Below are 111852 nucleotides of genomic sequence, written 5' to 3' on the forward strand. Positions count from 1 at the left end.
TATATCTTTATTTGCAGCATATTTTAACTGTCCCTGCGTAAAAAACGTTACCTGCAAAGAAACGGCATGCATTCCTAGACACATAGCGGGTCATTAACTAACAGAAGCCTGAGACATATGCTATAGGACCACTGCTTCCTGAGTATGAGACATATCCTATAGGACCACTGCTTCCTGAGTATGAGACATATCCTATAGGACCACTGCTTCCTGAGTATGAGACATATCCTATAGGACCACTGCTTCCTGAGCCTGTGACATATCTTATAGGACCACTGCTTCCTGAGCCTGTGACATATCTTATAGGACCACTGCTTCCTGAGCCTGTGACATATCCTATAGGACCACTGCTTCCTGAGACATATCCTATAGGACCACTGCTTCCTGAGCCTGTGACATATCCTATAGGACCACTGCTTCCTGAGCCTGTGACATATCCTATAGGACCACTGCTTCCTGTGACATATCCTATAGGACCACTGCTTCCTGAGCCTGTGACATATCCTATAGGACCACTGCTTCCTGAGCCTGTGACATATCCTATAGGACGACTGCTTCCTGAGCCTGTGACATATCCTATAGGACCACTGCTTCCTGAGCCTGTGACATATCTTATAGGACCACTGCTTCCTGTGACATATCCTATAGGACCACTGCTTCCTGAGCCTGTGACATATCCTATAGGACCACTGCTTCCTGAGCCTGAGACATATCCTATAGGACCACTGCTTCCTGTGACATATCCTATAGGACCACTGCTTCCTGAGCCTGTGACATATCCTATAGGACCACTGCTTCCTGAGCCTGTGACATATCTTATAGGACCACTGCTTCCTGAGCCTGTGACATATCCTATAGGACCACTGCTTCCTGAGCCTGTGACATATCTTATAGGACCACTGCTTCCTGAGCCTGTGACATATCCTATAGGACCACTGCTTCCTGAGACATATCCTATAGGACCACTGAGCCTGAGACATATTTATTTATTTATTATACACACTTATATAGCGCTACTAATTCCGCAGCGCTTTACAGACATTATCATCCAACTGTCCCCAATGGGGCTCACAATCTAAGGTCCCTATCAGTATGTCTTTGGAGTGTGGGAGGAAACCGGAGAACCCGGAGGAAACCCACGCAAACACGGGGAGAACATACAAACTCAATGCAGATGTTGCCCTTGGTCGGATTCGAACCTAGGACCCCAGTGCTGCAAGGCAACAGTGCTAACCACTGAGCCACCGTGCTGCCCATCCTGTGAAATATCTTATAGGACACTGCTTCTGAGGGGGCCCCCCCCCCTGTGACATATCTTATAGGACCAACTGCTTCCTGAGCCTGTGACATATATATAGGAACCATGATTACTGAGCCGAGACATATATATAGGACCACTGCTTTCCTGTGACAATCCTATAGGACCACTGCTTACTGACCTGGGACATATCTTATAGGACCACTGCCTTCCTGAGCCGTGACATATCCTTAGGACCATGCTCCGAGACATATACCTATAGGACCACTGAGCCTGAGACATATTTATTTATTTATTATACACCCTTATATAGCGCTACTAATTCCGCAGCGCTTTACAGAAATTATCATCCAACTGTCCCAATGGGGCTCACAATCTAAGGTCCCTATCAGTATGTCTTTGGAGTGTGGGAGGAAACCAGAGAACCCGGAGGAAACCCACGCAAACACGGGGAGAACATACAAACTCAATGCAGATGTTGCCCTTGGTCGGATTCGAACCTAGGACCCCAGTGCTGCAAGGCAACAGTGCTAACCACTGAGCCACCGTGCTGCCCATCCTATAGGACCACTGCTTCCTGAGCCTGAGACATATACTATAGGACCACTGCTTCCTGTGACATATCCTATAGGACCACTGCTTCCTGTGACATATCCTATAGGACCACTGCTTCTGAGCCTGAGACATATCCTATAGGACCACTGCTGCCTGAGACATATCCTATAGGACCACTGCTTTCTGAGCCTGAGACATATCCTATAGGACCACTGCTTCCTGAGCCTGAGACATATCCTATAGGACCACTGCTTCCTGAGCCTGTGACATATCCTATAGGACCACTGCTTCCTGAGCCTGAGACATATCCTATAGGACCACTGCTTCCTGTGACATATCCTATAGGACCACTGCTTCCTGAGCCTGTGACATATCCTATAGGACCACTGCTTCCTGAGCCTGTGACATATCCTATAGGACCACTGCTTCCTGAGCCTGAGACATATCCTATAGGACCACTGCTTCCTGTGACATATCCTATAGGACCACTGCTTCCTGAGCCTGTGACATATCCTATAGGACCACTGCTTCCTGAGCCTGTGACATATCTTATAGGACCACTGCTTCCTGAGCCTGTGACATATCCTATAGGACCACTGCTTCCTGAGCCTGTGACATATCTTATAGGACCACTGCTTCCTGAGCCTGTGACATATCCTATAGGACCACTGCTTCCTGAGCCTGTGACATATCCTATAGGACCACTGCTTCCTGAGCCTGTGACATATCCTATAGGACCACTGCTTCCTGAGCCTGTGACATATCCTATAGGACCACTGCTTCCTGTGACATATCCTATAGGACCACTGCTTCCTGAGCCTGTGACATATCCTATAGGACCACTGCTTCCTGAGCCTGTGACATATCCTATAGGACCACTGCTTCCTGAGCCTGAGACATATCCTATAGGACCACTGCTTCCTGTGACATATCCTATAGGACCACTGCTTCCTGAGCCTGTGACATATCCTATAGGACCACTGCTTCCTGAGCCTGTGACATATCTTATAGGACCACTGCTTCCTGAGCCTGTGACATATCCTATAGGACCACTGCTTCCTGAGCCTGTGACATATCTTATAGGACCACTGCTTCCTGAGCCTGTGACATATCTTATAGGACCACTGCTTCCTGAGCCTGTGACATATCCTATAGGACGACTGCTTCCTGAGCCTGTGACATATCCTATAGGACCACTGCTTCCTGAGCCTGTGACATATCTTATAGGACCACTGCTTCCTGAGCCTGTGACATATCTTATAGGACCACTGCTTCCTGAGCCTGTGACATATCCTATAGGACGACTGCTTCCTGAGCCTGTGACATATCCTATAGGACGACTGCTTCCTGAGCCTGAGACATATACTATAGGACCACTGCTTCCTGTGACATATCCTATAGGACCACTGCTTCCTGTGACATATCCTATAGGACCACTGCTTCTGAGCCTGAGACATATCCTATAGGACCACTGCTGCCTGAGACATATCCTATAGGACCACTGCTTTCTGAGCCTGAGACATATCCTATAGGACCACTGCTTCCTGAGCCTGAGACATATCCTATAGGACCACTGCTTCCTGAGCCTGTGACATATCCTATAGGACCACTGCTTCCTGAGCCTGAGACATATCCTATAGGACCACTGCTTCCTGTGACATATCCTATAGGACCACTGCTTCCTGAGCCTGTGACATATCCTATAGGACCACTGCTTCCTGAGCCTGTGACATATCCTATAGGACCACTGCTTCCTGAGCCTGAGACATATCCTATAGGACCACTGCTTCCTGTGACATATCCTATAGGACCACTGCTTCCTGAGCCTGTGACATATCCTATAGGACCACTGCTTCCTGAGCCTGTGACATATCTTATAGGACCACTGCTTCCTGAGCCTGTGACATATCCTATAGGACCACTGCTTCCTGAGCCTGTGACATATCTTATAGGACCACTGCTTCCTGAGCCTGTGACATATCCTATAGGACCACTGCTTCCTGAGCCTGTGACATATCCTATAGGACCACTGCTTCCTGAGCCTGTGACATATCCTATAGGACCACTGCTTCCTGAGCCTGTGACATATCCTATAGGACCACTGCTTCCTGTGACATATCCTATAGGACCACTGCTTCCTGAGCCTGTGACATATCCTATAGGACCACTGCTTCCTGAGCCTGTGACATATCCTATAGGACCACTGCTTCCTGAGCCTGAGACATATCCTATAGGACCACTGCTTCCTGTGACATATCCTATAGGACCACTGCTTCCTGAGCCTGTGACATATCCTATAGGACCACTGCTTCCTGAGCCTGTGACATATCTTATAGGACCACTGCTTCCTGAGCCTGTGACATATCCTATAGGACCACTGCTTCCTGAGCCTGTGACATATCTTATAGGACCACTGCTTCCTGAGCCTGTGACATATCTTATAGGACCACTGCTTCCTGAGCCTGTGACATATCCTATAGGACGACTGCTTCCTGAGCCTGTGACATATCCTATAGGACCACTGCTTCCTGAGCCTGTGACATATCTTATAGGACCACTGCTTCCTGAGCCTGTGACATATCTTATAGGACCACTGCTTCCTGAGCCTGAGATGTATCCTATAGGACCACTGCTTCCTGAGCCTGTGACATATCCTATAGGACCACTGCTTCCTGAGCCTGTGACATATCCTATAGGACCACTGCTTCCTGAGCCTGTGACATATCCTATAGGACCACTGCTTCCTGAGCCTGTGACATATCCTATAGGACCACTGCTTCCTGTGACATATCCTATAGGACCACTGCTTCTGAGACATATCCTATATAGGACCACTGCTTCCTGAGCCTGAGATGTATCCTATAGGACCACCGCATCCTGAGCCATATCCTATAGGACCACTGCTTCCTGTGACATATCCTATAGGACCACTGCTTCCTGAGCCTGTGACATATCCTATAGGACCACTGCTTCCTGAGCATGAGACGTATCCTATAGGACCACCGCATCCTGAGCCATATCCTATAGGACCACTGCTTCCTGTGACATATCCTATAGGACCACTGCTTCCTGAGCCTGTGACATATCCTATAGGACCACTGCTTCCTGAGCCTGTGACATATCCTATAGGACCACTGCTTCCTGTGACATATCCTATAGGACCACTGCTTCCTGTGACATATCCTATAGGACCACTGCTTCCTGTGACATATCCTATAGGACCACTGCTCCATACATAAGCCAAGCCTCAGGCTGTGTCCCTCAGTGTTCTCCCCGCCGCTGGCTCAGGACCAGGAGCAGACTGACGGCCAGTATCCAGGAAGTGACGTCACCCGCGTCCCTGGAGCAACAAGATGGCGTCCAAAGGTGAGTAATAAGACGGAGCGGCTTATGAATAACGTCCGTTGATATAATAGCAGCGGAGGAGACTTACCTCTCCTCGCCACCTACTTAGTGCATACGAATCGCTGGGATCTTCTGTCTACATCACACCGGCCAGCGCCATCTGCAACCTGTGGCTCCCCAGCTTGTGAAACTACAACCCCCAGCGCCTGTCAGTGCATGCTGAGGGTTGTCACTTCACAACAAGCCGCTGCTATATAGAGGGATGTGTGGGTGTTCGTTGTACTTGATCTGGATGTCGCTGTTCTCTGTTTGCCAGGGAGAAGACGAGGAGTTGTATCCTTTACTGCACGGACTCTCCATCGGATGGGGGAGCACAAGTCCCAGCATGCACTCCACCTGTGTTTCTGCCCCTGAGGTTGCCTAGCAACAAGCACCACAGCCCAATAGGTCCAATATCTTGGATCCCTATAGTGCTGTGGAGTCCAGGTAGTCACCCACTATTGTAGAGGAGCACATGGTCAGTAGGGGCTTCCACATGTCCTCAGAGGTGGAGGATGGGTCTCCTGTCGGACCGCAAACAGCACCTTCAATTAAAAAGTATATATATATAAAATTATCTTTTAAAGGCCTCACACTTATCTATATATTTTTCGGTCTGCAAACCACAGATCCACAAAATACGGATCCTGGCCATGTGCATGCCACATTTTCCTAATAAAAAATGCCCATTCTTGTCCGCAAAACAGACAAGAATAGGACATTTGTGGAACGGATGCGGACAGCTCATGGATGACATGTGTGTGCTGTCCGCATTTTTTACGGACCCGTAGATATGAATAGGTTTGTGCGCCAACCGCAACAAAATGCGGATTGTATGTGGCCCCAAACAACGGTCGTGTGCATAAGGCCTTAGTCCCCATTGACACAACCGTATCTGTGTTGCGGATCTGCAGAACACTGATACCGGCCGTGCGAGTCGCACATTTTGCCCTATGTTAGAAATCCCTATTCTTGTCTGCAAAACGGACAAGCATAAGGACGTGCTCTATCTTTTTTGCGGGACTGCGGAACGGACGTACGGATGCGGCCCCGTTAAAATGAATGGATACGCAAAAAATGCACTTCGGTTGGTGACCAAAAATACTGTCGTGTAAATGGGGCCTTAGAACATGTCAGTTTTGTGGACAAGAATAGGGATTTCTATAGGGCTGAATGTGCGGGAGCGCAGAATGCAGGGACACACACGGCCGGTAACCGTGTTTTGCGGATCCGCAATTTGGAGACTGCAAAATGGAGACGGTTGTGTGCGTGGGGCCTTATGCATATAATATTAGAACATTAGGGGGCGCTGTTATCTATAGCTTTTATATTCCTTTATAAGGTTTCTCAGATGTCATATGGCAGGGATGGCCAAGCTGCGGCCCTCCAGCTGTTGTAAAACTACAATTCCCACCATGCCCTCCTGTAGGCTGAGAGCTGTAGGCAGTCGGGGCATGCTGGGAGTTGTAGTTTTGCAACAGCTGGAGGGCCGCAGGTTGGCCATTCTTGTCATATTGCATGTGATCTGTTGTGATGCAGCCCCATAGGAATACGTTACATGAGATATCGCCTTGTGTTTTGCCGGGAACACGTGGAGCTCTGTGGACTTCTTCTGGATATATTTGGGGAGATTTCAGGGTCATTGGTATTAATATCATGATGAAATGTTGTACTTTTCAAAGAGGTTTCCTTGACCACTGCAGCTGTCTTCCACCCCGCTAGAAGTTCTCTTCTTCCTCAATGGCTGGTACTGCGCCTCTTACTTTCTCATTGAAGCGCTGATATTTATATATAAAGGTGAGTGATGGGATCACTGATGGCTGTTATCATGCATATGGGTGATGGGACATGAGCATTTCTTGCTGGTTGCCGATGCCGTAGTGTACTAGGTGGCAGACATCCTCACATATGACACTGTTAGGCCTCATGCACACGAATGTATTTTCTTTCCGTATCCATTCCGTTATTTTTGCGGACTGTATGCGGAACCATTCACTTCAATGGGTCTGCCAAAAAACGGAAGTTACTCTGTGTGCATTCTGTTTCTGTATGTCTGTTCCAGAAAAAAATAGAACATGTCCTATTATTTTCTGCATTACGGACAAGGATAGCACTGTTCTATTAGGGTCCAGCTGTTCCGTTCTGCAAAATAGGGAATGCACATGGATGTCATCCGTATTTTTTGAGGATCCGTTTTTTGCTGACCGCAAAATACACACGGCCGTGTGCATGAGCCCTAAAACTGGAACTGACCTTGATACAGTCTGGTAAAATTTTGCATCTGTATCTCATATACTGGTCTTCTTTAAAGGGGTTGTCCAGTCAGTTAAAGCAGACCTGTCCGCAAGATCAACCCCTTTTGAACCAGACGTAATGCCTGGTGCTGGAATTGATCATGCTGAGTAAAATAATACTATTTTTATGTTTATACATGCTGCGGTTACTGAATTATTGGTGCACCCAGGGGTCGACCTGAGGCCTTGGAGCACCAGATCTTCAATGCCCTGCAACTCCCCTTCCATTCTCCAGTTGATGCACAATAGGCATCTATGAGATGCTCTACTGGGAGAAACGGCACAGTCGCAACAATATAGGGTCAGGCAAAATGACTGGCCCTGTGGATCAATGGGGGTGGGGGAGGGGTAAGAGGAACAGAGCGTGGAAGATCTGGTGCCCCAAGTGCTCGGACCCACCCCTCAGAGCACCAATAAGGTAATTTGCTATAAAAAAAAAAAAAAGTTGAATCACTTGGTAACTACGGCACGTAAAAACACAAAAATAGTGTCATTTTACTCAGCATGATCAACGTTATGCCTGCTTTAATAGGGTTGATCCTGATGACAGGTCTACTTAGAAAAAAAGAAAAAGAAAAAAACCTATTTGCATTTCTTGTACTTTTTTTTTGCATACTTAATGTTCTTTTTTTAATTGTTGCCTGCAGGTTTGATTTTGCCCTACCCCACCTCCAATCTTGTACTGGAGGTGGTGATGCTTATTCTTTATCTTGGCATTGAGGTCACACGCCTGTATCTTGGTGAGTAGTAAGGACGTATGGGAAGAGGGGCTTTACATCACTGCGCATTCAGTACATATATCATGACATCGCACACGTACACTGGTTTGAAGATTTGTGCTAATTTTCTGTGTCTATGAAGGAGAGGGAGGCAGAGGGGATTCTCTGATACCAAGCATGCAGATCTCAAGCTGTGGACCCTTACATGGATCTGTGTAAGGACCCCCATCCTGTCAGCTGCATGCAGAATATTAACATTAGGTGCGTGTTCACAACTGTCAAACATCGCTTTAGATCTGTGCAAACTCAAAGAAATATTTGAGCTGAATGATCAGAAATTCCCTAATATTTTCATTTTTCTGTCATCGCATTTCACTTATTTTGGGCTAAAAATAAACATTTTAAAAAATATATAACAGTTTTTGTTCTACATGAAGTTCAAGGTATCTGCAGACTATTTCTTCCTGCAATACAGTGAATCTGTCAGGGAGCTGCTGTGATGGCTCGATGTGTAGCCCTTATCTCTGAACTCCTGACAGCTCTTAAACACTTATTATAGCTACATTCTTATCATACTGAGTGTTTATGAGCTGTCAGGAGTTCAGAGATAAGGGCTACGCATTAAGCCAACAGAGCAGCTTCCTGACCCATCAGCCAACACCCAAGTGGGTGGACATGGACATTACTATACTTAACACAAGGGGGTGCGCCGTAAAGCTGGGTGAGCATGTGCCATGGCTGAGACAGTGTGCGCACCCGCGGGAATAGGAGACAGGAAGATGATGTCCATCAAGGGGAAGGGGGCAGGAAAAGGGTGCGGCGAGCATGACTTACTGCAGGGAAGATCCTGCATCCTTGACTTAAAAAAGGGAATTTGCATACATGGGGGCCATGTAATAAAGTGGCTTTTCACAACAACCACAGTACACAATAGCAGAAGAAGGGTCACCTCGCAAAACACATGACAGAAGTAATAAGGTAATGGGCATAGTAAAAAATGGGAAAGCTGGATGTCAGGTTCCCTTTAAAGGCAATGCTACCAAATACTAATCACGTATACCCATATTTTCACCCTATAAGACGCTCTGGCCCATAAGGAAAGAGAGAAAATATTTTCCCTATTTGACCTCAGATCAGACCAGCAATCAGACCCCCAATGTTAATAAGACCCTCAATCAGACCTCAGCTCAGACCCCAAGGGTAATGAACCTCAATCAGACCTCAGATAAGAGCCCCAATATAAATAAGACCCCCCATGCCTCAGATCAGCCTCCACCCTCAGTTCACATAAACTAAAAAATCCACTTCCCTCTCCTGCTCCGGACGCCGCTGCTCCTCACCTCCAGCACTCTCTTCTTCCTGCCATCAGCTGTACTGTAACCCGATGCGTGCAGCGCGAGGTCACAGAGCGCCCTCACGCTGTGCGCAGCCTCAGCACAGCCAAAGCCAGAGGACCAGGAAGCGGGGAGTACAGAACCCCAGGAGCGCTGCATTCACTGCTTCCCAGTCCTCCGGTACCAATGAGCACTTCCATAATTAGTATTCGCCCAATAAGACGCAGTAAAATGTGATGAAAGAAATAAAAGCTGAATAAATGATGGTCTCTAGTATTATTCTGACATTTCACATTCTGGAGATATAGTAGTGATCCGAACGGACCCACGAGAGGGAATGTGCCCTAGGATTAAATATCAAGAATTTCAGTGAATGTGGCCAAGGTTTATAGAAATTTCTGACTTGAGCGGTAATTTCGTAATTTGTACTTCTTCTGTATTGGAGCCTGTCCTGGAGCAGGTTCACATACATTTTTGGCTATGCTATGCCTGCAGAGTGTGGACTCGCCCTAAGGCCTCTTGCACACGACCGTATAATTTTTGGATCCATTTTAAACTTATCAGGTTTTCAGTTTTGTTGTTTCATTAGTGTTTCCGCTTCTGTTTTTCCGTTTGTGATCAGTTTTTTGTGGATTGCAAACAGAAACATACAATAATGTTTAAACAGTAAATACATAAAAAAAATAGGGCTGAGCATAACATTTTCAATAGATGGTTCCGCAAAACGGAACGGATACGGAAGACATATGCGTGCATTCTGTTTTTTTGTGGACCCATTGACTTGAATGGAGCCACGGATCATTATTTGCTGCCAATAATAGGACAAGTTCTATCTGTCAGAGGAACGGAAATACGTAAACGGAATTCATACGGAGTACATTCCTTTATTTTTTTCTGAACTATTGAAATTAATGGTTCTGCATACGGACCGCAAACGGAATCCGCAAAAGATGGAACGGAAAAAAAAAAACGTTTGTGTACAAGAGGCCTAATAGTGAATGAACTGGAAAGTTTTCTGGACATTAAAATTGAATTAGGCATCTGCCTGGATGTGCCCTAGATCTACAATCATGGGGTGTGATCAGGGCATTGAAGTAGCGAGCCGTCACCAGCTGATTTGCTCTTAAGGTTGTGCAGTGATTAGATAATGATGACCTATCCTCAGGTGGGGGTCTGACACCCGACACCCATGCTAATGTGGACGATGTCATTGCACTCATGCAAGCGCTGCGTCCTCTTCACTGTTAAACTGCTCACTGTCTACATCGTAGTGGCGGCGCAGTGTATGGGAGAGGAAGGCGTAATTACACAGTGCCGCTGCTATGATCTAGATGGCAAGCAGGTTAAAGGGGTTCTGCATTTATTTATTTTTTAAACTGATGATCTATCCTCTGGCTAGATCATCAGCATCTGATCGGCAGGGGCCCGACACCCGGGACCCCTGTCAATCAGCTGTTTGAGAAGGCAGTGGTGCTCCAGCAGCGGCCTTCTCACTGTTTACCGCTGGCCCAGTGACGTCACAACTAGTATCAATGGCCTGGGGGGGTCTAAGCTCTGTTCACTTACATGGAGCTTAGCTCCTCCCAGGCCATTGATACTAGTCGTGACGTCACTGGGCCTGCGGTAAACAGCAAGAAGGCCGCCGCCACCTTCTTAAACAGCTGATCGGCAGGGGTCACGGGTGTCGGACCCCCGCCGATCAGATGCTGATGATCTATCCAGAGGATAGATCATCAGTTTAAAACCCCTTTAAAGGGGTTATCTTAATCATTTTTAACAGACCTCTTCAGGAGTGGCTGGACTCGCGGTGCGGTCCCCACCTCTGGATTCTGGCTGTGTCACTTCACACCTCGGCAGATCCTGGGTCTCTGGGAATCAACAACCTGTCGATGGCATCACGTGACCGCTGCAGCCAATCACTGGCGGCAGCGGTGACCTGTCACTCATGCGTTACGTCAGTGGGTCACATGCCACAGTCTCTTCATACAGCAGATCGGTGGGGGTATCAGACACCCACCAATATGATACTGATGACCTATCTTGAGGATAGGTCAATAATAAGGCTACTTTCACATCTGCGTTGTGCTGTCCGGTTCTGAGATCCTGCACAGGGCCTCAAAACCGCCGTACATCATCATCATTGTCAGTGGGGACAAAACTGAACAATCCGGAACGGAGTTCACCAGAATGCATTCTGTTCCGGTTTGTTGCGTCCCCATGCCGGACACAAAACTGCTGCAAGCAGCATATTTGTGTGCAGCATGGGAAACCGAACAAGCCGCATCCGGCACCAAAAACCATGTAAATCAATAGTGGCAGATCATTTTTTTCCGAACACGAAAGGGGAAATCAGACGGATCCGTTATGCATTCCGTCCTTGAATTGTGTTATGGTCCATGGCAACGGAAACCATAATACAATTCACCATATACCCAAACTTCAAAACTTGAAGTTTGCTCATCCCTAGATGTGTTATATCGTCTACTTAGTATTTTATATACAGTCTCAAACATTTGCGAAGCTGATCTACCAACTTTTATACTTTTTCCCTTCGTTAGGATGTCGTGGTAACCAGTGTGAGCGAAAACTCCCCCTAGTGGTCAGTGTTGGTCTAACCATTCCCACTGGTTTGCTTGCATTGTATTTCCTATTCCTTCAAACATATGCTTTGAGGCTGGAGACTGTTCTGAGCTGTATCCTGCTGTTCTTCTATGGCTTAGAGGCAATTCTGAGCTGTGCTGCGCTCATCACATTCTGCAGGTAATCGCAGTTCATTCTGATACACTGTACTTTATCCTAACTTAGAGAGAATAGTATTATTTGTTACTGAATGTCCCATTCATGCGTGATCATACAGAGTGACGTTTGCATTAGAGATTTCTTTAAATACATTTTGGGTGCGATTCGCCAATTTTTGAAAAAATATTTTTATTCGGGAACAAATTGATTCTACCTGAAACAAAAGTACTTTTAAAGGCTGAGAGCGAGCGACCCACACATTATACTGATTAAACACTTTGAGGCTGCGACCAGGGGAAATCTTGTTATGAAAATGCACTGATTGATAAGATTGAGGACACCACCGGGGTAAACTCTGGTGGTAGCTTCAAACTTTTCCATCAGTGCTTTTTCTTAATAGGATTGTCCCCTTGTGGTAGCCTCGAACTGTTCAATTAGTGCTTTTTCATAATATGATTCTCTCCACCCCTCCCACTAGAAGGTTCCAGTCTAGCTGGAACTAGTATATAAGGAGAGCAGTCAGAGTTCTTAGTGTTCTGCAGTTAGGAACCAGTGCTTGGAGGGGAAGACTCTGCCAGACTACATGAGCGACCAGAAGAAGACGCTGGGATGAGGACGTTGAGCCACAGACCATGGGTCACCAGCCCTGTGACCAACGAGCCACCTGGACTACTGAGCTACAGACCGTTGGCTTCCAGCCTTTGACCAGGGTACCAGCCTTTTGAGAGAGAGAGAGGGACAGCTAGCTCAGGCCTTTCCTCAGCATCAAACCCTTCTTCTGCCAGGGATGAGACTGGAGAAGCCAGCCCTGTGCCTCGCCTGGATTGTTTTGCACTTGAGTTTCTCCAGTAAAGAAGCACCCTGGTTACTGCAGACTCTGTAGACTCTCTGGACTTATTTCCCATTGGGGTGCACCACGCCTTACCATCCCTTCTGGAGAGCAACAACACCTCGACGGTGTCCAGGGGACCCAGCGTAGCCTTGGGGCCACCCCAAACACAACCACTGCACAATGATGCTGTGTCGTAGGGTGAGGTTATACCATCAGGCTTAAAGGTGACTGATCCAGGGCTGCCATCAGAAATTTCATGGCTCCATAAAGGCAAACCGTTTTAAATCCCCCCCATCCCCCCCATTTTTATTCGCACTGTTTGCCATTCACCATAAATAATACAGTACGTTCACTATATTGTACTGGTTATTCTGATTACAGGGATACCAAATACTGTCTTGTAATAGTAAATAATCCTATCTTCAAAGCAGAGTATTTCTATGGGTAGGGCAGCTGCTCACTGTACAGACAGTCTGGGGTTCAAATCTCACTGAAACCGGCATAGTAATCTTTATAATAAAAGTTATGACAGTAGAATAGAATTTTTACTTTCCAGCTTTTTTTTCTCTGTCGTAAAAGTTAGCATTTTCCGCAAGCTTATTGTTACAAAAATAACAAAGCAAAAACCATTAAAGGGGTTATCCAATCCTGTAAAATGCCCCCCATATGCCAGGCCCCTCACATTGAATATACTTTCCTGACTCCCTGAGCCGCTCCTTGTCCCTGCTCCTCCCCGTGCGTGGATAAAAACATCCAATGGCAGTGGGTGACGCTAGGGAGGCTTGTCCCTATCCCTGCCTGCCATTAGCTGTCCCCTCCCCAACACCGGATGTTTTCATCTGCACCCGGGGAGCCAAGGTAAGTATATTCAATGTGAGGGGCCCTGCATATGGGGGGACATTTTATAGCATTAGATAACCCCTTTAAAGTTTTTGTAACATTATTAGTATAAAAAAGCATTTGGTATCCCTGTAATCATAATAAGCTGTACAATATAGTGTGCAGATTATTTTTTTTTCTCCCTTCATTTCAGTAATATATTATTTATTTGGTGTTATGTCTCTGAAGAAAATAGCTTTTTAAGTACAGATAATTCTGCCCTTCCAACAGAGCAGGTCTGTAGTGTAATGGTAACTATTCTGCCTGACATACAGAAGGTCTGGAGTACAAATCCTGATGAAGACCTGATAAATAATTTCTTTAGTGATGGTCTATGTCAGGCATCTCAAACTGCGGCGCTCCAGCTGTTGCAAAACTACAACTCCCAGCATGCCCGGACAGCCTACAGGTATCGGCCTACAGCAGGGCATTGTGAGAGTTGTAGTTTTACAACAGCTGGAGGGCCGCAGTTTGAGATGCCTGGTCTATGTGCTTTACATCCAACCCAGCTTCATTAGAATTCACTGCATTGAAGTGAATACTAATGAGACTGTGGACCCCGCTTGCATCTGTGATGTTCCAGCTGGGAGGGCAAGGAGAGACTGATGCTGCAATACTCCCTGTGAGTCTTGTGCTGGGATGAAAAGGGTGCGGGTCACAGATAGCAAGTATGCTGGAGGAGTCACAATGCACTCAGAACTTCCTATTCTTCATTATATAATGCAGTAGGTTTGACTGTTGGTGGTAATTTATTTATTAACTGGAAAACCCCTTTTGACCTTCTTGTTTTCTTCACAGAGAACCGAGTTACTGAGTGTCCTGTCGCCCGTTCCAGGACGACTCCTCTGGATTCCTGAATGTCCCATCTCTTGTTTGCTGTGCAAATCACAGGAGCCTCGAGCTTCTATCCAGGCTGCTGTTCGGTGCAGTAAAACGACTCGTCACTGCTGGAAGAGACTTGGTAGCGGCACTGAATAGCAGTCTCGGTTCATGTGTATGGGGAAGGGGGGGTGTTGTGTGTCTGTTAATTCCATTATGTGACTCCACAATATAAAAAAGATTTTTTTTAAAGCGTGTTTATTCTGCATTATACAAGGTGGTGCCCATGCTCTCCGGTGTAAAGACGAATCCCCAGGACATCGGCATTTACTACAAGCTTGAATTCACTTCACACTATCCAAATTCTAATGTCCTCAGCATTAGGTCTCATGCGCACTGCTGTACCTTCGGGGTTAATGTTACTCTATTTTGTAATGTTTGCTTTTGCTGGAAGAAAACACACCATAAATGTAGGTATGTTGTTGCAAAAACTGCATGTTTTTTTTTTTGGGGGGGCAATTTTTTTTGCCACACCAAAAACGCAGGACAGATGTGACGTGTGCCATCACCAATGAAAGACCCAGCCAATTTTCTTATTTTTTTGCATTTTTGTTTTTTCCTCCCCGGTTTCCAAACCTTTTATTTTATTTTTTTTCTTTACTTTTCCATTCACACAGCCTAAGGGTCCATTCACACGTCCGTTTTTTCTTTCCTGATCTGTTCCGTTTTTTGCGGAACAGATCAGGACCCATTCATTTGCAATGGGTCCTGGAAGAAATCGGACAGCACAATGTGTGCTGTCAGTTTCCGTTGTTCCGTTCCGCATGTCCGTTTAAATATAAAACATGTCCTATTATGTTCCTGAAAAATCGGATCCTGGTACAATGCAAAGTCAATGGTTCCACGGAAGACATTCGGATGTCATTCCGTATGTCTTCCGTTTTTTGCGGAATCAGTTCCTGGAAACACATAGCAAATATTTTTTTTTTTTAATTTTTTTTCAAAGAAATCCAAACAACTTTATTTGATTATTGAAATGTATACATGTTTCCGTTTTTTGCGGATCCGCAAAAAACGGATGACATACGGAAACATTTTCAGGAACAACGGATCCGCAAAAAGGACCGAAATTCGGATTATAGAAAAATACTGACGTGTGAATGTAGCCTAATGGGGAGTTATGTTTTGCAAGACAAGTTGGAACCATTGACCATCATTAGATTGTCTTGGTGCAAGACTTACATCACCATGTAGCCAAAGCCTTAATTCACTATATTTTGTATTGAAAAACGGGGAAAAAATTATTTAAGTGAATTTTTTTTTTAACTCCTTCCAACCATAGTTTTCCAGGTTTTATATTGATCTTTACATGCTAAAATTGACATTACAATACAAGCTTATTCTTTGAGTCAATATGATTACACAGATACCAAATTTATGTAGTTTTCATTATGATTTACTAGCTAAAAAAAAAAAATCCTTTAAAATTTTTTTCTTTGCATCGCCATATTCAAACTCCCAGAACTTTTTGTTCTTGTGTACAGAGCTGTGTGAGGATTGTTTTTTTTTTTTTTTGGAAAAATGAGTTCTAGTCTATTAGTACCATTTTGGGTATTTTGTTTGTGAGCCGCATTACTGCATTCACCGTGCAGGAAAAGCATTTTTATATTTTAAAAGTTCAGACATTATACTTATGTGGCAAAACACATTATGAGGTGGGGAAGTATTTTTATTATAGGTAAAATTGGGAAAGGGGGTGATTTGAATTTGTTTATATTTTCTATAAACTTTTAAAAATATTTTTATTGTAATTTTAATCCTGTTAAGGGACTTGTACATGCAGTCTTCTGATCGCTTATATACAGGAAGCAGGCATCTCACTGTGACAGCGCCGGGAACCTTTACAGGGCCCCTGGCTGTCATAGCAGCCCATCAGAAACCCCGCAATTTCTCTGAGGGGGCACCAATCGGAGGGTAGAGGGAGCCCCCACCCATCTAACCGCAGCATCTGATGAATTAGGCTACTTTCACACTAGCGTTTTTCTTTTCCGGCATAGAGTTCCGTCACAGGGGCTCTATACCAGAAAAGAACTGATCAGGTATATCCCTATGCATTCTGAATGGAGAGCAATCCGTTCAGGATGTCTTCAGTTCAGTCATTTTGACTGATCAGGCAAAAGAGAAAACCGTAGCATGCTACGGTTTTATCTCCGGCAAAAAAAAAAAAACTGAAGACTTGCCTGAATGCCGGAATTTTTTTCCATAGGAATGTATTAGTGCCGGATCCGGCATTCAAAATACCGGAATTCTGGATCCGTCCTTCCAGTCTGCGCATGCACAGACCTTTAAAAATGAGAAGGAAAAAAAAAATACCGGATCCAATTTGCCTGATGACACCGGAAAAACGGATCCGGTATTGCAATGCATTTTTATGACTGATCAGGCATTTTTCAGACTGATCAGGATCCTGATCAGTCTAAAAAATGCCTGATCAATCAGAAAAAATGACATGCGTTTGCATACAGTTTGCCTGATTAGGCAGTCAGTTCAGGCAACGGAACTGCCTGCCGGAATCAAACAACGCAAGTGTGAAAGTACCCTTAAATGACCGGGATCAGTGTTATCATTGCGGCTGGATTATACACACACGGAGTGGGATCAGTTTGGGATCCTGCTCCATATACCTCTTGTGAACTGCTTATGTACTATTACATCAGAGGGTGCCAAGAGATTGAAGGGGCCTGTACCTAAAATGGCTCTTTCGCTAGCCCGTGGAGAGAATACATTTTCAGCACTACTTACCCTTCTGTCACTCCCATGATCCCAGTTGGAATTATGTGACCGCCCAACTGGCAGCAGGCCCTTCTTCTGACTTGCGACTGGATGTGGCAATCAGGATGAACGTCAGTATTTTTAAAGGGAGTCTGTCACCATGAAATCTGCTGTTAAACTAGGCACAATGCCTCGTACGGCTTGCTCGGCTGATCTTTATTCTGGAGAAACCATGCTTTTAATCTATATATAAAAGCACAGTTAAGTGCACCAAGGGCAGGCCCAAACCGCTCTGTGCACGCTTGCTCATCCTGCTTCCTCTGCCAGCCCCTCCCTCTTCTTGATTGACAGGGCCAGGTTCCTCAATAGTCATCACGCATGGCCCTGTCAATTAAGAAGTGGATTCATATGAATCCACTTCTGGTTTTGGCTTCAAAAACCTGAATGTGTGGCCATATCCTTAAAGGCTATGTACACCCTTCGGGGGCAATTTTCTTTTTTACGATTGCATTTCACTCATGTTGAGCTTAAAATAAATTGTCCCCGGCGCCTCCACAACGGCACTCACAGGAGCGTGTCCCCACCCCCAGGACAGTAAACAACGTAGAAGCACAAGATTTAAAAGGCCTCCTCCCCTTACCTATTCAGTCGTTGTTTCCTGTCCTCGGGTATGCGTGGAAGCCTCTCCTGGAGTGCCAGGAACCTTTCCTTTGCCCAGCCTCTTTTTTTTTTCCTAGCTGTGGATTAATCCCAAGATGTGGGAGGGATGGAGCAGGGAACGGGTACCCCGGGGACGCTTGGCCTCCCTTACTCGTTCCTCTGGAGTAAGCTCTGCATAAAGGCTTTCTCAGGCGCGCGTGCAAGTTCCCAAGTAAGGGGAACTCGTGGGGGATCCGGCGTATGACATCACCAGGCGAGATTCTCCTTGGGCAAGAGAATCTCGTGAGCATGCGGCGCTTCCGGTTAAAAGAGAGGAAGGAATTTTCAGTTTCTACCCTCGCTCCATGCTTGCCCCGGGAGATGCAGACGCTGCAAAAAAAAAAAAAAAAAAAGCCTGTGGATCCCTCTGCCTCAGCCCGGTAAGCCTCCTCCCCATGGGAGAGAGATCTTTTTCTTAAATACGGTCTTTGGTTCCCTTCTCCTATCAGTGTTAAGGGGGCCTTTATCTTGGTCTCTTCAGAGGGTGTTGATAGTATGTCTCCTTACAAAATCCACCGCTGGTACAGGTGTCTCTCTCTCCCTGGCCCTTTAAAACATTTTTTTTCTTAATCTTCGAGGGCAGAGAGACTTTGATGCCTAAACCAGCAAGTGGAGACCCGGCGCGCAAAAAATGTGCCATATGTCACAAGTTTTTCTCCTCTAAATCCAAAAAGCCTGTGTGCCCAAAATGCACTGAGAAGATAGTTACAGATGAGTCGCCCTCCTTCCTTGAAACAATGAGGGATAAGATAAAGGAAGAGGTTAATGCGGCGGTGGACTCAAAGATTATGCCACAGTCCCCTGGCCCATCTACCTCGCATAGATCCTTTGCTTCTGAAACAGTCTTTGATCTAGATTAGGGGAATTGTTATCCGACTCAGACGACGACTCCTCCTCTGATGAGGATTCTGGAAAACCTGTTTCTTCCGGAAGAAACAGGGACTTCTAAAAACCAGAAGAGCCACTATGAATATAGAAGATGTTAAAGAAACACATTCCATCCAGGACCAAATGTTTCAAAGGCTGGGGGAAAGAAAGAAAAGGACCATTCCCATCCATAACCATATTAAAGCCCTTATATCCAGGGAGTGTAGAGATCCGGAAAAAAGAGGTAGGCCGTAACAAATTCCTTTAAACGCAAATACCCCTTTTCAGAGTCTGACTCTAATCTGTGGGATAAGACACCCAAAGTAGATGCCCCAGTGGCACGGATTTCTAAAAGAACTTCCCTCCCGTTTGAAGACACAGGCCTCCTAAGAGATCCCATGGATAAGAAATGTGAAAATTTGTTAAAGAAATCATGGGAGACAAATACAGCGATGTTGCGCCCCAGCATAGCATCTACCTGTACTGCCAGAACACTATCTGTCTGGCTAAACCAGCTAGAAGAACACCTGGCATCAGGTACCCCGAGAGAGGAGATCTTCGCCTTCTTTGAAAAAAGCCTCTAACATTCTGGCAGATGCCTCTGTGGATTTAGTCAGATTCTCTGCTAGGTCAGTCGCCCTGTCTAATGCTACCAGAAGAGCTATCTGGCTTCGTACATGGTCTGGGGATGCAAGTTCTAAGAACCGCCTATGCTCAATCCCATGTGAGGGAGATAGATTAATTAACGGGGAGTCTGCTAGCTTAATGTACAAGGTCGAGCTGAATAAACGATTTCTGAAAGGAGCTATGAGAAGTATTCCCATCTCCCATACTATTGTTCCACCCTGGGATCTCAACTTGGTTCTCTCGGTCCTGATGGATCCTCTGTTTGAACCAACTGAAGAAATCTTTCTCAAACTGCTCACCTTAAAGACGTTTTTTCTCATAGCAACAACAACTGCTAGGAGAGTCTGAGAGATACAAGCCTTTTTTTCATGCACATTTCAATATCTAGTGATTCTTGATGATCGTCTAATCCTCAGACACTGTCCATCCTTTCTTCCAAAAGTTGTTTCCATATTTCATTGCGAACAGGTCTCATTACCTTCCTTCTGCCCTTCTCCATCCTCAGAAAAGGAAGAGAAGTACCATAATCTGAACGTGAGAAGAAGCGTTTATCTTACCTCAACATCACCAGTACCTTCAGGCGATCGGATCAGCTGTTTCTTCAATACCAGGGTCCGAACAAGGGACGCGCAGCCAGCAAATCTTCCATAGCAAGATGGATAAGGAATATGATCAGCTCAGACAATCTTCATCCTCCAGATGGTATAAGAGCTCATTCTACTATAGCAATGTCTTCTTCATGGGCAATCTGAAAGGCGGCTACATCGGCTATCCCTATGACTTTCTTTAATCATTACAGATTAAAGATTCATGGAATCTAAGACTTGTCTTTCGGTCGCAAAGTTCTTTCAGCTGCTGTCCCCCTCTAGCATGACTACTCTGTCAATCCTCCTGTAAGTGCCGTTGTGGAGGCGTCGGGGAAAAGAGAAAAACGAGATTTTTGTATTACTTACCAGTAAAATCTCTTGCTCGCTCTTTCCTTGGGGGACACAGAAGACCTTGGGTATAGCTCATCTCCATAGGAGGCGTGACACTAAGTGAAGACTGTTAAGCCCCTCCTCCACAGCTATACCCTCAGCCTGGAGAGAGAGACTGCCAGTTGCGTGTCCAAGTAGTGAGAAAAGGCAAAGTCCAAAAGTGGAACCAACAAGCCAACTACCCAACGGGTAAAACAAACTCGGAAACCGTGCAAAGAAAAACAAGAATGGGTGGGTGCTGTGTCCCCCAAGGAAAGAGCGAGAAAGAGATTTTACTGGTAAGTAATACAAAAATCTCGTTTTCTCGCCCAGTTTCCTTGGGGGACACAGAAGACCTTGGGACGTTCAATAGCAGTCCAAGAGGGGAGGGACCACAGCACCAAGGCGAAACACCCGAAGGCATCAAGAAACCACCGCCTGCAGACCAGGCGGCCCAAGGCAGCATACGCCGAAGCCCGAGTATGCACCCTGTAGAACTCGGTAAGGTGTGCAAGGAAGAAGTGACCGCCTTGCACAAATGAATGGCCGAAACCCAACGCCTCCGCCCCAGGAGGCACCGACCGCTCTGATGAAATGAACGGTGATACCGAAAGCAGAACCCTGCCATTGGTGCGATAACCACAGCAAAAGCCACTCTGAGAAAGCGGAGGAAGCCACCCTGGAGGCCATCAACCTTTGCACTGACCCCCAGGAAACACAAGAGACCGAACGCCGACCAGAGTCGGAGATCTCCAAGTAAACAACTGCAAGGCCCAACAACCTCCCAACGGTAAAGCGTCCGTTCCCGGGGATGGGGGGAAAAGGACGAAAGCCTCGTTGATAAGAAGGCAGATACCACCTTCAGAAGGAAGGAAGGGACAGGACGGAGAACAGCCCTGTCCTGGACAAGGACAGAAGGCACAGAACACGAAGGGCCGCCAATCAGGCACCCGTCAGACATGATGGCAACAGAAACACAACCGTACAAGACAGAAGGAGTAGGGAGAACTCCTGCAACAGCTCCAAGGGAAAGATTGGAGCGCAGAGAGCTCAGTATGTAGTTCCCAGGGCGGAACTAGGAAACGATAAAGAGGAACCACAGAGCCACTCTGTGGAAGAAGGTCATGACAAGGCCCAGGAGGGCCAGGAAACGCTGGAAGGGGAAGGACAGCGCAGACACTTGACACTTCAAGTAACAGAGTCCCAGTCCCAGGGTCAGGCCGGACTAGAGAAAGACAGAACCAAGGGCGAGAAGGCAGAGTGGGGGAATGCCCCGCCTCCCACAAAACCCCAGGTAAGAACCCTAAGCCCGACAACCAAACCTGAACTAAGCAGTCGGGAGCGAACACTAGCGTGCTCGTAGGAATCACCCAGCAAGCGGGAGAAAACCCAATGTGATCAGGCGCAGACCAGTAACATGGCCGAAGGATCGGAAACCACGGTCCTGTCGGCCCCCGAACAACATAGCCCCGTATCCAACCGGAGTGGGGGAGTAGAAGAACAGACGGAAGAAACCAGAAGGGTCTGCCCAGCATCCGACAGATGCCCAGACAAGACAGGCCAAGTCCAAGTCGATGTAGCCACCAAAGAAAGGAGTTCTACAGCCCCGTGTGGGAGATCCAAGGACAATCTTGACCGAAGGGCAGTCCTCCCAAGTCACCGAGAAAGTAAGTCCCACAGGACCATACGCCCAGAACGGAAAGGCAATCTGCACCCAGAGGGAGGACAAAACGCGGTAGGCCCGGCAAACAGCACTGCCAGCGAGAGCGAGGGAGATGGTACGAGACCGCAAGTAACACCGGAACCATCCAAGCGAACAACCATGCTCACCCCAGAGGAGGGGGGGGGGGGGGGGGCAACGACGGAACAGCCTCTGAGGCCTGGCCGGGGCAGAAGCCACATTGGAGCGACAAACCCAGAGCAGAAGCCAAAAAAAATAAAAACCGAGCCGGCGAGGAAAGGCAGAGCCGAATCCCCTCTACTGTGTGAGACGACCTGCACACCGCCCCGCAGCAGGCGAATACCCTGAAGAAACCAAGGTGGAGGTCCCCAGGACCTGGACAATCAAGCACCCAAGAAGAGTTGGGCGACCTACCCGAGAGGAGCAGTCTGAACCTGGTAGCAACAGACTGGAGCGCAAAGGGCGCCAATAGGAAGGACCCACACCACACTGCATCCGAGAAGAGGAAATGGTAGTAGGCGAGGGAACCGTAGTCCCGCCAGAGCCAACGTAGAGGTCAAGCGGCACTGCAGACAACACTCTCGACCCCGACCGGTTGCGTAGGGAAACAATGTCACGAAATGACGAATGGGTACGCATCAAGGAAACCCCGAACACTCCCCAGGTGGAAAGGCCAACGAACATGGTGGGTGCCGACAACAACGGGACCCCACCGGAGAATGGGTACCACTCAGCTCAGTGCAGTAGCGAGCCAGCAGAGCTCGTCCACGTACATACAAGATATACAGCTGTGAATACATTGAGCATTCATTGTTGCGTGTTGGACAACAACCCCTTAGGCTCACAAGTGGACAGAACGATCTCCTCAGAGAAGAGTGCAAAGCTTGCGACAAGCAACCACCCCCCAGAGAGAAAAAAGTATGTCGCAGGAAGAAGGGAGGCATACGTACTAGCAACCCTGCAGGCAGCGAGAAGGCCAACCCACCCACGGGAGGAGAAGGCATACACGGCCCAAAACAACGCACAGAGCGCACAGCCACAGCGTCCCACAGTATCCACGGAAGTGTAAAGTGCAACCTGAAAAGGAGTTATGCACAAGACCAGTACCGGCATGCGAAGGAACGCAAGTAGTCCGCCCGGAAAAAAGGGGGGGGGAAGGTACCTGGCAACTCTGCCGATGGCAAGAGTGCAAAGGCCCTGAAAAGGGGGGGCATGCACCGGATTAGCCTAGCAATAAATGATTGTGCAATAAGCTACCCAACACCGAATTTCGTGAGACTGCAACTACTCCGCCCATGAAAGGGGAACGTCCAGTACAGCATACACAAGGACAGCCGTGAATCTCGTGAGCGTACAAATTCCATGGAATGAGAAGTGGTTATGCACAAGGCCAGCACCCTTCCCAAAGGGAGTGCAAGCAGCGCACCCCTGTTAGAGCCATGCACGGCCCGCAACGCATTTGGTGAAAGTGCAGCGACCCTACCAAAAAGGGGGAGGGGGGGGTGCACATGGCCAGCATCGCATCCCAGGAGAGCGCGAGCATCCGCCATGGATGGGGGTCATGCACCTGGCCGGCAACGTGCTGGCACAATGACACCCAGTCAGTAAAAGTGCATGAATGTCGCCTGAGAAGAAGAGGCATGGCCACGCCGGCAGCAATCCAGCGAGAGTGCGGAAACACCGCCCACGGAAGGGGGCCATGCATATAGCCGGCAGCAGATCCAGTGAGAGTGCAAGCACTCAGGCACGTGGCCAGCAACCTACCGCGAGAGATGCAAAAACCAATAAGAGTGCAGCCTTCCGCTTATGAAAGGGAGTCACGCACATGGCCGGCAGTAAATCCAGTAAGAGAGCAGTGTTCCGCTTATGGAAGGGGGACGTGCACATGGCCAGCACCGCATCTGGCGAGAATGTGGAATTCCTCCTATAGAAGGGTTTCATACACATGGCCGACAGCGAACCCAGCGGGAGTGCAGCGTTCCGCCTAGGAAGGGGGTTACACACATGGCCGGCAGGGAATCCAGCGAGAGTGCCGCGTTCCCCTAAGGAGGGGGGTCGTGCACATGGCCAACACTGAATCCGGTGAGAGTGCAATTATTCCGCCCCAGAAGGGGGACATGCACCTGTCCAGCATTAAATCCAGTGAGTGCAGCATTCCCCTAAGGAAGAGGGGTGTCGTGCCATGGTCAGCACCGAACCGGTGAATGTAGTATTCCACCTATAGAAGGGGGTTATGCACATGGCTAGCCTGCGGCCAGAGAGCGCAGAATTCCACTCAGGAAGGGGTTCATGCCCATGGCCAGCACCATAACTGGAAAGGTGACGTCCTGCCATAGAACGGGCGGAAGAGGGGCGCCTACACTTGGCTAGCGCCGTATCCCGGGAGATGGCAAGGGTCCGCCTAAAGAGGAGACTTGCAGCCGGCCAGCACCGCAGCCGGGGAGCGCGACATGCCGCCTACGGAAGGGGGGCATAGCAAGCAGCCAGCACTACTGTATCATGCTGCAGCGTCCTGCGCAGCCACTCCGTTATTTATTAACTCCGCCATGGAAGCCCTTTTTTTTTTTTTTTTTTTTAAACACAGCCACTCTGAGGCAAGAAAGGGCCACCATACAGGGACACAGCCTTGTATAGGCTTATTAGGAAGCCCACCAGAACATAGAGGGGGTCCTCCAGAAGGGAGCCGGCCCTTGGAGATGGCCGGCACCCAACAGGTTAACAAAGATCCGGCCTGGGGGGCGGCGCTGCGATCCGGCGCTGAGGACGTGCGGGCGGGAAGAATTCGCGCCGCGAGACGTTCCCGCCCCCTTCAACAGAGGCCGGGATGTTGCGGCCTAGTAGGACCCGAAGCCGGGGCCTAGAGTTTTGCGGCGCCCGGCCGGCCAAGAGGCAACGACGGTGAGCCGGGACCTGGAGGGAGCCGGCTGACGCATGTACCAACGGCCGCGGGTGCCCACCCCGCGGGCCGGCAGAGACAGAGGACCGGAGTAGCAGGCCAAAGCCTGGGTCAAAGTTTGCGGCACCCGGCCGACCGGAAGCATCAGCAGTCGGCCGGGGCCTGTTGGAGCATCGCGCTCCACATGCAGGCCGCGAGGTCCTGCGTCCGGCAGCGTCTGGAGCGGCCCTTTGGCCCTAGCACACCGGTAAGGAGGGAGACCCCGAAGTCCAGCACTGCACCCCCTGCCCTAATGGACATCTGTAGAGAGAGACAGGGGCAGCTAGCGCGGGCCCCCTGTACTGAACTGCGACCGGCAAGGGGGAGGGTCGGCATAACCCCTGTGTTAGGGGCAGCTAGGAGCAGGTCTCTGGCCCTATATTCCTCCACAGCAATGCCATGCTCACCCCTGTGCAATCCCCTATGGAGGGGCATTGTATTGTCGCCCTGCGGTCACCAGTATGGTGGTGGTGTGGGGCTATATAATTATTGGGCAACAGCTAGCCCAGGGGCCAGCGTAGGTCCAGCCGGGACCAGCATGGGAGTCCAGCACGCAGGAGGCCAGGGAGGGGGACGCAGGGCTGGAGAAGCCTCTCTCTTACCACAGCCGTCTTCACCCTCGGTCCGTTCCAGCAGGGTCGCCCCTTCAGCTACTGGCACCGTAGTGGCAGGACGCTGGAGAGGGACTTGGCGTGCGGGCGACCCTTGCGCTGGCGGGATGCAGGGGAGCTGGGCTGCCCTGGTCCACCTTGTCTTCTGTGGGGGGAGGCAGCAGTGCGGGTGCCCGGCACTGGCGCAGCTCAACCCCAGGAGAACAGAGAGGTCTAGTGCGTCTCTGTTGTCCCTGATGATCTGGAACAAAAGAAATCAAAAAAATTAAACAAAGGAGAAAACAGCCCTGCAGAGCAGGGAGTGTCTTGCCTCCTTGGACACTAAGAAAAAACTGGCAGTCTCTCTCTCCAGGCTGAGGGTATAGCTGTGGAGGAGGGGCTTAACAGTCTTCACTTAGTGTCACGCCTCCTATGGAGATGAGCTATACCCAAGGTCTTCTGTGTCCCCCAAGGAAACTGGGCGAGAAATTACTCTTACTGGTAATTTGTTTTTCTAATAGCCTCCACAACGGCACTGGGATTTCCCACCCTTTTATTTTCTTGTTGTATAAGGATGTAAATTGTTTTGTTTAATATATATAAGGGGACGAGGCCTTTTAAATCTTGTGCTTCTACAGGGTTTCCTGTCCTGGGGACGGGGACACCCTCCTGTAAGTGTCGTTGTGGAGGCTATTGGAAAAAACCAATTGCCGGTAAGAGTAATTTTCTCTTTTTTTTTTTTAGCAGCATAAAGGATTACCTTCTGTCTAGCTGTGAGAATGGTACTTTCACTTAATGCCGGTCATCTAAGAACCCTTATCTCTAAATTAATAATGGCTCAAACACTTATTTAAAGGGGTATTCCCATCACAATGATCACTGTTAAATCTGTTAATGATTTGACAGTGATCATTTTTGTAAATACATTTTATTACCCAATTTGTTTTATTACCCAATACATTTTAAGGTGAGCAGTTTGAGAGAGATTTCTTCAGTTGGTTCAAACAGAGGATCCATCAGGACCGAGAGAACCAGGTTGAGATCCCAGGGTGGAACAATAGTTTTTAGTCTCCCCTGAGGCCTCCCCTGAGAAAATAAGTTTTTAGTCTCCCCTGGTTACGGCCCCGTCTCACCTGTCGAATCCTGTGGCCGCGTTTGCGCAGAAGACTAAAGATTTTCTCCTGGCTGGGCCGCTCAATGTCCTGAACGTGCACGCGACATGACGACTTCTTCCTGGCCAGTATAGTACAGAGCTGCGCACGCCGGCTCTGTACTATACAGGCCAAGAATAAGTCACCATGGCGCATGCAGGACATTGCGCTGCCCGGCCGGGAGAAAATCTTCAGTCTTCTGGCCAAGCGCGGCCCGGGCAGGAGAAGACGTCAATCAAGCCCAGCCGAATCCAGGAAGTGAGCCATCAGGAGCTGTCAGCTAAGCTGCCTGAGGAAACACTGTGAAAACAGAGCATACTATTTAGAGAATCTTAAGGCTGAACAAAGAAAAGGCCTCAACGTTTTTAATAAAGACCAATTGAAAAACGGATTTTAGCTCAAAATGCAATAAAAAAAATTGACGCACAAAGGCGTCCACAGCCTTTAAAGGATCATCAATATTGGTGAGGGTATGATATAAAGTGTAGCGGCCGTGTTTGTTTCCTGCAGCTCAGCTCCCATTGAAGTGAATGGTAGCAGAGCTGCAGTAACCCAGCACAGCCACAACACTTTGAACAGTGCTGGGTTTCGTGTTCCATTCACAGTGCTAGCTCCAGAACCGGAGGCTGCAGGGAACAGCTGACATGTGTGGCATGTCGGACGGTCACTGATCGGATGTTAATGACCTATCCGGAGGACAAGTCATCAATATCAGGAGCCTAGAAAAGCCTTTTAATGTTTTCTGCTAATTCCATCTTGTGATGCCAAGACTGGCTGCCTTCTCACTGAAGGCTCAAAATGCAATTTCCCATAAAAGTCTATGGAGAGAGGAAGGAGTGAGCTTGAGAGAAGGACCCGATTCAGCAGCTAATCTGTGCAATAAAATCACAAGCAAAACTAAACATTTGGAGTAAGATCCTACCTGAGCACAAACCTCATATAGACTACTGCATTTACTATATCAGCAGATAACATTATATATCACCCCACGTGCTTAATTCACATCTCTACTGCTCAGTACTTCTCTATAAAGTCCTATATGGTGCATTCCGTTATAGTCAGTGGTAACGGAATCCATAACACAATTCTGCTTTTACCACCAAACGAAGCATGAACGAATTTCAAAATTTGAAATTCGCTCATCTCCAATTAATACATAACAAAAACTAAATCTATTTGGTATCGCTGTAATCGTATTGACCTGCAGAATAAAGGTAACTTGTCATTTTTATTTACTGCCCAATGAATATCGCACATACAAACCCCATAAGAAAAAAAATGCAGAACCCCATCCCAGTTCTAACCACATTAACAATTTTTCCCCCAATATATTGTATGGAATATTCAATGGTGCCACTGGAAATTACAACTTGTTCTGCCAAAAAGCAACAACAATCCCTTGGTTTATGTGAACAGAAAAGTAAGAGTTAGCGTACTTGCACACGGGTGCGGGTAAACACGCAGAAGATCCACCTGAATGTCTGTGCAGATTTCTCTGCAGCCAAACCACATGCAAAAAAAAAAAACTGCAATTTTTAATTGCCGCAGATCTTGCCCCTTTTGAAAAGGGTACCCTTCTGTTTCCCGGAAAATAGGGAAGAGAGAACGAAAAAAAATTAAAATTGCTCACGACGCCAAGGTGTTAAAAGGCAATGGTGTGTAGCTGGGTGGCCAGAATTGTGCTTTATTTGTCAAAGCTCAGAAGATGACCAGTAGATGTCAATCCACTCCTTGGCCACCATGATTCTGCAAAAATAAAGTAGTCCTATACACTCACCTAAAGAATTATTTAGGAACACCTGTTCTATGTCTCATTAATGCGATTATCTAGTCAACCAATCACATGGCAGTTGCTTCAATGCAAGTAGGGTTGTGGTCCTGGTCAAGACAATCTCCTGAACTCCAAACTGAATGTCAGAATGGGAAAGAAAGGTGATTTAAGCAATTTTGAGCGTGGCATGGTTGTTGGTGCCAGACGGGCCGGTCTGAGTATTTCACAATCTGCTCAGTTACTGGGATTTTCACGCACAACCATTTCTAGAGTTTACAAAGAAGGGTGTGAAAAGGGAAAAACATATAGTATGCGGCAGTCCTGTGGGCGAAAATGCCTTGTTGATGCTGGAGGTCAGAGGAGAATAGGGCCGACTGATTCAAGCTGATAGAAGAGCAACGTTGACTGAAATAACCACTCGTTACAACCGAGGTATGCAGCAAAGCATTTGTGAAGCCACAACACGCACAACCTTGAGGTGGATGGGCTACAACAGCAGAAGACCCCACCGGGTACCACTCATCTCCACTACAAATAGGAAAAAGAGGCTACAATTTGCACGAGCTCACCAAAATTAGACTTTTGAGACTGGAACAATGTTGCCTGGTCTGATGAGTCTCGATTTCTGTTGAGACATTCAAATGGTAGAGTCCGAATTTGGCGTAAACAGAATGAGAACATGTATCCATCATGCCTTGTTACCACTGTGCAGGCTGGTGGTGGTGGTGTAATGGTGTGGGGGATGTTTTCTGGGCACACTTTAGGCCCCTTAGTGCCAATTGGCCATCGTTTAAATGCCACGGGCTACCTGAGCATTGTTTCTGACCATGTCCATCCCTTCATGACCACCATGTACCCATCCTCTGATGGCTACTTCCAGCAGGATAATGCACCATGTCACAAAGCTTGAATCATTTCAAAATGGTTTCTTGAACATGACAATGAGTTCACTGTACTAAAATGGCCCCCACAGTCACCAGATCTGAACCCAATAGAGCATCTTTGGGATGTGGTGGAACGGGAGCTTCGTGCCCTGGATGTGAATCCCTCAAATCTCCATCAACTGCAAGATGCTATCCTATCAATATGGGCCAACATTTCTAAAGAATGCTATCAGCACCTTGTTGAATCAATGCCACGTAGAATTAAGGCCGTTCTGAAGGCAAAAGGGGGTCCAACACCGTATTAGTATGGTGTTCCTAATAATTCTTTAGGTGAGTGTATAATCTTTGTCTGTGCAGTAACTGTGGTGCCCACCTATCTACATTCTGCATACTTGCTAGGTGTAGTATAAAGAAAAAGAAGACGACTCATGTAAAATATTGACAACATTATCAAGTTTATTCACAATTCCCAGGTAGAGATAATGAATGTCTTGTGGGAGGGGTGAATTCCCCGCTGCTGGGAGGCAAGGGTAGTAAATGGTGCCTTGTAAGCTACAATGTCCCCACCATAGATGCACAACTAAAAGTCTTGATACATTTTTTATATACATAAAAAAAAAAAAAATTGGTTGGCCAAGCACTGAACTCACCCCTCCCATGGACACACCTGGTCAATGCACTCCCTCCATACAACTCAAATACTATGGTTAGAAAGGGACAGGGCAGGGAGTTAGTTCCGTTCTCCAGTTCCGTCTCAGCAAAGAGTGGTCTTACTATACAACACATTCAGCTGCGTTTTCCAGCGCACCTCAGCAGTGGGTGAACCAGAAGACAAAAGGGAAGGGGGACCAAAAAACTGGCTGTATTAAGTCAGTGCACTTACGGAACAGAGCTCGAAGTTACAGGTGTCACTGTATGGAAGTTAAGAGTCACTGAATATAAATAATCTCTTTAGATGAACGAGCCGCAACAAGAACGAGAGAGAAACACGTAGAGAGAGAAGGAAATCAACTATTGTTTGGTGAGACAGCGGCAGATCTTCAGAAGCAGGGGAAAAAAAAAACAAAAAAAAACAAAACACCATCCTGGAGAAACAGTATGGCCTGCACAGCGGAGAGGCTGTATCCTCAGGGTTTCCAGCGCAGGCGTGTCGATGGGCAAAGGATGGAAAGAGCTGTGCTTCGTAAAGGAGACATGATGGTCCCTGCATGAAATGGAATAATTCCCAGGGGAGGGGCTGCGACAATTTGTAGCTGGAGGGTCACGTGGCATCCCCAGGTCACAACAAAATTGTCCCTCTTAATTAAAAAGGAAAAAAAAAAAATCTGTGCATCATCCTTGAGGCCTGTAGAGAGAAGATTGGTCAGTTACATGAGGCTTCCAAAACTCTCAAATGTAATTCCTAAGTGCATTTTATAGCAAATTAGCCGGTGAAGAGCTGCAGAAGATAACAGAGGAAAGATTTCCTATAACAAAATGAGGAAAATGAAGGAGGGCCCGTTAGTTGATATGAAGGAGGGCCCGTTAGTTGATTTTTAATAAATATGTTTATGCCCCATGAAATAAAGACTGAGCCTCTTTTCTTAGAGCTTGGTGCGGAGCTATTCCTCTGTTATTCTTCTTGGAAATTAAAAGGGTTATGCAGGATAGGTTATCATCACCACATTGGCAGCGGTCCCAGCATCATATGGCCTAGGAAGAGGCAACGGCACTCACGGAGCGCCTGATCTCTTCTAACAGTGGATTGTGCTGCATGCCACGTGGGCCAGATGGGTTGCCGCTGCATCCTATTAACTAATTACAACCGCACTGTTTCTTCTGTCTTCATTGGTAATGGCCATGCAGTAACCCCCAAATCAGTGAGGCCATTACCAATGAAGACAGCCGTTTGGATCAGCTAATAGGATACAGCTGAAGCTCTTATAACTGCACGGTACTCGGCCGCAGGCAGTCACATCCTGAGGACAGCAAGGCCGCTCCATCAGGGTGGGTCCCCACACCATCCACAAAGGAACATGCCCCCATCGACAAGCAGCATAGTAACATCCAGTTGTCAATTTATTCAGAATTGCTTGAACCTACTGCTCGCTCTCTGCCCATCTAATCCCGCTCGCTCTCTGCCCATCTAATCCCGCTCGCTCTCTGCCCATCTAATCTCTCTCTCAATGAATCTGCTCATTTCCTCCATAACATGTTGCCAGCAGGTTGCACTGTTATAGTCCACCTTTAGAAAATAATTTTTACAGTTAAAATGATTAAATAATTCTACATAAAAATTAGAAACACTATAACTACTTTGCCTTACTTCTTTTCTACTGCTACCACATTATACTCCAGAGCTGCATTCATTATTCTGACAGATTGATAAAAATAATGCCGTGAGGGAGGCTGCCCTTTCCAGAAATTAAATCTCCCTGTACAGAGGTCCAGGTAACAAGTAATGCTGGGAGATTATTTTAAAAGGGGAGATTTCCCCTCTTTCTCAGCCATTACCTGTACTAACGATGTCTGTCCTTGTCGCGATGCCGGTCATGATAATAATCATCTGATCGATCTTCATGTGGGTCTCTATGACGCCGGCTGCTGCCTTCTCGTGACCGGCTAGGTGATCTCTCTCTGGAGCGGTGTCGTTTCCTGCAGGGGCAATATGTCAGAGAGCCAGCTGAAAGGGTGGATAATGCCTCCTATGTGTCTTCACATGATAAATCAGGAGTAAAGATGGAAATTTAACTTTTCAAACCAGAGGCTCCATATTGCCTCCTTTGCTGGTTTGATTCACTTTTCCATCACATTATACACTACTCGTATCCGGGAGTTACGACCACCCTGCAATGCAGCAGCGGTGGTCGTGCTTGCACACTATAGGAAAAAGCGCCAGGCTCTCTGGTGGCCAAGATCACAGGAGTTTGCATAGGTCAGCGACTTTTCCTGTAGTGTGCAAGCACGACCACCATTGCTGGATAGCAGGGTGGTCATAACCCCTGGATATGAGAAGTGCATAATGTGATGGAAAAATGAATCCAGCCAGCAAAGGAGGCAATATGGACAATTACAATACATTAGTAAGTGCCTTGTATTAAAGTTTCTCTACAATGAAATGCCTTTTGAGACAAACCCTTTAAGAGTGATTTCACGCACATCATTTTTTGAAAAAAGGTGAGTCAGCGGGAATTGGAAAAACGTATACGTCCTTCCTGCTGGATCCACTTCTGGCTTTGGCTCAGATATAGAAAGATCCTTACAATTGAGTGTAGATCTATAAGATTCTGTCAGTCACCGTTAAAGGGGTTCTCGGCTTATTCTATATTGATGACCTATCCTGAGGATGGGCAGGGGCCCGACCATTGCAGCAGTGTAATTACAGCTCCTCCTAAATACAGTAAGTAAAGTACTGAACCAGCAGGATGGACCCCTGGTAATGCACAGCTAGAATTCTGGATTTTGTACCAGGGTCATGTGGGAATACTAAGACACTGCTCACCTGGAAGAGTTTGCCTTGTCCTGTATTCCATGTAGGCAATCTCTGAGAGATGTCAGGAGGACACGACAACGATCATCATTGGCTACACGAGACTCCTTTATAACAGCAATAGCTGTCTCCAGGGTTTTTATGGAATTTGCATAATCTCCTGTGTTTAGAAAAAGAACGACAACGATGTCAAATACTACAAGAAAGAAAGAAGAAACAATGAAAAAGACAAAAACAGCTGAGTATAAGATAGGCAGAGGGGACATACCTGACGTTGCCCCACAAACAGCATTGGAAAGTGCACTCCTTGATATCGCTCTGTTTCTGTTCATTAACTCTTCAAATTCTGCTTCACTGACCAGGGGTTGTTGGAGTTTCATATCCCTGAACACACAAAATCCCTTGATAAATAAGCTGCACTAGTCCCAGAGGGTCCCGGAGGCTACACAGTAGTCAGAATGTGCATTGGTTATGCCAAAAGTACTTCACATGAGGAGTCCAGATCCCAATATTTTTTTTCTCTATGGTCCCCTGTTCCCCCGCTGTAATCATTCAAAGCTACGCTTAGACAAGACAGACTCATAAGTGTCAAGCAGAAAACGCAACTGTGTGAATATTGCAGAGTTGCAATTATACGAACAATCACAGAGTGCCATCTCCACTAGCTCAGGTGAACTGTGCCATTTAGTTTTTCTGTCTTTAACCTGCCAGGTTCTGCTCAGCTGTAGCATCCAACCAGCAGAATCTGCCAGAATAAAAGTTCATATTCATACTACTCCTGATAATAAAATCTCCTGAGCTCCTGCATAGTAAACTGCTGGCAGATTTACTGTGAAGTGGTTCTCTAGGACTTTTGACTTTCGGGATACTGGCCAATCAAGGTTAGACCATCAATGTTAAAGTCCTGGAGAACCACTTCAAAGTGAATCTGCCAGCAGTTTTGACCAATACTCATATTGTAAGCTCTTGCGAGCAGGGCCCTGAATCCTAGTGTTTCAGTTGCATATTATCCAGTTATTTTGTTTTGTATATGAACCCTATTGAACTTGTAAAGCGCTGCAGAATATTGTGGCGCTATATAAATAAATTTTATTATTATTAATACACCAATCTGCACAATGAAGGGCCTGAAGTGCTCCAGCAGGTAATGCATCCCCTACAGTTAATCGTCAAGGGTCCCAGAGGTCAGAACCCCCACAGATCAATTGTTGACCTATAGTCTTATATTAAGACTATGTTAAATTAAACCATGTTAAGCTAGGATATGCCCCCATTCTCTGATAGGTGCAGGTCCCACCACTCCTATTCATTTCTATGGAGCCGACGGAAATAGCCAAGCCAGCGGTCGGCTATTTTCGGCGGCTCCATAGAAATGAATGGAGGGCGGCTGGCATGCGCAGTGCGCCCTCCTCAACTTTCTCCTGCTCCGTTTCTCCTTGTAGGTGCGGGTCCCAGTGGTGGGACCCGCACCTATCAGACAATGGGGGCATATCCTAGCAATATGCCCCCGTTGTCTAAGATGGGATAACCTCTTTAAGCAGAAGGCTCACGTTGATTCTGTGGTGCTGAGCACATCATTCTGTACAACATCTAATATCCTGTGTATTCAACACTTACCGTCCTTGTAGATAGGGATTGGAAATCATCTTGTATGGATCAGGTGGGGGACAGACCATGGAATTTGGAGGAGGGAAAAATGCAGGGTTCAGATGAAGAGCTGGAGGAACCCCACCTGGGGGAGGCATTAGTGGAGGTGGCAGCCTTGGAGGTGGGGGCATAAGGTGGGAATAGTGCATGGGAGGAATTGGGGGGGCTCTGTATACCGCAGGTAAGGCAGATGAAGGAGGGGGAGGAACGGACATCGGAGGACGAGGGAGGGTCATAACAGGGATGCGAGAATTGTTGTCCATGAAAGGTGGGCGTGCAAAGTACTGCACAACATTTTTGGGAGTCTCTAGTCGTGGTAATGACACAGCAGGATCAGTGGGGCTGAAGAAGCCATCTGCAGGGTCCACAGAGTCCTTTGAATTAGGAACACCCTCCGCTGTAAAGAAACAAAATGGAAAATAATTTATGTAAAAGAACCTCGTTCCTGAATACGACTGTCACTTAAGACAATGTAGAGCAAAATAAGGGAAAACATTTAATGACTTTTTTACATGTATGACTGGTTTGTGTTCTTTAGTTGATTGCGCCCAAAACAGTTATGTAAATCATGGCCACAGATGTATCAGAACAGATCAGGATACTCACCAAACTTGGTCCAAGACCATGAAAATTGTAAATTTCCTGCCACAGACTATAAATATGGAGGTACGAATGCAACCTAAATCTGGGGAAACACATTGGTGCCGGCTGAACCTGCAGATTTTGGCAGGACCACCTGGCCATCTAATATGTAACATTACCCGGGCAGATGTCAGGGGGAAAAAAAGGAAGGATCGGGCCTGTTGGATTTCAACATACCCAATCCTTTTGTTCTCAGGGGAGATAAGCTGTCGCCAGAAGTGTCTCACAACGGCATCCATTCAGAACACATGCTCGCCGAGCTGCTTTTTATACATAACTGCTATAAATCAGACATGTTTAATACACTAAGAATAACATGCTGACAGTTTGGGGTATAAAATAAATAAAAAAATAAAATAAAAAATAATATCAACCTATTAAAACGAAAATTCCCCTAAAATAAAATAACCAACAAATTTTAAAACATGCAATTCAAAACCCCCCAAAGGGGATTTTTAAGGGGTATTCAGGTTGTGAGAAGTTATCCCCTATCTACAGACCCTGCCCATTTCAAGGGGTCTCTGTTCTCATAATCTGTGGGGTTCCCCTTTAAGGTACCTTATTATACTGCATATATAATGGAAACTGCGAACAAGATTTATATTGGACCTTACCGATGTGTTGCTAAAGTGATCACCTCCAACTATGGTTGGATGATTAACCAAATTACTTTGATGAAGTCATCCTTTTAGTGTCCGGCGATATTGTTGCATTTGAAAAATAGTCATATTGAATTTTTTTCAACACGGCCTTTTCAGTTCCTGCAGCAGGCAATGAAGAAACCCTGCACAGAGTAAACCCTGATCCCAGCCTTTTCACTCCCTAGATGCCACAGTCAATGGCGTTCCCTGCCTTCTGGGCAGTTAAACACAAGGAAGGGCCTTCCCTATCACTATAGGCCCCCCGTGAATGTAATTGTGGGGGTGCCCATGCATTGCCAGGGTAGCCAGGACCAAACAAAGGCCCCCAGGCCTGCCGTAACTGTACGTCTATTACACTGTCACAGATACAGCCAAAAAGACTGCCAGTCACTGCCACAGTGATAAGATGTAAAGCACTGGTATACAAGGTATACCACTGCATTATAAAAGCCATGCCTTCTAGTGAGACAAAAAAACCAATAAATATAGTTAAAGTTTATTTAATTAAATGGTAAAAAAACTAAACAAAAAACACGAACAGATCCACATTATCACCATGTTCACAACCCTTATAATAAAGATAACTTTACTTAAACCACCCCATGAACGACACAAAAAAAGAGGGGAAAAAAATTACGGAATTGTCTTTTCTGATCTGGTCCAAAAAATACAGTAAATGTTAAATCAATAAGTCCCATGTCCCCCCACCATGGTCAAAAACAAGCCTGTATACGGCAACATTGGTGGAAAAATGATTAAAGGGATTGTGTTCTCTCATACATTGGGGGCATATCGCTAGAACATGCCCCCAATGTCTGATAGGTGCAGGTCCCACCTATGGGACCCACACCTATACTTAGAACGGTGCCCGCAAAGTCCTGGGAAGCACACTGTGCATGCGGGGGTCGACTTCTATTCATTCCTAGGGGAGCGCCAAAAATAGCTGAGCGCTGGTTCGGCTATTTCCATTAGCCCCATTAAAGTAAATGGCGTGGCGGCTGCGCTTGCGTAGTGCGCTTCCTATTCTCGGCGCAGAGGAATGTATGGAGGGCGGCCGCACACGCGAGGGCATATCCTAGCTAAATACCCCAATGTCCAAGATGGGAATACCCCTTTAAGTCCTTGCTCTTGAAATGCAGCAAAATAAAAAGTATTGTTTTTACCTGAAAAGTGCTATTACTGTGGGGGGAAAAAACAAAAACTATAAATATTTGGTATTGTATTAATCATACTGACCCACAGAATAACAGGGGGAAAAAAACGATTTGTCCCACAAAACAAAATCTCCTATGGCTACATTGGCCCAAAAAAATAAAAAGTTATAGCCAGAGAAAAATCTAATTGTGAAAAATCAATCGTTCTTAAAGGAGTTGTGCCGTACCTGTAATGGGAAGATGACTTACCCGTTTCCTGGCGCCAGCCCCTTCTCCATGCCTGCACTGCTACGCTGGCTCCACTGTAAAGATCTGGTTTGACATCGCCTGCAGCCAATCCCCGGTCGCAGCGATGACCAACTCCCTTTACATCATGACAAATGGTCACATGACACGGGATCCGGTCACTGCCACGGCCAGTGATTGGCTGCAGGCGATGTCAAACCAGATCTTTACAGTGAGGGAGCCCAGAGGAGCATGACAGGCCTGGAGGAGAAGGAGCCGGCGGCAGGACACAGGCAAGTAGGCTTCCTTTTACAGTTTACAGGTCCGGCCTATTCTTGCACAACTATTTAAATTAAAAATGATCTATTTTTATTTTTTGCAAAATCATCCAGCTTTACCTTTTCCTACATTCTTTAATCATGCGGTTGATTGAAACTTTTCTCTGTGGTTACTAACAAAGCATTAGGACTGTAGCGATCAGCATGAGAAATGCAAGTGAAGCAATGCTGATGATGATGAAAACCACTGGCGCTCTGGTTGGACTAGGAGCAATTTTTTTTTTTTAAATATATATACTACAAGTGGGTGAAAGGTTCTTACTTTTTCGTGCAATTGCCTCAAAGAATGATAGGCTCTGCCTGTTTGCTGGTCGAACATCAAGCTTCTTCCCATTTACTTTCTTTGAAGGCAACTGTTCCAAAATGTGACTCAAAGAGGCTTCTGAAGAGAGGACCACCTCAGCATACCTACATTACAGGGACCATTAACACATCGGGCACACAGGGACAAGTCTACGACAAAGCTGTGCATTACCCTCCTACCTGAAAAAGCATTTGGTAACATTCACAAACGTATACGCTCTCGTTTCCATACATCCGACAGACTTAAGATATAGGAAACTCTGGGTGGCTTCTAGACCGAAATCGGGGAAGGGGTTTCCTTAGCACTTGTCACTGACTATAGGCACTTTATTCATAGACTCTTGCTGGATTCCTTTGTGTTCAACTGCCTCAAAGTACAACTAAACACAAAAATGACAACTTTTTAGTGGAACCTCCAGATTGAAGGCTCATGCACACGAACGTGTGTCGGACGTTCCATGCATTGGGGAGCGCAATTTGCGGCCCCCAATGCACAGGCAACATCCGTGCCGTTTCAGCAGACCGATCCAGACCCACTCAACTTGAACGGGTCAGTGATCCGCCTGCATCGCAAAAAAATAGAACGTTATATTTTTATTTTTTTGCAGTGCCTCCGTTCCGCATCCGCCTTCTGCATTGCGGACCCATTCAAGTAAATGAGTCTGCATCCATGCAAACAGCCGGGACCGTATATTGCAGACCCGCAATACAGGCCCGGCTAGCACACATTTGTGTGCATGAGCCCTTATTTTGGGAGGCTAAAAACCCACTGAACAAAGAAAAAAAAAACATCCTGCATCAACAAGGCGTGAAGCTCCACTGTCAGCGGCTTAAAGCTTGTTCAAAAAGAAAATTAATAGTGTAGGCATGTGCACAGCCACAGTCATAGTTAGTCTGGCAGTTCTCATGTAGACAACCCCTTCCCTAACTGAAGTCAGCCTGCAAAAATGTATTACATGCCAGCCATTAAAGGGCATCTGTCAGCAGATTTGTACCTATGACACTGGCTGACCTGGTACAGGTGGCAGCTGAAGACATCTGTGTTGGTACCATGTTCCCGCATCGCTGAGGTTTTATTATATGCTGTGTAGCAAGGTTTGAATCAGTCCTTCCCCTTTAATTCCTTGAAATGTAGTGATGCCTGATAACTGTCTGCATTTCTGCAGTATGAAGTAACTGTACATGCGCACTGACCTTTAGGAGGGCCCAGGAGACTAGAAAACAGCTATGGAATAAAGAGCTGAGCTCCATTGAAGACATCAGGGTGAAACGTGTCTTGCTACCATCACCTCTGTGTCATATGGGCATCAGCCGAGTGACATGTTGGGCACTGGTTGATGTGGAGCTGGCCCATTTGTTGGACAACGACTGTAATTTTACTTCTTAATTCTGTGCGTGTGTGTATATATATATATAATCATAGTTTAGTAAACTCTTTATGCACCTATGTCGTATTAAGTCCCAAAGCTCAGATCTCACAATAATACATTTGCATATGAGCTATTAGGAGCAATGGGGGCGTTGCTGTTACACTTAGAGGTTCTGCTCTCTGCAACTACCGCGCCCTCTGCACTTTGATTGACAGGGAGTCATCACGCCTGGCCCTGTCAACATGGAGGGGGTGGGGCAGTAGTATGCATTTAAAGGGCTTCTGTCACCCCACTAAAGTCATTTTTTTGGGGGGGGCTAGTTAAATTCCTTATACTGCGATATATGAAAATATAATGGTGTTACTTACTTTCCTTCAGCAGTTTCTTATAAAAACAAACTTTTATAATATGTAAATCAGGTCTCTACCAGCAAGTAGGGTGTCTACTTGCTGGTAGCCGCCGCAAAAAACCGCCCCCTCGTCGTGTTGATTGACAGGGCCAGCCGCGATCTCCTCCTCCGGCCGGCCCTGTCAGCATTTCAAAAATCGCGCGCCTCTGTTTATTCGGTGCAGGCGCTCTGAGATGAGGAGGCTCGCCTCCTCAGCACTCCCTCAGTGCGCCTGCGCCGATGACGTCTTCTCTTTCGGTGATGTCATCGGCGCAGGCGCACTGAGGGAGTTCTGAGGAGGCGAGCCTCCTCATCTCAGAGAGCCTACGCCGAATGAACAGAGGTGCGCGATTTTTGAAATGCTGACAGGGCCGGCCGGAGATCGCGGCTGGCCCTGTCAATCAACACGACGAGGGGGCGGTTTTTAGCGGCGGCTACCAGCAAGTAGACACCCTACTTGCTGGTAGAGACCTGATTTACATATTATAAAAGTTTGTTTTTATAAGAAACTGCTGAAGGAAAGTAAGTAACACCATTATATTTTCATATATCGCAGTATAAGGAATTTAACTAGCCCCAAAAAAAAAAAAAAATTACTTTAGTGACAGAAGCCCTTTAATGCACAGACATGATGGTCGCCACTCTGTCTCATAAATGTAGATTCCCCACAGGGCATATGGACAGAGGATGCCTTACTGAGATAAACCCTTTAAAAAAAGAGGACCCATCCTCAATCCTGACACATCTGCTTTAGTAAATACTTGAGTAAATACTATTCCACGAGAAATAAAAGAGGAACCGTTTTTTTCAACATAAGGTATAAATCGTTCATGAAACCCATCCCTGCTGCCCTATGTGCTATGATTGGGTCACTAACTACAAAGAACGATGCTTCATAGCAGTGTTATATTAGGAAAGTACTATTCACTGATACAGACACGTTCTAAACCAAAACTTATTTGTGAATGTTACAAAATGTACTTTGATTCTTGCACCTCATTTAGATGAAACATTTAGGATGTGCTCATTCTCACCCTTTCGATTTGCCGTTAGCCCGGTTCTCTGCAAACTTCAGTTCCACAGGGTCATGGACGCCAACTGAGCGGATGGCGGAGAGCAGCTGCTGATCTGTCGTCCACTGGTGAATGAAAGATAGAATATCAGTTACAATTTTTTGTTTTGTAAATTCTTGATGTTAATTTTCTAATGTATTTTGAACAGACAAAAATATCAGTGAAGGGACACAGACCAACAATTGTAGTAGGTGTATTTGCACATATATAAGCAACTGAATGAAATAATAAAAAGACAGAATTAGGGCTGCAACGATTAATCGATGTAATCGATTATATTCGATAACTGGATTCGTTGTCGACGAATCCATTTGTCGAATAATCGCCGATTCGTTGCTATGCGGGCGGGCGGTCGCTGCATCTTTATTTTACCTTTTTACAATGACGCTCCTGTAACAGCCAGGCAGAGCGAACGGCGGCGTAACGTCACTCACGTGACACGCCTGCTCCGCCTCCTTCATTCATGAGGTGGGCGGAGCATGTGCGTCACGTGAGTGAGTGACGTTGCGCCGCCGTCCGCTCTGCCTGGCTGTTACAGGAGCGTCATTGTAAAAAGGTAAAATAAAGATGCAGCGATTAGTCCGACTTTTATAAGCATCGGGGCCGGGGCTGTTATGGGGAGGGGGGAGGATCTGTCTATGGCACTGCTATGGGGAGGGGGGTCTGTGTATAGCACTGCTATGGGGAGGGGGGGGGGGTCTGTCTATGGCCCTGCTATGGGGAGGGGGGGGTCTGTGTATAGCACTGCTATGGGGAGGAGGGGGGTCTGTGTATGGCACTGCTATGGGAAGGGGGATCTGTGCACTGTTATGAGGAAAGGGATCTGTGCACTGTTATGCCCATAACAGTGCACATATCCCCCTCTCCATAACAGCGCCACCCACATATCCCCCTCCCCATAATAGTGTCGTCCACAGATCCCCCATAATAGTGTCGTCCACAGATCCCCCATAATAGTGTCGTCCACAGATCCCCCATAATAGTGTCGTCCACAGATCCCCCATAATAGTGCTGTCCACAGATCCCCCATAATAGTGCTGTCCACAGATCCCCCATAATAGTGCTGTCCACAGATCCCCCATAATAGTGCTGTCCACAGATCCCCCATAATAGTGTCGTCCACAGATCCCCCATAATAGTGTCGTCCACAGATCCCCCATAATAGTGTCGTCCACAGATCCCCCATAATAGTGTCGTCCACAGATCCCCCATAATAGTGTCGTCCACAGATCCCCCATAATAGTGTCGTCCACAGATCCCCCATAATAGTGTCGTCCACAGATCCCCCATAATAGTGTCGTCCACAGATCCCCCATAATAGTGTCGTCCACAGATCCCCCATAATAGTGTCGTCCACAGATCCCCCATAATAGTGTCGTCCACAGATCCCCCATAATAGTGTCGTCCACAGATCCCCCATAATAGTGTCGTCCACAGATCCCCCATAATAGTGTCGTCCACAGATCCCCCATAATAGTGTCGTCCACAGATCCCCCATAATAGTGTCGTCCACAGATCCCCCATAACAGTGTCGTCCACAGATCCCCCATAACAGTGTCGTCCACAGATCCCCCATAACAGTGTCGTCCACAGATCCCCCATAACAGTGTCGTCCACAGATCCCCCATAACAGTGTCGTCCACAGATCCCCCATAATAGTGGCGTCCACAGATCCCCCATAATAGTGGCGTCCACAGATCCCCCATAATAGTGTCGTCCACAGATCCCCCATAATAGTGTCGTCCACAGATCCCCCATAATAGTGTCGTCCACAGATCCCCCATAATAGTGTCGTCCACAATTTGTTTTAATATGGCCTTTGAACATAATTTTTCAAGTAAGATCATATAAACCTCTGTTTTGTAATTTTGTCGTTTTTCCCGATTAATCGTAGAAATTAATCGGCAACTAATCGATTATTCAAATAATCGTTAGTTGCAGCCCTAGACAGAATAGCATAGACATTTACCTAACATCCGGTATTCAGAGTGTGAACAGAAGCATAATACATTAAGAGATAGGTGTGAATCTAAGAAAGGAGCGGAGAGAAGGGCGAGGGAAGAGAGGAGGGTGGGAAAAAAAAATAATAATAAATCTGGATTCTATGCTGTCAAAATTGCGGAACGGATGCGGACCCATTTGCGGACGTGTGAATGGACCCTAACACTGCGCCACTTGCCACACTAGCACTGAACTAGGGGCAGAGTCCTTAAACACTATTCATACTGCATTCAAATGAAATAAATCTAGACCCTATACCTCCCACAGTTGCCGCCGATGTATCCTATGCAGCAAAAAAGGCGTACCAACATATAGCAGCCTGGCAGATGGCCAAAGGGAAATTCTCAGACCCATAGAGGCAAAATGCAAGGTGCAGTGGTTGATAACACTCTTGCCCTACAGTGACTGCAGAAATCCTGCAGGAAGAATTCCACATTGGAATTAAAGGGGTTGTGTCACTTCAGCAAACAGCATTTATTATGTTGGGAAAGTTAATACAAGGCACTTAGTAATGTATTGTGACTGTCCATATTGCTTCCTTTGCTGGCTGGATTCATTTTTCCCTCACATTATACACTGCTCGTTTCCATGGTTATGACCACCCTGCAATCCATCACTGGTGGTCATGCTTGCAGACTATAGAAAAAAAAATAATAAGCACCAGCCTATGTGCCACCTGCTGATGGATTGAAGGGTGGTCGTAACCATGGAAAAGTGCAGTGTATAATGCGATGGGAAAGTGAATCAAGCCAGCAAAGGAGGCAATATGGAGAATCACAATACATTAATAAGTGCCTTGTATTAAGCTTCTCTACATGATAAATGGCACTTGCTGAAGTGAGACGACCCCTTTAAAGGGATGCTTATTCGACAAGAAGAACTCGTCAGACTCACCCAGGTGAAGTTTCCTATGTACACAGAGGCCTTCACACGCACATTGTTGTAGGTGTACAGCATGGCCGGAGTCTTCTTGTTGGATTCGGCTAAAGTGGCCTGTACCGGGGAGGTCGGTTCATTAGTCTTCCCATCATTGTGAACCGGACCAAGAGATGCAACTGCCAAGACATCATCATACAAGTCTAGCTGCTCAGCAGCAAACTCAGATTCCTATGGAAAGGCAGAAGCAGTATTATCAATCCTGGCAGCAAACTACTGGCAGCATGCAGAGGACCAGTGGCCGTAAGCGTAAATGTTAGGTAATGTAAGGACATGCACACATTCTCAATTATTCACATGCATCTAATAGAAAGACATCTGTGCAAATAGGGTTGATTTTAATTATTATAAAATGTTATATAAGCAGCTCCCATGCAGATCTGTGTGCCTCTGAGGCAACAGATCACCCCAAAACAACCGAGCACAAGTTAAAGGGGTCATCTAGCCTCTAATTATGTCTAGGACATCCTTTCCAGAGGCAGATTTACACCTGAACGGCAGGAGTGCAGGGTGTCTAACCCCCAGCGGTGGGACCCGCACCTCTCAGACAATGGGGGCATATCCTAGCAATATGCCTCCATTGTCTAATATGGGAATACCCCTTTAAAGGCGAGACCTGATTGGTTGCTGTGGGCAACTAGGCCAGTTTTTCTTCGCACCAGTTTGATAAATCTCCCCCAGTTTCTTTAATAAAGACAAGGGATGAGCGAATTAACTTCGGATGGTACATCTGAAGTCGATTCGCTAAAAACGTTGTTGTAAGACTGTACGGAGTTTCTGCACCGTACAGTATTAGAATGTATTGGCTTTGTGTAATAACTTCGGGAATTATTACTGTGAAACACTCTTGGTACTGAACTCTGGTTTGGTTCCTAGTGGTACCTTGAGACTGTACCCGAGTTCAGTACCAACGTTTTTACAGTAATAATTAATTCCAAAAGTTATTAGACAAAGCCTCATGCGACTTTGCGAAGTAATAACTTCGGCTCATCGGAGCCAATACATTCTAATACTGTACGGAGCGGGAACGCCATACAGTATTACAGCGAAGTTTTAAGTGAATCGACTTGGGATGGACCATCTGAAGTCCATTCATTCATCCCTAATAAAGGGATTCTTTTTTATTTTAGCTGCTCTAGAGAAATAAAAATGGCTGCAGTGGCGGATTTCACCTTTACGCGGTGCACTATTAGCGATCTCATAGCTTTCCCAAAACGGGACAGGCGAGGACAACCCAAGAAATCCATTTACCAGCGTGTTCTATTTAGGAGGCAATGCTCTTTAACATAAGCTGTATTCCACAGTAGAAATAAAAGCAGCGGAGGTAAACTGCTTGTTCATGCCAATATGCATGCCCGCTAGGCGACGTGATGGGTGAAAGCAGGATATACACTGTTCCCCAATTTTTATTTCGCACAGTATTCATATATGTGCCCATAGCTCTTCTCTGCGATGCATGGGCTCCCACCTCATTCACACATCCCTCTGCTATGAGAAAGCAGGAGGACTGGTCATTTTTGCAGCATGCTGGAAATGGGTCCTGCTGGAGCGTGCGCCTTTCCAATAACACAAGCTCGGCTGTAAAAGGCCGTGCACGGGCAACTTTAGGTCATGCAGGATTAAAAGTTTTGCTTCTCATCTCTGGCTCAAAAGACATTCTAGATATCTTCAATAACAGACTGGCACATTAATTATGCAGAGGAAGGAAGAAAAGAAAATATGAACAACCGTGTCACCCATCCGCTGATCACTTAAAGGCTATAGATAGCTTATGTGGAGCTAAGGCCTAGTTCACACGAACGTATGGCTTAGATTTTTTTGCGGTCCGTTTTACACGGATCCGTTGTGTTTCTGTTCCGTTTTTCCGTATGGCGTATACAGTAATTACATAGAAAAAATTGGGCTGGGCATAACATTTTCAATAGATGGTTCTGCAAAAACTGAACAGATACAAGACATACGTATGCATTTCCGTATGTGTTCCGTTTTTTTTTGCGGACCCATTGACTTTAATGGAGCCACGGAACGTGATTTGCAGGCCAAATATAGGACATGTTCTATCTTTCAACGGAACGGAAATACGGAACACATTCCGTTTTTTTTGCAGAACCATTGAAATGAATGGTTCCGTATACGGAACACACACAAAAAAAAAAAAAAAATGTGTGAACTAGGCCTTAAAAGTCATTTTTTCAATTAGGTCTTTTATTAAAAATGTTCAGCCGTTTCTGAGATACAAGGGTTAAAAATTAGTCACTTTGCAAGCTGTCACAGTCTGTCTTTGAATCCTGTCATCTCAGAACTCATGTGTAGCTCTTATCTCTGATCTCAAACACTTATTTAAGCCATATTCCTATCCTTTTGAAAGAACTGAACTCTAATTAGGGTTTAAGAGGAAAAACTAAAATTGCGTTGACATAAGTATTCACACCCTTTACTTAGTTGAAGCTCCTTCTGCAGTGATTACAGCCCGTGGTCTTCCTGGATATGAAGCCACAAGGTTTGCACACCTGGATTTTCTGCCATTCTTCTCTGCAAATCCTCAAGATCTGTCTGGTTGGAAACCATCGGTGGACAGCCAAGTTCAAGTCTCAATTTTTCAATTAGGTTCAAGTAAGGGCTCTGGCTGGGCCACTCGAGAACATTCAGGCTGGGTTCAGACCTGAGCGTTTTACAGCGCGTTCCTACGCGCTGTAAAACGCACAACAGGCAAGAACCAATGATTCCCTATGGGAATGGTTCTCACCTGAGCGTTTTACAGCGCGTACGATCGCGCTGTAAAACGCCCGACGCCCCAAGAAGTACAGGAGCTTCTTTGGGGAGTCTTGTCGCGCATTCCCGTACATAGACTTCAGCAGGAACGCGCGACAATGGGCGTTCGCTTGTCTCTGTATGCGCGATTGCAAACGCCGGTTACAATCGCGCATACAGAGCGCTCCATCCCGAACGCTCAGGTCTGAACCCAGCGTCACAGAGTTGCCCTTAAGTCCTGTGCCATCTTGGCCATGTGCTTCTTGATGGAAGGAGAACTTTCAGCCCAGTCTGAGGTCCAGAGCACTCGATCAGATTTTCATTAAGAATATCTCCACTCAGTTTTTCCTCAACACTGCCTAGTCTCGTCATCCCAGAGCATCTTGGTTCTCACAGTCAGAGTCCTTTAAGTGCCCTTTTTCAAACTTTCATGTGTCTTTTACTAAGGAGAGGCTTTTTTTCTGGACACTCTGCATAAAGCCCAGATTGGTGGAGTGCTGCAATGATGGTTGATCTTCTGAAGGTTTCTTCCATTTACACACGGATCCCTGGAGTGACCATTAGGGTTCTTTGTCACCTCCTTTACCAAGGGCCTTCACCTTCACCCATGATTACCTAGTTTGGAGGGGCATCCAATTCAAGGAAGAGCCCTGTTTATTCCAAACTTCTTCCATATAAGAATTATGGAGGCCACTGTGCTCTTGGGAACTTCCGATACAGCAGATAATTTTTTTTGGCCTCTTCTCCAGATCTGTGCCTACACACAATCCTGTCTCTGAGCTCTACAGGCAGTTCTTACCTCATCATGGTTTGGTTTTTGCTCCGATATTATACCTTATATAGACGGGGCTGTGTCTTTCCAAATTATGTCCAATCGACTGAATTTACAGCAGGTGGACTCCAATCAAGGTATAGAAACATCTCAAAGATGAAGAGAAATGGGAGATCCCAAGAGCTAAAAGTGTCATCGCAGATGGTCTGAATACTTCGGTCTATGCAAAATGTTAGCTTTTACCTTTTTAATAAATCTGCAAACATTTCTAAACTTCAGTTTTCACTTCCTCATTATGGGGTATTGATTTTTGAAACTTGATTTTTTTTTTCAATTTTAGCACTAGGCTGCAAAATAAAATGTGACAAAAGTGAAAGGGTCTGAAGACTTCCCGAACTCGCTGTAGGTCTTACTTAAGCATCATGCTCCGATGCTCTCCTTTGCCCTGCGCTTAGTTCCGCATGGCAAAGGCATTTTCAGGAGTTCCGGTGACTAACCAGGCTCTCCATGGGGCTGCCAGGAAACCCGGTGACGTCACCGGCACTGATGGGCGTGCTTTAGTGCTGCCCTAGCCAATAAAACTGCTAGGGCAGCGCTGAAGCACGCCCATCAAAGCTGGTGACGTCCCCGAAACAGTTCCGCCCAGCAGTGTGTGATTGTAAACTAAAGAGCCCGTGCCCCACGCGATCTAGCGCAGGGCAAGGGAGCGCATAGAAGCATGAGATGCTCCGATGCTAACATTAGGGGAGCTGCCTGGGTTAAAAAATATGGGTATGTACGGGTTCAGCTCTGTTTTTTTTATTTATGGTTGTAGGAACCCTGATCGAGGTTTGCATAGAGCTGGGGGTCTCCAGTCTCACACGAAATATGGGCCTCGGATTCAAATTGGGCTGGGTGGCAATTCCAGACACGACCCGTGCACAGAGTGGCACCATTTCTGGGAAGAAAATACAAAAACAGAATCTTTCGTCCTAATTTTAGACAAATCCTTCATTTATTCACCCAGTTCAAAAACCAATAGCTACATTATAGAAACGTGCTGGTTGCCCTCTGGAAACTGACTGCAGCCGTTACAGCTCAGTCCCAACTCCTGCAACCATCATCTGAGCTCAGACTAACAGGAAACCAAAATTCAGTCCAGCTTTAGAGGTGAATAGAGAAGAAAATGCATCAAAACTATAAAAAAAAAAAATATAATAATAATCTTGAAAATTTGGCCAAAAAACACAGTTTGTTCTAAATGCTGTGTTATACGCCGCACTACATGTAAACGTAACCTTGCAAATGGTAAAAAGATCATCCGCTCCCAGTGAATTCAATAACTATTGCAAGATCCAAAAAAAGCACCTCTAGATCAGTTAACAGCAACTTGGTGACTGTTTCCAGGCAGCAAACTGTTATTTCCACACTGCACTATAATAAATGAACTTGATTTTACCATTGATAACTAAAGCAAATGTGAATCGGGCCTTACAAACAGATCCGAGTGACCAGTCATCAAAAACAATACGTCTGCACTGCATTTCCACAGCTCTACAGATTCTTACTGACACCAGGCATAAAAAAAAATGAAAGTAAATAAGACAGAAAAGGGTAAAAAGGGTTTCCAAGATTTGAAAAACCTGCTTGCTTTCTTCCAAAAACAGCACCTCCCCAGTCTACAGCACGTGTGTGGTACTGCAGCACTGTCCCATTGACTCCAATGAAGCGGAGCTGTAACACCAGCCACAACCCATACATAGGGGTGATGCCGTTTTTGGAATAAAGCAGACATGTTTTTCTCATCCTAAACAAACCCTTTAGGCCCCTTTCACACGGGCGAGTTTTCCGTGCGGGTGCGATGCGTGCGGTGAACGCATTGCACCCGCACTGAATCCTGACCCATTCATTTCTATGGGGCTGTTCACATGAGCGGTGATTTTCACGCATCACTTATGCGTTGCGTGAAAATCGCAGCATGCTCCTCTTTGTGCGTTTTTCACGTAACGCAGGCCCTATAGAAATGAATGGGGTTGCGTGAAAATCGCAAGCATCCGCAAGCAAGTGCGGATGCGGTGCGATTTTCACGCATGGGTTCTAGGTGACAGTCTATTCACTGTATTATTTTCCCTTATAACATGGTTATAAGGGAAAATAATAGCATTCTGAATACAGAATGCATAGTATAATAGGGCTGGAAGGGTTAAAAATAATAAAAAAGTTAACTCACCTTCTCCTCTTGTTAGCGTAGATCCCGGTCTGTTCTTTAGCTGTGGCTGAAGGACCTTTGATGACGTCAGATCACATGCTCCATCACCATGGTGATGGACCATGTGATTGGAGCATGTGATCTGACATCACCTCAGGTCATTCAGTCCACAGCTAAAGAACAGACCGGGATCTACGCTAACAAGAGGAGAAGGTGAGTTAACTTTTTTTATTATTTTTAACCCTTCCAGCCCTATTATACTAAGCATTCTGTATTCAGAATGCTATTATTTTCCCTTATAACCATGTTATAAGGGAAAATAATACAATCTTCAGAACATCAATCCCAAGCCCGAACTTCTGTGAAGAAGTTCGGGTTTGGGTACCAAACATGCGTGATTTTTCTCACGCGAGTGCAAAACGCATGACAATGTTTTGCACTCGCGCGGAAAAATCGAGCATTTTCCCGCAACGCACCCGCCTCTTATCCGGGCAAAAAACATGACGCCCGTGTGAAAGAGGCCTAAGAGCGTTAAAGCTTCAAGGCACCAGGCGCTACATGGCAGAACTCACTTCACATCGGCTACTCTGCATATGGGCATAGTCACTGCATAACAAAAATATCTAGGACACGCCAAGGTGTGCTAAACTAATATTATATTCAGATGCTATACTTTGTCAGTGAATGGAAACAAGTGTTTAAAGGCTATGGACACCTTTGGGGACTTTTTTATTGCATTGTACTGATATTGAGCTAAAAATCATTAATTCAAGTGATGTTTATTAAAATTTGTATCTCCTTTCTTTGTACAGCCTTGAGACTAGTATCAGGCTCTGTATTTTTACCCTTTCTGTCATCTGGGGAGCTGACAGACTCCTTATCTCTGCTTCTCTGACATTATAAACACTCATTATAGCTCAGTTCTTATCTTACTGATAAGAATGTGGCTTAAATAAGTGTTTATGACCCTTTAGTAATTTAGCGATAAGGTTTACTAGATGACCGAAAGTACCAGTTCACACCGCTAGGAAAATGGTTAACCCTTTGTGACAGAACAGCTCAAAATTTTTAATAAAGGCCAATTGAAAAAAAGATTTTTAGGCAAAAATGAGTAACATACAATCATAAACAAAAATAGCCTCCGAAGGTGTACATAACCTTTAAAAGGGTTGTCCCACTGAGAATTGTGGACATAGGATAAGTATCTGATCATTGGAGGCCTAGCAGTTGGGACCCCGACCAATCCCAAGAATGAGGAGCTTGCAGCGTTTTGGTGTCCGTCTGATGAAACTGAGCCAAACGGATCCGTTCTGACACACAATGCAAGTTAATGGGGACGGATCCGTTTTCTATGACAATAGAAAACGGATCCGTCCTCCGTTGACTTTCAATGGTGTTCAAGATGGACCCGTACTCTTGGCTATGTTAAAGATAATACAAACGGATCAGTTCTGAACCAATGCAGACGGTTATATTATCTGTACGGATCAGTTTGTGCAGATCCATGACGCGAGTGTGAAAGTAGCCTTGGACTTCACTAGAAGTGGAGGCAAATCAATACAGGTAAAAATGCCCAAATCTCTCTCCTGTGTCCCTGCAGCACGGAGTCCAGATCACCGCCGATTGTCTAGATTGGGCACACGCTGGGCTTATGAGAAGTATCAGGTCTGTGCAGGATATAGGGTTCGCAGTGTATCGGTGCTAGCACTGAAATGGGTTACGTTTATCGGCAGGGTTGGTTTTTTTTTTTTGTGTGCAATTCTGGGGTCGTGGTACATGTGCAAGACACGCTACGGCCCCATTCTTTTTTTTTAGGCTTCAGCACGATCAAGATCGCCATGTAGCTGAACCCTTAGGCCTCCGAATGTAGACAACAATGTTTGACAGCAAGCTGAGATCTTGTAAATACTGCTGAACTGAAACAAAGTTGCAGAACGCCCCATTATGCACAGTATTATGTACATGCATGTCATAATACAGATTGGACAGTTTTTTACAGAACACACAGTATTTAAGTATACCCTGCATACACATGGCGGTAGTACCCAAGGGCTGGTAATGGATCAAACATATGCCAGGAAATGATGTGCGTTACTGTACTGTCCATTCATCACTTTGGGGGTTATGAAAATAGCAGAGCCAGTGCCCTAGGCTAATTCTGGTGGTCCAATGACAGTAAATGGAGAAGTGGCCTCGCTTGCCCAGTGCGCTCTCAGGTATTTTCAGAACACCTGTAGCAGTGAATGGAGAGGACACAGTACATGCGCAGTGTGATACTTCACTTCTGGAGATAGGTGCGGGTCCCAGAAGTGTGACCTGCACCTATCTGACAGCGCAGCAAGTGACCGCACCCATGCACCGCCGGATGTAAACACTTCGGAGACTGGTACATAGACACCGCGGAGGAAGTACAGAGGACCGCAGCGGCATGGAGCAGGTGAGTATGAGTCTTCTGTTTCAGGAGGCAGGCTGGGGACATCACATAAAATGTAATTAGGACTGGAAAATCCCTTTAAAGGGGTCGTCCCATCTAGCAATTTCATACTCACCTGCTGCGAGCTGCGCTGTTCACTTCCTGGTTTCCGGCTTGTGAGGCTGGGCGGGCTTAGTGAGCTTGATTAAAGGCTTGTCCCGGCCGGGCATCGCTGTCTTGAACGTGCACACCGAAGTGCATGCGCCATGAGCGACTTCTTCCTGGCCAGTATAGTACAGAGCCGCGAACGTGCAATGGTGAGTTCTTCCTGGCCGAGTATAGTACAGAGCTGCGCTGCATACAGAGCATGCACGTCTAAGGCCTAATGCACACGGCCGTTGTTTTGGTCCGCATCCAAGCCGCAGTTCTGGCGGCTCGAATGCGGACCCATTCACTTCAATGCGGCCACAAAAGATGCGGACAGCCCCCCCCCCCCCGTGTGCTGTCCGCATCCGTTGCTCCGTTCTGCAAAAAAAATAAAATATAACCTGTCCTATTTTGTGGACTGCAAAACACACACCGGTCGTGTGCATGAGGCCTAAAGGAACATAATTACAAAAATTCTCACAGGCTCTTCTATAGCAAATTAAAATAGGCTCAATGAGATGGGAATACCCCTTTACATGGAGATCTTGGTCACGACACCTGCTGCCCGATCACTGTGTAGCAGCGCAGCCATTGAACTGTAATTGCAGAACTGCAAAAAAAGGAAAAATCCAACACTGCGCGCTTCAACCACAAGTGCTACGCTAACGGGTTTTTTTTTCTGCGGGGCCGGAGAATGGACTTATGGATGCGGACAAATGTTTTGTGATGAATGGATTTGCAAAAAACATGGCTCGGATGCGGACCGGAACTGCGGCGGCCTGGAAAAATCGGCGTCCTTTTGTTTCCACTGGGAAACTGCGTCATCGTGCTCAGAAACCATGTCTGGTCTCTGCACCCAGCATCAAAATCGGCTAAATCCCTGAGCGGATCCGCAGCACGCAAAATGACGGCAGGAATCCATGGGTCATCCTCCGCGGATCTGCACCGTTACTGGCCGAAATCTGTAGGGCAGATATGCCCTACATTTCACACTTTGCATTGAAAACGGACGCGTTGCGGTTTAAACGCGTGGATTTTCTTGCAAAAAATAAAAAAGTCCATCCAGCGTACGGATGAGATTTTAAAAAGTTTCCGCTACATGCACAGCGTTGACCCCCCCCTTTTTTTTTTTACTGGGGATCACATGACATCTCCTTCCATCCTGACCAATCAGAAGTCCTGTGATCTTTCAGCTGCTGAATCCCTCACCCCTCGAGCACGTCCATTAACCTGCTCTGCCGGACTAGTGGGTTCTATAGGACTATGGAGACCACCAGGGACAGACACCACTCAGGACTACTCAGTGGCAGTGAGATAACCCCCATCCTCCCCGGCTGATAACACACACATGCACACACGTGTACACAGCATGCACAGATACAAGAAGTAGGTAAATGGCTGTACATGTCTCTTGGCGCCGGCCCGGGTCTCCCCCACCTGCATGAACTCTTCTTCGGCGTAAATATCTATAAGATCCGCCCCGTCCGCCATACCCGGCCCGGGACCCTGGATGCACGAGTCCGGCTGTGTCTCCCCCTGTGTGTGCGATGTCAGGCCGGGATGCGGCCGTTCCTGGATCCCGCACACGTCTCTCCGCACTGTGAGTGGAACTCTGCAGCTCCCACAATCCCGCGCTCACCGGAACTTCCGGCCTGCGGGGGATGGTGGGGTTCCTGTTCTCATCCACTTCCGGTGCACGGGGTCATCCGGTGACGTCACAGAAGCGCTTGTACAGGATGTTGGCTGCGGGGGTCAGAGCCAGGGTGAGAAGCTCTTGGCTCTGGGGGCATACCAGTGTGCCACCAGAACTACAACTCCCAGCAGGCCCTGACTGTCTGCAGCTATTGGAGCATGCTGGAAGTTGTCGTTTACCAAAGAGTGGGGGACAAATTCTACAGAGCAGGGGGTCAGTAACCTCTGGCACTCCAGCGGTTGTGAAACTACAACTCCCAGCATGCCCTGTGCACTTCTGAGAACAGCCAAGCAGAAGTGCACGCTGGGAGTTGTAGTTTTGCAAAGAGTGGCAGGTTCAGGACAAATTCTACAGAGCAGGGGGTCAGTAACCTCTGGCGCGCAAGTGCTTGTGCAACTACAACTCCCAGCATGCCCTATGCACATCTCAGGAAAGCCAAGCAGATGTGCACGCTGAGAGTTGTAGTTTTGCAAAGAGTGGCAGGTTGGGGACAAATGCTACAGAGCAGGGGGTCAGTAACCTCTGGCACGCCAGTGGTTGTGCAACTACAACTCCCAGCATGCTCCATTCACTTCTGAGAACAGACAAGCAGATGTGCATGCTGGGAGTTATAGTTTAGCAAACACAAATGCTACAGAGCAGGGGTTTGCAACCTTGTGAGAAAAGCTGCGCAGATTTGCATGCTGGGCGGTGATTAGTATCTGATGGGTGGTGCTCGCCAGAGCGTAGGCCACTGACGTCACATGACCTACAGGCAGCTCAGTCCTATTCAAGTCAATAGGGTTGAGCTGTAATACCAAGCACGGCCACTATCCAATGTACGGCGCTGTGCTTAGGAAGGGCGGGTTCACATTTTGCGTTATGGAATTCCGTTGTAACGGAATGCAAAATAGAAGCTTTTAAGAGGCATTCCGTTTTGCTCGGTCTCAATACAAGACTATGGGGGCACATAACGGTTCCGTTATACATGATAGAAAAAAATAGTCCTGTCGACCTATAGGTTCATTTGTATTTTTAGGTTGTAAGGGTGACACCCAGGAGTCTAAAAGGAGTCTTCTGCCGTTTGGGGTCAGAAGAGGAAGATTCACATACCACCACGAGTCATGTCTTCTCATTCTTTTGCCCCTAGACCAGGGTTCATCAACCTTCGGCACTCCAGATCTTGTGAAACTACAATTCCCAGCATGCTCCTTTCATTTCTGTGAGAGTTCTAAAAAGAGCAGAGGAAGTATGCATGCTGGGAGTTGTAGTTTCACAACAGCTGGAGTGCCGGAGGTTGCCTACCCCTGCCTTAGACTACATTTTAGGATTAGGGATCACACAAAAATTCTACCATGACACTAGTTTCCTATTTTTGTAGTAGTAGTAGTATCCTCTGAGTGACTGGAGAAACGGAGCAGATGCTCACGCCGACCGATCCAGCTCTGTGCAGGAATTTTTCCATTTACTTCATATTAGGTTACTTTAGGAAGGAAGAAGTTTTAGTTTTTCTTGCACTGGAGCAGACTTGTCTTCTGGGACCTTTGCATTGACGCCCCTCGTGGTTCTTCTTATAGAGCGCACTTCTCTCATCTGTGTTTATTCGCCAAGCACCACGGTGGATGACAACTGCTGACACAGGGGGGAATGCGGCGGAGATCCAATTGCCTGTGTGGAAGGAGCGCAAAAACGAAAAAACAGAAGTAAAGAGAGCGCGACTGTTGTATGAGAGCCGGAAGAGAGGCATGCTGGAGAACTGCCTGCTGCTCAGGTACCGCTCGTCTGTCTGTCCACCTGGCTGATTGGAGGTGGACGCTAGCAGCACCCTTGACGACAGATTACATACTAAGTCTTCTGTATACTCTATATTCTGCTGGTTTTTTTCTGTCTTTGTAGCCTGTTTGCCAAAAAATATCTCATCACCATGACAGAGGCGCAGATGTCGCAGTACGACCGCCTTATCAACGAGCCTAGCAACGACTGGGATATCTACTACTGGATCACAGGTACTGGGAGAAATCTACTACTACTTTACTACTGAAAGTTGTTCTGGGAATGAGAAGCGAAGCAGAGCGTTTACAGCCTTGTACACACAGGGCAGTGGATCCTGCAGCAGAAATCTAGGCTTAGCTTCACATCTCTGCCAGAATCTGCCTGAGGATTGGCCCCATTGAATGAGGCTCCCAGGCTTTGATTCCACATGTAAATATATATATATATTTAAAAAAATATATTTTTTTTATAACACGGATTTCAGCACAGAAAACATGTCGAAATCCTTGTCAAAAATCCACCATGTGAAAATCCCTTGAGGGTACGATGTCCACGTGTGCAGAATTTTGATGGTAAAACGGGGCTATAACCTTCAGAGTCCTGCTGCCATTGACCACTACATGTTTGGCGGCCCCACGCAGATTTCGCATCGCGTGCCATACCCTAAGGACGGAGTGACTTTAATGGAAATTAAAGGGGTTATCACATGATTAATGTAAAAAAATGTAAATCAGACATCATATAGTACATGACAATCTGTAACAAAGCTAGAACCAGCCGTGTACCTCACATGGATCCAGAGATCTCCCCGTTCATTGCTCTGATTGCTCTGCTACATTTATTTCCAGCTGGCATAGCCTCAGGGGGCATGTCCTTTCTGCCACAGCTCTCTCCCTGTCATGGCCCAGGGGGCATATCCTCTCTGCTGCAGCTCTTTATCACAGCTCAGGGGATGTTTCCTTTCTCCTGCATTTCTCCCTGCCATAGCTCAAGGGGGGGGGGGGGTCCTCTCTGCTGCAGCGCTCTTCCTATTTCAGCTCAGGAGATGTATCCTTTCTACTGCACTCTCCTCCTATCACAGCTCAGGGAGCGAGTCTGTTTTGCTGCAGCTATCTTTCTATCACAGCACAGGGGGCATGTCCTTTCTGCTGTAGCTCTCTCCCTGTAATTGTCACAGCTTCTAACAGTAGATCCGTTTGGTGGCAGTTAATGGATGAAACTGAGCATGTGCGTCCATCTCAGTGAGGCAGGCAGAAAAATAAGAAAAGGAACAAACAGCAGGTGGCGCTATACAGATATATTTGATTGAATAGCTCAGTGGCTATACTAAATGTATAATTACACATAATTACAAAAGTAATCAGAACCGTGGGCTAGATTAAAAATGTAGAATATTTCTCATGGGACAACCCCTTTAATGTAAGCGATTCTATCTTACAGCCATGTTTATGCCTAAAGATTGTAAGTGTTCTCATCACCCCCAAACCTCAGCTGCATCATGCTAGCAGGGTGTACCCGAAAAGGTGTAAGCATTGAGCACGGGCTTGGAGGGGTAGCATCAACCAGACGGTTACTCACCTGACGTCCATAATTTTTACAGGGGCTCAGGAACCGCCAGAGGAGTTCAACAACGAGATCATGGATTTGCTAAAGGAATTTGCCAAGAACCGAGATATGGAGCAACGTCTGAGGCAGCCAGACCTGGAGTACTTATTTAAGGAGGCGCAGTAACTTACCCAAAGAATTCTCGCTGCTGATGGTGATTACCCCAGTCGTCATCAGCTTGTACCCCGTTCCTGCACAGGCGGACATAAAAGAAGACAATAGAGTCAAATCTATAAAATAATATTAATAAAGGAAAGTGTGAATGGTGCCGATTGATATTACTATTTTAAATAAATAACTTGAAAAATGATTGCATGTATTATAAAATCATTACAGAAAGGGGCTGTCCAGTTCTTTTATATTGACGTCCGACCGCGTGACTGCCGGAGGTGGAAGGGTGTGCCCCATACTGATCTGTTTTCACACAGTCATGGTCTTACCACAGCCAACGCTAGAGGAGCTCACCGTCTAGAGATTTGTACAGCTACTGTTGGGTTTTATGGTTTCTGTATAAATTAATTTGTATTGAGCTCCCCCTAGTGGTGGCTGCAGGCAGCCAGAGCTTTATCAAAGGGATATAGAGCTCACTGCGGGGTGAATAATCAGTGTATATATATTAGGGCCGTTTTATAGGAAAAACACATTGGTTTAGCACAAAACCTGTGTGTAAATGAAGCCTTAGAAAAGTAAGAAAACTGTTCTCGGAACTGCAGCTGATGAATGAGGGCTGAGCTTCAGTACCTAAAAGTGGCTGCTACACAGTGTACAGAGATGTGGTGATCTGACTCCATACACTGATCACTGCCAGAATCTGTAGCTGCTGCTAACAGCTATGAAGAGGTCCTAAATATCCCCCCCCCCCCAAATCAATTAAACGTTACATTACTTCCTAATAAATATATTAAAACACATTTAACCCTTTCAGGACAAAGCCATTTTTCACCTTTCTGCCCAGGCCATTTTTAGCAAATCTGACATGTGTCACTTTATGTGGTAATAACTTTAAAACGCTTTTACTTATCCAGGCCATTCTGAGATTGTTTTCTCATCACATATTGTACTTCATGACAGTGGTAAAATTGAGTCACAAAATTTCATTTTTATTAATAAAAAAAATACCAGATTTACCAAAAATTTTGAAATTTCAATTTCTCTACTTTTAAAATAGTGTGACACAGCGAGGGGTTTTGTCTGGGAAGGCAAGTATTTTCCTCCCAACGTGCGGCTGGGCTGGTTTCTAGCCAGGTGAGGTCAAATACAGGACCGGAGTTTAAGTGCTGATCAGAGTTTTGGCAGCACCTGGCTGTCCTTAAATAGGCAGCTGGGCTCAGCAGCTGAGTCTCTGTGTTGGGATCTGAGGTTTGGTGCCGGACTGGAGGGCTGAGACCCATGTGCAGGGGGAACAGGCCCCCTAAAGCCTGCTGTGGACTACTGGAGGCAGAACTGCCAACACGGTGACTTGCACAATATGAACTTTCCATTGTGTGTGAATCAACACCAAAGACTGCAAAGTGACGTGTTGTTTTGTGCAACTGCCGCAAGTGTGAATAAACACTGAAGTTTGAGCTAAGAACTTGTATTTTGCCTCTGTACTGCGTCCACTTACCCTATCTACCAGAGCGAAACCGCACAATAGTAATAACTCCAAAAATAGTTATTACTTTACATTTCCCATATGTCTACTTCATGTTTGGATCATTTTGTAAATGCCATTTTATTTTTTGGGGATGTTAGAAGGCTCAGAGGTTTAGAAGCAAATCTTAAAATCTTTCAGAAAATAAAAAAATAAAAATTTTTAAGGACCAGTTCAGGTCTGAAGATCTCCGAGCCCAGCACCGCTGTTAATTTATTCACTCCTCTCCGGCCTTTTTTTTTTTCTCAGTGCGCCGTAATCCTGCACATGCGCCGATGTCACACACGTCCGGGCCCACGCGGTGTCCTGGCAGCAGCCTCAGCTAGTGACATCGGCATATGCGCGGGATTACCGCGCACTGAGAAAAAAAAAAAAAAGCCCAGAGAGGAGTGAATAAATTAACAGCGGGGCGGCGCTGGGCTCAGAGATCAGGGGCCCTGGTGGGCACAAACGGCCGGAGGGACAGCTATTTTTATCAAAAATGAAACGACAGGTGGGGGGTAAAACTAGTATATTTTTTATGAGATAATGGAGACTAATATGATGATACCAAAATCTCAATATCAAAAATCGGGCTGACAATCCCTTTATTCAATTTTTTTCCAGTAACAACGCAAGGGTTAACAGCCAAACAAAACTCAATATTTATTGCCCTGATTCTGTAGTTTACAGAAACACCCCATATGTGGTCGTAAAACTGATGTACGGGCAAACGGCAGGGCGCAGAAGGAAAGGAACGCCATATGGTTTTTGGAAGGCAGATTTCACAGAGATAATTTTAAGCTGCCATGTCACATTTGAAGACCCCCTGATTCACCCCTAGAGTAGAAACTCCCAAAAAATCACCCCATTTTGGAAACTACGGGATAAGGTGGCAGTTTTGTTGGTACTATTTTAGGGTATATATGATTTTTGGTTGCTCTATATTACACTTTTTGTGTGGAAAGCTAACAAAAAATAGCTGTTTTAGCACCGTTTTTATATTTTGCTATTTACAGTGTTTATCTGACAGGTTAGATCATGCGGTATTTTTATAGAGCAGGTTGTTACGGACGCGACAATACCAAATATGACAACTTTTTTGGTTCTTTGTTTCAGTTTTACACAATAAAGCATTTTTGAAAAAAATCATGTTTTAGTGTCTGCATATTCTGAGAACCATATTTTTTTTTTATTTTGTGGGAGATTGTCTTAGGTAGGGTCTCATTTTTTGCAGTATGAGATGACTGTTTGATTGGTACTATTTTAGGGTGCATATGACTTTTTGATCACTTGGTATTACACTTTTTGTGATGTAAGGTGACAAAAAATGCCTTTTTTGACACCGTTTTTATTTTATCATTTTTATGGTGTTCACCTGAGGGGTTAGGTCATGTGATATTTTTATAGAGCAGGTTATTACGGATGTGGCGATACCTAATATGTCTACTTTTTTATGAATTTTTATACATTTACCACAATAAAAGCATTTTTGAAACAAAAAATCATGTTTTAGTGTCTCCATAGTCTGAGAGCCATAGTTTTTTCTTTTTTGGGCGATCGTCATAGGTAGGGGCTCATTTTTTGCGGGATGAGGTGACGGCTAGATTGGTATGATTTGGGGGGGCATGATTTTTGATCGCTTGGTGTTGCACTTTTAGTGATGTAAGGTGACAAAAAATGTTTTTTTAGCACAGTTTTTATTTTTTGGACGGTGTTCACCTGAGGGGTTATGTCATGTAATATTTTTATAGAGCCGGTCGATACGGATGTGACGATACCTAATATGTCTTTTTTTTTCCCCTATTTTTTTACAATTATCTTATTTACTTTATTTTGGTAAAAGGACGCTTTTTTTTTACTTAAAACTTTTAATATATTTTTTTAAACTTTATTTCTTAACTTTTTTTTTTTCACTTTATTTTGTGTCCCACTCTGGGACTTCAACGATTGTTTCAGTATATAATGCTTCTCCTCCCCCGTTCCATGTAGTTAGTGCCTGTATAAAGTAAGTGCCAGAATATATAATGTTCTCCCATTGTACCAGTCTATAATGCTCCTCCATCCTCCCTGTAATGCCAATGTTTAATGCTACCCCCGTGCAACCAGTATAGAATGCTCACCCCTGCACATCCGGTATATAATACTCTCTACCAGTGCTAGTATGTAATGCTCCCTCCGTGCCACTATATAATGCTTCCCCAGTGTGCCCTGCTTAGTGTGAAAAAACTAAACAAAACACCTCACTCCTGATTTATATCAAGCTGGCGGCTCAGGGGGTGTGCGCCTTCTGCTGTTGCTCAGGGAGTGTGTCCTTTCTTCTGCAGCTCTTTCCCTATCACAGCTCAGGAGGTAGATGAAGGATAGAACTGAGCATGTGCGTTCACCTCAGCGAGGTGGGCAGAAAAATAAGGAAAATAACAAACAGCAGGTGGCGCTATACAGATACATTTATTGAATAACTCAATGGCTATACAAAATTTTTATTTCCATGCAATTACAAAAGTATTCAGACCCAGGTGCTGGTTTGAAAACTGCAGAATGTTTTTCGTGGGAAATAAAAAATCAGATGGTACAAATAGATATAAAATGAAAAACTATATCCTTTGTCATACTAAAAGGGGTCATGTATGGAATCCACTGTGAGTCGTACTAAATGACTGCTACATGGGACCTCTGCTAGCACGACATTTATAGAAGTACGCAAAAGTGCTAAAAAAGAAACAGGCTTTTTTTCATTTCAAGGGTGGAGAATATGTCAGAAAGTAAGGATCTAAATTGGGGCACTGCACTCTTTACCTTTAAGGAGAGCCATGCCCCCTTAAGCTGCGTCTACGGCATCTCACTCAGCCAGCTAGAATCCTGCTCTGTACTGATGAGGGGCAAGCACCCCAAAACAGCTGTGTACAGATGGGTATCTAGCTTAGGGTACTTTCACATTAGCGTTTTTCTTTTTTGGCATAGAGTTCCGTCACAGGGGCTCTATACCGGAAAAGAACTGATCAGTTTTATCCCCATGCATTCTGAATGGAGAACAATCCGTTCAGGATGCATCAGGATGTCTCCAGTTCAGTCATTTTGACTGATCAGACAAAAGATAAAACCGTAGCATGCTACGGTTTTATCTCCGGCGAAAAAAAATGAAGACTTGCCTGAATGCCGGCATTTTTTCCCATAGGAATGTATTAGTGGCGGATCATTCAAAATGCCGGATGCGTCATGCGCAGACCGGAAAAAAAGGTGAAAAAAGTAAATGCCGGGTCCGTTTTGCCGGCTGACACTGGAAAGACGGATCCGGCATTTCAATGCATTTTTTTGACTGATCAGGATCCTGATCAGTCTTACTAATGCCATCAGTTGGCATACGTTTTGCCGGATACGGAACTGCTTGCCGGATCTCTCTGCCGCAAGTGTGAAATTAGCCTTAGCTATATTCCCTTGTCATGTGCCAAGGCTTATTTAAAAAGTCGGATCTTGACTCATAGGGAGCCACTTCCAAGTAGCGAGAGGGTTTTAAGTATTACAGTATGTTCAGACAAGGATTTCCAGCATGTGAAATGCACATCAGCTTTTTTTGCATGATGCGTTTTTTTTAATGCAGTGTTTCAGCGATGATTTTCATTGTTGCCTATATTCAATGAAAATTCTGGACGTGGAATCCTCATCAAGAACGGACAGTTCACTTCTTTTTTTTAAACTACGAGCAGAAAAAAAGCGCTGTATGGAAGCCCCATGCATGCGTTTTTGGTGCGGAATCCGCATCAAAATTCTCTGTGTGAACGTACCCTTATAAGTATCAATAAAGTTGTGGGGTTTTATATAGTAATGTAACGTAGTATGATTTGCTGTAAGATGTAGTTTTTTGTTGGCAATTATAGATCATAGATTGTAAGCTCTTGAGGGCAGGGTCCTCTACCCCTCTGTGCCATTCTGTTAATAGCTTCTTGTTTATTGTATTTTTATATTTGTGTAAGGGTCCATTCACACGTCCGTATGTGTTTTGAGGATCCGCTAATTGCGGATCCTCAAAACACTGAAGCCTGCAACGTGTGATCCGCAATTTGCGGACTGCACATCACAGACACTATAATAGAAAATGCCTTTTCTGGTCCGCAATTGAGGACAAGAATAGGACATGTTCTATTTTTTTCAGGAACGGAATTGCGGATCACGGCAATGCGGATTCGCATCCATTCCAGCCCCATTGAAAGTGAATGGGTCCGCAAATTGCGGAACGAATGCGGACCCAAATTACGGACGTGTGAATGGACCCTAACTCCGACTGGATATACAGCCCCATGGAATTAATGACGCTTTGAAATAAATAGTCACCATCTGCAGTGGATATGACGAGTGCTACAACTTTGTTGCACCTGGAGTGCGCTTGGTAAGAAATTGTGTTCAAATTGAGGACTATCTTAATAAATCTTCACTTGTCGGCTGTGTGGTGGAGACAGAAGTGTGAAGGGGTAGGTCAGCCTCTAGTGAATGGAATCCTGCACGGCACGCTCCGCATTGTTTGGGTTCCCATGGTCACTGTAGCCTGGTTATTCATGTTTCCACATTGTGTGGAGGCATCCGGTGTCCACGAGCCTTTCCTCATCGCCCGGTCACTGACTACTTGCTGTTGGAACAATGTCTCCAGGGATTCATGGTAGTTCAGGAGGAAGCTGTGACCCTCTAAACTTCTACTGCACCAATTATAACACCTCATATGGTGAGTGAAGAATAATAATTGACATTTTTTAAACTGCTTTACGTCTGTTTTGCCTTTGATATTTATATTATATCATGTTTTTCCCTTACGTTTAGCTTGCACGATGGGAAATGTCCCGACAGACATGCTAAACATGTCGAGGGGGCTCCATCGTCAGTGATCCATCTGTCCCTATGTGTGTGTAGATGTATCATTCCTGGGTAAAGAGGACCTACACCGGAAGAGGAATTTAGTATATAAGTTCCAAGACTTCTTCTTGAGTGAGACACTGACTTGAGGTGTCACCTGAAAGGGAATGTGTCATCAGAAAATGACCTGTTATCAAGTTATTACGTTAAACGTCATTTAAATCATTTTTGGTGATATTATTTTTAAAGGGCACTTATCAGCAGATTTGTACCTATGACACTGGCTGACCTGTTACATGTGCGCTTGGCAGCTGAAGACATCTGTGTTGGTCCCATGGTCATATGTGCCCGCATTGCTGAGAAAAATTAAGTTTTAATATATGCAAATGAGCTTCTAGGAGCAACGGGGGCGTTACCATTACACCTAGAGACTCTGCTCTCTCTGCATCTACTTTGATTGACAGGACCAGACAGTAAAAACGTCATCACGCCTGGCCCTGTCAATCAAAGTAGAGAGGGCGCAGCAGAGAGAGCACAGACTCTAGGAGTAAAGGCAACGCCCCCGTTGCTCCTAGAGGCTCATTTGCAAATATTAAAACATCATATTTCTCAGTAATGCAGACACATATGACCATGATGCCTTCAGCTGCCAAGTGCACATGTAACAGGTCAGCCAGTTTCATGGGCACCAATCTGCTGACAGATGCCCTTCACTCTTGCATGTCGATATTACCATATATTTGTGAACAAAAAAATCTTAAAATCCTGCAGTTTACACACTGCCACTAAGTCTAATAATAGGGACCACTTCTAGGTCTGTACAGATCACTTTTCAGCAGTCATGTCATTATCATCACAGGCAGGATTACAATGTCACCTATCTATAAATATCACTGGATCCACCATTCACAATAGGTGATATCACAGCTTATCTACTCCTTCCTGACCTCTGCACAGGTCACAGAGCATGGCTAGAAAACTCTACCATAGAAGTCAATGAGGTCCCTTCCTGACCATTGTGTCTATGGCCCATATGCTGTAAAACATATATCTAAATGCTGTTAACAGCACAGGCCAGATGGCCGCCCCTGTATTTCTGCAAAGATCATAGAATTAGAAAAAAATATGAATCTTGGAATATTAAAACAGATTAGAAACAAAAGAATGTTTTATTTCCATCATCCTCAATAGTAGGAAGAGGGACTCCACTTCTACTATTGAGGATGTTCACAAGAAGAGATGTCTACGTCGGGCATCATTCTTAGGGACTCCTCTCATCCTGCCAATAAACTCTTCCAGAAAGAGCTACAGGACCCTTCGGACTAAAACCAGCAGGTTTAGGAACAGTTTGTTCCCCACAGCAGTCACCCTACTGAACTCAGTCCCCCGCTGAACCCTTTCATCCATTCTCACTTAACCCTCTACACTCCTCCTCCCTCCATCTCTTTCTATGGCCATGATCATGACTGTCATTCATTCTAAACATTCACGGTATGTTCATATTGGTTACTGCTATAGTTGGGACACTGTCATAGCATCAGTCTCTGCTATAGTAGGTACTTACACTACATTGTTCTCTATTACAGTCTGTCCATAGCGCTACTCTTCTACTTCCACTATATTCATAGCATTCTGCAGATCTGTTTACTGTACATCTGTAAGTTTGTATATACTGTACGTAGCGCATCTGTATAACTTGTTCATAGTACATCCGTGTATTCGCAGTCTGTATAGCAATAGAACAGTTTATCTGTATACATCAGCACATCTATATATCTGTATATACGTATACATCAGCACATCTATATATCTGTATATACGTATACATCAGCACATCTATATATCTGTATATACGTATACATCAGCACATCTATATATCTGTATATACGTATACATCAGCACATCTTTATATCTGTATATACGTATACATCAGCACATCTATATATCTGTATATACGTATACATCAGCACATCTATACATCTGTATATACGTATACATCAGCACATCTATATATCTGTATATACGTATACATCAGCACATCTTTATATCTGTATATACGTATACATCAGCACATCTATATATCTGTATATACGTATACATCAGCACATCTATATATCTGTATATACGTATACATCAGCACATCTATATATCTGTATATACGTATACATCTGCACATCTATATATCTGTATATACGTATACATCAGCACATCTATATATCTGTATATACGTATACATCAGCACATCTATATATCTGTATATACGTATACATCAGCACATCTTTATATCTGTATATACGTATACATCAGCACATCTATATATCTGTATATACGTATACATCAGCACATCTATATATCTGTATATACGTATACATCTGCACATCTTTATATCTGTATATACATATACATCAGCACATCTATATATCTGTATATACGTATACATCAGCACATCTTTATATCTGTATATACGTATACATCAGCACATCTATATATCTGTATATACGTATACATCAGCACATCTATATATCTGTATATACGTATACATCAGCACATCTATATATCTGTATATACGTATACATCAGCACATCTTTATATCTGTATATACGTATACATCAGCACATCTATATATCTGTATATACGTATACATCAGCACATCTATACATCTGTATATACGTATACATCAGCACATCTATATATCTGTATATACGTATACATCAGCACATTTATATATCTGTATATACGTATACATCAGCACATCTATATATCTGTATATACGTATACATCAGCACATCTTTATATCTGTATATACGTATACATCAGCACATCTATATATCTGTATATACGTATACATCAGCACATCTATACATCTGTATATACGTATACATCAGCACATCTATATATCTGTATATACGTATACATCAGCACATCTTTATATCTGTATATACGTATACATCTGCACATCTATATATCTGTATATACGTATACATCTGCACATCTGTATATATGTATACATCAGCACATCTATATATCTGTATACATCTGCACATCTATATATCTGTATATACGTATACATCAGCACATCTATATATCTGTATATACGTATACATCAGCACATCTATATATCTGTATATACGTATACATCTGTATATACGTATACATCAGCACATCTATACATCTGTATATACGTATACATCAGCACATCTATATATCTGTATATACGTATACATCAGCACATCTTTATATCTGTATATACGTATACATCTGCACATCTATATATCTGTATATACGTATACATCTGCACATCTGTATATATGTATACATCAGCACATCTATATATCTGTATACATCTGCACATCTATATATCTGTATATACGTATACATCAGCACATCTATATATCTGTATATACGTATACATCAGCACATCTATATATCTGTATATACGTATACATCAGCACATCTATATATCTGTATATACGTATACATCAGCACATCTATATATCTGTATATACGTATACATCAGCACATCTATATATCTGTATATACGTATACATCTGCACATCTATATATCTGTATATACGTATACATCAGCACATCTATATATCTGTATATACGTATACATCAGCACATCTAAATATCTGTATATACGTATACATCAGTACATCTATATATCTGTATATACGTATACATCAGCACATCTATATATCTGTATATACGTATACATCAGTACATCTATATATCTGTATATACGTATACATCAGCACATCTTTATATCTGTATACAGGCTCGGACTGGCCCACAGGGGGACAGGTGAATCCCCCGGTGGGCCCCTGAGCAAGGTGGGCCCCTAGTCTCCCACCCCCTGCACAAGTGGCACATAACACAGTAGACTTACTGCACTACAGACATATATTTAATGTAAAAAACAAGGGGATCCGCTCACTTCTGTTTCCCTCAGGACAGGTGCTCCAATCCAAAATTGAGTCACCCCTCAAAATGGTTAGTAGATATGTAAAGAGAAAGGATTGGTCACTCTTATATGGAAATATATGGTATTTATTTGGTTAATATTACTAATATCAATTAAAATGCAAAAACAATAATATAAAATACATAGAATAAAATGATCTCCTATATCTATTCTCTATTAATCATGTATAACGGAGACGACAATGATTTCAATACTGGGCTGAAAACGGTGTTGCAGTGTCTTCACCTAGATTAGATAGTCTATTAGATGGAAGACAAATTGATACAAATATTCGCCCAGTGATTTGGATACAGTTTCAGTTGAAAGAATAAATCAATTGTATAAAAAGAATGAGTCTCTATTATTTGTGTCAAAGTTCATATGTCTGAACGAAATCCCACTTGTTGTTTCTATTCCTTTTCTTGATGTTAGAAATAATATATGGCACTGTTAGTCCATGCAAAAATACTTTCAAACACAATAAGTGTAGACGAATTGGCCGCTGTAGGCCGATGTTGCACCGTATGCGTCTGCTGACTGATGTACTGTATTATAAAAATTATCGCTGTGTGTACAGTTTCAGTTTTCACAGGCAATGTGTTTAATCGGTGTTGGCTAGACGTTATACCCACTGGGATGGTGGGCTTACCTTTAGTCGCGGCCGTCAAATAGAGGTAAGGGCTTGAATGCGAGACCCTGCTTAGCTGGATCAGCCGGCGTCCCGGCTGCAGGGCTGCTCGCGTCCCACGTGTTCTCCGCGGGAGATTTAAACCGGATATACAAAGTCCTTCCTTCTCAGCGCCGGTAGATGACGTATTGCGGTGATTTTGACAATGGATCCAAAGATTTCTTTTTCTTTTTTCTTTATCTTTATAGTGCACTTTAGTAGAAGATGGGGTATCCTGTCCAAAAGTATGGCGCTAGACGCGTTTCGGGGAAACACTGTCCCCTTCTTCAGTAGCATACTCCCATCTTGTGAAACCTCGTAATTTATACTGGTGTTGGTTGTTACCAAGGTCCGGACTGGACTCTGGGGTGTTTCGTTCAGGATCAATGTGACATTTATAGATATCTTTTGATGCATTGTTTTCATATCTTAATCTGAGTCATTGTCATGTCTACAGATATGGGATATCATATCAACTGTTGATAATTTGACCATATAATAACGATACACTTTAAAAATATGTAAAAATATAAATAGATAATACCAAACATGCTCAAGTCTGTTATTCCAAAGCTTTTTTTAGAGGATTCATTCGTCCTTACATCTTCTTTTCATTAAAAAACATACTTCACTTTCAAAAAGCAAACTTATTACAAAAAACGCAAATGCGGTTTTGCTGCGTTTTTTGCAAATTTGATGCGTCTTTTCTCCTATATGTCCAATATTGTTCAGAGAGGTTATGTGTATATACTATCTCCTATTCTGCGGTGTATATAGTAGTAGATATGATGGCAGTAAAAAAGGTGATAAGATGATAGAGGGTGGCACGTGTGGGGTAGAGGGAGAGTCGTGGTGCTGGGAAAAACAGCCTGACAACGACTCTACATCGACACCCACACGGACCACCCATATTCTATATAAACCCAAAAATTTCTAACTCCGCATTTAGGCCTCTAGGTAAGAGACTACCAAATTCATAGATTTTTCTAGATTCCGCCCTTGATAGTCTCTCAATTTGGTTACCTCCTCGCCAATGTTTCTCCACCCTTTCCAGTGCCATGAAGGACAGGCCCTTAGGGTTTTGTTGATGTACGTCCTTGAAGTGCTTGGACAGCGAGTGTTTTTCATACCCTTTGGAGATATTATTAAGGTGTTCCGCTATCCTAACCTTCAAGGTACGTTTGGTCCGTCCAATATATTGTCTCTGACATGGGCACTGGATTAGGTAGATAACATTGGTGGAGTTGCATGTGAGAAAGTGCTTAATGGTCATAGTATGTGAATTTTGTGTGGAGGTAGCTGTGGTTGTTTTCCTTGGGAATTTGGTCTTCCTACATCCCAAACAACTACCACATCTCTAAAAGCCCTTCTATTGAAGCCAGTTGGTTACTTGGCCTTTTTTCTTTTTTTCTTTCACTGAAGGAGCTATTTGAATTCCCAAATTAGGGGCTCTCGAGTATATGATTTTGGGGATCGGTGGTAGGAGCATCCCTATGGTTTTATCCCTATGTAAATGGTGCCAATGGGATTTTATAATGGATTCTATTTGTTTGGTCTGAGTGTTATATGGTAAAATGATTCTAAACTCAGAATTATTTTCTTTTTTACATTTTTGTGTTGGTTCAAAGAAAGTTTTTCTATCCAACTCTTTAACTTTGACCAGGGCCTCATTAATAATTGTATCTGGGTAGTTCTTTTCCTTAAACTGTTTGCTCATACTTGTGGCTTCCTCCTCAAACTTGTCCTCTTCCGTGCAGTTGCGCTTAAGGCGGCGGAACTGCCCGAATGGGACGTTGGTTAGCCACCTTGGTAGGTGGCAGCTTGAGAAAGGAATATAGCCATTCCTGGCCGTGGGTTTGTGGAAAGTGTTACATATATATTTGTTGTTTTTCTGTAGGATCTCAATGTCCAAAAATTCCACTCTCTCACTCCCAATGTTGGAGGTGAACTTTAAGTTGTTTTCATTATCATTAATCTCCTCAACAAATTTGTTCAGATTTTCTTGTGTTCCACCCCAAATAAAGATGACATCATCTATATATCGCCGCCACAGGACCAGGTCTGCCCCCAGGATCGGGTCGATGTTATTTGCCTCCCACTGAGCCAAAAATAAATTGGCATAACTGGGGGCAAACCTGGTCCCCATGGCGGTTCCTCTCCTCTGCAGATAAAATTGATCAGAGAAGAGGAAATAGTTATGATGCAGGATGTGGTTAACACCCTCCAACATATATTCTATTTGGTTCTCTTCCCATGTCGTGCCCTTAGATAATTGTTCCCTCAAAGCTGAGATGCCCTGATTTATATTTAATGTACCTCAACCAGCCTATGTTCATATAAAAAAAAAACTTGTTAAATTATTTATTATATTCGAATGTATCCGTATGGTGGGCCCCCAAAAAAATTTTTACTGGTGGGCCCTAGGTACCCCAGTCCGACACTGTCTGTATATACGTATACATCAGCACATCTATATATCTGTATACATTGCACATCTATATATCTGTATATATGTATACATCAGCACATCTATATATCTGTATACATCTGCACATCTATATATCTGTATATATACGTATACATCAGCACATCTATATATCTGTATATACGTATACATCAGCACATCTATATATCTGTATACATCAGTACATCTATATATCTGTATATACGAATACATCAGTACATCTATATATCTGTATATACGTATACATCAGCACATCTATATATCTGTATATACGTATACATCAGCACATCTATATATCTGTATACATCAGCACATCTATATATCTGTATATACGTATACATCAGTACATCTATATATCTGTATATACGTATACATCAGCACATCTATATATCTGTATACATTGCACATCTATATATCTGTATATATGTATACATCAGCACATCTATATATCTGTATACATCTGCACATCTATATATCTGTATATATACGTATACATCAGCACATCTATATATCTGTATATACGTATACATCAGCACATCTATATATCTGTATACATCAGTACATCTATATATCTGTATATTCGAATACATCAGTACATCTATATATCTGTATATACGTATACATCAGCACATCTATATATCTGTATATAGGTATACATCAGCACATCTATATATCTGTATACATCAGCACATCTATATATCTGTATATACGTATACATCAGCACATCTATATATCTGTATACATCAGCACATCTATATATCTGTATATACGTATACATCAGTACATCTATATATCTGTATATACGTATACATCAGCACATCTATATATCTGTATATACGTATACATCAGCACATCTTTATATCTGTATATACGTATACATCAGTACATCTATATATCTGTATATACGTATACATCAGCACATCTATATATCTGTATACATCAGCACATCTATATATCTGTATATACGTATACATCAGTACATCTATATATCTGTATATACGTATACATCAGCACATCTATATATCTGTATATACGTATACATCAGTACATCTATATATCTGTACTGTACGTATACATCAGTACATCTATATATCTGTATATACGTATACATTAGCACATCTATATATCTGTATACATCAGCACATCTATATATCTGTATATACGTATACATCAGCACATCTATATATCTGTATATACGTATACATCAGCACATCTATATCTTTGTCCATAGTACATCTGGATATTTGCTCTCTATATAGCAATATAAACACCTGTATACTTAACTTATTTGTACATAATCTGTACATAACTTTTCCTACTTTCTACACTCTCCTTATCTGTATATAACTTGTTTTTATTGCACTGTTGCCCTTTGCACTTCTGATTAGATGCAAACTGTATTTCGTTACCCCGTATTTATACATGTGTAATGCCAATAAAGCTGAATCAAATCTTTGACAAATTCAAAATATAACTCAGCTCTGAGCGGAGTCCTCATAGCAGTTGCTGTGCCAGCTACCTTGGATGCCCATGTTCCTATAGGCAGCAAAATAAATAAAAAATCAATTCTTTTTCTGGTCTTCAATGTCACGCAGGTCGCCCGGACTTTCCTGCTGCCAGCGTCTTGCGCTCTGGCACTCATTCCCATCGCAGCACCGGGTACCAATCCAACTTTCGACCAGTTGTGTACTATTCCCCCAACCTGGACCGAAAGGATAACCCGCACATGGGGTGAGCTCTCCATTTCATATTCCACCTATAATTCTGATTGATAAATGATTATTTTGATCATTGAAACTATACTTCACCACAAGGCCTCATGAACATGACCGTGTCTGTATTTCGGTCTGCAAACCACGAATTAGCAAAATTCGTATACCTTCCATGTGCATTCCGCATTTTTCTCACTCTCATCAATAGAAACAGCTATTTTCATCTGCAATTTAGACAAGAACAGGACATGTTCTATAATTTGAGGAATGGCCACCTCCGCAACAAATATGGATGTGTGCATGGCCCCATAGAAGTGAATGGGTCAATATGATATCCTAAAAAAATGCAGATAGCACACAAATGAAAAATTCCTAATGAATCATCTTTCTTCTCTTCCTCTGCATCAGACTGATCCTGCGGAACAATTACACATCAATCACTAACAGAGACTTCACTCCTCATCAACATGTGACCGGTGCCGAGCCGTTACCCCATGCACTTTACTCCCCACAAAGCGGATACATTAACAGCAGCGAAGTTACCAACATCAAGTCTAAAGCTGTGAGTAATGAGAAATGGTGGCATACTTACTGTATATGTTACAGCAGTCGGTAGGGAAGACACGGACTGTGAGCCCTAACTGGAACCCTGCCTACCTGCAGTGCAAGCCCTAGGTGGCAAGTCCGCAACTGGTCGACGTTCCCTACCCTACTAAAGTGCAAGACAGACGAAACACATAGACCAAACCACACAAAAGCAGGAATGGGCCAGAACCAGGAGGATGATATAGTACCGAATCGAGAGACAGAGGGTAGTCGAATAACCATTCTGAGATCAGAATCAGATGGGAGACCCAATACCAAAAACACGAGGCAGAGAGTGGTCAAAAGCAAGCCAAGGTCAATAATATGAGCAATCCAAACACACAGACAAAACTGGAACCGGGAGCACAGCTAGGGAGTCACAGACTGGAATAAGGCCAGAAAGGGGTTTAAATAGAGCACCGAGTCCCAGGATCAGCACCTGATAGACAGGTCAATGACTCGGCGCTGCATTAGAACACACAGGAATATATCAGCTGAGCAATCAGCCCACTGCTAGTCTCCTCCAGCACACGCCCCCTGTGGGTAGAAAGAGCATTGCATCCTGCTCCTAAGGACGCAGGCGCATCACAGGCGGGTTGGCCATGCAGCGCATCACCGGGGGCGTGTCCCATCAGTGTGTCTCACCTGGCGCGGCCCCGCTGAAGCCAGAGACTGCAGAGCAGGAGCACAGGCAGGTACGTTTGTGACAGTATGATTGTAAATTCTGAGATCCGGGAATAAAATAGGCTCGACACAGCTTAGGTGCATAAAATGTTTATTAAAATATGCTAAAATACATACAAAAGATAAAGGTAAAGTAAGTAACAGTCACCAAAGCTGTGAACAAATGAGGCCCGGCTGACGCCCATATGATACAAAGAGAGTGATGGTAGCAAGACACATCTTACCCTGATGACATCTTGGAGCTCTTTGTTACAGTCTTGGATGTTTTCTAGCTTCCTGCCCCCTCCTAAATGTCTTCAGTGTGCAGTACACATCTACAGTTACTTTAGACCAGGGGTGAGTTACAGAAATTGCGCTTCAATTAAAAAAATCTAGAGCGCTGTATTTTTGCAGCACAAATGGCGCCTGCGCTATATATATTACATATAGTACAGGCGCCATTTTTACCACATATAGCAGTCTAATCTTTACGTTGAGAATGTTATATAGTTAGTTCTTTATTTGGCATTAATGGCAGCCAAGCTCAACCTAGGGGTGTCCATAGAGGGGTTCACCCAGTTTTTACTCTCCCTGCCACTGTCTCTGCCTTTGTCCCTTTCTCAGCTTCAGATCTGCCCCCCACCTCCATCAGCCTCCTATCAGACCCTCAGCCTTCATCCGCCTCAGATCAGACCCTCATGAGACCCTAACCATCCTTAAATCAGAGCCCCAGCCTCAGTTCACACCCCTATCAGACCTCCCAACCTCAGATCAGACCACCATCAGACCCTTCCTAGCCTCAGATCAGACTCCCAATAGGCCCCCAGCCTCAGTTCACACCCCTATCAGACCTCCCAAACTCAGATCAGACCTCCATCAGACCCTTCCTAGCCTCAGACCCCCAATAGGCCCCCAGCCTCAGATCAGACCCTCCCCACCCTCCATTAGCCTCAGATCAGACCTCAGATCAGACATTAAAAAAAATATATAAAAATAAAAATAAAAAATGTACCTCTCCAGCTCTGAATGGCGCTGCCACTTGGCAGATTCACTCAACCTCCCTGGTCTTCTTCCCCTGCGCTGTACTGTGACCTGACAGCGCACAGCTCCAGGTCATAGTGCGCGTCTATTTTCACTACGTCCTGATACTGAACATGTCAGGAAACAGGGAAGGTGAGTACAGCCAGCGCTATTCACATCTTCCTGTGGATCCTGCTGGCCGGAGGTTCCTCACCCCTGCTTTAGACCTTATGAACATGGCCTGGTACCACTAACCAACTACAATTCAAGGAATTTAAGGGCAAGAACCACTAAAAATAAACCTTACTACACAAGTAATGCTAATCTATTTACTGTATCTATTAAAGGGGTTCTACAAAATGTTTCTGTATTCTTTATGACAGGTAAAGTCAGTTCATTTTGACACTCGGGATCATGGTTCTGAAGTCATACCTGGTATCCTACCACAACATCGACCACTGCTGCTTGCGCCCCAAGGAAAGGGATCTCCTGACATGGAGAACTTCCAACATGTGAGTCAATATCAAGGGTAGTCATTCATTGCTCTATCACTTTACAAACTGTTCCGTTTGTTGGAAAGTTCTACTGTTAACGCCAGAATTACAGGATTGTCCATGATTAGAAAATAGTATATTTTTTCCATTTTCTAGAAACAGTGGCCCAGATATCCACAGACTTTAGATTGCAGCTCTACCCAATTTACTTGCTGATCTCAGGGTGCCGGAAAGTGTTTCATTTGTCTTTAGTGCCACCAATGGACTAACTATGCAATGCTGTGTCCTCCAGAGCTACTCTGTGTCTGGACTGATAGATAAAAGCGCTGAAGGGGTCCCCCTCCCTAATATCTCAAAATTTAATAAAAGGGTAATAAGCAGACTTACACATTTCAGGTATGAAGACGGTCCTTAGAGTAGGATTTCTTCGGGACCAATTAACAGAGCAAATAGGGTTTTGTCTCCTTCACCAAAGTTCTCGAGTGCCATTCACTACCCTGAAGCTGTTTCTAATACGAGAGCCTGGTCCTCTTAACTTGAATAGGGGTCATCTGCAATGCTAATATGTCAGATACTGCAGTGTGATGAAGGTTCTGCTAAATGTTCTGCTAATCAGTGGGGGCCCTGGAGGTTTGACCCCAGTAATTACACATGGATGGCCTATCTACATCTACATCTGCTTTTTTTTCCATAATGAATTACTCATATTGTCATAGGGTCCATCCTTCATGTCTACAGAGTACAAAACCAGGTTCACACCAAAGGCAACTCATCACCCAGGTGAGACCCCTACCTATATGAGATTTCTAGTAGATAATTCAGAGAAATACAGAAAAATGAGCAGTTGTCTTATGAATTAAAATTTTCACTGTCAATATCTTGGATTGCCTTGCCCCTGTACCTTGTAATTTGACTAGTCACTTACTAAGGCCTCTTGCACACAGCCGTTGTGGATCCGTTCCGTGCATTAGGGACCGCAATTTGCCAGGAAACGTCTGTGCGGCGGCCGGGACGGATCGAGACCCATTCAACTTGAATGGGTCCGTGATCCTTCCGCACCGCACAAAAATAGAACAAGTTCTATTTTTTGCGGTGCGGAGGCACAGACAGAAACACTATGAAAGCACTCCGTAGTGGTTCCGTGGGCTTCTGATCCGTGCTTCCCTTCCGCATCCCCGTGATTGCGGACCCTTTAAAGTGAATGGGTCCACATCCATGATGCAGAGTGCACACGGGCCGGTGCCCGTGTATTGCGGACCCGCCGTATGCGGGCCGCAATACGGCCACGGGCATATAACGTTCGAGTGCAAGAGGCCTAAGGATGAGGACAGCAGGCGACCATGCAGTTATATTGAAAAATGGGGAGGATTGTGGTCATTTCCCAACAGGTTGTGGTGCCTCTTCCTAGGGAAAGACCAATAATTGACACCAATAATCAAGAAAGGGGATGGTAACAATCTGAGTAAAGGTCCTCTTCTCCATGAACCCCACTGCATTTGCATTGTAACTCTGTTGGTATGCTTTATCAACGTCTTTCTTTACAGGCCTAACCCAAAGAGCAAAGATTGGAGAAATGGAAAATTCTGGATTCACGGAAGGATCAAATTTGGAACCCATAACCCATGATCCCTTTTCACAGCATCGTGTGCCGGTAAAACTATTAAAATGAAAATATGACATAAAATGCAGTTGAAATGGAAACATTCATTGTATATAACATGTTGTATGTAGTTTTTAAGAGAATTCAGACTGGCAGAACTGGTCCCTTTTCAACACAGTGGCTATCCCAGAATGTGTAGGCCAGGCAGTTTCCTTGTTCTTTGCTTTGCTTTCTTATAATTTTATTCCCCACACTGATGATTGATGTTTATATGTTTTTGCATGTCATAGAAGGGGTACCACCGTTTGATGGGACACAGCATTACCAAGACAGATTTTCTACCAGCTTCCATCTTGCAGGTAAACAGTAGACTGGACATCCCAGTCCAGGCAGTACCATAGTGAAAATCATAATAGGGCTGTCCATTATAGCACCATGTTTTCCACCCAGGACAGAACAATATGGGGTTGTTTTACCCCTTTGTGAGACCCTTGAGCCAATTCCTCACCCCTTCTTTGAAAGCGATGATGTTCCTCTGCATGGGTAGCAAACCAGGGCTGTGCCCCCTCTCTGCAAGGGCCCTATACTAGCTGCATGGTCTTCCTCTTTGCTACGTATGCCCTTGGTCCTTCATAGTTTCTTCGTGTGAGGACTACATCAGTTCAATAGAAGAAAAAAAAATACATCTATTTTTTCCTGCATAACAGGGTAGAGAGCCATTACCAGCTTTGGCCAGAAACTCCGACAGAGACAGTGGTTTCTCCAGAGAACTAGATCAAGTTCTTCGTACCAACGTAAGACTCATTCATTTAGTTTTGTATCCCTCAATCACCGCTGTCATCTCCAACAGGATGTTCTCTTTGCTTGTGTTGACAATTAAAACATAGGGTCCATTGAACGACTGCCGACCCAGTGATAAAGATAAGAACAATGATGACCTTTTGGGCAGGATGTTTGTTGGGAAGAAGGTGAGTAGATGGAAAGTTTGTAAACAGGCAAATAATGTGTTTAGGGTCATAGATTATAATATACAACTTCCATGTTTTTCTTTTAGGAGGCATCTGGGTTCAGTAAGAATAATCTCACCTATGTACAGTCAGAGAAGGAGACCCCACAACAATATCTGACCAACTACAACCTAAGGTGGTGTATCTAGACCAACCTCATCATTTCTATTTTTATTCCATTTTTGTAAAATATTAATTAGAGCTTCTTCTATTACTGGACATAGGTAAATCAATTTGCCAAATTTGATTTACCCATCTCAAAGATTTGTGCATCATCCTTGGGTATCAATCCTTGAACAGATGTTCCACTGATTGTTCGGGCTCACTTTCTACCATGTATTACATCACACATAGGATTGTTCAGGAGTCAGAATCAATAGTGGTCTAGGGTGATATAGGGGATAAATGGATAGGGATATAAATTTCAGATCACAGCGTCCCAAGGGTTCAATCTATACATGGATGGTTAGTTTTCATGTCTGTCCACTCCCATAGAAGTGAATGCAGTGGACTGACATGCACGCTACCGTTCCATTCAGAGATGGGACTCGAGGAACTACAATGATCCAACATTTATCACCAATTCTGTGGATAGGCAATAAGAAACTTTCATCAGATAACCCCTTCAATATTGATAACCATTCTCCATGATGTTTAAGGATGGTGATATATATATATATATATAATTCCTAGAGATGTAGGGTGGTTTGTGGTTAATACTTGAAGGGGTTTTCCAAGATTTTGGAATAGGTTATCGGTATCTGATCGGTGGGGGTCCGACATCCAAGACTCCCGCCTATCAAACGTTTGAGAAGGCACCAGGGCTCGCAGTAGCTCCACAGCCTTCCCTCTGCTCACCAAGCACAGCGCATTACATTGTATAGTGGTCGTGCTTGGTATTGCAGCACAGCCCCATTCCTTCAATGAGACTGAGCTGCGCCTAGGTCATGTGACCAATGAACGTGAGGTCACCTGGCCTAGGCAAAGAAGTAAGAAGGCTGCGGTGCTACTGCGAATGCCTGTGCTTTCTCAAACATCTGATCGGCAGGGACCCCCACCAATCAAAAAATGATGACCTATGCAGAAAATGGATCATCAGTTAAAATATCTCGGAAAACCTCTTTATTATGATATAGTCGTATGATTATATTGCTGTTTATTATAGAGCTAGTGAAAGGATCCATGGTGATGGTGGCCAGGAATGTGTATTTATAATTTGCTTAGTATTGACTTGTAAAACCTCCACCTATGTCTTCCCATGGTGCTGGGCTCATAGACCACTACTTGCCCATACTGTGCATCCAACTATTTTTTTTAAAGAAGACAAAGAGGGATATTCCAGAACACTCTCATGGCATAGTCCAACCCATGCTGCAATATTGAGAGATTTAGTGTGAAACTGTATGGGGTTGCACATGGCAATGGCTGCTCATCCTATAGATCCTACAATCTTACAGATTCTATATGTAACTATGACTGCCTAATCCTAGGTTCTATGACCGTGTAACCAATGGTAGAGACAGAGAAGGATGGACACGTGGTGGAATCCAGAAACAACTGCACAGTGGCTTCTCTGTCAATAATGAAGTGCATATAACCAGCATGTAGCAGGTGAGGAAGTTGAAGGTACTTTTCATTATCTTGGCGTTGACTTCCGTGCTTTCTACTGCATACGACATATCTACTGGAAAATATATATATTGTTTTTTAATTTTTTTTTGCAGGTTCCAAGGAAGATTCTGAGCAACTCAAACCTCTACAGAGATGAAAATGTCTTACCTATAACACAACCTAAAGCTAAAATTAAATATCTCAGCACCATAGCTCATATTCTGTACTGCTGCAGTTTGTGAACATCAAATTTTCTTATAATGTAGGTCAAACTTTGTGTCAATGGCACTTTTTGTTGAAAGGTATCATCTATGTCCAGTGGAGACATTTGTCATCTATTTGAGTAGCCAAAGGGGCTCAATGATCACTGAAACCTATACAACCAATTTATATACAACTCATATAACCAAAGCAGCTTTGGAAATAATCTTAAAGGAGTTGTATAACATTCGGCACCCGATCAGCCGTATGAGGAGACGGTGAGCGCAGTGCGCACGTGCCGTCTCCGTACTTACTTCCTGTCCACTGCTGCCGTCTATGGTCTTTTCCATAGATATACAGCACCAGTGCAAAGGTAAAACATCGATTCAAATTTACCACTAACATGAAGTATGATGTGTCACAAGAAAACAAACTCAGAATTGGTTTGATAAGTAAAAGCGTTCCAAAGGTATTACCATATAAAATGACACGTCAGATTTCCAAAATTTGGCCTGGTAGTTAAGGTGAAAAATGTCTCGGCCCTGAAGGGATTAATGGTGCACACTCTGATTGGGTCACTGTCACTAGTGGGGTACCACAGGGGTCAGTATTGGGGGGGTCACTGTCACTAGTGGGGTACCACAGGGGTCAGTATTGGATGGGTCACTGTCACTAGTGGGGTACCACAGGGGTCAGTATTGGAGGGGTCACTGTCACTAGTGGGGTACCACAGGGGTCAGTATCCACACACTGAGAGAAGTATCAGGTTTAGACAAGTTAGTAGACAAGAAAAAAACACAAGGGAGGAAATGTATCAAAACAGGTGTAAAGGAAAACTGGCTTAATTGCCCAAAACAATCAATCAGATTCCACTGTTCATTTTCCCAAGTAGCTCTGAAAAATGAAAAGTGGACTCTGATTGGCTGCTATGGACAACTAAGCCAGTTTTCCTTTAAACCAGTTTTGATAAATCTATCCCAAGTAGTTTCATTTCTGAAAGATTCAGTTTCAGATATAGAGAGGGCATGATATCGGAGAAAACGTACAGTCACAGGTGCTCTGTAGTACAGCAGGGGTGATGTCATGGGATGAAGTGTATAGTTGTGTGTCGTCAGCATAGAAATGGTACTACAAACTAAATCTATGATAGTCTGAGAAAATAGACCTAGAACTGAGCAGTGAGGAACCCCAACAGCAAGAGGAAGAGGAGAAGAAGTAGAACCAGCAAATGACACACTGAAATGGTGCCCAGAGAGATAGGAAGAAAACTAAGGGAGAGTGGTGTCCTTAAGACAAATAGATTGGAGCATACTGAGTAGGTGATGGTGGTCTACAGTGTCAAATGCTGCAGAAAGATCCAGGAGAATGAGTAGAGAGTGGTCACCATTGCATTTAGCTCTCAGGTCATCACTTCTCACTTTGGTACAGCACTCAGCTATCTCTGACACTCCCATAGAAATAAATGGAGCGGCTGCGCGCATGTGCAACCACCCACTCTGGTCATTTCAGGGGGAACGGGCTTCTCGTGATTGGTTGGGGTCCCAGCGGTAGGATCCCCACCGGTCTAATAGTAATCCGCTATCCTGTGGATAGTGGATAACTTGCACCAGCCAGAACACCCTTTTAAAGGGTTCTCCAGGTTTTTAATATTGATGACCTATCCTCAGGATAGGTCATCAATATCAGATCGGCGGGGGTCCAACACCTGGCACCTCCGCCAATCAGCTGTTTAATGAGGAGGCGAGCGCCGTGCCAGCGCTGCCTCCTCTTCACTGTTTACCTTCTCGTCGTCACCTCTGCAGCAGTGAGCAGGTGTAATTACACCTAACCGTCCCATTCTTTTTCATGGGACGGATCGTTCCCATACACTTGTATAGAAGCGATCCGTCCCATTGAAATGAATAGGACGATTAGGTGTAATTACACCTGCTCACTGCTGCAGAGGCGACAGCGAGAAGGTAAACAGTGAAGAGGAGGCAGCGCTGGCACTGCGCGCGCCTCCTCTTCAAACAGCTGATCGGCGGGGTTGCCGGGTGCCGGAACCCAGCCGATCTGATATTGATGACCTATCCTGAGGATAGGTCATTAATATTAAAAGCCCGGAGAACCCCTTTTAGCCAATGCTTAGTCGAGGAGACCACTAGTATGAGGATGCATTCTCTGTTTACATAAAAAAAATGCAATAAAAGAAAAAGGAGGGTTATTCAAAATATCTTGGCTAGAACACCCAAACTATATGAAAAACTGTGGGCGCCAATAGGGGAGGAGTATAAAATTTGATCTGTGCAGGTGGCAGGTATGAGAAAGGAGGTAATGTTAGAGAACAATTCAGGAAGGCAGCTAGAATAGAAGTTATGTGGAGATTTCTCTACATATATTGTAAATGTAAAAACAGAGGGGAACAGATTCGATGGGTGTGTCGGATAGTACATTCCCAGCCATGGTGGAAAGATTTGGTTGCATGTGTTTTGCCAATAGATATTAACACCTTCAAGCAACAGCCAGTTTGGACAAAATGCTGGAGCCCCATTTTTCAAATCTGACGTGTCAGTTTATCGGAAGGGGGGACTTATTATACCCCCGAAACGCATTGAGCGGAATTTTGAATAAAGAGTATTGATCAGAAGCTTCCAGGTCTGGGCTGCCATCAATTCCTGACCATCTAATATTCGATTCTGTAGGTGTCCTGAGTTTATCCTACAGACCACCCCCCAGTGAAGTGCGTCATTATAGGTTTATTTTACTCTATTTGATGTTATCCTTTTTGATTTCATTATTCTTTCATATCGATCACCTTCTATATTTGGTACCTATTATAGACATATTAACTGATATTCTATTATTATAGATTAAATAGGGATTGGCGCTGAGTAGGTTGTTTTTATTTTGGTAAGTTTAACCCCTTAAAGAGGACCTTTCACTTGTATAAACTATGTGAACTGAGTATGCTGCCATATAGAGCGGCGCCCGGGGAACTCACTGCACTTACTATTATTTCCGGGCGCCGCTCCGTTCTCCCGTTATAGGCTCCGGTATCTTTGCTCCTTAAGTTATAGTAGGCGGGTCTTCCCTTGTCCTGTGGGCGTCTCCTTCTCCTAGGCTGCAGCGCTGGCCAATCCCAGCGCACAGCTCACAGCCTGGGAGGTTTTTTTTCTCCGGAGAAAGCATGCTGCGCTTTTTGCTCCGGCCAAAAATCCTGAACACTTGCCGCAAGGCCGGATCCGGAATTAATGCCCATTGAAAGGCATTAATCCGGATCCGGCCTTAAGCTAAACGTCGTTTCGGCGCATTGCCGGATCCGACGTTTAGCTTTTTCTGAATGGTTACCATGGCTGCCGGGACGCTAAAGTCCTGGCAGCCATGGTAAAGTGTAGTGGGGAGCGGGGGAGCGGGGGAGCAGTATACTTACCGTCCGTGCGGCTCCCGGGGCGCTCCAGAGTGACGTCAGGGCGCCCCCCTCTGACGCCATTCTGGAGCGCCCCGGGAGCCGCACGGACTGTAAGTATACCGCTCCCCGCTCCTACTATGGCAACCAGGACTTTAATAGCGTCCTGGCTTCCATAGTAACACTGAGCGCATTTTGAAGACGGATCCGTCTTCAAATGCTTTCAGTTCACTTGCGTTTTTCCGGATCCGGCGTGTAATTCCGGCAAATGGAGTACACGCTGGATCCGGACAACGCAAGTGTGAAAGAGGCCTAAGACTAGAATGGCACAGAAGAACCAGGGATATATGGAAGGAAAGGAGGATGGTGGTGATCAACATAATATCGGGGAACCCCGAGAAAGGGGTCATGAGAATATTCAGAGTAAAAAGGAAGGGCTGGATATAAGGATAAATATGATTGAAAACAAATTGGAAGATATACTATGTGCGGTGAATAAATCCAATCAATCCTTGGTAGATTAAACTGTAAAAGTTGCCTCCGTTCAAAATTATATTACCCTGATAAAAGATGAAGTGAATAAAACGCGGGATAGGATTAGGGAGGCAGAAATATCTATCAGAGACGTGAAAGAGGAGGTGGTTAGGATTAATAAAAGAATGGACGAAAGGGAATCTGAAAAAAGGTGTTGAAAGAGAAGCTCAAAGATTTAGAGGATAGGGCGCAGAGATATAATCTTCGTGTAATGGGCTTCCCTGAAGGAAAAGAGAATAATGACCAAGCAGGGTTTATCCAAAAGTAGTTGATAGAGGTAATTGGTTCTGGATACCTATCCCGATGGTTGGCGGTGGAACGTGTCCATAGGATTCCAACAAAAAAAACTCCTGTTGGAAGCCCTCCTAGAGCAATTCTGGCAAAGATGATGTGTTCAAAAGACAGGGATTTGGTTTTGAGAAGAAATAAAGAATTGCAGGAGATACAATATATTAATAGAACACGTAATGTCGCACTAAAATGGGGTGGAGAACCACACAAAGGTGCACCCACTAAACAGACAACACCCAGTCTGAAAGTAATAAAGAATATAAATAATGGAAGTGGGGCACACTCTAAAAGTATATGGATCTTTATTAACACAATAGATAACAATACAATAAAATATTAGCAAGTGTAATAAAATATCAGCAATATTAGAATATAATGGCAGTAGAATAGAAATTTACCCTGATTTTTCAAGAGAAACACAAAATAAACGGAGAGAATATCAAGATATCAAAAGAAAGCTTATGCAGGCTAAAAGGAAATACTCCATGTTATACCCGGCAAAACTGAGAATAATTTATAAGGATCAAGTCTTTTTTTTCCCTAAACCCGAATAAACGGTGGAATGGTTAGATATTAAGGGATTATGAGTTATTTCATACCTCTGTGGGGAGGTATGAGTTTATAGGTACTATTATATATTCGTCGGGGTGAAGGGGGGATAGTTAGATGATAAAAGGTTTATGAGGTGGTATTTCCTCGTGAACCATAGAGATGTGTTGGGGGAGGAGAGAGTGGTGGGGGGAGTTATCGCAGGAGCCACTGAGGGTAAAGATGGTAGAAAGGGTGCGCCACTCGGGACTGGTTTGTATGACTGTATATTATAATATAGGGTTATGACACATAGGGTATTGATGTGGAATGTGAGAGGGTTGGCGGATAAGATAAAAAGGAGAGCAGTTTTTGATCTAGTAACTAAAAATCTTCTTGCAATTGTAGGTTTAGTTGAAACTCATTTGATATTAGAGAAAATGGAAAATATGAAAAAGAAATGGGCTCAGTATGAATATCATTCATGCCTTTCAACACATTCACGTGGTGTGAGCATATATATATATACATAAGAAGTTAGGATATGAACCAATAGGACAGATGATAGATAAGGAGGGAAGATTCGTTTTTTCTTATATTGTCACTGGAACGGGATGATCTGTGTGTTAGCTTTTGTATACACTACGTGCAGAATTATTAGGCAAATGAGTATTTTGACCACATCATCCTCTTTATGCATGTTGTCTTACTCCAAGCTGTATAGGCTCGAAAGCCTACTACCAATTAAGCATATTAGGTGATGTGCATCTCTGTAATGAGAAGGGGTGTGGTCTAATGACATCAACGCCCTATATCAGGTGTGCATAATTATTAGGCAACTTCCTTTCCTTTGGCAAAATGGGTCAAAAGAAGGACTTGACAGGCTCAGAAAAGTCAAAAATAGTGAGATATCTTGCAGAGGGATGCATCACTCTTAAAAATTGCAAAGCTTCTGAAGCGTGATCATCGAACAATCAAGCGTTTCATTCAAAATAGTCAACAGGGTCGCAAGAAGCGTGTGGAAAAACCAAGGCGCAAAATAACTGCCCATGAACTGAGAAAAGTCAAGCGTGCAGCTGCCAAGATGCCACTTGCCACCAGTTTGGCCATATTTCAGAGCTGCAACATCACTGGAGTGCCCAAAAGCACAAGGTGTGCAATACTCAGAGACATGGCCAAAGTAAGAAAGGCTGAAAGACGACCACCACTGAACAAGACACACAAGCTGAAACGTCAAGACTGGGCCAAGAAATATCTCAAGACTGATTTTTCTAAGGTTTTATGGACTGATGAAATGAGAGTGAGTCTTGATGGGCCAGATGGCTGGATTGGTAAAGGGCAGAGAGCTCCAGTCCGACTCAGACGCCAGCAAGGTGGAGGTGGAGTACTGGTTTGGGCTGGTATCATCAAAGATGAGCTTGTGGGGCCTTTTTGGGTTGAGGATGGAGTCAAGCTCAACTCCCAGTCCTACTGCCAGTTTCTGGAAGACACCTTCTTCAAGCAGTGGTACAGGAAGAAGTCTGCAAGGTAAGAAAAACATGATTTTCATTCAGGACAATGCTCCATCACACCCGTCCAAGTACTCCACAACGTGGCTGGCAAGAAAGGGTATAAAAGAATAAAATCTAATGACATGGCCTCCTTGTTCACCTGATCTGAACCCCATTGAGAACCTGTGGTCCATCATCAAATGTGAGATTTACAAGGAGGGAAAACAGTACACCTCTCTGAACAGTGTCTGTGAGGCTGTGGTTGCTGCTGCACGCAATGTTGATGGTGAACAGATCAAAATCCATGGATGGCAGGCTTTTGAGTGTCCTTGCAAAGAAAGGTGGCTATATTGGTCACTGATTTGTTTTTGTTTTGTTTTTGAATGTCAGAAATGTATATTTGTGAATGTTGAGATGTTATATTGGTTTCACTGGTAAAAATAAATAATTGAAATGGGTATATATTTGTTTTTTGTTAAGTTGCCTAATAATTATGTACAGTAATAGTCACCTGCACACACAGATATCCCCCTAAAATAGCTAAAACTAAAAACAAACTAAAAACTACTTCCAAAAATATTCAGCTTTGATATTAATGAGTTTTTTGGGTTCATTGAGAACATGGTTGTTGTTCAATAATAAAATTAATCCTGAAAAATACAACTTGCCTAATAATTCTGCACTCCCTGTATATTCCTCCACCATTTGCAATGCCGGTTATATCACGGTTAGCCGAATTTGTATGCAGCAAGAGTAAGTGTCTGATACTAGTGGTTATTTATATTGCATTGTGTCCGTGTCCCAAATTATATGTGGGCAAAACATCTCAAGAATTCCGACGCCGAATTTGCCAACACATAAGCAGCATTAATACTAAGTCGGATACAACAATATCAAGACACGTCAGAGCTTTTCACAATGGTGACCCAAAATCCCTAAAGTTTTGGGGTGTATGTAAAAAAAAAACTTGGGACCACGGAGAGGGAACTTAGACCAAATCCTGCTACAGGAAGAGACAAGGTAGATTTACCGCCTAAACAGCCTTAGCCCAAAACGGCTTAACGAAGGCTTCACCTATACATCATTTTTGTAAGATGAATACAGCACATTGCATTTTTCTGAAATAAATAGAATCCAATGTGAGCAGATATAAACGCTGGTTTATCCAATTTTATTAATATTATACTGATTTAGGGTATTCAAATTTATATACAATTTTTTCCTCTGTGGGTAGTAGCAAACAGACCCGGATATAGGCATTCCCAGATGGGGCCAACATCCCCTCATGTTAATGAATTGACAATAGCTATTAGCTATAAGGCTAAAACCTTTATGATATATGGTGGTGATTTTGAAGTGATAGGTGCCTGTCAGGATAGCATTATAAATGCAAAAGCCATATAATGTAAAAACAGTATATTGAAAAACCATCACTATTATATAGGGATTGTGTAAATAAGTGTATATTAGGTCTCCATAACTGGGTTTATAAACTAGGTCAATTCGCAGTATATACACGCGCAATAACATAGATACCTGTGGTAGGGTCTTTTCTTTAGTAACCTGCTCTACAGACGCAAGTATATACGATTTTGTGGCAATATGAACATAGCATGGGAGCAGCCACAGTATCCTCATTAGCTCGGTTTTTCTCCAATTCCCGGCGCATATGCAGTAGTGAGCAGTAGGGGCGTCCAGAGGCTAAGTATGAGCCTCCTATTATTAATGTCATCCTGGTGTCTAAGTCCCAGTGCATGCGCATTATGGAGATAGAAGTAATCAGCAAACACTGTGTCTCTACCGTGCGTCTGTCTAAGTGCCGGCACATGCGCAGAACGTCAGAAAGCGCGAACTAAGGACAAGTGTTGGCGGCGATCGGCACTGCGCAGTAGGCTGTTGTCATCTAAGTCCCAACGAATGCGCACTAGGATACTTCGGGCTCGCATGAAGGGTAAGTGTGTGCGGCTGTTCCCACTGCGCATCGGGTCATCCTGGACCTTTCCCCATAAGTGACGCCACAAACCTGTCATTGCAACATTTGCAGCAATGATAGGTTAGAATTAACCAGCTTGATCCAAACCTGTTTTGGATTGGTGCTTCCTCCCACAGGAAGTGTTAGATGAGAGGTTAAATTCCCCCACCAGCGTTAGTTATTCAAGTCTGCCCGATACCCCTGATGAAGCCAGAATAGCTGGCGAAACATGTTGGGGGCGGAAATTAGTTTTTTAATCTGCTGACCACATTGAGCTTTTGCAGTGATCTGTGTGCCTGACATATCAACATATGCTGCCATTAGGCTTGCTCAACCTTGGTGTTTATACCCCAGACACGGGGGCCAAGTAGTTATCAGGCACAGGTTGAATCTGGTTATACAGCAGGGATGCTGGTGTGTGGTTGAGTGGTGTTAGTAAACTCCCGCCAATCCATACACCTTAGTGACCCTTAATATACAGCAAGTCTCATGTGCTCAGTGTTTTTAACTCTATAGGTAGCTCACAATTTATTATTTCACTCGTGTTTTAACATGAATAAGTAAAAGTTATGTTTTATTAGTCTGGGACAAGAGTGGTTAGCAGCCGTACAGGCAGTAGTGTTTCAATACTAATGGTGGGAGATTTTTAGAGCGTAATGGAGATGGAGAAGGATAGAGTATCTACCATACCTGGTCGGAAAGAAACAACATGAGGTAACACTTTACTTTTTAGAACATGTCAGGAAATGGCATTAATTGATATTTGGGGCTACTTATACGGACACTGGTTACGTCGAGCTCATGATATACAGTATGGTCACTGGTTACCAAGGCGTGACGTTACACCCTCCTGGAGGGTACAGTTTTCACAGATTCCTCCTGTCCACACGGGCACAGAGAGGCAACAAGCTGAGAGAGCCTTTTCACTTCCCCAGTGAAACAGCACGTTCTCAGGCCGGAACGACTGCAACCAGTTCCTTGTTTGATATAAGCCCGGTTCGCTAATAGTATTATAAAGGGTAAGAAACCAACCCGCGGTAGCATATTACTAGGCCAAAACAGGGACGTGGGGATTCGTGATCGAGATACCAGACAGCACAAGATTAAATTATATATTGAATCGCCCTAAGGGCTCACTAGACAATACACTATACACACAAGGATATTTACAGTGGTCTGAGGTAACAAATACAGGTGGTATGGTACAAACAGGATTAAATAGAGCAAAAGTCAGTTTACCAGATGGATGAGTCCTTTTGGGTTGTGATGAGTTCTTTGCTGTAGTCACATGGAGGGCAGTGATGTGACCCTCCTTCAGAGAAAAGACACGTCCGATTGCTGGCACAAGCCTTTTGTCCTGTAGCCGGCCCCTCCCCTCCCGGCCTCTGGGAGGGGTCCACCCCCCATCTGCTGAGCTGGCAGCACATGAGCCACAAAACCGATTAGGGATCATGGCTCCAGACCAGAATGTCGCAGGGAGGTGGTTCTGGGACCAATAGATCCGCCAGGGTTCCGGCTACGGTTCTGTGATGTCTGATAATGTGCATTTAACTGGGGAATGGCCTAGACCCCCTGCAGGGAAGTTTTTTCTGTTCCATTAGCTGGGTTCCTGGCTGGCTGAATGGAGGTGAGAAATGTAAACAAAGGTGGACTGCTAGAGGCTCTCTGCCATCTGGCTGGCTTTGAAGCAGGGCCCCCCTGTAGAGCTCACTACCTCTGCTACCTTTCAGCAGATGGTTGGTGTGGGAACATGGCTGACATTAAATAATAATCCATATTCCTCACACCTCCCCCCTTTTAGAGGTCGCCAGGGGGCAGCACATTCCTGTGTTTCCCCGTGCTCCCATCCTCACCCGCTCTGGTGGCGAATGGCAAAGTGGTACAGCTGGAGCCCAAGGCTTCCACATACCCACCACCCATTCATTCCTGGCCAATGGAGTCATCCTGACTGAGCATGACACCGATGCCACAATTACTGGCGTCAGTCGATACTATAAACGGCCACGTGAAGTCGGCTGCCTGGGGTATGGGAAGCTGGAAAGGGCATCCTTGGGTGCCTGGAAGGCCATCTCGCAGCTGTTTGTCCAATCGACTGTGGGGAGGGCAGCTTCTTCCTGGTGCGGTCCCTCAGGAGCCAGGCTACTATAGTGGGGCACAAACCCACTATAGTACCCGGCGGTGCTCAGGAAGGATATCACCTGGTTCTTGTCCCGAAGGGTAAGCCAAGATGTGCTGGCATCCACTATCCCGGGCTCCGGTTCCAAAGCTTCTCCGCCTGCCCGGGGCCCTTCACTTATGCCCAGCTGGCATTTTCCTAGCGTAAGGGTCTAGCCAGCCTGGCAGATCTGCCCGAGCTTCTGCACCAGATGCTCTCAGGGATCCTCCCATGTAGAACCGAAGACGGCAATGACCTCCAGGTACGCGGCCGTGTACCCTTTGAGTCCCATAAGCAGCTTGACCATCCGCTTAGAAGTGGCAGGGGCATACTCCTTGCCCAAAGGCATCTCGGTGGACTCTGTCCTGAACGGATAGGGTACCACAAATTGTCGGTCCCTAGGCCACTCCTCCGGTGAGCCCTGCTAGACCGTTTCCCAGCACAACGGTCGTTGGTCCCATACTGCCTTCTGGAGGTCTGCGTCCAAGGGAGGCCGTGCCACCTGCTCCGTGAGAGCTTTCAAGCTGGCACTAGCCCCTAACGTCACCTGAAACCCTTGTGGGACGTGGTCAGAATAGTCCCCTTCCATCACTAACTGCTGATTCTGAGAGTCGTATCACATCCTCCACCAATCAGGTGTATGAATTGACTTTTATTTATCCACAGCCGCTTTTATTATATTGAATGTGTATTATTCTGTACATTTTATTGTGATTTTACTTTTGGTCTCCTTTTAGTAATGTACTAATAAATAGTTTGCCTACTTATCCTACACTGACTTTTTAAGTCCTACCACCTATGAAAGGTGGTATGCCTGCATATTTGTGTTTATTTATTTTACCCTTTATACTGGGTGGGTGACCCAGTTAGCAGTGAACCCACCATGATCCATTCTTCTGGTTGTTAAGCCCTCCAAACTTTGCCTTTTTTATAATAATTTAAAATACAATCAAAGATTAATCAATGTGAAACTCAATAATCTGCAATGATACACAGTAATATGCAGTACCCAAAATTTGCCACTAGATGGCACCAACACAAATACCAGCGTATACACAGTACCTCTTAGACATAAGATGAAATATAACGTCCCGACCACACTTTTGAGATATAAAAACTATGACAAATCTCGGATAATGGAGTAGCAAGATAAATTATCAAGCCTGGTATTGACTATGGAATGAAATTATTCCAATCAGAGAGTTACCTCTGAAATCAATATTATTATTTTTTTATTCAGTAATATGCATCGTTACTGAATAGTGACAATATTGTTGTAGCACTTAACAACTACACATCCGCCAACAGCGGGAAGTTTTCTGAATATCAGGCTGATTAATTTATATCAATACTACACAAAATAAAGTTATACATTACCGAGAATTCAGACGATCTGTTCATTAGGATCTTTCTCCTGGCTTTTCTTTGTTTCTCTGCATTTTCTCTTTTTTATTGTTGTCCCTTATGCTGCTGTTCTGTTCTCTCCCTCATGTGTGTGTGGTTTATGATCACAAACTTATCAGTTAGACACACATTCCTAGTTTGGAGTTTTCCAATCATTGTTGGCTAGGCGTGTACATATGATAAGGACTGTGATGTCATTGTATTACCCAAAATGCACTTCTGCTGTTGGTGTAATGCTACAAATTTACCCCTAGGTGACACTATTACCTAAGCTATTAGTATCATTCTATTAAGGGTTAATTATCCAAGTATGACTTTATCTCACATTCTATACACATGACCGTTGGAACCTAAATCAAAGCTAGAGGGATTCATTTTGGCACAAAACTAACTAAAACACAGACGTTTGGGCACCATTTGAATGTTTCCCATACTCCTAAATTTATGTTACCGATAAGACAGACAATATATATGTTGTACTCTCACAGAGATATGTGTGCCTCTTCTGCTACACCAACGGGTGATTGATGGTTAGTTAAAATAACACATCTTTACAGATACTCATTAACAAAGTCCATATTTAAACTGTTCTCATCATATAATAGGACTATATGCATTCCTATTGAGAAATATATACATGATGGCAGATACATAAACGTCCTTAAGAATACGTAACAATATAAAACGTTACATATGTCTTATTGATTTTCTTATACAAAACTAAGGTTGATTATACAGGTATATATATAGATCACAGATTTTCTGCTTCATTAACAAATACCAAACTATAGAGGTAACTAGCACCAGCTGCGTCCACAGAATTTCCTTATCTCAACCATAAATCCATAAAGAGACAAGAAGGCTTTTTTTCATGCTGTAACATCCATAAGAAGAAATCTTATTAACAGCAGACTTCCCATGACCCTCTCTCGGCCATCTTAAAATACATACATATAGCAATATGGCCTCTTATAGGTATATACAGTCATGGCCGTAAATGTTGGCACCCCTGAAATCTTTTAAGAAAATGAAGTATTTCTCACAGAAAAGTATTGTAGTAACACATGTTTTGCTATACACATGTTTATTCCCTTTGTGTGTATTGGAACAAAACCAAATAAGGGAGGAAAAAAGCTAATCGGACATAATGTCACACCAAACTCCAAAAATGGGCTGTTCCCTGGCCAGGGTCTTTCTTGTCTGTTCTAGGATCTGTGTAATCTGTTCTTGGGAATAACCGACGTGCATTTGATACCGCATCTTTATCTCTGGAGACTGAATCTCGGAAACGTTAAACTGTCTTTCAACGGAGATGCGTGGATCCAAACTGACGTAGATCCTCTTATTCGTCAAGATTAATCCCGTGGTATTCTGCAGCATGATCCCAGATGAAGGGCCTGGTACAGCGATCGGTTCAGCATGGAACTCCTTCCCCAACATTAGGACGCTGTAGATAACAGCAACAATCCTAGATGCTATCTTGCGCCTATAATATATTATATGACAAATATAAGCACATACATCTCTCCAGTTTAATTTTTTTCAACTCTACGCTGAAAGAAATCATACTACCGTATATCTTCATTTTGGCATAGTTTTCTTTCTTGAATAGAGCAAGTTCTTGGTTCAGAAGTGAGTTAAGAGATAATTAGTTACAGAGGAAAAATAAATGAGGATAGGTTAGTACACTCATATGTTTATACTATATCAATCCTGGATTTCCGCCTTTAGCTGAAACGTACGTCGAGGTGCAGCTTTTGGTCACACGCTCTGGGTCCAGCATATCATGGGTAATACATGTTTTGTTGTTTTGCTCAGTTAGTTGTTACATTTCCTTTTATATCTCTATTACCACCTGCACTTGGCACACTTGCCTCTGTCTGTATTGTACAGTTCAATGGCTATGTGCATACCTTATGCGGCCATTCCAGGTTTTTAGGTGGGCTAGTTGGCCTTGTGCTATTTGTACATTTTTTCATTTATCTTTCTGTGCATGCAACATACATACCAGTACATGTTACTTTGAGTGAACCTACAGTTCTCACAATTTTCATGCTGATGTATACCTAGGGCTGTGACATCTTTTTCCCTGCCAGTTGGGTGTTTGGGAGAGAGGTTGTATTTGACCTCCTTACATGAGGTCTCCCCCCTCCTGTACACTTGTGCCTTATGTTTCATATATTGTTTGTTATGTGATCATGTCTTAATAAATTACATATATTTTATATGTGCATCTCCCACTTTTCTTTGGGGTTATTAGTTTTGTTTTTGGGTTGGTTTTATTCAGTAATATACATAGTTACTGAATAGTGACAATATTGATGTAGCACTTAACAACTATACATCCGACAACAGCGGGGAGTTTGCTGAATATCAGGCTGAATAATTTATATCAATACTACACAAAATAAAGTTATATATTACCAAGAATGCAGATGATGTGCAGAGACTAAGGGAAGTCAGCTCTAAGGTACGATCTGGTCATTAGGATCTTTCTCCTGGGTTTTCTTTGTTTCTCTGCGTTTTCTCTTTTTTTTTTCTTGTTGTCCCTTATATTGCTGTTCTGTTCTCTCCCTCATGTGTGTGTTTTTTATGATAAACTTATCAGTTAGACACACCTTCCTAGCTTGGAGTTTTCCAATCATTGTCGGCTAGGCGTGTACATATGATAAGGACTGTGATGTCATTGTATTACCCAAAATGCACTTCTGCTGTTGGTGTAATGTTACTAATTTACCTCTAGGTGACACTATTACCTAAGCTATTAGTATCAGTCTATTAATGGTTAAATATCCAAGTATGACTTTATCTCACATTCTATACACATGACCTTTGGAACCTAAATCAAAGAAAGAGGGATTCATTTTGACACAAAACTAACTAAAACACAGACGTTTGGGCACCATTTGAATGTTTCCCATACTCCTAAATTTATGTTACCGATAAGACAGACAATATACGTTGTACTCTCACAGAGATAGGTGTGCCTCCTCTACTACACCAACGGGTGATTGATGGTTAGTTAAAATAACACATCTTTACAGATACTCATTAACAAAGTCCATATTTAAACAGTTCTCATCATATAATAGGACTATATGCGTTCCTACTGAGCAAAATATATATATATATATATTTATATATGTATATGATGACAGATACATAAACGTCCTTAAGAATACATAATATAAAACGATACATATGTCTTATTGATTTTCTTATACAAAACTAAGGTTGATTATACGGGTATATATATATATATATATATATATATATCACAGATTTTCTGCTTCATTAATAAATACCAAACTGTAGAGGTAACTAGCACCAGCTGCATCCACAGAATTTCCTTATCTCAACCATAAATCCATAAAGAGACAAGAAGGCTTTTTTTCATGCTGGTACATCCATAAGAAGAAATCTTTTTAACAGCAAACTTCCCATGACCCTCTCTCGGCCATCTTAAAATACATACATATAGCAATATGTCCTCTTATAGGTATATACAGTCATGGCCGTAAATGTTGGCACCCCTGAAATCTTTTAAGAAAATTAAGTATTTCTCACAGAAAAGTATTGTATAGTATTGATTATACGGGTATATATATATATATATATATATATATATAATCACAGATTTTCTGCTTCATTAATAAATACCAAACTGTAGAGGTAATTAGCACCAGCTGCGTCCACAGAATTTCCTTATCTCAGCCATAAATGAATAAGGAGACCAGAAGGCCTTTTTTCAGACTGGTACATCCATGAGAAGAAATCTTATTAAGAGCGACCTTCCCATGACCCTAACTCGGCCATCTTAACCCTTTAGGGACGCATGACGTACCGGTACGGCATGTTTCCCGAGTCCTTAAGGACCCATGATGTACCGGTACGTCATGGGTTTAAACCGCGATTGCGGGGCGGCGGGGGTTAATCAGAACAGGATGCCTGCTGAAATCATTCAGCGGGCATCCTGTCACAACGCCGGGGGGGTCATGTGACCCCCCCCGTATCGGCGATCGCCGCAAACCGCAGGTCAATTCAGACCTGCGGTCTGCGGCTTTACCTGCGGTTGTGGCGGCTGTGCGGCGGTGCCATCGGGTCCCCATGCGGCTGTGGGGGGGACCCGATGGCATGGAAGGCAGCACAATGTCTAAGTAAGGCATCGTGCTGCCTTCCGGTGAAGAGCCTGTGAGATCCAGCCCCTGGATCTCACAGGCCCCCGGAAGCTGTATGAGTAATACACACAGTATTACTCATACAGCCAATGCATTCAAATACAGAAGTATTGGAATGCATTGTAAAGGAATATACCCCCTAAAGTTCAAGTCCCAAAGTGGGACAAAAAAGTGAAAAATAAAGTTGAAAAAATAAAGTTTTCCCCGATCAAAAAGGCATTTGCCCACCAAAATAGTACCAATATAACCGTCACCTCATCCCGCAAAAAATGAGCCCCTACCTGAGACAATCGCCCAAAAAATAAAAAAAACTATGGCTCAGAATATGGAGACACTAAAACATTTTTTTTTGTTTGAAAAAGCGGTTATTGTGTAAAACTTACATAAATAAAAAAAAGTATACATATTTGGTATTGCCACGTTAGTATCGACCAGCTCTATAAAAATATCATATGACCACCGTAAAAAAAAATTCCCCGATCAAAAAGGCATTTGCCCACCAAAATAGTGCCAATAAAACCGTCATCTCATCCCGCAAAAAATGAGACCCTACCTAAGATAATCGCCCAAAAACTGAAAAAACTATGGCTCTCAGAATATGGAGACACTAAAACATGATTTTTTTTGTTTCAAAAATTATATTATTGTGTAAAACTTACATAAATTAAAAAAAGTATACATATTAGGTATCGCCACGTCCGTATCAACCGGCTCTATAAAAATATCACATGACCTAACCCCTCAGATGAACACCGTAAAAAATAAAAACTGTGCTAAATAAACCATTTTTTGTCACCTTACATCACAAAAAGTGTAATAGCAAGCGATCAAGAAGTCACACGCACCCCAAAATAGTGCCAATAAAACCGTCATCTCATCCCGCAAAAATCATACCCTACCCAAGGTAATCGCCTAAAAACTGAAAAAATTATGTCTCTCAGACTATGGAAACACTAAAACATGATTTTTTTGCTTCAAAAATGAAATCATTGTGTACAACTTACATCCGTGACAACCTGGTCTATAAAAATATCTCATGATCTAACCTGTCAGATGAATGTTGTAAATAACAAAAAAAAAAAACGGTGCCAAAACAGCTATTTCTTGTTATCTCGCCTCACAAAAAGTGTAATATAGAGCAACCAAAAATCATATGTACCCTAAACTAGTACCAACAATACTACCACCCTATCCTGTAGTTTACAAAATGGGGTCACTTTTTTGGAGTTTCTACTCTAGGGGTGCATCAGGGGGGCTTCAAATGGGACATGGTGTCAAAAAAAACAGTCCAACAAAACCTTCCTTCCAAAAACCGTATGGCATTCCTTTCCTTCTGCGCCCTGCTGTGTGCCCATACAGCTGTTTACGACCACATATGGTTGTAAACTACAGAATCAGGGCCATAAATATTGAGTTTGGTTTGGGTGTTAACCCTTGCTTTGTAACTGGAAAAAAAATATTAAAATGGAAAATCTGCCAAAAATGTGAAATTTTGAAATTGTATCTCTATTTTCCATTAACTCTTGTGGAACACCTAAAGGGTTAACAAAGTTTGTAAAAATCAGTTCTGAATACCTTGACGGGTGTAGTTTATAGAATGGGGTCATTTTTGGGTGGTTTCTATTATGTAAGCCTCGCAAAGTGACTTCAGACCTGAACTGGTCCCTAAAAATTGGGTTTTTGAAAATTTCAGAAAAATTTCAAGATTTGCTTCTAAACTTCTAAGCCTTGGAACATCCCCAAAAAATAAAATATCATTCCCAAAATGATCTAAACATGAAGTAGACATATGGGAAATTTGTAAAGTAATAACTATTTTTGGAGGTATTACTATGTATTATAAAAGTAGAGAAATTGAAACTTCGAAATTTGCTATTTTTTACAAATTTTTGGTAAATTTTGTATTTTTTTATAAAAAAAAAAAAATGACTTCATTTTACCAGTGTCATGAAGTACAATATGTGACGAAAAAAACAATCTCAGAATGGCCTGGATAAGTCAAAGCGTTTTAAAGTTATCAGCACTTAAAGTGACACTGGTCAGAGTTGCAAAAAATTGCCAACTCCTTAAGGTGAAATAGGGCTGAATCCTTAAGGGGTTAAAATACATACATATAGCAATATGGCCTCTTATAGGTATATATAATCAAATGCACTATAATTATGATATTTAGATAAATGTTTTATACACTTATGAAAAAGCACAACATCCTCTACTATTCGCGATTATCCTAGAAAACACTTGCATGTAAAAGCAGGATGGATGATAGGATAGTAGGGTTTGGGGGAGGTGGGATTAGAGATAAAAATAAGTCTATATGCAGATGATGTATTGATATTTTTGAAAGCAGGATGGAAAATCCTTCCTTATGTTATGAGGGTGGTAAATGATTTTGGAGCCATTTCGGGATTTGAAATAAATTGGGCAAAATCTGTATTATTGCCACTGAACAAACAAGTTGGTGGCAATGTTACTAATGTTTGAATACTGAAACCTACAGAACAGTTTGAGTATCTGGGGATCAAAATCACTAATTTGAAGGATTATAGTATTTTAAATCTATCTCCGATGATTAAAAGGGTAAAAAATAAGATAAGAGTATGGCAGAAGCTTCTGCTGGCCCAAGTGGAAAGAATTGCTCTAGTGAATCTGAAGCTTGTTTCGCTCAACTCCAGTGCTACGCATGGTGCCTTTTCCCATGTGTGCATTAGAGATGTCGCGAACATAAAGCCCCCTGAGATGCCTGCTGTGTTTGGTCTTCCACCTCCTCAAAGCCACCTTCCTCCTCTGACTCTTCTTCTTCAGACTCCTCTCTCTGCATTGCCTCTCTCTGCGTTATTATAAGGTGTGTTAAGTAGTACTATTCCTATCAGTTTAATCCCTGTTACGTCCACGTTTGGGAGATTGCAGGCGATGGGGTTTTTTCAAAGCCTATGGTTGTGCTGAAGTAGTTCAGTGACAGTTAAGTGACCCAGAAAACAATGATTCTGCGGTGTGGGACCATTGTTGGCCTAGTAGGCTTTAATGATCACCTTAGATGATCACAAAGAAAATGAATGTTTTTTCTGGCAACCTTATCATCTGGGGTGTGCCAACATTGCCATTGCCAACACACTCATAGAGGTGATCGCTTCATTGTTATATGCAAGCCCCTTCACCACAACAAGGTAACGATCACGAAGGGGAATTTACACATGTATGTGCCCTTTTTTTTGTTTGGTTTTTGAAGCCACAGTGCAGCACTAGAGGCTAGAAAAATTAGGCATGTACACATGCCTGAAAAATTAGGTATTGTTGCAGCCGCTGCTGAAAGTGCCCTAAAACATTGCAGCTTGAACCCTAGTTGGTGGCGGATAAGTCACGCAAGTCATCCGGCATTCAGAGATAAAATACAGCAGCGTGGGGACCATTTTTAGCCCAAGGCAGCTCATCTCAGTCATCAGGCCTTTTTTAGTCGAATGTTGAAGGGGGACATTGAAGGGGGAAGTTATCATTATGGGAGACTTCAATCTTGCAGATGTAAACTGGAAAACCAAAATAGCTAGTTCTGCCAGGAGTAGAGATATTCTAAATTCCCTACTGGGAATATCTCTACAGCAAGTAGTGGAGGAGCCAACCCGGAAGGAGGCCATTTTAGATTTAGTATTCACAAATGGGAATTTGGTATCTGATATTACTGTAGGGGAAAGCTTGGGATCTAGTGATCACCAGTCAGTGTGGTTTACTATAAGTACAGACACCACACAAAAACAAAAGTTTTAGATTTTAGAAAAATTGACTTTTCTAAAATTAGATTAGTGGTATACGAGTCCCTATCAGACTGGAACAGTTTCATTGGAGTCCAGGAGAAATGGGACTACTTAAAAGTGGCACTATTGAAGGCAACAGAAAATTGCATTAGGTTTGTCAGTAAAAGCAAAAAAAGGAAGAGACCACTGTGGTACTCAGCAGAAGTGGCCAAAATCATTAAAAAACAAAAAGATAGCATTTAGGAATTATAAAAAAAAACAAAAGAAAAACCAGGATGACAGACAAAAGATTAGACAGAGAGAGGCCAAGCAAGTTATAAGAGCTTCTAAAGCACAGGCAGAAGAGAAATTAGCTCAGTCAGGGAAAAAAGGCGATAAGGCATTATTCAGATACATAAATGAAAAAAGGAAACTAAAACAAGGAATTACCAAATTAAAAACAAAAGAAGGAAGGTATATGGAAGACGATAGAGAACTAGCTGTCTGCCTCAATGAATACTTCTGTTCAGTTTTTACAAAAGGAAAATGAAGGAGAAGGACCTCAGTTAGGAAAGAAGACTAATGAATCTTTTGATGCATGTGTCTTTACAGAGGAAGAGGTTCTAAGTTAACTGTCTAAAATTAATATAAATAAGTCACAGGGGCCTGATGGGATACACCCAAAGCTATTAAAAGAGCTCAGCGGTGAACTAGAAAAACCATTAACAGATTTATTTAACCAATCACTGGCAACAGGAGTCATCCCAGAAGATTGGAAATTAGCAAATGTTGTGCCCATTCACAAGAAAGGTAGTAGGGAGGAATCGGGCAACTATAGGCCAGTAAGCCTGACATCAATAGTGGGGAAATTAATGGAAACCATACTTAAGGAGAGGATTGTGGAACATCTAAAATCCCATGGATTGAAAGATGAAGAACAGCATGGGTTTACTTCAGGGAGATCATGTCAAACTAATCTTATTGTTTTTTTTTGATTGGGTGACTAAAATAATAGATGGAGGAGGTGCAGTAGACATTGCTTATCTAGACTTTAGTAAGGCTTTTGATACTGTCCCACATAGAAGGCTTATCAATAAAGTGCAGTCTTTGGGCTTGGACTCCCATATTGTTGAATGGATTAGGCAGTGGCTGAGGGACAGGCAACAGAGGGTTGTAGTCAATGGAGACCAAGGTCTTGTTACCAGGGGGGTACCTCAGGGATCTGTTCTGGGACCCATATTGTTTAATATCTTTATCAGCGAAATTGCAGAAGGCCTCAATGGTAAGGTGTGTCTTTTTGCTGATGACAAATATTTGTAACAGGGTTGATGTTCCTGGAGGGATACACCAAATGGAAAAGGACTTAGGAAAACTAGAGGAATGGTCAAAAATCTGGCAACTAAAATTTAATGTTGATAAGTGCAAGATAATGCACCTGGGACGTAAAAACCCAAGAGCAGAATATGAAATCAGCGATACAGTCCTAACCTCAGTATCTGAGGAAAGGGGTTTAGGGGTCATTATTTCAGAAGACTTAAAGGTAGGCAGACAATGTCATCGAGCAGCAGGAAATGCTAGCAGAATGCTTGGGTGTATAGGGAGAGGCATTACCAGTAGACAGAGGGAGGCGCTCATGACGCTCTACAGAGCACTAGTGACACCTCATTTGGAGTATTGTGCTCAGTACTGGAGACCATATCTCCAGAAGGATATTGATTGATATTGAAAACTGAGGGGGAGGCGTGAGGCTATCCCGTAGAAGCCATGGCACCATCATGCCCCAGTTAAGTAGAGATAGCCTTAAACACTTTACCGTGGAAGGACTCTGAACAGGAGCAACAGCAAGATAGCGTCAGGGCAGAACCCCCAGCTGAAGGGGATTAGAGTCAGTGGACACTCAACTCGCTGGAATGTACTCCCCATTTATTCGCAATGGCGAATGCACTACGTATTGATGAGGACCATATCATGACTGACTGGTACCGAGGAGGCCCATGGAGATGGGTGGTCTCTAGGACACAAAAGTGTTGCTAGACAAATCCTCTGAGAAGACAGAGGATGTCACAACCCCAAGATGCTTAGGTATTTCCCTGTAAGCGGATCACTTGTGGAAGGGGGAAATGCAACAGGAAGCACGGTGATGGGAGAAGGCAAATGCATACGGCAGGTACAGAACCCAGTGGAGATGCGATGCCGCCACCTTCCGAAGGGGGGATGCATACGTCAGGCACTGAAACCAGTGTAATTGTACTTAGTCCACCTACGGCAGGGGACAATATATAAGACAAGTACTGCAACAGTAGTAGTGCAATTACTCCGCCTATGGAAGGGGTAATGCATACATAAAGTACTGCTAGAGGAAGTAGTCATGCATACAGCAGGAACTGAATGCAACAGTAGTGATTACACCGTTTATGGAAGGTCAATACATATGCAATGTGCAATTACTCCACCTAAGGAAGGGGTAATGCCTACGGTACGGACTGTACCTAGTGGAAATTTAATTATGTCCCCTATGGAAGGGGAAGCGCCTATGGGCGTCACTGAAAATAGCGCTCTAGCAGTTAGTTCACCTATGGAAGGAGGTAATGCCTAAGGTAGGTATTGTATGCAGCAGAGGTGCAAATACTCCACCTCTGAAAGGGGGTAATGCAGACAACAAGAACTGCTGGCTACTGTGGACGCAATCTTGGAAGATTGCAACGGATTCGCGCTAGAGCTCAAATCACTGATTCCCCTCCCCCTCGGACCGAACCTCTCCAGCGATGGAAGGGTGCGTCTGAGCGGGACCCTTGGGGGTGCGCAGGTGACCGAGGAGAAATGTTCTGCTCTGGCCCGCTTGCGCGCAGTTCTACCTCTCAGAAACTGCCCACCGCAGTTGTAGGCCACGCCGGTGGGGATATATCAACCAACGACCCAGAGGGTGGAGTGGGAATCTAGAGGTCCATCCACCGGATTGCGTAGGCAGAGCTTATCAACCAAACGACCCTGGAGGATGGAGTGGGAACTTCCAGAAGTTCTCCATTGGATAATGCAGGTGGAGAATTATCATCCTGTAGGACGGATTGGGAATCCAGAGGTCCTGTACTGGAGAATTATCAACCAAACGGCCCCGGAGGACGGATTGGGAATCCAGAGGTCCTGTACTGGAGTACTTCCAACCACACGAACCAGAGGGTGGATTGGGAATACTTCAGCTGTCCTTCCCTGGATCTGCGCAGGTGGAGGAATATCAACCAAAGACCCAGGAGGGCAGATTGGGAACTATGAGATGTCCTCCTTTGCCCGCTGTAGGACACAGACCCAGCCTGATACCACACAAACAGGGTGGTCCTGCAGTGATGAGGGAGGGGGGGGGGGGGGGCGTATGAACGCACATTTTCCACTTTTCTTTTTAAATTTAACTAGGATGCCCAGCATCAAGTGGGCAGAGAGGCTTGAAGGAGTTAACTGTGTTAACGTTAAGGCACATTGCACTAGAGATAAGATCAGATAATCTGGTGCCGCCTTCAGAGGTGGCTGGCCAGAAGGGGTTAAGCTGTCTTGAGGACCAGGGGTGGGGCCTAGCAGCTTGTGGGGGAGGGAAAGTGAGGCAGGAAGAATTCGTGCCACAGCACACCCCCACCCAGTTTAGAGATGTGATTAACCCCCTAAGTGCCCTGACACGAGCAGATCACATATAGGGGACTGGGGAGCCTCCTCGGCTCCCTTCCTTGCCTATCGACCAATGCATGGTCAAAGTTTTCGCGCACGGCCAACCGGGATCTGTCGGTCAGCCGAGGCACAGAGGGACCGAGAACAGAGAGCGGCCGCTTGCGCCCACCAACCGGGGAAGGTCACCCCAGACTGGGAAGATCACGGGCCGAAGTTCCTTATGGCGGACAGCTTCATACAGGTTGCCACCTAATATCCGAGGGCCCTCAGATCCTGTCTGCTGTTTATACTTTGTTTGGAATCCATTCCTCTGGTTTCCTGGCAGAACCTAGTGAGGCCCTATTAACATCAGCAAGTCCGCCCCATATCCTGCGGCAGAACCCCACTAGTTTCTTAAATAAAGCCTTGTGTCTGTTTCCTGGTACCCAACCCTAGAAAACTATGTAGGGGGAAGAGGGATAAAACATACTTGCCTAATCGATTGGCTGGTAAAAGATTCTTCTCATAAGCTTTCTCAGGATCTCCATACAACTCTCCGCCTATTACATCATGAAATCCTGATCAGCTATGCAAAATCTCACCTTTTACCAGCTCAAAGTTTACAGTTCCTGAGCTTCATCATAGATTCCATTCAGATAACAGTAACCTTATCCAAAGAAAGGAGGCTGAAGATCCACAAGGGGGTACGTCTCCTAATAGCTGAATCAGTGACAGTCCATTTTGCAATGAGAATTCTGTGCCTTCTGATGTTGGCTATCGACGGAGTACCTTAGGCCGAGGCCCACATTCTTTCCCTCCAGCAAAACTTTCTTCCTTCATGGAAAAGGTCTCATCTACACCTGGACAAATCTCAGGATCTGGTTATTCATGAAACAAGATCTCCAATGGTGGTTAGCCATTTCATATCTCCACAGGGAAAGATGTTTTCTGACACATCATAAGCTCCTCACAACGGATGTCTCCTCTTAGGGTGCCTATGTAGACAACCAGTGGGTACAAAGGCATTGGTCAAACAAGGGCTAGTTGCTTTCCTCAAACATGAACAAATTTAGAGCAGTCAGATTGGCTTTAGCTGATTTCCAAACTCTTCTCCAAGACAACTCTGTTCTGGTCCAGTTGAAGAATCTACATCAACAAGCAAGGGGGTACCAGAAGCCCACAACTGGAAGCAGAGTGCAGACTGCTGATCAAGTGGGCAGAACAGAACACCTGGGTCATTTCAATGCTACATATCACAGGAGTCCTCAAATCAGAAAGCGGATTTTCTCAGAACGCAGATTCAACCATCAGAGTGGAGCCCGAACCATACGGTGGTACAAAAAATAAAATAAAAATGGGACCACCAGTTCTGGATGCCATGGCCTTGGTGACTAACAGGAAGGTGAAGAACTTCTGCTCCCTTTACCACTCTGATGTGGTAGGAAGGGGTCTCTGGTATATGCATTTCCCACGATACCGTTGATTATACAGGAAGAAAAAAGGAGATTTTTGTATAACTTACCAGTTAAATCTCTTTCTCGCTCTTCCTTGGGGGACACAGACCTTGGGTATAGCTCAGCTCCCTAGGAGGCGTGACACTAAGTAAAACTGTTAAGCCCCTCCTCCATCAGCTATACCCTCAGCCTGGAGATAGAGGCTACCAGTTGCGTGTCCAAGTAGTGAAAGGATAACAACCAACAATGCAAACAACAGCCAACAACCCAACGGGGCGCCAGCCATAACCCTAGAACCAAAACACAAAAGGGTGGGTGCTGTGTCCCCCAAGGAAGAGCGAGAAAGAGATTTAACTGGTAAGTTATACAAAAATCTCCTTTTCTCGCCCATTTTCCTTGGGGGACACAGACCTTGGGACGTTCAAGAGCAGTCCAAGAAGGGAGGGACTACAACCCAAGGCGGACCACCGGAGCATCAGGAAACCGCAGCCTGCAAAACCAGGCGGCCCAAAGCAGCATCCGCTGACGCGTGCGTATGCACTCTATAGAACCTGGTGAAAGTGTGCAGAGAGGACCAAGTGGCTGCTTTGCACAACTGCTCAGCCGAGGCTCGATGCCTCTGCGCCCAGGAAGCCCCGACTGCTCTGGTGGAATGAGCAGTGACGCCGAAAGGCGGAGCCCTGCCCTTGGCTCGATAAGCCTCAGACACCGCCAGTTTAATGAAACGGGCAATGGCCACCTTGGAGACCGCCGAACCCTCCGGAACCACAAACAGGGAATCCGTGCGCCGGAAGGATCCGGTGACCTCCAAGTAAATCCTCAACGCCCTGACCACATCCAGACGGTGCAGTTCCCGTTCTCTGGAGTGGGAAGGAGAGGGACAGAGCGACGGAAGGACTATGTCCTCATTGACGTGAAAGGCGGAGACCACCTTTGGCAGGAAAGCCGGGACTGGCCGGAGCACAACCTTATCCTGGTGGAAGATCAGGAAAGGTTCGGAGCAAGAAAGAGCCGCTAACTCCGACACCCGCCGGAGAGACGTGATGGCCACAAGAAAGATGACCTTGCAGGACAGAAGGCGAAGGGAGACCTCCCGCAAGGGCTCGAAGGGGGCAGATTGAAGCGCCGAGAGCACCACATTCAGGTCCCAGGAAGGAACCGGAGGGCGGTACGGCGGAACAGAGTGAGCCACCCCTTGCAAAAAGGTCTTAATCGGCCCCAGAGGGGCCAGGGGACGCTGGAGAAGAATAGACAGCGCCGAAATCTGTCCCTTCAGAGAACTGAGGCCCAGCCCCAGGTCCAGGCCCGACTGGAGGAAGGACAGGATCGTGGGAAGAGAAAACCGGAGAGGTGGGACGCTCCGGGACTCACAGAACCCCAGATAGGACCTCCAAACCCGATAGTAGATCCTCGAAGATACGGGTTTACGAGCACGGATCATGGTGCGGACTACGTCCGCGGAGAAACCCCGTCGCGTTAAGACGGCGGTCTCAACAGCCACGCCGTCAAACGTAGCGAGCCTAAATGCTCGTGGAAGATCGGACCCTGAGAGAGAAGGTCCTCCCTGGAGGGCAGTGGCCACGGAGCGTCTGCCAACAGCAACATTAGGTCGGCGTACCAGGACCGACGGGGCCAATCCGGGGCGATCAGAATCGCGGGAACGCCCTCTGCCGCGATCCTCCGAAGAACCCGTGGCAGGAGGGGAAGAGGAAGAAAGACGTACAGAAGGGAGAATTGGCGCCACGGAAGGACAAGCGCGTCGGCGCCGTATGCCTCCGGGTCCCGTGCCCTGGCTAGGTATAGTTGAACCTTGCGGTTGAATTTGGAGGCCATGAGGTCCACGTCGGGGCGACCCCAGCGAAGACAAAGGGCCTCGAACACCTCTGGGTGCAGAGACCATTCTCCCGGATCGATGGTGGACCGGCTGAGGAAATCTGCCGCCCAGTTGTCTACCCCCGGGATGTAAATCGCAGACAAGGCTGGCACGTGCTTCTCCGCCCAGAGGAGAATGAGGGACACCTCTTGCATCGCCGCAGCGCTGCGGGTGCCTCCCTGATGGTTTATGTACGCCACCGCCGTGGCATTGTCCGATTGGATCCGAACAGGGTGGCCCCTCAGTAGATGGGTCCAGTGTCTGAGGGACAAAAGAACCGCCCTCAGCTCCAGAATGTTGATCGGAAGTCTGGACTCCGATAGAGACCAAACGCCCTGGACGGATCGGGGAGGGAAAATCCCCCCCACCCCCGTAAGCTGGCATTGGTGGTAATCACCAGCCAGTTCAGTGGAAGGAAGGACCTCCCCCTTAGAGGGATATGCAACCACCAGTTGAGGGAAGCCCGAGCCAGAAGGAAGGCCCTGTCCAGACTCCTCGGTGATTTGTCCCAGGCCGACAGAATCGCCCTCTGAAAGGTGCGGGAACGGAATTGTGCGAACGGCACCGCTTCGAAACAGGCAACCATCTTCCCCAGCAACCGCATGCTGGATCTGAGGGAAGGCCGGTGATGACGGAGAAGGCTGCGAACCGACCCGCGAAGGGCCAGACGCTTGTCCGACGGAAGGCGGACCTCTGCCAGTTCCGTATCCAGGAGCATCCCCAGGAAGATCAGCCGTCTGGAGGGGGTAAGGGAAGACTTGGGGTGGTTGATAATCCAACCAAACCGCGTCAGGGTCTCCAGAGTGAGATCCACACTGCCGGATGCCTGTGAAAAGGAGGGTGCCTTGACCAAGATGTCGTCCAAGTACGGAAGAAGAAAAACACTTCTTGAACGTAGAAGGGCCAAGACAGGGGCCAGGACCTTGGTGAACACCCGAGGAGCCGTTGCTAGACCAAAGGGAAGGGCAACGAACTGGAAGTGATCGTCCCCCACCGCGAAGCGTAGGAAGCGGTGATGACATGGAGCAACCGGAACGTGGAGGTATGCATCCTGAACGTCGATGTAGGCCATGAAATCCCCCTTTTCCAGGGAGGCCACTGCGGACCGGAGAGACTCCATCCGGAATCTCTGCAGGCGGAGGAAGCGGTTCAGGCGCTTTAGGTCCAAGATCGGTCGCACCGAGCCTTCCTTCTTGGGGACCACAAAGAGGTTCGAGTAGAACCCCCTGAACCTTTCCGTCGGAGGCACCGGGGCGATGACACCCTTGTCCATTAGTGAGCGAACGGCCGCGAAGAAAGAGGCCGCTCGTACGGGGTCCCGCGGAGGACGGGACCGGAAGAAACGGTCTGGCGGAATGGATGCAAATTCGATCTTGTACCCGCAAGATACAATCTCGAGCGCCCATGCGTCTGAGATGTGGTTCCGCCAAACGGTCCTGAAAAGGAGAAGGCGGCCCCCCACCCGGGTGGGTGGGGGCGCACCTTCAGGCAGAGGGCTGCTGGCCTGTGGGAGCCAGTGCAGGCTGGGTCTTGCGCCAGGTAGGTTGCGCCCGAAAAAACGGCTTCTTGCGTCTATCCTGGGTTGGGCCAGAGGAAGAAGAACCGGCCCCGGGTCTAGATCCGGAGGGCTTACGAAAGGACCGAAAGCGGGACGAACCCGCGCGACCCCGTGGGGCGCCCTTTGGCCTGGGGGAGGTGAGTACTTTTCCCACCCGTGGCCTCTGATATAAGTTCGTCCAGGCGGGTCCCGAACAAGCGGGAACCCGTGAACGGTAGGCAGAGAGAAAAATTAAAAACAACAAGGAGAAAACAGCCCTGCAGTAGCAGGGGGTGTCTTGCCTCCTTGGACACTAAGCTAAAACTGGTAGCCTCTATCTCCAGGCTGAGGGTATAGCTGATGGAGGAGGGGCTTAACAGTTTTACTTAGTGTCACGCCTCCTAGGGAGCTGAGCTATACCCAAGGTCTGTGTCCCCCAAGGAAAATGGGCGAGAAAGTTGAAGCCAATGCCATTCTTCTCTTCTGGCTGCAAATGATTATTCTTTCTAGCATGTACTCTGTCCAAGGGAAATTACTGGAAGCCCAACTCAGTTCAGATCTCGTAGCCCAAGGAGAGATTCTACATCCCAATCCCCATCTACTGCAACTGGAGGCTGAGCAGCAAAGTCTGAGTAATATGGGTCTCTCCAAGGTATCATCTACCATCCTGTCCGCTAGAAGACCAGCTGCTTTCAGGTTGTATAAGAGTGGGGTCAGTTAAATCCCGGTGCAGTAGAAATTATGCAAAACCTAATGACATCTCTTCTGTCCTGCAGTTTCTCCAAGATTGCCTGGATAAAGGTCTTAGACTCAACAATGCATTTCACTGCAATTAATGCTCAACTTCACTGGTGCTATCAGCTCTACCAAGACTGCAGTTTAAACCTCTTCAAGTTTCAACTATCTCCCTACTCTTAAATCCTTTATTCTAGTGGCTATTACATCTGCCAAGACAATCAGCGAACTGCAAGCCTCATCTTTATAAAGAACTGCATTTCAGAGACCTAGGAGACTCATCTTGCACACTATGCAGGTCACTTCTGCAGTCAACATAAATTAGCTAAGTGCTTTTTCTAAAACACCAAGGTCTGAATAAGGGGCACAAGGCTAGTAAGGCAACCCTGGCCAGATGGATCCACAGCGTCATCAAAAAATGCTACTCAATTAGTGACGTTCCATGTCCTTTAAATATTAGGCGCTCACTCAACAGGTCAACAGCCACATCCTGGGCAGAACTAACCCAAGTATCTCTTTACCAGATATGTGCAGCTGCCATGTGGTGCTACATTTGGCAGAAGAGTGCTTGAAGTTACTACACACCCCCTTAAACTAACAGCTTATCAAATCCCATGTGTTTGTGCTGTAGGACAACCAAGAAAATAAAAATGTACTCATCGAAATTTGTGCAGTGTAGGCAGAACAGCTTTTTTTTTTTTTTTGCTGCATATTAATACAATGTGTCTGTTCATTAGCTACCGATAAATGGGTAGTGTCTAATTAAAGGGGTTGTCTCATCATTGACAATAAGGGCATATCGCTAGGCTATGCCCCCCATTGTCCTATAGGTGTGGGACCCACACCTATATCGAGAAAGGAGCCCTGCAAGTGAAGGAGGGCACACTGCACATGCACAGCCACCCTCCAATCACTTTCTATGGGGCCGCCGAAAATAGCCAAGCACATGCACAGAACGCTCCCATTCACTTCTATGGGGAGCCGGCGTGGTGGCCAGACACGAGTCAGATTAGGGTTCCCTTGGGCCCAACCTATATATCATCAATAGTGTCTAACAAGTTTTGATTTAAAGAAATAAGTGATTCTAGTGGTAAGTGATTATCCAAATTGGATTCTCTGGGACCTTTGGGGTTCAACAGAGAATCCTCTCCTCTGGAGGGTCAGCCCGGCTAAGGCTACTTCCGCACAGAACGCAAGTGTGAATCAGTCATGGACGGATCCGTTCAGATAATACAACTGTCCGCATCCGTTCTGAACAGATCGGTTTGTATTATCTTTAACATAGCCAAGATGGACCCGTCTTGAACACCATTGAAAGTCAAAGGAGGACGGATCTGTTTTCTATTGTGCCAGAGTTTGGCTCAGTTTCATCAGATGTAGTCTGTCTCCAAAGCGGAATGGAGACTGAACTGATGCATTCGGAGCGGATGCTTTTCCATTCAGAATGCTCAGTTTTGGACCGCTTGTGAGAGCCCTGAACAGATCTCACAAACTGAAAGCCAAAACGTGAGTGTGAAAGTAGACCAAGTATACAGGTCCTTCTCAAAAAATTAGCATATTGTGATAAAGTTCATTATTTTCTGTAATGTACTGATAAACATTAGACTTTCATATATTTTAGATTCATTACACACAACTGAAGTAGTTCAAGCCTTTTATTGTTTTAATATTGATGATTTTGGCATACAGCTCATGAAAACCCAAAATTCCTATCTCAAAAAATTAGCATATCATGAAAAGGTTCTCTAAACAAGCTATTAACCTAATCATCTGAATCAACTAATTAACTCTAAACACCTGCAAAAGATTCCTGAGGCTTTTAAAAACTCCCAGCCTGGTTCATTACTCAAAACCGCAATCATGGGTAAGACTGCCGACCTGACTGCTGTCCAGAAGGCCATCATTGACACCCTCAAGCAAGAGGGTAAGACACAGAAAGACATTTCTGAACGAATAGGCTGTTCCCAGAATGCTGTATCAAGGCACCTCCGTGGGAAGGAAAAAGTGTGGCAGAAAACACTGCACAACAAGAAGAGGTGACCGGACCCTGAGGAAGATTGTGGAGAAGGACCGATTCCAGACCTTGGGGGAGCTGCGGAAGCAGTGGACTGAGTCTGGAGTAGAAACATCCAGAGCCACCATGTACAGGCGTGTGCAGGAAATGGGCTACAGGTGCCGCATTCCCCAGGTCAAGCCACTTTTGAACCAGAAACAGCGGCAGAAGCGCCTGACCTGGGCTACAGAGAAGCAGCACTGGACTGTTGCATGTCATTCGGAAATCAAGGTGCCAGAGTCTGGAGGAAGACTGGGGAGAGGGAAATGCCAAAATGCCTGAAGTCCAGTGTCAAGTACCCACAGTCAGTGATGGTCTGGGGTGCCATGTCAGCTGCTGGTTTTGGTCCACTGTGTTATCAAGGGCAGGGTCAATGCAGCTAGCTATCAGGAGATTTTGGAGCACTTCATGCTTCCATCTGCTGAAAAGCTTTATGGAGATGAAGATTTTATTTTTCGGCACGACCTGGCACCTGCTCACAGTGCCAAAACCACTGGTAAATGGTTTACTGACCATGGTATTACTGTGCTCAATTGGCCTGCCAACTCTCCTGACCTGAACCCATAGAGAATCTGTGGGATATTGGGAAGAGAAAGTTGAGAGATGCAAGACTCAACACTCTGGATGAGCTTAAGGCCGCTATCGCAGCATCCTGGGCCTCCATAACACCTCAGCAGTGCCACAGGCTGATTGCCTCCATGCCACGCCGCATTGAAGCAGTCATTTCTGCAAAAGGATTCCCCACCAAGTATTGAGTGCAGAACTGAACAAAGATATTTGAAGGTGGACTTTTTTTGTATTAAAAACACTTTTCTTTTATTGGTCGGATGAAATATGCTAATTTTTTGAGATAGGAAATTTGGGTTTTCATGAGCTGTATGCCAAAATCATCAATATTAAAACAATAAAAGGCTTGAACTACTTCAGTTGTGTGTAATGAATCTAAAATATATGAAAGTCTAATGTTTATCAGTACATTACAGAAAATAATGAACTTTATCACAATATGCTAATTTTTTGAGAAGGACCTGTATATGGTTCAGTGAGTGAGCAGTATCTAGAGCAAAGAAAAAAAAAAAAAAAAAAAACACACAACACACACACGATCATATGTTCAAACAGCCGCCTTCGTTGCAGACATCGAGAGACCCAGAAAAAGGATGTGAAAGCTGAAATCGCTTCACACATCAGACACTCAAAGTC

At 44.7% G+C, this 111852-nt stretch overlaps 4 protein-coding genes across 5 annotated transcripts; 3 read left to right on the forward strand and 1 right to left on the reverse strand.

The window, feature by feature from the left end:
- The first annotated feature begins 5145 nt into the window (after positions 1–5145).
- On the forward strand, positions 5146–15012 carry TMEM216 (transmembrane protein 216). The gene is made up of 6 exons (XM_044270773.1): positions 5146–5179; positions 5475–5491; positions 6901–6994; positions 8139–8231; positions 12103–12304; positions 14793–15012. The coding sequence occupies exons 1-6, from the start codon at positions 5167–5169 to the stop codon at positions 14806–14808; spliced, it is 435 nt and encodes a 144-aa protein (XP_044126708.1). The 5' UTR covers positions 5146–5166; the 3' UTR covers positions 14809–15012.
- Positions 15013–30177: 15165 nt separating this feature from the next.
- Positions 30178–53831, reverse strand: CPSF7 (cleavage and polyadenylation specific factor 7). Of its 2 annotated transcripts, none has more exons than XM_044269906.1 (9): positions 53642–53831; positions 43892–44104; positions 40958–41061; positions 38125–38270; positions 34833–35259; positions 33484–33599; positions 33228–33375; positions 32240–32380; positions 30178–31091 (listed from the first exon to the last, which is right to left on the reverse strand). In XM_044269906.1, exons 1-8 carry the CDS (start codon positions 53693–53695, stop codon positions 32245–32247), a joined length of 1344 nt encoding a protein of 447 aa, XP_044125841.1. In that variant the 5' UTR covers positions 53696–53831; the 3' UTR covers positions 30178–31091; positions 32240–32244. The 2 variants fall into 2 exon arrangements, with proteins under 2 accessions (XP_044125841.1, XP_044125840.1); XM_044269905.1 differs by having other exon boundaries at positions 53609–53831.
- Positions 53832–53844: 13 nt separating this feature from the next.
- On the forward strand, positions 53845–57564 carry SDHAF2 (succinate dehydrogenase complex assembly factor 2). The gene is made up of 4 exons (XM_044269907.1): positions 53845–53967; positions 55454–55647; positions 55773–55882; positions 57250–57564. Exons 1-4 carry the CDS (start codon positions 53866–53868, stop codon positions 57378–57380), a joined length of 537 nt encoding a protein of 178 aa, XP_044125842.1. The 5' UTR covers positions 53845–53865; the 3' UTR covers positions 57381–57564.
- Positions 57565–63450: 5886 nt separating this feature from the next.
- On the forward strand, positions 63451–80194 carry PPP1R32 (protein phosphatase 1 regulatory subunit 32). Its single transcript, XM_044270913.1, has 12 exons — positions 63451–63583; positions 72402–72537; positions 72927–73080; positions 75170–75298; positions 75997–76060; positions 76825–76931; positions 77171–77239; positions 77588–77674; positions 77768–77848; positions 77935–78023; positions 79378–79498; positions 79612–80194. The coding sequence occupies exons 1-11, from the start codon at positions 63502–63504 to the stop codon at positions 79493–79495; spliced, it is 1116 nt and encodes a 371-aa protein (XP_044126848.1). The 5' UTR covers positions 63451–63501; the 3' UTR covers positions 79496–79498; positions 79612–80194.
- Positions 80195–111852: the final 31658 nt, after the last annotated feature.

Source organism: Bufo gargarizans, chromosome 10 (genome assembly GCF_014858855.1).
Source record: "Bufo gargarizans isolate SCDJY-AF-19 chromosome 10, ASM1485885v1, whole genome shotgun sequence".
NCBI lineage: Eukaryota > Metazoa > Chordata > Amphibia > Anura > Bufonidae > Bufo > Bufo gargarizans.

Excerpts from the sequence above, each read along its gene's own strand:
- TMEM216 (XM_044270773.1), top strand. Across the intron at positions 6,995-8,138 it reads GCTGATATTTATATATAAAG|GTTTGATTTTGCCCTACCCC; the intron begins GTGAGTGATGGG and ends TGTTGCCTGCAG. Across the intron at positions 8,232-12,102 it reads GGTCACACGCCTGTATCTTG|GATGTCGTGGTAACCAGTGT; the intron begins GTGAGTAGTAAG and ends TCCCTTCGTTAG.
- SDHAF2 (XM_044269907.1), top strand. The coding sequence starts at position 53,866 with ATGGTGGGGTTCCTGTTCTCATCCACTTCCGGTGCACGGGGTCATCCG. Across the intron at positions 53,968-55,453 it reads CTGCGGGGGTCAGAGCCAGG|AGCGCACTTCTCTCATCTGT; the intron begins GTGAGAAGCTCT and ends TTCTTCTTATAG. Across the intron at positions 55,883-57,249 it reads TATCTACTACTGGATCACAG|GGGCTCAGGAACCGCCAGAG; the intron begins GTACTGGGAGAA and ends TAATTTTTACAG.
- PPP1R32 (XM_044270913.1), top strand. The coding sequence starts at position 63,502 with ATGTCTCCAGGGATTCATGGTAGTTCAGGAGGAAGCTGTGACCCTCTA. Across the intron at positions 76,061-76,824 it reads AAAGGCAACTCATCACCCAG|GCCTAACCCAAAGAGCAAAG; the intron begins GTGAGACCCCTA and ends CTTTCTTTACAG. Across the intron at positions 77,849-77,934 it reads GGATGTTTGTTGGGAAGAAG|GAGGCATCTGGGTTCAGTAA; the intron begins GTGAGTAGATGG and ends TTTTTCTTTTAG.
- CPSF7 (XM_044269905.1), bottom strand. The coding sequence starts at position 53,695 with ATGGCGGACGGGGCGGATCTTATAGATATTTACGCCGAAGAAGAGTTC. Across the intron at positions 33,376-33,483 it reads TGTTTGTGGGGCAACGTCAG|GAGATTATGCAAATTCCATA; the intron begins GTATGTCCCCTC and ends TTCTAAACACAG. Across the intron at positions 32,381-33,227 it reads GACAAGGCAAACTCTTCCAG|GAAACGACACCGCTCCAGAG; the intron begins GTGAGCAGTGTC and ends TTGCCCCTGCAG.